At 47.9% G+C, this 121,896-nt stretch overlaps 15 protein-coding genes and 1 long non-coding RNA gene across 22 annotated transcripts in view; 6 read left to right on the forward strand and 10 right to left on the reverse strand.

The window, feature by feature from the left end:
- Positions 1 to 814, forward strand: part of LOC100821694 (proline-rich receptor-like protein kinase PERK1) — a 5,395-nt gene extending 4,581 nt beyond the window's left edge. Inside the window, exon 8 of the mRNA XM_003565839.4 lies at positions 181 to 814. Coding sequence (XP_003565887.3) covers positions 181 to 510 — 330 coding nt within the window. The 3' untranslated portion in view covers positions 511 to 814. The remainder of the gene's footprint in view (positions 1 to 180) is intronic.
- Positions 815 to 1,666: 852 nt separating this feature from the next.
- Positions 1,667 to 6,458, forward strand: LOC100827564 (ras-related protein Rab7). Its single transcript, XM_003565852.4, has 7 exons — positions 1,667 to 1,920; positions 2,021 to 2,047; positions 2,163 to 2,262; positions 5,301 to 5,447; positions 5,525 to 5,605; positions 5,691 to 5,836; positions 5,995 to 6,458. The coding sequence occupies exons 1-7, from the start codon at positions 1,868 to 1,870 to the stop codon at positions 6,062 to 6,064; spliced, it is 624 nt and encodes a 207-aa protein (XP_003565900.1). The 5' UTR covers positions 1,667 to 1,867; the 3' UTR covers positions 6,065 to 6,458.
- Positions 6,459 to 9,346: 2,888 nt separating this feature from the next.
- LOC100845172 (cytochrome P450 71A1) lies at positions 9,347 to 12,131 on the forward strand. The gene is made up of 2 exons (XM_003565831.4): positions 9,347 to 10,431; positions 11,218 to 12,131. Exons 1-2 carry the CDS (start codon positions 9,463 to 9,465, stop codon positions 11,875 to 11,877), a joined length of 1,629 nt encoding a protein of 542 aa, XP_003565879.1. The 5' UTR covers positions 9,347 to 9,462; the 3' UTR covers positions 11,878 to 12,131.
- Positions 12,132 to 16,749: 4,618 nt separating this feature from the next.
- LOC100834183 (cytochrome P450 71A1) lies at positions 16,750 to 19,190 on the reverse strand. Of its 2 annotated transcripts, XM_024459683.1 has the most exons (3): positions 18,246 to 19,190; positions 17,544 to 18,166; positions 16,750 to 16,806 (listed from the first exon to the last, which is right to left on the reverse strand). In XM_024459683.1, the coding sequence occupies exons 1-2, from the start codon at positions 19,176 to 19,178 to the stop codon at positions 17,555 to 17,557; spliced, it is 1,545 nt and encodes a 514-aa protein (XP_024315451.1). In that variant the 5' UTR covers positions 19,179 to 19,190; the 3' UTR covers positions 16,750 to 16,806; positions 17,544 to 17,554. The 2 variants fall into 2 exon arrangements, with proteins under 2 accessions (XP_024315451.1, XP_014755069.1); XM_014899583.2 differs by lacking the exon at positions 16,750 to 16,806 and having other exon boundaries at positions 17,422 to 18,166.
- Positions 19,191 to 30,824: 11,634 nt separating this feature from the next.
- On the reverse strand, positions 30,825 to 32,865 carry LOC100824789 (cytochrome P450 71A1-like). Its single transcript, XM_003565846.4, is given in 3 exon segments — positions 30,825 to 31,633; positions 31,746 to 32,017; positions 32,020 to 32,865. Coding segments are annotated over 3 exon segments (1,557 nt in total). The 5' UTR covers positions 32,696 to 32,865; the 3' UTR covers positions 30,825 to 31,024.
- A 16,681-nt stretch (positions 32,866 to 49,546) lies between these two features.
- LOC100836543 (pollen allergen Phl p 11) lies at positions 49,547 to 50,572 on the reverse strand. The gene is made up of 2 exons (XM_003565877.4): positions 50,249 to 50,572; positions 49,547 to 50,173 (listed from the first exon to the last, which is right to left on the reverse strand). Exons 1-2 carry the CDS (start codon positions 50,418 to 50,420, stop codon positions 49,833 to 49,835), a joined length of 513 nt encoding a protein of 170 aa, XP_003565925.1. The 5' UTR covers positions 50,421 to 50,572; the 3' UTR covers positions 49,547 to 49,832.
- A 584-nt stretch (positions 50,573 to 51,156) lies between these two features.
- LOC100838374 (protein Mpv17) lies at positions 51,157 to 54,733 on the reverse strand. The gene is made up of 3 exons (XM_003565881.4): positions 54,377 to 54,733; positions 52,735 to 52,826; positions 51,157 to 51,847 (listed from the first exon to the last, which is right to left on the reverse strand). The coding sequence occupies exons 1-3, from the start codon at positions 54,536 to 54,538 to the stop codon at positions 51,445 to 51,447; spliced, it is 657 nt and encodes a 218-aa protein (XP_003565929.1). The 5' UTR covers positions 54,539 to 54,733; the 3' UTR covers positions 51,157 to 51,444.
- Positions 54,734 to 66,967: 12,234 nt separating this feature from the next.
- On the forward strand, positions 66,968 to 69,169 carry LOC100834484 (pentatricopeptide repeat-containing protein At5g25630). Its single transcript, XM_003565469.4, has 2 exons — positions 66,968 to 68,013; positions 68,100 to 69,169. The coding sequence occupies exons 1-2, from the start codon at positions 67,132 to 67,134 to the stop codon at positions 68,955 to 68,957; spliced, it is 1,740 nt and encodes a 579-aa protein (XP_003565517.1). The 5' UTR covers positions 66,968 to 67,131; the 3' UTR covers positions 68,958 to 69,169.
- A 184-nt stretch (positions 69,170 to 69,353) lies between these two features.
- LOC100834094 lies at positions 69,354 to 72,558 on the reverse strand. Of its 2 annotated transcripts, XM_003565869.4 has the most exons (5): positions 72,392 to 72,558; positions 71,832 to 72,107; positions 70,287 to 70,948; positions 69,999 to 70,184; positions 69,354 to 69,892 (listed from the first exon to the last, which is right to left on the reverse strand). In XM_003565869.4, the coding sequence occupies exons 2-5, from the start codon at positions 72,088 to 72,090 to the stop codon at positions 69,617 to 69,619; spliced, it is 1,383 nt and encodes a 460-aa protein (XP_003565917.2). In that variant the 5' UTR covers positions 72,091 to 72,107; positions 72,392 to 72,558; the 3' UTR covers positions 69,354 to 69,616. The 2 variants fall into 2 exon arrangements, with proteins under 2 accessions (XP_003565917.2, XP_024315452.1); XM_024459684.1 differs by lacking the exons at positions 71,832 to 72,107; positions 72,392 to 72,558 and adding an exon at positions 71,044 to 71,817.
- Positions 72,559 to 72,713: 155 nt separating this feature from the next.
- LOC112268562 (hydroxyphenylpyruvate reductase-like) lies at positions 72,714 to 73,614 on the reverse strand. The gene is made up of 2 exons (XM_024459685.1): positions 73,473 to 73,614; positions 72,714 to 73,374 (listed from the first exon to the last, which is right to left on the reverse strand). Exons 1-2 carry the CDS (start codon positions 73,563 to 73,565, stop codon positions 72,856 to 72,858), a joined length of 612 nt encoding a protein of 203 aa, XP_024315453.1. The 5' UTR covers positions 73,566 to 73,614; the 3' UTR covers positions 72,714 to 72,855.
- LOC100831724 (hydroxyphenylpyruvate reductase) lies at positions 73,544 to 76,284 on the reverse strand. Its single transcript, XM_010232350.3, has 2 exons — positions 75,733 to 76,284; positions 73,544 to 74,252 (listed from the first exon to the last, which is right to left on the reverse strand). The coding sequence occupies exons 1-2, from the start codon at positions 76,162 to 76,164 to the stop codon at positions 73,734 to 73,736; spliced, it is 951 nt and encodes a 316-aa protein (XP_010230652.1). The 5' UTR covers positions 76,165 to 76,284; the 3' UTR covers positions 73,544 to 73,733.
- Positions 76,285 to 77,669: 1,385 nt separating this feature from the next.
- Positions 77,670 to 82,339, reverse strand: LOC100839594. 2 transcript variants are annotated; one of them, XM_024459686.1, is made up of 5 exons: positions 82,006 to 82,339; positions 81,150 to 81,279; positions 79,618 to 81,031; positions 79,234 to 79,339; positions 77,670 to 78,600 (listed from the first exon to the last, which is right to left on the reverse strand). In XM_024459686.1, the coding sequence occupies exons 3-5, from the start codon at positions 81,019 to 81,021 to the stop codon at positions 77,984 to 77,986; spliced, it is 2,127 nt and encodes a 708-aa protein (XP_024315454.1). In that variant the 5' UTR covers positions 81,022 to 81,031; positions 81,150 to 81,279; positions 82,006 to 82,339; the 3' UTR covers positions 77,670 to 77,983. The 2 variants fall into 2 exon arrangements, with proteins under 2 accessions (XP_024315454.1, XP_003565932.1); XM_003565884.4 differs by lacking the exon at positions 81,150 to 81,279 and having other exon boundaries at positions 82,006 to 82,338.
- Positions 82,340 to 90,818: 8,479 nt separating this feature from the next.
- Positions 90,819 to 92,156, reverse strand: LOC100834784. Its single transcript, XM_003565470.1, has one exon. The coding sequence runs from the start codon at positions 92,154 to 92,156 to the stop codon at positions 90,819 to 90,821; it is 1,338 nt and encodes a 445-aa protein (XP_003565518.1).
- Positions 92,157 to 94,600: 2,444 nt separating this feature from the next.
- Positions 94,601 to 98,943, forward strand: LOC112270942. 3 transcript variants are annotated; one of them, XR_002963626.1, is made up of 3 exons: positions 94,601 to 94,985; positions 95,087 to 96,990; positions 98,323 to 98,943. It is a non-coding gene; the product is annotated as an uncharacterized LOC112270942 (long non-coding RNA). The 3 variants fall into 3 exon arrangements; XR_002963625.1 differs by having other exon boundaries at positions 95,123 to 96,990; XR_002963627.1 differs by having other exon boundaries at positions 95,146 to 96,990.
- A 4,774-nt stretch (positions 98,944 to 103,717) lies between these two features.
- LOC100835395 (transcription factor MYB3R-1) lies at positions 103,718 to 113,457 on the forward strand. 2 transcript variants are annotated; one of them, XM_010232351.3, is made up of 12 exons: positions 103,718 to 103,999; positions 104,634 to 104,813; positions 104,888 to 104,942; positions 105,590 to 105,647; positions 106,444 to 106,538; positions 106,651 to 106,754; positions 108,342 to 108,470; positions 109,065 to 110,841; positions 111,139 to 111,335; positions 112,153 to 112,237; positions 112,498 to 112,701; positions 112,928 to 113,457. In XM_010232351.3, the coding sequence occupies exons 2-12, from the start codon at positions 104,698 to 104,700 to the stop codon at positions 113,060 to 113,062; spliced, it is 2,955 nt and encodes a 984-aa protein (XP_010230653.1). In that variant the 5' UTR covers positions 103,718 to 103,999; positions 104,634 to 104,697; the 3' UTR covers positions 113,063 to 113,457. The 2 variants fall into 2 exon arrangements, with proteins under 2 accessions (XP_010230653.1, XP_014753766.1); XM_014898280.2 differs by having other exon boundaries at positions 111,142 to 111,335.
- A 2,917-nt stretch (positions 113,458 to 116,374) lies between these two features.
- LOC100821595 (eukaryotic translation initiation factor 3 subunit L) lies at positions 116,375 to 120,383 on the reverse strand. Its single transcript, XM_003565904.4, has 7 exons — positions 119,783 to 120,383; positions 119,352 to 119,683; positions 118,725 to 119,064; positions 117,098 to 117,246; positions 116,921 to 117,014; positions 116,724 to 116,795; positions 116,375 to 116,638 (listed from the first exon to the last, which is right to left on the reverse strand). The coding sequence occupies exons 1-7, from the start codon at positions 120,314 to 120,316 to the stop codon at positions 116,594 to 116,596; spliced, it is 1,566 nt and encodes a 521-aa protein (XP_003565952.1). The 5' UTR covers positions 120,317 to 120,383; the 3' UTR covers positions 116,375 to 116,593.
- Between the last annotated feature and the right edge of the window lie 1,513 nt (positions 120,384 to 121,896).

The following is a 121,896-nucleotide window of genomic DNA, read 5'->3' on the forward strand; positions in this document are numbered from 1 at the left end:
TACATCATAAGTATAGCAAATAAAAAAAGTCAACGGTGAAAATTACTGTTAAGACTCGAGAAATGGGAATACACCATTATGGCAAGACAATGTTCCATTTATGTGCTCTCCAAATTATGTCTGCTATTTGATCTACCGGTGTTATAACCAGAATGAAGTTAACCTCGATGTAACAAACAGGTTGTTCGGGCCTTGGAAGGCGACGTATCTCTGGATGATCTGCACGAAGGTGTTCGACCTGGCCACAGTCGGTTTATGGGATCACACACCAGCTCCGAGTACGACACCGGACAGTACAATGAAGACCTGAAGAAGTTCAGGAAGATGGCACTTGGGAACAGTGGCCTCCAGAGCAGCCAGCTGACGCCATCCAGCGAGCACGGCCAGAACCATTCTGGCGGGAGCAGTGATAGCCATCATCAAACGCAGGAGATAGAGATGGGGGCCGAGAAAAGAGACAACGGAGGTGGTGTCCACGGTGGTGGGGAGAGCCAAGCTTCCATGAGATGACCTATCTCTCTTGTCTTTCTTGTTGCTGGAAAGTTTCAATGACAGCAGATTTGTAAATCCGCAGCCTAGCTTCACATAAGTTGCCTAACTTGCTCGCAACGAACAAAAATTGTTTGGTTGAGATGTAGATTTTTTTGGTAGCCGCAAATCTCTGCTTCTTTCTCTTCACCAATGCTGCAGTTCTACTCTCATTTGCACACTGCATTCTCTCTTGATATATGACCTTCCATTGGCTAGCGTCTGGATTCAATATGCTTGAAATTGAAAGAAGGCTAATGGAGTAATAGAGGTGGTGTTGGATTCAGTGAAAGAGCCAGTCGTGCCGTCGTGGATTCGTTGGACAAGGCTGTATGCTTCCATGCCACTTCCTGGTGCAGTATCCCCCATCCCCATGTTCTGTCGTTTGTTTGTTCATGAGTCACGATAGAACAGGTCTGTGCACTACAGGTCGCAGCAATGATATGGCTGCAATTATGTATGATATCTGGTATATGTGCAGCCGGAAGTCCAAGATAAAACCAAAGATGCTGGCTGATCTGTACAGGGTCGGCGTTTTGGACAGTGTTTCCATTATCTATCGCCAGATCTTGCAACCAACGAGGTCCGGGCTAGTAGTGTATGGTAGTCTAATGATTGCACTGGTCTTTAAATTATTAACTCTCAGTACATTTCATTCTATACACAATATCTTAATGAAATGGAATGTAATCTTATGAATCCAGTTAATTTTATTTCTTTTTGAAAAATCAAATGCACCTTCTTGTTATCTCTCTCTTCACTCGGTCTGTATTGTTCAAATCTTATAGGTTTGCATTTTAATCTATTGTCTTTCTCGTTATATTTTCTTTTTTTCCTGCAATCCAAAGAACCTATTATTGATTTTTCTCCATCTTATCATCTTATGCTATGGTCCGTCCACAAGCGGAATGTTTCTTTGGTCGATTTTGACCAAATTTCTGGGTTTTTTCGGTTTTGCCCCTATGATCTTCTGTAAATTAGCATCCTAGCTATCGTAAGTATACAGGTAGCACAAAGCTATCATTTGGACTTATATCTCCCTGTCTCTATCAATATATTAATGAAAAATAATGAAATAATACCGACTGATTGCTAATTGGATGGTTATTTGACCACAAAACATTGACGGAATAATTGCCTGCAATCATCCTAACAAACAAACAAACGAACGAACAGGTGGAACAGCAAACCTTCCAGCAAAACGCATTCTTCTTTTCCGTGACAACGCCACACCAATCCCAAAGCAAAATTTTCCGATCCCCAGTTCAGCCCTCCTCCCTCCCCTCCTCCCCGCTCCTCGTGCTCCGATCCGACCCTAGCCCGGCCCAGATCCGCGTCCATGGCGTCGCGCAGGCGAATGCTCCTCAAGGTCATCATCCTCGGCGACAGCGGGTGCGCGGCAACTACACCTTTCCCCCATTTTTTTTGGATTTTTTAGATGGTTGTCTTTTCGCTGTTTTCTGATCCCTTTTGCGCTATCGTCTGTTGCCAGTGTCGGGAAGACGTCACTGATGAACCAGTAAGCCAAACCGCAATCTCGCCTTTGTCTGATTCGTCAAATTTGATTGCTGTAACTGTTTTTTTTTTCGGAGGCGGTTTCTCAGCTTTGAACGATTTGGGTGGTTCCTGTGCAGGTACGTGAACAACAAGTTCAGCAACCAGTATAAGGCGACGATCGGCGCGGATTTCCTGACCAAGGAGGTGCAGATCGACGATCGGCTCTTCACATTGCAGGTTTGGCATTTTTTGGGTTCCTCGGAATCACTTCGTAGCTCAATCTTTATTGGATTGAGGCGCTTATTGCTAGTTTGTGCTGTTGGTTAATCCATGGTATCTTAGATTTTCAAGACATAATGCATTTTCTGCTGTTGGAGATGTGACGAACTTGTCCGGTTGTGAATGAATCGCACTGCTAAATTGATAAGTACTGATTTAGTCTAGTGCTCTGAAGTCTACATAGGATTGACGATGATCCAGAGTCGTACTGACAGATGATCCTTGTAATTTGTTTATAACAGGTTGGGAAGGTTGCTACATTAGTCACTTAGGTCATACTAGTGACATTGAGTTAAGGGGTAACTTCTGCAAACATCCTGTTGGGTTGCTTATTGGAGAGGTTAACGAAATTACAGATTATTAGAAGAAAAAATATCAAAAGATGCGTTAGCACGAGCCTATAGCTAATTTATCACTCTGCTTAGCCAAATTGAAAGGCACACTACATGATAACCAATAAGTCCTCTCAATAAGCTACATGGACCATTATGGGATGATTGCAAAAGAAACCAGATCAAGTCAGCTCTAGTTTAGTATACTCCACTTGGTTTGCATACCTAGTGCAGTTCAATTCTTAAGGATGAGGAGTGAAACCTAATTGTCCAGTGGGATAGTCGGTTAGGAATCACTCAGGAACTGCGTGCCAATGCATTGAGACTAGAGGTGCAACATGGCGACCCTCAGGGTACCCTTTGACCCTCCTTAGTTCAAACAAATGAACTAGTTTTTCAAAAGTTGTGTCATTTTAAAACTTTAGTTCATTTGGTTGAACTAAGGAGGGTCAAAGGGTACCCTGAGGGTCACAAAGTTGCAGCTCTAATTGAGACAGAGAGAAAGCTGTCAAACGCTGAAAAAGAAACAATGCCCGCGTGCAGGACTAAAGAAAAGTAAAAACTGTACAGTTACAGAGGAAAAAATGACTCATCTGACTCTTTGCAAAGTTATGGCTTCAGTGCTTCACTAATGTGAGTGACTATGAATATCAGCAAAAAATAGAAGTGACGCCAAAACTTGACTGTGTTTGCTAAGGTCTTTTATTTTGTAGCAATCTGTAATTTTATCTTTATTTCTGGAGTTTCCTTTCTCTTACGCTGTTACTTGCACAAGATAATTTCTGTAGCTAATCCTCCAATACTATCAATCTATCATATACTGATGAACACGTAGGTACTATTACCCAAACTTCATGGAGCACGTACTAACTTTTGTTAATACCAAGAAATTTGAGATTGGTATAACTGGGACTGAATGATTGTGCAGAGCTGTTATCTGCTGGCAGTCTACTTTTAAATTCGGTATAGATACTGCATTGAACATTTGGACCATGGCTGTTTTGTTAAACAAAACAAGGAATGAAACAGCCTGTTCATGTGCATTGTCCATGGTGTTTATCATTCATTCATCATATCCAAATCAAGGGTCTGTCCATATGGGATAATTAACATATTCATGTCTTGCCTATATCTGCGGTTCCATACATCTGCTTTTTACTCTGCCTGATAGTTTATTTGAATAAAAAAATAAGTGTTATTTGTTTGGAGTCCAGCTGTATGTTTAGTTATGTAGCAACAAACTATATACTCCCTCCGTCCTGAATTAACTGACGTGCATTTGTATGAGGATCTATACAAATCCATTGCAGATGCTTGGTTACAATGTGGACGGAGGGAGTACTTGGTATGCTGCTTGGTCTGATTGCAGCTGGCTGATTTGACGTACCACTTACCCGATGACTTTTTTCGAGAAAACGCGAAAGCTTTGCATCTGATGCATTGATTAAGAGAGAAATTTATGTACATGTCCAAAGCGGGCCACACCGAGATTACAACGGTACACGACTAAGTGTTTCTGTCCGCCTGGAGCAGTGCTCCAAGCCCAACTGCACCAGCATGCGCCCACAGCATAGCATCAGCCTTGACCAGGGCGGCGAGATTGGCGATACCGCAATATTGGGGGTCGCATTGTAGAAGACGGCATCATTGAGATGCTTCCAGATCCACCAGGCTGTTAGCATGATGAGCCTAGAGGTGCCCTTCCTAGCCATGGAAGGGGTGGAAGTGGAACAGACGGTCTCCTGCCACCAATCTGTGAATGGGGCTCCAGCGGATGGCTCGGTACCGGTGGATGGGATCTACGAGAGGACCTTGTACCAGAGCGGGAGAAAGAGCAATTGAGCAGGAGGTGGTTCATGGTCTCCAAGGACTGGTCGCAGAACAGACACCTCGGGCCATGGCTTGCCCTCCTTTCCGCTGTCCAGCAGCGGTACCACTTGCCTGATGACTGACTGATGAGTACTAGTTCTGTAGTTCAGCCATGGTAATATTAGAATATGCTTTTCTACGAGAGAGATGATTTACCACTTACCTGATGACTGACCGATGAGTACTAGTTCTGTAGTTTAGCCATGGTAATATTAGATTATGCTTTTTTAGGGAAATATTAGAATATGCTTTTCTACGAGAGAGATGATTTACCACTTACCTGATGACCGATGAGTACTACTACCTCCGATCCTAAATTGTTGTTGAAATATTACATGTATGTAGACACTTTTTATGAATAGATACATCCATATTTGGGCTAATGTGAGACAAGAATTTAGGATCGGAGGGAGTAGTTCTGTAGTTCAGCCAATGGTAATACTAGAATATGCTTTTCTACGAGAGAGATGATTTACCACTTACCTGATGACTGACCGATGAGTACGAGTTATGTAGTTCAGCCATGGTAATATTAGAATATGCTTTTCTACAAGAGAACAAAACCCACACCGTGCTGTTTGGATTTTGTTAATAACTTAATATTGCTTCAGCAAATGTAGAGAAATTACTTTTTTTTCATTCTTCACATGGTTCAGTGAAGTAACTCCAAATATTCATTGCTCTAGCTAATTAATCATTCCTTATATCATATATGCTTATAAACTTGGTTCCTTGTTAAGCAATAGTTCCCCTCACAGTTGATCTTACCACACTTGCATTTCCCCTGAAACGTAGATATGGGATACGGCTGGACAGGAGCGTTTTCAGAGTCTTGGTGTGGCATTTTATCGGGGAGCTGACTGTTGTGTTCTTGTATATGATGTGAATGTTACCAAGTCATTTGAAAAACTCAACAGTTGGCGTGAGGAATTCCTAATTCAAGTAAGTAACTTGCTTAGTTACTGGTCATTCAAACTGCAATAGATATACTGAAAGTTTGACCCATTATTCTATTGCAGGCTAGCCCATCAGATCCAGAGAATTTCCCTTTTGTTTTACTTGGAAATAAGATTGATGTCGATGGTGGTAACAGCCGGACTGTGAGTGTTTGTCACGACTAAGTGCTACTTACTCTTGGTTTAATTTTATACTTTATACCATTGTTTAGATTATTTTTGTTGTCAGGTTTCTGAGAAGAAGGCTAAAGCCTGGTGTGCTTCCAAGGGAAACATTCCGTATTTCGAGACATCTGCTAAAGAAGGCTTCAATGTGGAAGCAGCTTTTGAGTGTATAGCAAGGAATGCTGTCAAGAATGAACCTGAAGAAGATATGTAAGTTTACTTCTCTTGCCGTAGATGCATTGTTTAGACCAAAAGATAATAATTACTCAATTATTTCCTTGAGAAGGGTCCATTCGAAATAGTAACACCGAGATGCACTATTAATATTTATTAGGCGGCTAGATTGATGCTTTGCTAAATATTTGTAGATATCTTCCTGATACAATTGACGTGGGGGGTGCTGGAAGGCAACAACGCTCGTCAGGCTGTGAATGCTAGAAGATTTGGATGAAAAGATTTCATCCGTTGGTTCTATTGTGTTGGTGCTTGCCCTTCTCTTTCTGTGTTGGATATATTTAGCTTGAAAGCTGCTGCTTGCTGCTTGCGATTGCTACATATGGTTGAGTAGTGTTTAAGCTCCGACAAAATTGGAGAATATTCATTTGTAACTTATGATTCTTTGTATGAGCACTAGATGGTATATAGTTTTGGATTTTTGTTAGTCTTTGCGAGCTTCCCATTGTTTTGGTGCATATATATCTTGGAACATCCTTTTTCTTTTCTTGTGAACGTTTGTAAATGGACAGAAAAACAGCCCAAATTCCTCTGTTTTCCTACTCTACCCATTTGGATGGTACATCCAGATATTTGTATCTATATGGTTTGCATCTTACCGTAGCTCGCTGCTCTATTTTTTTTTTCCCATTTCCATTACTGTATTGGGTGGTATATAGTTTGGCCAGTATCATACATGTGTGTATACATCCAATTATTTGTTGTGTTGATTCTACAATTATCTTGAAGGATACGTTGTCCCAGCTTGTGTGCAACTCCAGCGAGGAATTTTATTTGAATCTTAGTGCCGGAGCATTTGCCATTTCCGTTCGCCCGTGCACGTGCTCAAAACGACCACCTCAATCATCTGCTCCATACGAGTATACGACAGAGGGAGCGGCAACACGATGTCTACATTTAGCCGCACTTTGCGTGCGGTACTCGACAACTTCTAAAAGCGCTATTCGGTGCGGTGCAGTCTGGCGACATGTGTCATGTGTGCTTAATCGGTTTTGGAGTCGATCAGATGAAGGGGCGACAATTAATTAGCACCGGCAGAGATGCTCGATTCCTCGGATCCTGACTCTCTCAATTCTAAAGAATGGAAGCCTTTTCAGTTAATATTTGCGACAAACTCTATGTTGCATGTACAAGAAGTGGAAGTCAAACTCTTGCAAGAACATCAAAAGGTCCAAAACGATGTTCTAAAGCCTTTTTGCGAGATGAGTGAAGGTCATAATATATATGTCGATGCAGTTCGGAAAAAAAATGTTGGAAATTCCAATCTTTATGCAGGGAACAAGATGATGGCTGGACCGAGGATCTTTATCCACATACCGCAACCTTCTAGTCAACATTTGTTCTTTGCGGCTAGGTCGATGGTCTCATCTCCGCTACAAGCACAAGCACTTGGACTGAAACTAGCGGAAAAAATTGCACATATTTTTTCTTTGCAGGACCCAAATTTCTTCACAGATAACCAAACGGTGGCGTTACAGGTTCAACAAAGAGAACAAGCCTCAAATCAATCAGTTTCTGCAGTCCACCGCGCAGCTGAATCCAAAGACATACAAAATCAATAGATATCTTAATAACTTTGCCCATAGAGAAGCTCAGTTAGCTTATAGTCAAAATAATGACCAGCATTGCATCTTTACCCGTATGGGTATAAGTCATGATAGGGACAACTGTCCAGTTACAAGGACACTTCAATCTTTAAGTGAGAATCAGTTCTCACCTCTCTCTGTGACTTTTCAGTTACTTTGAATAAAATCGTTCAGTTTTTTTAAAAAGATCCTGGCTCTTCCTGTTAGGACATCTCCAACAATACAGGTCAGCAGGCAGTACAGTATGACACATCAGCAAATGGGTTACGTCGCAAGGGAAAACACGAAAACAGGTGAACAGGTTACTTCTGTCAGAAACGGTACATGCACACATACCAAGGCTCTAGTACCGATCTAAACAATTGTTGGAGGCCTTGTTACTTCAGATGGGACCCACCAAAACAGCCGGATCTTTTTGCGCATCGTCCTCTCCACGGTCTCATCCTCTCCCAGTTCTCTCCACAGACCCAAAAAATCCTTGACGAACTGCCGCCGGAGTCGATTCCCAGCCGGCCGCCACCACCATGACGAGGAAGCAGCACGGGCGATGCTCCGCGCAGCCCACCGGCTCCGTCGCGCCGCCTCCTCCACAACCATCCACCGGATGACCGGATGCGCCATCCCACCTCCTCTTTAGTTCACCGGCTGCGCCCCACCGCGTCCTCCGCTGCAGCATCTCGGGGCTATCGCGCCGCCTCCGCCACAGCACCCTTTCCGCGGTAGGGGTAAGGTTTGGGGAATTTTATGGCTCCACCTCTGCTGATCTATATGTGAGCGTGGGCTGATTTATGGGTCCGTTTTGTGGCCGGCTTCTCTCCATCCATGCTGCGTCTCCGGCCGGCGTCCATTCATCCCATGCCGGGGCCTATTCTCTCCCATCGATTAAGGCCTGGGTCATCTAACTCCCTCCATTTCTATCACCATCGGCCATGGATATTGGGAAAATTTGGTGTGTTCAATTTGTTGCTGATATATATGTATCCTGATTTTTTCTTCTCTTCATCTTTGCGGAAGATTTGTTTTCTTCAATCTGCTTGCCGGAGGTGTTGTCACATGTACCTCCCAAATGCATGTTTGCCCAAATTTATAAAGTTGTTTAAACAAAGTGAAAAGAATATTTTCAATTTTGTGCTATAACTGTAGGGTTTGAATCAGATATGCGTGGGTAGGCCGGGCCACAAAGTTAAAGTCCACGGTGGATCATCACTATAACAACCACAAGTGCAGCAATTACATAGTCAGAGGAGATTTTAGTACCAAGCTTAAAAACAATTCATTGGAGGGGTCGTTACTGTGTACGAGTTGGCACATTCTCTCACTTCTTCGTAACGATGTAAGCAGCGGCTTATTGAAGATGCCCTTAGCTGCTCTGTGCATGCACTTCCATTTTACTATATTTTAAACGTACATGTATGATTTTTTCCGTTTGGCAACGCCATCACAGGTTTAAGCACTGAAGCAAACCTCATGCATCTTTATGTTTTGTCACAAAATAGCCAGAAGAGTGATCTAATATCTCGTACGTTTTATGCTTACACACACGCACTACAGCATGCGTTTTCGCAAAACGCACATGGTTACCCTGAACTTGGCTTGCGGGCAAGCATCAGGTCCAACTGATGTAATGAAGTATGGGATTAGCTAGGCTTTGAGTTTTTGTTTCTTTTCTGAAAGAAGTCGTTCTACTCCTTTCCCCCTAAGCTAAAGGACAAGCACTCCCTCTGTGATTCCTGTTGATACAAGAGATAACTGGACTGCATCCCTGAAATTTGAAAGCTTTTTTTGGCTAAACTATGAGCTATCGAGTTGTTATCCCTTGGAGCGAAATCCAGCTTCGACTTGAGCTTGGACAAAATAGTCGCTTTCACAAATCAAGGAGCGCACGTTCGTTTGTAATGATTTATTTTATCACGCGCACGCGTCTATGTTACCACTAATAGGTGCCTTTGCTAATATTGGGATCCCGCTCTGCTGGGCTCCCATAAACGGAAGCAGAGCACTACGTACAGACGAACAATGGACGTCTCATCACTCGTTGCTGCTGTACTCTCACCCATCCTCCTCGTCGCGTTGTTCATATCTATCCTCTTCTTCACCAAGCGGCGGAGCCCTCCTCCATCCGGCAGCGATGTCCGGCGGCTGCCTCCTTCACCATGGGGCCTTCCCTTGCTGGGCCACCTCCCTCTCCTCGGCCCCTTGCCGCACCGGAAGCTCAAGTCCCTGGCCGAGGCGCACGGCCCGGTGATGCTCCTGCGGCTGGGCCGCGTGCCGACCGTGGTGGCCTCCTCCGCCGCCGCGGCGCACGAGGCCATGAAGACCCGCGACCTGGCCTTCGCGAGCCGCGCCAGGGTGCGCATGGCGGACCGGCTCCTCTACGGCCGGGACCTCGTGTTCGCGCCCTACGGCGAGTACTGGCGCCAGGCGCGCCGCGTCAGCGTGCTCCACCTCCTCAGCCCGCGCCGCGTCCTGGCTTTCCGCGCCGTCCGGGAGCAGGAGGCCGCCGCGCTGCTCGACCGCGTCCGCCACTCGCCGCCGGCGCCGGGGGGCGCCATGAACCTGAGCGACGCGCTCATCTCCTACGCCAACGCAGTCATCAAGCGCGCCGCGTTCGGCGACGACAAGGGGTACGGGATCGAGGGGGATGAAGGTGGGGAGAAGCTGAGGGAGGTGTTCGCGGAGTTTGAAGGGCTGCTGGGGACGGCCACGGTCGGGGAGTTCGTGCCGTGGCTGGCGTGGGCGGACAGTTACTTGATGCCGGGGCTGGACGCCAGGGTCGCGCGCACGTTCGAGGTGCTCGACGGGTTGCTCGAGAAGGTCATCGCCGGGCACCGCGAGAGGCGCCGGCGTCTCGGCGGAGCTGGGCGGATTGACGCCGGGGACGGGGATGACGACGATCGGCGGGACTTCGTGGACGTGCTGTTGGACGTGAGCGACACCGGAGAGGAGGCCGGTTTCGACACGATCGGCATCAAGGCCATTATCCTGGTACGTGTACGTCTCTGCTTCGTGCTTATCCACTAGCATCCACCGACCCGCGGCTAGCTTCAGTGTTGTCACTTCACTTTGGCCAGCATCGTTTTCTCGCTTCTACTGTTCTGCTATATGTACTGTAGCTTGCAGTCAACACACGATAGTTACGTACTACTGTTCAAGTTGGCCTTTGGAGAACATTTTGGATGAAATGCCAGGAGATCCTTGATCGTCGGTGGGATGAATCAGCATCGCTAACTTTACTTACTTACCTAGTTATCTCCATGCATATCTAGAAGCTCGGTGGACTGGACGAATTAGTTCAGATCGAGCATGCAGTTAGAGTAGCAGTTTGAAATTCTTTTCAAAGAAATGAGTAAACGTCATCCAACCAAGAGGCTCGATCACGCTTCTTGGTGTCGAAGGCCCACTAGTGTGTTGCATCAACGGTTTCTCGGGAATTTAACCCGAATCATCGTACACATGACACATGAGCGCAGACTGTCAAGACATCCGGACGATGAAGCTGCAGGAGAGCGCAGATTGAAACATGACAGACAACATCCCTTTTAGCTAGCGTTTCTTGGCTTATCGTGCTGTTGAACTTAACTCTCCCCTAGTTTTGGTCCTGTAATAGGATAGATGATCTCTGAGACTTCGTGGCCTATAGGCCTGCATTTCTTCACTCCTGCGCTTTCTGCTGAGGCAGATGAACAACTATGTTTCGTTTGTCGCAATGATGAATGGAACGGGGGGCTAGGCCCTTTTGATTTAATGACACATGAGTACATACACATGCAGGATATGTTCGGCGCCGCCACGGACACGACCTACACGACTCTAGAATGGGCCATGGCGGAGCTCATCAACCACCCACCCAAAATGCGCAAGCTCCAGGACGAGATCCGCCAGGCGGCGGCGACGGCGACGGCCAACGGCGCGGGCCGGATCACCGAGGCTCACCTGGGCAAGCTGCGGTACCTGAGGGCCGTGCTCAAGGAGACGCTCCGGCTGCACGCGCCGGTGCCGCTGCTGGTGCCCCGGGAGACGCTCCAGGACACGGAGCTGCTGGGCTACCGCGTGCCGGCCGGGACCCGCGTGATGATCAACGCGTGGGCCATCGGCCGCGACCCGACGGCGTGGGAGCGCGCCGAGGAGTTCTTGCCGGAGCGGTTCTTGGAGGATGGCCCCGCGGAGTATGCCGTGGTGGGGCAGAATGACGACTTCAGGTTCGTGCCGTTCGGTGCCGGGAGGAGAGGGTGCCCTGGCGTCGGGTTCGCCGTGCCGTCCATGGAGTTAGCGCTGGCGAGTTTGCTGTATAACTTTGACTGGGAGCTGCCGCGGCAGGAATATCAGGGCGGTGGGGGGTTGTCGAAGGTGGACATGAGCGAGCTGAATGGCCTGTCCGTCCGGCTCAAGACGACGCTGCGCCTGGTCGCTACGCCTTGGTCTCCTCCGTGAGGCTTGAGCTGAGCTGCGCGCACGAATCGGTAGCTTGGGATTGGTGGAATACGACACGCCGTACTTCCGAGCATTAGCATTCCTGTGCATGTATTATACGACATCAGATTTGTTGTACTACAAAACCTAGCTTGTACGTGCAACTTTGTAAAAATAAATAAATAAGCTCTCGCGTGGAGCAAGAGCATCCACACTCTTTAAATATATTGTCTCTATAGATGACTAAGGATTAGAGACAATCTCTAAGCATTGCAGCTCTCCGCCTCTAAACTATAGAGGTAGAAAATGTCTCTTTCCATGAAGATAACTTCTAAGCAATGTAATGCATGTAAAATAAAAGAGAGACTATAGATCATGAAAAAACTTCAAATACTTTATCCTCAGACGTGGGGTCCATCTTAGAGGTAAAATTGCCTCTAAGAACTGCAGCGTTTGGTGACAAGGTAAGAGATAGGGGGTGGGTCCCAATTTAGAGGTAAAACTACCTCTAAAGACTGTGGATGCCCTTAACAATTTACTGCTAGTCTGAGGAAACAGGCTACTCGCATCCCACATAATTGAGATCTGGAGTTCCCGATGGAAGCTATTCCTTTTTTTCGTTCTAATTTTATTTTTCTTGGTCTGTGATGTACAAAATACAGTGTTAGAATACGTGATTGGATGCACAGTCGCGCATGTGCATTTTGATCGAGGGTGTTCAGAATTAGCAATTTATACTTGAAAACATTCTATAATATTTTTTATAATTGAAGGAGTAGAATATTTACGAAGAGCCTTCTATAGTGAATAAAATAAGATTAGAATATTTTAATCTTATCATACTTTCAAAAAAAGAATATTCTAAATGCTTGAGAGTTTACATGAAGAGGGATAAGATTTACCATGAAAGGTCATAAAATAGGCTTCATGAGTAAATGAAAATTCTCTAGAACTGCGGTACTTGTATAATATTTTAGTGTATTGATATTTGTAGTAGGGTGTGTGGGCTCCGTTTGGAACGCATGATAGAAAAAACCAAAAGAATATGGCAAGTATAAGAATTGGCATGACATGTATCTAGAATTCTACAGGGATTGGAAAACATATGATTGGAATAGAAAACCATTTCGAACACAAAAACAAAAATTGTTTGAATTCACTGTTAAACCAGTAGAGAGTTGCTTCCAGTTTGCAAAAGAATGAGGTCCATGCAGATGTTTTGTTTTCCTGTGAAATCACATTGTAGATACACTGTTTCATAGGAATTGCAACTTTCCTATCCTTTGTTCCAAATGGCCCAAAGTAATTTAGTCCTATGATTGCTCCTTACAATGACGACACTTGTCATGCATCCAATGATTCTGCTAGTATAATACAAGCGCTTCCTGATCACCTTATGAATAGTACTGCATCATATTAAGAAAAATTACCAACATGAAATAAATGAGCTACCATAGTTAAGTAGTATGATTTTATAGTAATATACGTAACCACTGCAAAAGTGTTGTGTCTCCAGGAAAAAAATTGAGCTAAATACGTGTCTATCTATACATCGACTTAGAAAATGTAAGACATTTTATCTAACAGAACTGAGCATATGCACTCTCAAATGCTTAGAACCAATTTCTAACTCGAGTTAGCAATAACAATTCCATCACGAACAATCATTCTGCTTGTCGGCGGAGAAACTAAAATTCTCAACGATATAACGGCCATAGACGATCCCAAATCACTATGAACCAAAAATCCGCTTGGTTCTAAAAAGTTGTCACTATTCAAATAAGAAATCATTATAAACCAGAATCCAAGAAATTAATACAAACCATAATTACGCGGCACAAGAGATGCCGACCTGGAAGACGACACAACGCTTGAGGAAGAGGAGGAGGGAAGCCTTGAGTTAGGCCACGGCGGTCTTCACCTTCTTAAGGGCGATGACGGAGGTGAGAAGCTCCGGGAGGCACTTCCAATTTCTTGATAGAATCTGCCGCTAGAAAGAAAACTACTAACAAATATTGATTCCATTCGGGGACAGTCGAAAGGGTTTCGTTGGCGTTGATGGACTTCGTCTGCAGATTCGATAATGCAACTTACTCCGCTGTAATGAGGGCGGTCCGGATGAAGGCGCGACGCTTGAGGTGGAGGAGCAGGTTGGCTTTGAGTTTCGTCACGGCTTTCTTCAATTTGGCCGAGGCTCGCTTGCCCATGTATTGCAGCTTGGTGGTGGATTGACTTGATCTCCTCGATCAAGACATCGATGACTGTGCTTGACGGGCATCCAAACTTGAAGGGGATCTCGGAAGAAAATGCGATGTTCTACATCTTTCAGTTCGATGGTTTGATGGTTGCGGTAGGCCTTATAGAGATGCTTGAGAGCGATCATGCAAACGGCCTGCTTATTCACCACGAGGATGTTGCTGAGGGAGCGTATTGAGTTGAAGAAGCATGTGGTTGTGGACGAGGAGGTAGACGGCGAGGTGCACCAGTTCCATCTTCCATCTGACGTCGGTGAGGCGGCGCGGCATCTCCGTGTGGAGCACGGGAGTGACGCGACGGATGTTACGATGGCGGCATCCGCGACGTCGCTGCCTTCGAGGATGCGATAGTCAATGTTGGTGAGCGATCAGATTTTAACCGCGTCCATGACGGTAGCGGTGGTAACTGTCGATAAGTGGAGAATGGGGTGTGCGTATTTGTATTTATAACGACGACGAGAATGAAGGGCAGGCCACTGGCTGAAATTTTTCGTGTGGGGAATAAACACATGGAGACGTGGGTGATGCGATCCGCGTGACAATCTGCATGACTCCGATCTGGCCGTGCAAAGCTATACAAAAGACTTCGATCCACGACACCATGTCCTTCCGTCCTTCCATGTTGTTCGATGAAAACTCATATGTTTTGTCCAATCCTTTTTTTCCCACACAAAGATAGCCTTGATTTCGATCGTGTCAAGTCAAATGCCAGCTTCGTTGTCGGTCTTGTTCAGGTCCAAATTCCAACAACACGTCCATGAAAATCCTTGCGATTGTCGCCGCCGCCGTCATGTCCCTTGCGCCTGCCGTTGACGGCGGTGGCGGTTGTCATCGACCACCTTCTCGAGCACACCATCGAGGCGCCTCGAATGCCACCGTCACTGCATTCGAACACAAGCATGTAGATGTCGCCGAGCCAGCAGATCTTCTTCATGGTGTCTATGATGGTGGTGGAGAGCGGTGGCATCCCCATGTTATTTTCTTCAAGTTTTTAGAGACAACGGACGTGGTTTTTTTTCAGATGCTCTCAAAGTACTCGTACACGATCCATATAACTAAAAGTGCTTCGGGCTTTAGTCAGACAACGGGTCCAAATTCATTGTTTTGTTGGGCTTCAATTTTTTCTATAGAAAGCTATCGTAGAAACCCAAACAAACGGAGCCTATATCTCCGTCGACGGAGAAAACTTATTTCTCAGTCCATGATTATGCGGTGTTAATTAATCTTCTCTGCATTTTTTTAGGGAAATTGGTCGCCGCTTTATTGATCAGCTAGCCGAATGCCCGTAAGTTGTCACGGAACAATAAAATAAAATGATACATTCGAAGACATACGCATCAAACTCCTTCTTCCTCTTTTGGTCTTCTTTGACATCACCAAACAAAAGTTTCTTTCGAAGATTATATCTCTATACTCTACTATCTTAGAAGACAACAAATGCATTCCTTCTGAAATTTATACAACACCACCCAGTCAAAAAAGTATTGTAACTCTACATGTATCATACTATGAAAATAGTGCATACATGCCATGTCAATTGTGACACTATGTGAAGTATGGTACTCTTAACCTGAGCTATAGCAAAGTTGGATTTGAAACCCCCCCGAATAATAGGCTCTCTTCCACTTACAACTCCTAACAACACTGGTTTGAGACTTTGATGCATTGTTATGGCTTTGCACAACATATAGAGAAAGCATTTTGGATTATAACAAACCTGTGACACCTTGCCGATCTAACAAAAGAGAGTTATTTCTGTATTGCATAACAAAAGGGACATAAATTACAACTTTTATTTCACATTTGTGAAAGAAAAAAATCATTTACTTAACAAATACTCTCTCTGATTCATAAAAAATGTCGTCCATTTTATATTAAGTTAGTACAAATTTTATACCAAGTGATGGTCATTTTTTATGCATCGGAGGGAGTAAGACTTTAAATTGGTGAAGGTAAAGATAAGACAGCTGCTCATGTTTATGACCTTAAAGATCTCAAACACCGGGGACCTGTGTAAATCGCAAAGTTCTGTATCCTTCGCACATTTTTTGATAGGAAAAAAATGTTCATATATTTTTAAGATGGATGCAGTATCGTTTTTTTTCCATTTGGCACATGCAAGAGCCAAGAACTGCCTTGCAAACATTACCATTGACCGTGTCTGCTGCCAACAACGGTCGATCTGAGGTCCATTGTTCCTACCATTTCACCGCCATCCATCATTATGTTTCATCCAAATGTCCAAGAACTTCTGTCTGATTGTCTCTGTTGTTATCCTATAGTCGTCATATGTGATCTTTTTCTACACTCCATTGGATAAACCACCCTCCTTTTGGGGAGATAATTCTCACTAGTGACACTCTTTGAGAGCATGTTAGCATCATATTGCTACTTCTCCTTCTCCCGGAAAAATCACCCTTCCGTGGAGATTTTGTGCAATCTTTATGTGTGCTCAACGAGCCAACGTCGTCTTTTGTTTCCCTAAAGCCCCTGGACTCTTCGTCCGTCTGTGAAGGTGGCACAAAGATGGCGTCGATGCGGCCTCCTGACGATAATGCTTGCAGGTTTACTAGCCAGCAGTTTCCATGTTTTGCTTGAGCTCTCTAGTTCTGATCCTCCTCGCACTCCGATGCTGTCCTATCGCGGATGTTGCCTGCTCATGTTATCATGTTCGTTGATTATACCATGACCTATGCTGCAAAGAGTAGTTTTGGTTTAGAAGGTTCATGTGTGTTGTGTTGTAACCATGTATTGATTTCTTTTTCCTATCTGAGGCCTACAATGACTTGAAAGTTAATTAACAGGACAACAATGAGGATGCCACTGAAAAATGGAATTGGTTGATCGGGCCAAAGCTGGGCAGCTGGCGGCATCGAACAAATGTGTGTCGCATCAGGAAGAAGACAAATCTAGCAATACGCGCGGCGGTGCCAAGCGAATATGCAAGGGAAAGTGCAATGACACTGAGGATCATGAGAGGTTTAGGGGTTAGTGTGGGGGGTGCTAACCAGAACCGGAGGAGTTCTGAGCAAGTTTGATCTCCTGAAATAAATTTGAGCTAAACACAAGTGTCCAGCCATGTATATCAACTCACAAAGTCTATTTTTTGAAGGGAAATATTTTTTTTTTTGAAGGGAACTCACAAAGTCTATTCTCAAGCGTTTGATCTAACAGAACTGACTAGAGACACATTTTTAATCAACATACTCAGGATTATCGACGTAGATGTAGACATAACAATTTCTTATGCATTATGCCTGTCGATGCAGAAACTAAAATTTCTCAATCGATTGATGGCTAGGCAATCCCAATCAATAGTCATTATAATCCAAAGATCCGCTTAGCGCTAAATTTTTTACACGAGTACCAATTTTCCGATGAGAAACGAGTACAAACCAAAGCAGAATGATAAGCTAGCATGACAAACCCAACCTTTGCAAAAGTCAAGGAAGCCGCGGTGTTGCAACGAGCGGCAGGCCGGACTTGAGCCGCACTGCGATTCCGTTCGTCTCACGCATGTCCAGCGACCTCCCGCCGGCCGGCGCCCAGTCGAAATGGCACAGCAAGCTCGCGAGTGCCATCTTCACGGTTGGCACGGCGAACTCAACCCCGGGGCATCCTCTCCTCCCGGCGCCGAACGGCACCAGCCCGAAGTCCTGGCCCCTGAAGTCCACGGCGGCCTTGTCCAGGAGGAACCTCTCCGGCACGAACTCCTCGGCGCGCTCCCAAGTCGCCGGGTCGTGGCCGATGGCCCACGCGTTGATGATGACCCGCGTGCGCGCCGGGACGTGGTAGCCCAGGATCTCGGCGTCGTTGGGTGTCTCTCGGGGCACGAGGAGCGGCGCCGGAGGGTGCAGGCGCAGCGTCTCCTTGAGCACGGCATCCAGGTAACGCAGCTTGTCCAGATGGTCCTCGGTGACGCCCCCGGCGCCGGCTCCCACGGCCGCCCGGATCTCGTCCTGGAGCTTGCGCATGCTGGTCGGGTGATTGATGAGCTCTGCTATTGCCCACTCTATCGCCGTGCTCGTCGTGTCCGTGCCCGCCGCGAACATGTCCTGCCGAGGAGTACTTACTATACAGTGCCATGACGGAAACTGATCGAGTAAGTGATGGATCACGTTGTACAATACTTACCAGGATAATGGCCTTGATTTCGTTCGTGTCGAGCCGAACGCCAGCTTCGCCATCGGTCTCGTTCACGTCCAACAACACGTCCACGAAGTCCTTGTGACCGTCCACGCCGTCATCTCCCTTGCGCCTGCTGCCAGGTTGACGCCGGCGGCGGCGGTCATCGATCACCTTCTCGAGTACGCCGTCGAGCGCCTCGAACGTGCGTCTGATCCTCGCGTCCACCCCTCTCACGGTGTCCACCCACCCGAGACATGGCACGAGCTCTTCCATGGGCGCCGTGCCGAGCAGCTGCACGAAGTCGTCGAACACCTTCCTCAGCTCGCGCCCCCTGTCGCCGTCGCGGTACAGGCCGCGCGCGGTGTCGTCTCCGAACGCGGCGCGCGAGACGACCGTGTTTGCGTAGGCGACGAGGGGCTCGCACGCGTCCATGGCGGCGGCGGACGCGTCGCGGACGCGCTGCACGAGCGCGGCGGCCTCTTCCTCCCGGACGCGGCGGAAGGAGAGCGTGCGGCGCGTGTTGAGGAGGTGGACGACGCAGATCCGGCGCGCCTGGCGCCAGTACTCGCCGTAGGGCGCGAACGCCACGTCGCGCCCGTAGAGGAGCCGCTCCGCCATGACGCTCGGCGGCCGGCTCGCGAAGGCCAGGTCGCGGGCCTTCATCACTTCCTCGGCGCCGGCCGCCGAGGACACGACCACGGCCCGCACGCGCCCGAGCCGGAGGAGCATCACCGGGCCGTGGGCCTCTGCCAGGGCCCGAAGAGACCTGTGCGGCAGGGAGCCCAGCAGGTGGAGGTGGCCGATGAGCGGGAGGCCGCGGCCGGGTGACGGCGGCAGCTGCCGTCCATCCTGCGGAGGAGCGGGCCTCCGAAAGAGGTACACGAGGGAGACGACGAGAGCGGGGACGAGAAGCACGAGGGCAAGAGGCGAGACGGCCATGTCGGGGCGAGCTTTCTGGCGCCTGCTATCGGAAATTCCGGAGACACACGTACATCTGCCCGTATTTATTTCCTGGAGAAAAAAGACAAGCGGCGCCGTCGTTTTTAATTCATAGATGGTCGGCGTGAAGTCAGCGCGCAGCTGTATCTCTATCTCGTCGAGACGCCCATGAAATATTTTGGGTGGTACTGAACAGTTCCCTTATTTTAGGTGTTCCACGTCATTTATATAAGAAAACAAAATATGTTATATTTCTTCTGTTTCTAATTAATTGGTGTCGGAAATTTTGTAAAAAAAATCCTTGCTATTTCTTGAAATCGACTTGCAGTGCATGTTCTACTAAAACTTTTGCAAAAATAAACTGCAGTTTTTCGAAATCAACACGCAGTCCATGTTCAATTGAAGATGTGTATTACAGGTTGATTTCGTAAATTAATAGGGTTTTTTTTTTGTAAAATGGCTGGCGCCAATTAATTGGAACGGAGGGAGTACAATAGATCATCTTGTAGTGCAATATCTTATATTAATGCCTAGATGAATAAAATTAATCAAATAAATGTTAAGAAAATGTTGAATCTATTACAATGAGAAATTTGGCTTTTCTTTGTCTTATCCTTCTTGTGAAAAGATCATGCCTTTTTTCACCCCTTTCTCTTCCACATCAGCAATTATTCTACGTGGCAGCGTTAAGAAAAGGCTGACGTCACTCCGTTGCACACGCCCTTAACTGGATGGAAATGAATACGAGTGGTGCCACGGCCCATGAGTGCTTAGGTAGTAGTACGTATCATTTGAGAAATTGATGAAAATAGGCCAAAGTTTCTAAAGAAATGGATCCCCGGACGTGGCCCGTAGCCAAGAAATGCCAAGAGCCACGGAAGACCGGTCAAACCGGGTTTCCGAGCATGGTAGTCCTCAAAGATTCAAAAAGAAAGGTTGATGCGTATTTAGGTTGACAATTTTGACGGCCCAGCCAGCCTTCTTCGGTGCTTGTGTGCATATTAGTATCTAGATTCTAGGTTGCAAATCACCCACAAGCCCAAACACACAAATTGCATCTTGTTTCAAAATTAGGGTGGACTATTATAAATTGTATGAAGTTTACTTTTTTTGCGCAAAAGAGAGATTTTATTTGATCATATAAGGGTTACATCAGGGGCATCCATGAATGGATTACACCCTTACCAACAAGCCGTACGACTGACCTTGTTTTGTGAACGGTGGATCTTGATCTCTCTAGGGGAAGCAATGAGACCCTTCACTTCTTCAATGAGGCCGCTATACCTCAATCTATCTCGATGCTTCGACTGGATGTGGGAAATAACTTGAGCACTATCAATCTCAAGGATGATCGGCCTAGGAGAACGTTTAGGGCAAGGGCAAGTCCTTCCGTGCATGCCAAGAGCTCTGCTTCCAGGGCGTCGTGATAACTGAACAGACACCAAATGGCGGCAAAGACTGTCCCTACCAGGTGGTCACGCATGATCATACCTGCACCAACATGCCTTGTCGCTTCGACGAAATTTTTGTCAGTAGTTGGCTTCATCCAGCCCTCGTCAGGCAGACAACGGATAGATATCAAGGAGATGGGGATGCAAATGGGATCCCGCAAAAGTCCCGCTTCTAGTTCATTTCTCAAAACTAACAGCGGGACTTTGGCCGGATCCGTTTGCATCCCTACAAGGAGAGTTTCTGCATAGCTTTGCAACAACATCTGAGATGCCATGCAAGGTGCAGGTTGCTTCCCGTGGGTGATGTCATTGTGCACATGCCAAGCTCTCCATAGCAGTAATAGGATCATGGGCTCATGGCCCATTGTGGAGCGAGTTCCTCTTGTGGAGCTGATGCTCTTTCTAGCAGCTGAAAAATCAATTCCCGTTCAGGCACTTGCACGTCCTCAACGTCCGAAATATCCCAACATTCATGCATATACTACCACAGAGCTCGCGCATGGGGACAGACACACAGTGCGTGGAATGTGTCCTCTTCCCATGCCCACGTACAGGTCAAGCATGTGCTCTCACTCGGGGACGGATTAATGAGCTGATTAGTAAGTATTAACTAAAATGAAATTTCTTAGGGGGAGGGGGGGGGGGGGGAGGGGCGGAGCCCCCCCGGCGCCCCCCGGATCCGTCCCTGCTCTCACTTTCCATCTGTGCCAAGGTATCTGTCGTCACCTTCCAAGCGAATATGCGAAGAGTAAAATGCTCCAATAGTCATCTAACTTGTGTTGACGGTCCAATTCAGTCCTCAATCTCAGAAACTGCACATATAAGAATCAAATTTTAGAATACGGTGAAATGCGTTAATACAATCCTATACAATGTAGATATACGTATTTTCATGATCTGACATACATGACCCACTTCTTGACATATACTGATGATGTTTTTTCCCCAATGAACTCCCTGTTCAAAACTGAGAGTAGTACAATACACCATATTTTCAATTTTTTGACACAATATATCTTACAGTGTTTTCAATTTCAATATGTCGATACCTTCCATTTTCAATTTGTGTCACAAAATAATTGTGACAGAAATTACCACCTGCAGATTTGCACCAAGTTATGACAGATTGGGTCCGCAAGTCATGCGTTGCTCGTACGTGCAAGAGCGCCCGCAATGGACTAGGCCTCCTTGAGCGAGTGAACACTTGTATTACACTGTTTTCCGTCAATTACCGGCCATCAACGATATGCTGGGGAGCTACTCTTCGTCACATGCATGCATGGAAACATTGGGCGTTGCTATGCATGGATGGAGCATCGGCGCGTTGCCGTCAGCTGCATGCATTGATTGCCTACCAAGAAATATTCAGTTGCTTGGGTGCTTTCGTTCAGCCTGGCAGGAGCTCGCGGTACGTGTCCTTCAAAGCTCACCGACGGTAGGACGATGACACCTTAGAACCTATTCATCTGCACAGTTATTCTTCACTGTTGTTGCCTCTTGCTGACAGATGAAAATGAAACTTAAGGACACCTTAGAACCTATCTATCTCATCTATTTCTTGTCTGTACACAAAGTCTGTTCATCGTAATTCAAATATCATCGAAATCTTTGTCGGTGATGCAAGAATTTTCATTTTTCAAAAACGAGTTTTGTTTTCAGTAAAACCGTCAGTCTTCAAAGTTCTGAAGAATACAACTTTAACGGAATCTCCGTTTTAGCCGTAGTCTTCACGAATCTTTCCGAACGGTAAAATCTTATCCCTAAGGAAATTTAAACCGTACGGGAAAATCCTAACGGAAATTTTGGGATAAAAAGATACCGGTAAGATCCTCGTTTTTCACCTCCCTATATAAGGATTTCCACCCCTCCTCGGAAAAATCACCTCAGCCCCCAAAATCCACCGCTCTCGCGCTCGAAGCTCTCGTGACCTCCTCCTCGCCGCGAACGCCCGGACACATTCTTCAAGCTCGGATTCAAGTCAGGAATTCCAGGCAAGCGTCGTTTTTCCCTCTTAGATCGATTCCGCGTAGCAAACGGATCTAAAATTCTCGTTTGCTGCAGTAGATTGATCGCTCTCGCCGAGTTAGGGCTTTGCGGTTAGGGTTTCGGTGATTCCTCTGTTCTTCACCAAGCTCATCCTATGTACACTTCAAATCTACATTAGATGAATTCTCACTCCTGTAGATCGCTATGTTTGCATAGATTGATGTGCTCCGTATTTCCGAAGTTCTAGCTAAACAGATCTAGGTTGAAGCTCAAGTAGTTTTACAGTTTAGATCTGTGTAGCTGTCTTCGTTGAAGAACAGAGCTGTCATTCTTCACAAACGTAGTAAATCTGTTTCAACTAAAAATTCTTTGTCAAAATCGTTTTGTTGCTGAGAAATTGTGTACTTCTTGCCTATTCTTCGTATCCTCTACTTCACAGGTGTCACCATGTTTGACTCAACCCGCTCCAGCAATGACTCTGACCGAGAAGAACGGTACCAGTTTGACTCAACGCCTGAGCCCTCACCGTCGGTTTCTCCCAGAGTAAACATTGAAGCCTCAGATGAAGAAATTGAAGACCCTGTGCCTTTGAGAGTGACACCCTCTCCTGGTGTACGCCTGAAGTATGCCATCAACTCCCCACGGCCTGGTGAAGTTTTGCCCAATCGTGGAAAGAAAGTGGCGTCTAAGCCCAAGGCAGAGAAGAAGGAGAAGGTGAAGAAGTTCAAGGATGTGCCTGCTCCCACTGCTGAAGAAATCTTTGTCTTCTATTCTTCAGAAGAAGATGTTGAAGAGGAGACTCGAATGAAGAGAAAGCACCGTCTCCAGCACATAATCCGCAAGCACTCTCATGTGTTAGCCGCTGAGATTCGGAGAAGAGCGAAGGAAGCGGAGAGTGCCAACCTGTATTTTCTGGCTCCCAAGCTGGGAAACTTCAAGATTGCCCGCAAGGAAGGCGGACCTCACCGTGAGAAATTCAACAGAAGAGCTCTGCAGATCATTAGAGATGTCAACTATGTTGACCTCTCAAAGAAGCCCAAGTCCAAGAAGACTTCAGACACTGAAGACAACGATGTATTCCTGTCTGAACCAGCCGTTGAACTGCGCGGTCCTGCCAGAGCATCCAGGATCAGAGGTTCTTCACTGCCTCCTCTTGCGCCTCGCAACAAGCCCAGTGAAGACTCCAAGGGCAAGGCCAAGATGCCTGAGAAGAGAAAAGCCACTGAAGACGCAGAGAAACAGTTCAAGAAGGATCTGAAGAAAGCTAGGAAAGTCTCTGCTGTTGGACCCGGTTCCTCATCCAAGGATGCTGCTGCTACTGCTGTTGCCATGGCCTCTGGAGAAATTCCATATCCTCCTCAAGTTATTCACATTGATCCAGTTCTGCTTGCTGCTTTCAATGAAGGAACGCTCCCGGATTCCCTCATGAGCCATGTTGAAGGCCTGATTGTTGCCAAGACTCGGGCTGAAGAATGGGAGCAGAACCGCAGTTTGCGTGTTGCCAGGCGATTAGAAGAAGAAGACCGTGCTGAGAAGAAACGTGTTGAGAAGGGCAGAAGCTGCCTTGAAAGAGAAGAAAGCTGTTGAATTGCAGAAGAAGAAGGCTGAGAAGGAAGCCGAAGAAAAGAAAAGGGCTGACCTCATCGCCCTGAAGAAAAAAAAGGAACTTGCGTTGAAAACTCAAGCTGAGAAGAAGAAGAAGAAGAAGAAGAAGAAGAAGAAGAAGAAGAAGAAAGCTCTGCTCGCTGAGCAGATGAAACAAGCAGCCGAAAGCCTGAAGGCTGATAAGGCTAAGAGTGAAGCAAGGAAGAAAGCCGTCGAGAAAACGCCTGAAGTACAGGGCGGAAATGAAGAAGTTGATTGGGAGAAGACTGAATATGAGAAGACGAGGGATGCAGCTCGTGAGACCCGTCGTGAGGTTGGTCTCAAGGCCAGACATGATATAGCTGCCCCCTCTGACTCTGAAGAAAGTCAGGATTTACTTCAGACCGTCCCATCAAAGAAGATCACTATGACTCGTCAGGCGTCTCAGATCGCTGAAGTGAAGAAGACTGCCAAGGAATTTGGTCTGAAGATGAAAGTTCCTGCCGGAAGAAGTTCCTCTACTTCATCATCTGCGGCAGTTCCTTTGAAGAAAGCTATTGACACACTTGTGCCAGATAAATCAACAGTCAAGCTTAGTTCACTTGCTGAGGAACAGGAACAAGCTGCTTCATCCCCCACAGTACTGTCTGAGCACACCGCTCAACAGGAAGAAGGTGATGAGGTGCTGGGGAAGAACCAAGAAGACATCACCCGTCCTGAGGAACCCCCCACCAACAGCTCGTTGCCTCGCACTGAATCAGTGGATGCCTCTGCTGAAGAAGGAAGAACCTGTGACTTCGAAGCTGAAGCCACTCGTGATCTGAATGTCAATGACGCAGAAACTGATGCATATGCCCCAGTGCCCACGCCGGAAGTTCGTGTGAAGAAAGTTGTTAAGAAGAAGAAGATTGTTGCCCCGTCCGACCCAAATTCCTCAAGTGATGAGGAGAAAGAAGAAGAGAAGGAAGAAGAGAGAGACCCCGCGCAAGCCTCTGATGATCTAATGGAGATTGACCGTCTGCCAGAAGATCTGCTCAAGCCTGTGCCGAAGAAGAAACGATCCGGACTCACTAAGGATCGTGAAGACAGGAGACTCTCACGGATGCTTGTGAGATCTCAAACTATGTCTGAAGACAACCGCGAGCTGTCGTCTCCCAAGCCAAAGATGCCTATATCCTCTGATCGAGAGAAGGTTTACTTCAAGGCCCTGAAGAACGCTGAGCTTCGCCTCGTGAGGCTAGAGAATGGGCTGAAGTACAAGGAGGAGAGATCAACTGAAAACCGGAGGTTTTGGTCTTTTGAGCAGCAGGACTACTATGCGCAGATTTTTCTGCCACGGACCCACTTTGCCAAGATGAAGTACATCAATGATGAATGGTTCGCCACCAATCGTCAGAGTGGAGTCATGACTGCTGCCAATGCTCTTAATAATATGCATCTGCTTAAGTTTGTTCAGACCTGCCAGAATTGGAATGATGAGCTGATTCTTCAGTTCTATGCTACTTTCGGCAGAAAGGTCTGCAGATTTGAAGACAACTCAAAGGGCTACAATATCTACTGGATGACAGATGGTGACAGGCACAGCTGCACCTCCAGGCACTTCAAGGATTTCCTTGGTCACGCTGAGTTCGATGGCCAACCAATATCCATGAAGAACAGGCTGCCTCAGATGAAGACATTGCCATTCTCTATGAAGAAGGATTTTCTGGCGCCTATGGAGGACCTGGCTGGGTTGAAGCCTGAAGTGAAGATTCTCAATGACATTCTCCGTTTCACTCTCTCTCCCAAGCAAGGCAGCTCCAGTGAGATAGCCGGTCTTCACCGCAATCTACTGCTTGCCATCTTCAAGGGTGAGAAGAAAGATTTTGGAGACTATATTCTTCAGACCATCACCCATGCCTCAGCAGACCGTGTGCGTGCTCTGCCCTATGCACCTCACATTATGAAGATCATCCTGCAGTTGTCTGAGAAACGCTTTGAGTTGGAGCATCAGCACAAGTACTTTTTGCTGAAGCCTCAAGATCCAGATCTGTCTGTGCTTCCTCCTACCTCAGTTTTTGATCGTCCTGAGTCTTCACAGCCCATCCCGTCGCAACCGCAACTGAAGCAAGCACTTCGTCCATCTGACTCTCAGTATGAGACCAGCTCCGGCACAGATGGTCCTTGAAGAATCTTATTGTGAAGCTCTCCCGCAAGATTGAAGATCAGCAGGATCTCCTTGAGAAGCAGGCCGCTCTGTTGAAGAATCAGCAAGTACTCCTCAAGAAGCTGGTGTCACGCGAAGAGAAGACCAGTGGCTTACTTCAAGACTTCCTCTCCAAGCACTACCCCGACGTTCTGAAGCCTGAAGACAGCGACACTACACCAAGCCAGTAGTCTTCAGCCTTTTTGGCGTCTTGATGCCAAAGGGGGAGAAGGAGTTAAGTGGAGGTTTCGCTTTTTGATGCAGGGGGAGTTTTGCCTTTTGTCTGGTTCTTCGTCGTCCTAAAAGAACTTAAAGTATAAGTTCTTTTCTGTATGGTTTAAAACTCTTGGTTGTGTTGAAGTACACTAAATATTGCCTGCAAGAGGATTCTGAAATGCCTGTAATAAATTTATTCTTTATACATCTTCATTCCTCATGCATGCATGTATACTTCAATACTTGTTGGTGCTGCATCTGTTTACTTCAATTTATGAGCATGTATGAATTCTTATTTCTGCTCTAACCCTGTACACGATGCACACCCTTGCTTCTGAAGAATATGAAGATTTCCTCACACTCCTAAAGCTCTTTGCACTTGCATTCAAACACAATCTAAATAGTGCATATCTTCAGGGGGAGTCTTCATATAACTCAGAAGCTAAAACCTTCACACTTAATTTTTCCCATCTTTGAAGTTTTAACCAGTGTTGTCATCAAACACCAAAAAGGGGGAGATTGAAAGGGAAACCTTGCCCCTGTATGGGTTTTGATGAATGATGACAACATGGTTGAGGAACTAATGAGTTACACTGAGTGTTTCAGATTTTAGTTCCTCAGAAGAGTTGGTTTAACCAGCATCGATGACCCCTAATAATTGAAGTACAGGTACTGGCGTGAAGTATGAAGAACTCAGTGAAGAACGGTGAAGAACGTGAAGCATAGCATTCTTCATAGGTCTTTCCATAGCCTTTTCTTTCACTTGAGTATAGGAACGCCGTACTATTAAGGGGGGTTTGAAGTGTGAAGCTGGTTTAGGTGAAACCTTATTCTTCATGTTCAGCTTAGGCGAAAACCATTTTCTGTGTGTGTTTTTCGTCGGAGTGAAGAATGAAGCATTTAAGGCTTCACAGAAACTTCCGCGTGAAGTCTTCACTCTGAGTTCAAATGTGTTTGAAAATTTGTCGCTTTCATGCTGGACCACCTAATCTAACCGTTGTGAGACAAAGTGAAGTGTGAGCTGGAGGCTCAAAGTTCACTTTATCCAACGGGTCACAACGGCTAGATCAGCCGTGGCCAAGGCTATATAAGACGACCCACCCCGAAGGAATTCGGTGGTGATCCCGAGTGAGTTGTTTTGAAAAACACCTGATAAAACCCTTAGAGCTGAACTGAGCGTGAAGAATGGGATCCCCTTTCTAGCCGAGCACTTGAAGCTTGTTACTCTTGGTGATTGGCATCACCTAGACGGCTAGGAGTCAGTGTTGAAGAGCGATCGAAAATTGTGATTTGCCATCAACCAGTCTGTGAAGGTCCGGAGATCACCTCAAGATCTACCACGAGTAACTGGGCGAGACTTCGGTCTTAACTTAGGAGGATTTGGTGGACTTGTGTGTCCGCGAGTCTTGTGTGACTCAGCCCCCTCAACAGAGACGTAGGATTGTGCCAACAATCTGAACTTCGGAAACAAATCCTTGTGTCTTCAGTCTTGGTGATTTCGTTCCTCAACTTTTACTCTGTGAAGTATAACTGATTCATTGTGTTCTGTCTTCATTGCTGCTGCTATAAATCTGTTCATCTTTCTTTTTTCCACTGCAACTCTAAAATTGTTGAAGTACGGTGACTGTCTTCAGTCTTCAGTCTTCATTTTGAAGAAAGAATTAAAACTGATCACATTCACCCCCTTCTGTGACATACTCGATCTTTCACACGAACTTCCAAGAAATTCCCTTTATTATAGGAGTCCTTCAACTCATCATGGCCTCGAAAAGACAATCCTAGCTTCAGCAGCAATCTACATATGTCAATTGAGGCATTAAGTCGAGTAAAATAAGCAACCTTGGAAGCTTCAGTTTGGATCAATGTTGCTATTCTCTTTTCAACAAGTCTATACAATTTCTCATTGCTTGATTATGGATACTATTGACATCACCAACATGATTATTTAGTCTGGCTTTCACATTCCAACTATTCCATCCATTCAGAACAAAAGCCTCATACCCAGCTTCTTTCTTGTGGCCGCGGTCCCTAAACAAGAAACAACAAAAGCAATATGCTCTTTTCTTTTCTTCGCTGTATTCTAACCAACTCCCAAATTCATCAAACCAATCAGGATTGAACCTTCTCCTTTTATTCCCAAATTCTAAATATGGAAAATCAATATTTCTTGGCTGACATGGTCCATTAACCAAGTACTTCCTTCTTACTGTATCTTTTAAATTGGGATGGTAATGTTCTATCAATTTTCTCTTGCCTGGATCATACTGAATCTCCTCTTTCCAATTGATGTTCTCTGAAGCATCTTGAGATGGTGCTTTTCTTTTTATAAGAAACTTGTCCATCGTATATCCAAACCAAGACCTGCATTTGATAAATACAGAATTGAGACTTGAAAATTTGCCTAAGCTTTGGAAAAACAAACCATACTATACCTGCATGCCTCGGCCGTCGGGGGATCGGGGCTCGGGATCGCTCGTCGTCTGCGCCTGAGCGCCTCTGCGGTCTGCGGCTGCTGCTTGTTGTGTAGATCGGGTCAGGGGCTCAGCCGCTCAGGGCCAGTAAGGGCGGAGGGGTCTGCGCGGGGAGAGGATGGGCGTGCGCGTGGGGAAGATGAAGCAGGCAGCGGCAAGCAGGGGTCTGCGTCTCCTCGTTCGTTCCTCAGATCGATCGATCGATGGATGGATTGAGGGAACTTGCCAGGCCTGCCTGCAGCGTGCGAGCAGCCAGCCCAACCTGATGCACCGTCCCCGGCCCAACCTGATGCACAGGCCTTTTCTATATGGTACCTATAACTAATTTTTTTTTTACCCTGATGCCTGTGCATCAGGGTCAGCCCATTGGGCTCCGCCCCTGCGAGCGTGGCGGCCCGTAGGAGCGTGCTCGGCGCCAGCAGGCTTGCGGATATTAATTGCGGTTCGGGGAGGGGCTTGAAGAAAAAGCCAATGTGGGAAAGAAACTGTCATGACGCTCTGACAGGCCAACAGGCCCCTGTAACTCTGGCTCTCCTTCTTGGCCTTGCTCTTCTGTGGGTTTGGCCGGTAGATGTGGCCTGCTCTAGGTCTCTAACGATGTGGCCGGTAATCTTCTTTAATTTCTAGAGAAATACTGCGGGACGTATTGCACACGGACGAGCACTCCAGCCTCCATGGTCTTCTTTAATTTTTAGCTTCACACTACGTATACGGATTGACCTAGCACCCCATTATGTCATTCAAGCTTTTTTTTTCTTCGACAAAAGGAGCCTCGCCTCCGTTTACTTTCCTGTAATTGTGCAACAAATAAGAACATACATGCACATAGCCACCTAAACACATTGAGATTTGCGCAGGCACACCGCACGCTACCCGGCTGGCTGCCCGGTCTCTTAACTGGGATCAGCAAGCAAGCTGGCTGGCTACAGTTCGTCCCGTTGCTTTCAGTTTCAGAGGTAGCACAGGACTCAAGAGCAATATCCATCGAGCAAACTGGGAAGCGATGATAGTACAGTGGTTGTCGCATGATGAACAGTTGGATCCTTTGTCTGAACTACGTCAAGTCGATGTCCCAACGTACGCACAATTGATTCGATCCTTTGTCTGAACTGCGTCAACTCGTTGTCCCAACGTACGTAGAACTGATCGAGCTGTTTTCTTCTGCCTTTTCTGACAATTGGTACTCCCTCCCTCCCTCCCAGTATACGACGCACGCACGGTCTCGGGATTGCCAATTTCAGTACCAAAATACTCGCTCCGTTTCATAATTTTTGTCGAAATCTTACATGTATCTAGACATCTTTTAATAATAGATACATCCATTTTTTGACAAATTTGAGACAAGAATTATAAAACGGAGGGAGTATAAATTATATGACGTAAAAAACATATCATTAGAAAGTTCATTTAATTACGAATCTAATGATATATTTTTTATGAAATATATTTATATTTTGGTGGTTAAATTTGTAATCTTGGATATGTGCGTGCCTATATATTGGGACAGAGAGAGCACTGCACAATGATACAAGGAATAAATCTGAGCATCGATCCCAGATTCCCAGCCTTGGCTGCACAAGCTCACCGGTTGCATTCAAAAGTTTTAGAATACTACTGAAACATATAGCAACGACCGAGGAAGCGCAATTGCACGAAGAACTTTTTATACTCCCTCCGTCGCTCGGACGGAGGGAGTACAAGTTTTAGATGGTGACATATTTAGTGCGTACAAGCAAACTATTCACGTTGGCGATTGAATATAAAACACATGGTGCAGATCAAAGATTTGAATCAAAACTCTCACTGAAACAATTGACGGCTAAGTGATCCAGATCATTACAACCCAAAGATCCGTTTGGTGCTACAAATTTACAGAAGTACCAATATTCCGACGAGAAATGAATACAAACCAGAATTCAAGCATGACAAACCCAATCTATGCAAAAATTTTTTTTAAGGAAACCGCGGTTTAGCAACAAGCGGCAGGCCGGACTTGAGATGCACCGAGAGACCGTTCCTCTCGCGCATGTCCAGCGACGTCCCGCCGGCGGTCTCCCAGTCGAAATGATACAGCAAGCTCGCGAGTGCCATCTTCACGGTCGGCGCGGCGAACTCAATCCCGGGGCAACCTCTCCGCCCGGCGCCGAACGGCACCAGCCCGAAGTCCTGGCCCCTGTAGTCCACGTGGGCTTTGTCCAGGAGGAATCTCTCCGGCAAGAACTCCTCGGCACGCTCCCAGGTCGCCGGGTCGTGGCCGATGGCCCAGGCGTTGATGATGACCCGCGTGCGCGCCAGGACGTGGTAGCCGAGGATCTCGGCGTCATTGGGCGGCTCCCGGGGCACGAGGAGCGGGATCGGAGGGTGCAGGCGCAGCGTCTCCTTGACCACGGCGTTGAGGTAACGCAGCTTGTCCAGATGGTCCTCGGTGACTCGCCCCGCGGCGCCCACGGTCGCCCGGATCTCGTCCTGGAGCTTTTGCATGTCGTCCGGGTGCGTGATGAGCTCCGCTATTGCCCACTCTATCGCCGTGCTCGTCGTGTCGGTGCCCGCCGCGAACATGTCCTGCCGATACAAGATACTCCGTACATGTTATTCTCTACTTACAGTACTATATACAGTGTACAGTGCCGGAACGGAAAATGACCGATCAAGGTGTTGGAGCACGTATTGGTACCAGGATAATGGCCTTGATTTCGGTCGTGTCGAGCCGAACGCCAGCTTCCCCGTCGGTCTCGTTCACGTCCAACAGCACGTCCACGAAGTCCTTGTGGTCGTCCACGCCGTCATCTCCCAGCTTGTGCCTGGCGCCGGCAGGTTGACGCCGGCGGCGGTGGTCATCGATGACCTTCTCGAGCACGCCGTCGAGCGCCTCGAACGTGCGTCTGATCCTCCCCTCCACGCCCCTCACGGCGTCCACCCAGCCCAGACACGGCACGAGCTCCCCCACGGCGCCGTGCCAAGCAGCTGCACGAAATCGCCGAACACCAACCTCAGCTCGCGGCCACGGCCCCCGTCGCGGTACAGCCCGCGCGCGCTCTCGTCCCCGAAGGCGGCGCGCGAGACCACCGTGTTGGCGTAGGCCACGATGAGCTCGCACATGTCCACGCCGGAAGCGGCATAGCGGACGCGGTGCACGAGCGCGGCGGCCTCCTCCTCCCGGACGCGGCGGAAGGAGAGCGTGCGGCGCGTGTTGAGGAGGTGGACGACGCAGATCCGGCGCGCCTGGCGCCAGTACTCGCCGTAGGGCGCGAACGCCACGTCTCGCCCGTAGAGGAGCCGCTCAGCCACGGCGCTCCGCGGCCGGCTCGCGAAGGCCAGGTCGCGGGCCCTCATCACCTCCTCTGCCGCGGCAGCCGAGGACACGACCACGGCCGGCACGCGCCCGAGCCGCAGGAGCATCACCGGGCCGTGGGCCGCCGCCAGGGCCCGCAGCGACCTGTGCGGCAGGGAGCCCAGGAGGTGGAGGTGGCCCATGAGCGGGAGCCCTCGACCCGGCGACGGCGGCAGCAGCTGCCGTCCATCCTGCGGTGGAGCGGGGCTCCTCTTGGCCGAACGAAAGAGGTAAAAGAGAGATACCACGAGAGCGGGGACGAGAATCACGAGGGCAAGAGTCGAGACGGCCATGTCGGGACGAGCTTTCTCGCGCCCTGCTATCGGAAATTCCAGGGAGACGCACGTCTACCTGTATTTATTTCCTGAAGAAAAAGGACAAGCGGCGCCGTCGATGTTCATCAGTTCATGGATGGTCCACGTGAAGTAGTCGTCGATCAGCCGCTGTATCTCGTCACGACGCCCATGGAAATATTGGGGTGGCATTGACGTGCGTAACTGTTAACTGGATGGGAATGAATATGAGTGGTGCCACGAGTGCCCAGGTAACTATCATTCGAGAAAATGGGTGAAATCGTGCAAACGTTTGCAAAAAGAAATCGGTCCCCAGACGCGGCCCGTAGCGGAAAGATGCCGAGAGAGCCATGGAAAGATCCAACCGGGGTCTGCAACGATCGTATCTGTCCAGATAAGGCACGTGGAAAGTAATCCACACAAATTCAAAAGAAAGGTTGATAGGTATATAGGTTGACAAATTCCGTGGAATCTAAATACATATAATTTGGACGACTTATTGCTCCGTGCATATAAATATCTACGCCCTCTGATCCGTAAAAACTGGGCAAAATAGTAACTACGTACGAAATCCCTGACTGTCGCACCAATGACACACGGGGTACAACCGTTGCACGACGCGTGGGTCGCATCGCTGAGTTTTCGGGAGGATCTCACCCTGGGCAGCAACGTGCAGGCTGCCCGACAAGGACTAGCGGGGCTTCAGGGAATAATCCCGCCTGGGCACCTCCCGGGAAGGCACTTGCCGGAAGGAGGTGTTCCCAGGCGCAGGTTCCTGCCGTGAGGGCGGGGCCGAGCGAGCAGAGCAACGGGGCCACGTGGGCGCGTGCCAGGCGCCCAGTGTGCAGTTTCATCATGGTAAGGAGTGAAGCGCACGGCGCATTTAATGAACCGACAGGAGGGGCGTTATCCATCTCACGAGCGCAGCAATCGCAGCTACCACCCCCACCTCCTCGGCCGTCGGCAGATAACCGGCCGAGGGGGCCGACGACCCCCAGTGCCGAGGCCAGTCGTGCGAGCGGCATGGTGCCGCCCGCACCGGTCAGCGATTTGATTCGCGGGCCGAAGGCGCGCAGCATCAGCTGTGCCACGAGCACACCGCGTCGCGGGCGACGCCGACGGGGTCGCACCTCGTGCACCCAGGTGCGTCCGGGGATAGAGCGGAGGGCAGCCGCTCGGGAAACTGGCTGCCTCCCGCGCGAACCCCGGCGGAGGCCATCATCGCTGCGCGGGTCATGGTGCGGTACGAGCCGCAGCAGGGCATGCCGGCGCACGAGGCATGGAGCGAGGAGCTGGATGCGCTCCTCGCGCTCGCCGCCCAATAGCCGCAGGGTGAGGGCGCCTCGGCAGGCTCCGGTCACGGGCAGAACCCAGAGCGCGGAGACGCGCCCCGTGCCTCGCGGCAAGGGGAAAACCCTCCCCCGCAGGGAGGCCAGGGAGGCAAGGACCCGGAGGGGTCCTCGGACTCGTCACCCACCGTCACGCGAGGTGACGTGCGCGGCATCTTGAATGCCCGCCAGCAGGAGGACCTGCGTCAGCGCCTGGAGCGCAGGTGCCGACACGATGTAGAGCGCCAACGCCCACAGGAGCAGGAGGATGCTCCTCTGGGCCCCGAGGACGTCTGCACCGCGTTTACGCGCGAGCTGTGGCGGGTGACAGGGCCCCGCAAGTTCCGAGCGTCCGCGCTCGGTACGTACGACGGGACCGTGAATTCCAAGGATTTCCTCCTGACCTACACGTTGGGGATGCATGCCATCAGCGCCGACGACAAGGTTAGAGCCAACTGGTTCTCGATGGTCCTGAAAAGATCAGCGAGAACCTGGCTGCTCAACCTGCCTGCTGGGTCCATCGCCACTTGGGCGGACCTGCGCAAGCATTTTGTGAGCGCGTTCCCGGGCGGTTACAAGCGCCCGGGAACCATGGCGGAGCTGCACACCGTGGTGCAAAAGCCGGGAGAGACGCTGTGGAGCTTCGTCAACCGCTTATCCAACCTCTCCTACTCTATCCTAGAGGACGACGCAGGATCTGTACGCCTTGGCACACAAGTGTGCCATGGCCGAGGAAGGACGCCTAGCGCCCGAACTTGCAGCTAAAGCTGCCGCGAGCCCAGGAGAGGGTTCGCAGAAGAAGAGTTCTCGCAAGCGTAGCAGGAAGCAAGTCCTCGTCGCGAAGTTGGGGGCTGCTGCTAGGCCTGCAAAGAAGGCCTCGCCCGGTGGCGGGTCTGGCGGCAAGCAGAGTGACACGCCCCGCTGCCCCATCCACGCCAACTCCACCCACGACGCGCAGGACTGCCGCATCCTGTAGGGAATCAAGCAGCGACACGAGCAGCGCCACGAGGAGCGCCGAGCAGCCGGTGCCTGCTTCAACTGCGGCGACATCGGGCATCTCTTCTAAGATTGCCCGAATGACCACAGAGCAGGGCCGAAGCCTGCCGGCGGCAACGTAGGCAGGGAGGAAGCCCGGCGGGATGCGGCCAAGCCCGCACTGGCAGGGAGCGCCCTCCCCCCCCCCCAGGGACGAGACCGGGCCCGTGCCGAGGAGTAGCGCGAGTCCGACCGCACTGGCGGCGATGAGCCGGGCTTCCAGGAGCCCCGCGGCGTCGCCTGCATCCATGGGGGAGCTGACGCTCTCCCATCCCATGCCGCGGTGAAGCGCCTCACTCGCGACGTGTGCACGCTGTTGCCGGACGCGGAGCCGTAGCAGCCGCTAAGGTGGTCGCACGTGCCGATCACCTTCAACGCCAACGATCACCCAACGCGACAGCTGGGTTCAGGGGTCATACCCTTCGTGGTCTCACCGATCATAAGCAACATGACAATGACCAAGGTGCTGGTGGACAACGGAGCGGGGCTAAACCTCCTGTCCGTCCGTTGCCGATGGAGCAGCTGAAACCCACTGACCCGTTCCGGGGAGTGAACCCCGGAATCGTGCGCCCCCTGGGGCGCATTACGCTGCCGGTGACCTTCGGGTCCCGGGAAGCGTTCAGGACCGAGCACATAGTGTTCGACGTGGCGCACACCCCGTTGCCCTACAACTGGATCCTTGGTCGGCCGACGCTGATCAAGTTCATGGCGGCAACGCATTGCGCCTACGGCGTGATAAAGATGCCGTCCGTGTACGGAATCCTCTCCATCAGGTGCGACCTCAAGGATGCGGCCTAGTGCATTGGCGAGGTCGTCAGGGCCGCCGCCGCAGCCGACGCCGTTGACGAGGACGTTGCCGGAGACGAAGGCTCGCCTGGTGACGGCCCGGCAACGAAGAAGGCCCGCGCTGCCCCGCAAGAGCTTGCCAGGGGAAGTGCAGGCTCGAGCTCGTGCCCTGGCAAGGGCCAGAAGCTCCGGGAGGAGGCCACCAAGGTGAAGATGCTGTCCCTCCAAGCCGGCAACAAGGAGCGCACCGTCACCGTCGGTGCGAACCTTACTGCCGAATAGGAAAGCGTCCTCATCATTTTTCTCCGGGAGAACGCCGACGTGTTTGTTTGGGAGCCGTCGGACCTTCCCGGAGTCCATAGGGAGGTGATTGAGCATCGACTCGCGGTGCGTCCGGACGCCCGCCCCGTCAAGCAGAAGATTCGACGGCAAGCGCAGGAGCGCAAAGATTTCATCAAGCAAGAGGTGGGCAAGCTCAAGGCTGCCGGGGCTATCAGGGAAGTTCTGTACCCAACTTGGTTAGCTAACCAGGTAGTAGTACCCAAGGCGGGAAATAAGCTTCGCGTGTGTGTAGATTTTACTGATCTAAACCGTGCATGTTCCAAGGTTCCTTTCCCTGTACCCCGCATCGATCAAATAGTTGACTCCACCGCTGGTTGCAACTTGCTGAGCTTTTTGGATGCTTTTCCCGGCTACCATCAAATCAAGATGGCAGTCGAAGACGAGGAGAAAACATCGTTCATCACCCCGGTTGGCTACTACTGTTACACGTGCATGCCTTTCGGGTTGAAGAACGCGGGCTCAACGTTCCAGTGCGCGTTGCACGAGTGCTTGGGGCCCCAGCTAGGCCGGAACATGGAGGCCTACATGGACGACATTGTCATCAAGTCGAAGACCGGGCACTCGCTGATTGATGACCTGCGGGAGACGTTTGATAACCTCCGCAGGATCAAACTCAAGCTGAACCCTGAGAAGTGCACCTTTGGTGTGGACTCGGGCCAGCTTCTGGGTTTCTTGGTTTCACACAGGGGGATACAAGCCAACCCACAGAAAATAAAAGCTATCGAGAAGATGGAGGCTCCTCGCAAGGTGAAGGATGTCCAGCACCTCAACGGTTGCGTTGCCGCGCTGGGCCGCTTCATATCAAGGTTGGGCGAACGCGCCCTGCCTTTCTTCAAAGTGATGAAGAAGATGGGCCCAATAGAGTGGACCTCCGAGGCCAAGGCGGCATTCCGGGAACTCAAACAATACCTGAAGTCGCCGCCCATCCTCGTCGCCCCCAAGCCGGACGAGCCGCTGCTACTCTACCTAGCAGCGACGGACCAGGTGGTTAGCTCGGTGCTGGTTGCCGAGAGGAGGAAGACGTTCCGGGGACTGAGGCTGCGGGGCAGGGGGCTGAACGGCCCCCGGCAACCGCCTCGGACCCAGGGACCACCCCCGAGCCGGCAACTTTAGCACCGTGCAAGCGGCTGTGCAGCACCCAGTGTACTTCGTCAGCACGGTGCTGCGTGACGCCCGTACGAGGTACCCAAAGGTGCAGAAGCTCCTTCTGGGGATACTGCTCGTGTCCCGGAAGCTGCGCCAACCGTGAAGCCACCGGAAGGGTGGCCGAGTGGAGGATGGAGCTGTCAGAGTTCGATCTGCACTTCACCAACTCCAAGAGCATCAAGAGTACGGCCCTGGCGGACTTCGTCGCAGAGTGGACGTCGACGAGTGTAGAGGAGGAGGAGCCGGAGACCAGCCTGCCAGGCAAGCTGGACGAAGGCCACTGGGTCCTCTACTTCGACGGCGCGTTCAGTCTCCAGGGAGCCGGAGCCGGGGTCGTCATCGAGTCACCGACGGGGGATCAGTTGAGGTTCACTGTCCAACTCGATTTCCCGAACTCCACCAACAACACGACAGAGTATGAGGGTTTGCTCGCCGGGTTGCGGGCAGCGATCACCCTGGACATCAAGCGCCTGGTCGTTCGCGGGGACTCCCAGCTCGTGATCAACCAGGTTAACAAGGACTACGACTGCCCGCAGATGCCACCATACGTGGAGGAAGTCCGCAAGCTAGAACGCCAGTTCAAGGGCTTGCGATTCGAGCACGTCAAGTGCAAGGACAACTTCATAGCTGACGAGCTGTCCAAGATGGCAGCGGACCGCTGGAAGCGTCCGGTAGGGGTGTTCTGGCACAGGCAAGCTGCGCCCTTAGTCGCCCCTGAGCCGGCTGCCGGGGAAGCCCCTCCGGCAACCGAAGGAAACCCCGCAACAGCAGGGTCCATGCCGCTGATGTAGCGGCATGCATTGGCAGGGAGACCTCTCCCTGGACGGTGGAAATCGCCCGCTACTTGAAGGGAGAGGCCCTCCCGGAATACGACGTCGCCGCGGAGCGAGTGGCCCGGCAAGCCAAAATGTACGCCGTGGTGGACAGGAACCTCTACCGCAGGCGTGCAAATGGAGTCAAGCTCATCTGCGTGCCACAAAACAAAGAGCGCGCACTGTTGGAGGAGATACATCAAGGCACATGCTCTCACCATGTGGCCTGCAGGGCGCTGGCCGGCAAGGCGTTTCGGCACGATTTCTACTGGCCCACGGCCCTAGCCGACGCGGAGCAACTGGTGAAGACGTGTGAGGCGTGCCAGTTCCACTCGAAGAAGAGCAACCAGCCGACGCAGGCCCTGCATGTCATCCTGTCCTCGTGGCCATTCGCGGTCTGGGGGCTGGACATCGTCGGCAAGTTGCCGAGAGCGGTCGGCGGCTACGAGTATTTGCTCGTGGCGATCGACAACTTCTCCAAGTGGGTGGAAGTGGAACCAGTGCGGAAGGTGACCGCCCAGGCGGCCATCAAGTTCTTCAAGAATATCGTGTGCCAGTTGGTGTGCCCAACGGCATCATCACTGACAACAGCGCGGTGTTCCAGGCCTACTGCGAGGGCATGGGCACCAAGATACACTTCGCGTCCGTTGCTTACCCAAGGAGTAACGGGCATGCAGAGCGAGCCAACGCGGAAGTGCTGCGGGGGCTCAAGACGAGAACTTTTGACAAGCTCAAAGGCCACGGGAAACACTTGGTCGAGGAACTCCAGCCCGTGCTGTGGTCAATCAGGACCACACCTAGCCGGGCAACGGGTGAAACTCCTTTCGCCCTTGTCTACGGGGCAGAAGCGGTGCTGTCCCTCGAGCTCAAGCACGGATCTCCCCGAGTACGCGCGTACGACAACTCCAGCCAACACGAGCAAAGGGTTGATGATCTGAACTTCATCGAAGAGCTTCGATGCCGGGCTGCTGTGCGAGCCGCACGCTGCCAGCAGGGACTCCGTCGTTATCACGACAGGCGAGTCCGTCCCCGGGGGCTCGAGAACGGAGACCTTGTCTTGCGCCGGATACAAGGAACGAAGGCCGGGAACAAGTTGACTCCGAAATTGGAGGGCCCCTTCCGGGTAGTGTAGGTGACCAAACCGGGAGCTGTCCGGCTGGAAATCGAAGAAGGCTTGCCGGTGCAAAATAGCTAGAATATTGAGCACTTGCGCAAGTTCTACCCGTGAAGCGGCGGAGCCCGACCCTCAGGTGATGCTGCCGATGCATACCTCTCGAACTAGTGTAGCCGGGCAGCCCCCGCGTGTAAACCACTATGAATAAAGATAAGTGATGTTTCCTGAATGTTTAATTGCCTCATTTTATCTGCATGTTCCTTTCACTCCTGTCTCCTGCTCTAAGTGCACAGAAGTCTCTTTCCATACTTGGTTGTGAGCAGGGAGCTGTCGGAGCCTCGAAAACGTAAAACCCGTTGTCGGATCACTCTGGCACGGGGCATGCAATTGCTGGGCTTCCCGCCACGTGCATCACGCAGTCGCTATGTCTGGGAAATAAGAATGCTCACAGCCAAGTTTGGTATCGACCCTTCTGTGCCCGGGGGCTGGGAGGCAGGAGAGCTTTGTGTGTTTTTCGTGAATTTCGAAAAAAAAATTGCAGCATCTCGGGCTTGGTAAGAATCTAATGTGCAGGGTAGAGGTGGAATATTGCGCACTGTAGTGCTCGTGGACTGCCCACGAGTCGCAGCGTGTAGCAACGCCTTGTGGTGCGGAGCGACCGCACAATGAGGGACTCGCCACACTTCGAGGCTCCTGATTCAGGAGGAAGCCGCCACGTGTGTCACAACAACTTGGCATGCGGAGTGGCGAAGGCCGTACCGCACTCCAAGGGGCGGGGCGCAACGTATGCTGCGTTGACCCGGCATGTGTGGTGGTAAGTCCCCCCTTCTGCGCCTATAAAAGGAGCGTCCTGGCCATGGAACAGCTCAGAGCACAGCCAAGAGGCTAAGAGGGCGGGCGTTGCCGCAGAGGCGCGATGGTGGTGCATCCCATCAGCGCCCAGCGCCGACGGGTGCACCGCCGTCGCGCCCTTGCCGCATCCCCCACCGAGCCCACTCCGAGGGGCGTCGCAGAGACATGGTGGCGGTGCATCAAACCAGCGCTCGGTGCCGGCGGGTGCACTGCCGCCGTGTCCTTGCCACACCACCTCTAGCGAGCGGCTCCGGGGCGAGGGCTGCCGCGGAAGCACGGGGGTGGTGCATTCCATCAGCGTTTGGCACTGATGGGTGCACTGCCGCGGTGCTCCTGCCGCATCCCTCCAGAGGGTATCTCCGTACGAAGCGAGGGCTGCCGCGGAGACACTATGGTAGTGCATGCCATCAGCGCTCAGCGTCGACGGGTGGACTGCCGTAGTGTCCCTGCCGCACCCCTCCAGACGGCGCCTCCAGAGGCGAGGGCCGTCGCGAGGACGCTGTGATGGCGCCGGTGCCGGCGTCCGCCATTTGCTCCGGCCCACCACAGCATCCCTGCTGCATCCCTCAGGCAGATTTTCCCCAAGCAACGAGAGCTGTTGCGGGGACGCCGTGATGTCTTCGCCACCCGCGTTTGCCGGTGGTGGCGAGGAAGTCACGATGTCCCTACTGCACCCCTCGGAACGTGTTCTTCCGAAAGCAAGGGCTTTTCCAAAGGCGAGGGTTGTTGTGGAGGCGCGGTGGTAGCATCGTCGTCGGCGCTGGTCGCCGACGGCGATCCTGCCACGGCGTCCCTACCGCATCCCTCCAGCAGGCTCTCTCAAGGGAGACGTGTCAGGCGCACACCTTCGCCAAGCGTGCCGAGCACGAGACCGAACGAAAAGCTAAGTGCTTGAACCTGAACGGTAAACTCCTTAAGAACTGAACGTAACTGAACGCTGCCTCGCTAAGTGTGGCCCCGGAACCTGCGTGTAGCCGGAGTGTTAGAAGGACGCTTGCGGGGGGAGTGCGCTCCCTGTGCGGCTTCCGGGTCCGTCCCGGGAGGGCATGGCTTGGAGTAGTCACCCCGCAAGTGGAGTGGCTCGCCGCTACTACTTGGCCCCAGGTCGGCACTGTGGGTCCGTCCCGGGTCCCTGGCCTGGTCAAGGGTGAGGTGCGCGAGTCTTCGGCAACACAAAGCACAACACACAAGGGCGAAGGGATCCAGCCCGCGAGGCAGCCCCGGAAACAAGGGACAAGGATTAAGCAGAACTAAAGAGCTTGATTAACTAAGTAGCGAACGATTACACGAACTAATGAAACTGTAATTGTTCAAACGGCGCCAAGCGCCATGGTTGCAGGAATGAAAACAAAGTAAGGAAACAACAAAGAAACGCCAAGAGGCGGCGGCGACTAGTTGCCGGCGTCTTCCGCCGGGGGCTCCGGGGACGGCTCGGGGTCCGACTTCCGCTGCATCCGCTCGACCACCTCGTCGACGAACCCACTCACTGCCTGGGTGTGGGTGGGCTCGTCCTCGTTGTCCGACCAGGCGTCTAGCAGCGTCTCGAAGGGAAACTCCGGGTCCCGAAGGTGTACCCTCGGAAGGATCGTCCCGACGACCTCCTGGGCACAGTTGGCAACCTTGTTGGCGCCACACTTGGCGATCCCGACGTCGAGCGCCCCGAACTTCCCCACCAGGTCGGAGAAGAATGGGATCAGCGTTGAGACGTCCGTGCCGTCCACCTCCGCGGCCTGCAGCTCGAACCTGGGCAGCAGATCGTGTAGAGCCTGGGCGATATGGAGCAGCTTCTCGGTCTCCAGTTGCCGTTGCCCGATCAACGTGCCGTGGTGGAGCCGGGCGTTGAGCGTGGCCTTCTTGTCCTTCCGGAGGCGGCTTGCCAGCGACGCGAGCTCCGTGGCTTGGGCCGTGTTGTCCTCACCGGTCTTGGCAAGCTTCTCCCGGACAGTGGCCAGCTCGGTCTTGAACCAGGCCGCTCTGTCCTTGGTGGCGCCGAGCTGGATCTCATGCCGGGTCGCCGCATCGACCGCGCTTTCGGTGGCCTTGACCTGCACCTCCAGCTTGACGCGCAGGCCCTGGATCTCACCGAGATAGTTGGCGATCAGATCGCTCTTCTCGTTGATCCGAGCATGGGTTGTAGCGAGCACCTCGGCGTGCTCCTTCTTGGCTTCCGCTTGAGCCACCACCAGTGAGTCCAGAGCCCCCTAGAGCTCGGCCCGCTAAGCCTCCAGTCGCCGGTAGAGCTCTTCTTCCGGGACGACCGGTGTGTCGGCATTCTCCAAAGCTTCCTGGGCAAGGCGCGTCTCCTCTCGTAGCCGGGAGAGTTCCTGCCGCTCCTTCTCGACGGCTTGCCGCAGCTCGCCAAGCTGGCTCTTGGCGATCGCGTGGTGCTCCCTAACCTCGTTTAAGGAGGTGACGAAGGCCAGTTGCTGGTCCTTGACGGCGTCAAGGAGCCGGTGCCTTCGGTCGAAGACGCTCGGATCCCAGGTGATGGGATTCCAAGCCACCCCGGCAAGGGTGCCGAGGTCGGTGTTGAAAGAAGCGGCCGACAGCGACGAAGCCCTCGCCGCTACCGTATAGCTGGGCGGGGGGTCATCCGCTTGTGGCGGAGCATCCTGTCGCTCCTCCCCGGCAACCTCCCCCTCACCCGCGCCCGGGGACTGCGGGGCTGGTGAGGTTGCCGCGCCCCCGGCAGGGGCCATCCCCTGTTGGGCAGCAGAAGAACCCGCGCCTGCGGCCGCGGGCGCGTCGCCGGACACCGTCCCGGTGGCGGCTGCGGTCGCCGCAGCAGGGCTAGGCATGGGGGCTGCTTCTGGCCCCTTCGCCGTCCCTATAACCTCGACGTCGGAGTCGAGGTCAACCACAGTAGCACCCGCTTCCGGTGCGGGTGCGCTTGGGCCTGCAGCAGCGAGAAATGTGAGAAGTGAGAAGCTAGAGAAGTTGCCTGGAGGCGGAAGAGGGGGCTCAGGATCGTTACCTTGCAGGGCCGTTGGGCTTGCGGGGGGAGCCTCCCCCTCCTCCTCCGTCTCGGCACGGTTCTCCTGGAGGCATGCTGCGGGCGGAGCGTCGCCTACGGAAAGAGAAGCTACGGTTATATGAGTAGCTGACAAATGAAAATGCAGGAAAGGAGGCAGGAAGGAGCTGTAGCTGTTGCCGGCGCCACCTCCGTTGGGGCTGGGTCGCCGGCAGGTGCGATGGCGGCGCCGCTGGCCCCTGTGCCAGCCGGGTCGGCTGCGGTGCCGTCCTCCGCGCGCGCCTTCTTGCTCGGCGCGGCAGGCAGGGAGTCGACCCTTCCCCTCTTGCTAGCGCTTGCCGATGAATCGGCCTTCGGGGGGTTGCGCCGGAGCGCGAAGCCCCGGAAGACCCCCCGAGCGGGCAGAGCCGTGGGTGCCCGTGGGGGTGCCGCGGCCCGGGGCACCGCGGGAACCGACGACGGGGCCGCCGCGACGTCGGGGCCGTCGCCGATGGAGCTGTCGCCGCGGCCTCGGCGGCTGCTGCTGAGGTAGCCGTCGCCGGGTCGATGGCGGGCGCTGCCGGGGTGGTCACCGCCATGACCCCGGCATCCCCTGCAGGGGTGGTCGCCGCTGAGCTGGTAGCCGCCGCAGGGGCAGATGCCGCCGTAGCCACCGTGGAGGGAGCCGCGGTCACTGCGTGCGCCCCTGATCTTCGCACGATCAGGGGCGCATCATCGCTGTCCTCCTCATCGCATCCTCGATCGGGGACGACTGCTTGGGACGCGGCAGGCTGGCCCGCCTCGTCGTCCGAGGAATGCAGAGACAGCCAGCTCACTTCCGATTCGCCCCCGCTCTCTTCAAGCACCTGCTTCCCGCGGGGTGCGGGCGGGGGAGAGCGCAGGGACCGAGTGGGGGTATCGTCCATCAATTTCCACTCGCTGCAGGGCGGGAAGGAGGTGGCGATGTCGTTCAGCCCCTGAACGCCGGCGTGGAGGGAGATAACCCCCGGCGGGAACCCCGTAGCAGGAAGGTCCTCGCAGTAGATCCCCTTCACCCACACCTGGAGGGATTCAAGGTCCACGCCTTCGCGGTGGAGGCGTGTCCTGTCTTCGGGCCCCGTGTACATCCATGCGGGGCGGGAGCACAGTTGGAGCGGCGCGACTCACCGGTTGATGAAGGTTCGCGCCACGTCGACGTCGGTGAGCCCCGCCAGCCGCAAGGCCTTGATCTTCTCCACGATGGGGAGGAGATCGGTGTCGCGGTGGTACCGGTCCCGCCAGCCACTGTTGGGTTGCGGCAGCTCGGTGGGCAAGAGGATGAACTCCTCCGGGTCTTGCACCCGGACCCAGCAATAGTCGCCCCGCCATTCCTTCTCGATCTTCTTTTCCGACCGGATGATGAACTCGGACTTCATCCGGTCGCGGGTGCGGAACACCACCCCCGACGACATCGCATTCGCGTTATCGATCCGGGGGTAGAAGTAATGCCGGAACAGTGCCACCGACGGCATTACCCCGATGAATGCTTCGCAGAGGAACTGGAAGGTGGCGAGGAGGTAGAGAGACGTGGGGTGGAGCTGCGCCGCCCGCAACTGGTACGACTCCATGAGCGCATGGAGGAACAGGGAGAAGGGCAGCACCAACCCGGTGAGGATGAAGCGCCCAAACACCCGGAAGTCGTTTTCCTGGTGGTCGGCGCCCGCGGGGAAGATTAGGGTCTCCCCGTGCTCGTTGAACCCGGAGGCGACGGCGTGCCGGATCTTGGCCAGCGCCTCGCCGTTGTAGCCGGGCCGGTAGAAGGCAAGCGTGGCCCTCATCACCCGCTTCTTCTAGTCTTTGGCGGCGGCGGCCTTGGCGGCCGCCTCGCTTTTGCTGGCCGTCGCTTTCTTTGGGGCCTTCACCTCCTTTCCCTTCCTGGTGGTGGGGGGCTCCATGGGGAGCGGAGGCAGAAGCTAGCGAAGCTCTTGGGCGCAAGATGCGAAGAAGTTGGAAGACGAAGGCTGGGGGGCTAAGTGTTTTCCCCTCAACGCAGTAGTAAAAGCTTTATAACACCCCGCCGTTTGGTAACGGCCGGTTCCGTACCCTACGCGCGCGCTGGGATAATTGCTAATCAAAGGAATAATGGAAAGAGTGGCCTTAACTTCCTTGTTTAAGGGGGAGGTTACAGCGGAAATCTCGCACTGACCACTCCGTCCGTAACGGCAGGTTATGTGGGACGACGAAGAGATGCGGGCCTGAGGCGAGTCGGGACCCACGCGTCGGTTGGGGCGTAGCCCGACAACCGACCGAGGAAAAGTTTGTCCAGGAACAGGTGTTGCCGGCCCACGCCCGGGGGCTACTGTCGCACCAGTGGCACCCGGGGTACCACCGTTGCACGACGCGTGGGTCGCATCGCTGAGTTCCCGGGAGGATCTCACCCTGGGCAGCAATGTGCAGGCTGCCCGGCAAGCTACCAGCCCGGCAGGGCTAGCGGGGCTTCGGGGAATAATCCCGCCTGGGCACCTCCCGGGAAGGCACTTGCCGGAAGGAGGTGTTCCCGAGCGCAGGTTCCTGACGTGAGGGCGGGGCCGAGCGAGCAGAGCAGTGGGGCCACGTGGGCGCGTGCCAGGCGCCCAGTGTGCAGTTTCATCATGGCAAGGAGTGAAGCGCACGGCGCATTTAATGAGCCGACAGGAGGGGCGTTATCCGTCTAGTCGGGCGAACAGTGGCTGTCCAGTCCTATTTTTTAGGCCCTAAACCCCTAGCCACGGGGTTGGCGCTCATGCATGCATGCCAGCGCACCAAGGAGGAGCTGCCCGAGCTCCTTGCTCGCCACTTGTAAACCATGCGCCGTGGCACCTGTGGTATCCCCTTAGCTATAAAAGAAGGACCCCCGCCAACGGTCAAAGGGTTCGTTTCTGGTTGGATTTTTCCTGATTGGTTCGTTGGTTCGATTGTTGAGCCAACTCGTAGTGCAACACTGGCAGTATCCCGAAGTAGCAAAGAACACTTAGCCAAAAAGAGACCACCCGGGGGCTCCCCCGGCAACCTGTAAAACAGCCGATCTCACAGTAATACAAGCTCGGACAAGCAGGACGTAGGGTTTTACACCGCAAGGTGGCCCGAACCTGGGTAAAAAGCGTGTGCATGCGTTCTTGGTAGGTTCTTACGCGTCGCATTGGTCCCGCCGGCGATCGCCGGAGCGATCCCCGTAGCCCACTGCCGAACCTAAAAAGGGGGTGCCCGCGCATCCCCGGTGTCGGAACCCCGTGCGACGACACTGACACTTACTCCGCCTGCCTGTTCAGGGACGAGGCATCATCGGTGCGGAGACGGGGGGCCTTGCTATGGCCTCCGCCTGGTGGTTGCCCGTTTCAGGGGTTTTGGTGCTCTCGTCAAGGATGTTGATGCAGACACACATCCAAGAAATTTGGCATCAACAACGTCTTCTTCCTCCGGTGTGTACACGGAGGCGTTTTGCTCCGGCAGTCTGCTCGTTTGCTGGTGGCAGCCAGCAGTTCGCTCGTCAGTGGCGGCACGCAACTTGGTCAGCAGCAAGGTAGATGCATGCTAGGGCACGTGTCAGCTCGAGATGTTTCACTGGACGCATGGTCCTTGTTCAGCCAAATGAAGGGCACGTGTCCTTGAGCCTGGTTGCAGATTTTATATATTTTTGTGTCCTTCAGTCGTATCGGGTTGTAATTTGTGGGTTCTGTGGACCCACTTGCTTTTAAAACTAAGCAGGGACTCTTAAAAAAACTACTCCATCTTTCAACGTCTACTATCTAATATGTCTTTTTTTTATCATATTAGAATATCATCTCGAGAATCACAATAATCAAAGAAGATATAGCTAAGTGATAGATCATGTGTCAGGCATGCATGACCACCGTCTCCTTTAATTCATACTCTCTCCCTTTGAATTTATAAGGAATCCAACAATATATCTTTTGTGCCGCAATAAGCTCATATTAATAATGCATTTTTGTTCAAAATTTGGCATAAAATTTCGTGTGGGCCTTGTAAACCCAAACGGAGAGAGTACCTAGTGTGGATTTCTTTTTTACCTTTTATTGTCATTTTTGTGACACATTTAACAGAATTTCTACAAACTTGTGAGACAAATTAGCTCATCTAGCGTTGTTTGTTTTCTCATTTTCCTCCGCTTATGATAGGCCGGCCCCGACGTCAGTCCTATGTCTTTCCTGCGCCCTTCTCCCTACATTGCTTGTGCAAGCTAGAGTACCCCAGCGGACTTGGCCTTTCTTGAGCTGAGTGAACATTTGCATTGCATTGCATTGGTTCTCATCAATTACCGGCAATCAACGATGCTGGGGAGCTGCTCTTCGTCAGCTGCATGCATTGATTGACTGCCAAGAAATCTTCAGTTGCTTGGGCGGTTTCGTTCGGCCTGGCAGAGCTCGTGGTACGTATCCATTCGTAGCTTGCCGGCGGTACGACGAGTGTGGCGGCCTGCCGGAGTGTGCCACTGAGCCAAGCTAAGCGAATTGTGGTGTCTCGATCAGGGCAAGTTAAAGATAGTTGCCGGATTGTCAAGTTCATGCTACATATATTTTCTTCAGGGTGCGGACCAAAAAACTTTCGAAATTTATAACGAGTGAACGTTCGCTTTTTAGTTTCTCGGAACGAACGTTCTGCTGGCCATCGGGACTGTGGCTATGCGTGCAACGTGCCTTCTTCGGTCACAACTTTAGTTCTGTGATGTGGCAACTTTAATATTGTGGGGTGAAAACTTTAGTCTGCAAGGGTGAAAACTTTAGTTCCGTGTGATGTCAACTTTACCATGTCGCGTCACAAAGTTAGGAAACGAACATTTAGTTCCGCGGGATGTCAACTTTAATACTGTATGGACGACAACTTTAATTTGTGAGATGAAAATTTTAGTTTTGCATGGATGACAACTTTTTCCGCTGAACTCATGGAGCCAACCACTGCAACTTTCTAGCATAACCCAACGATATTAAATATGAATAATATGCTAAAATTAAAGGGCTCAAAAAATTGGTTGTCAGCAACTCAGCACTGCAGACACGTGATGACTTGAATGCCAGCACATATTTTTATGGACGTCTCGACCTGATGGTTGCTGACACCACGCAGTAACCGGTAACGCCCGTTTGTTTTTTCTTTCAGGAAAACCGGTGACGCAGACTATGAAGGCACATCGGCGCCGCTTCTGTTTTTGTGTTTTGTTCCTCAAAATCTCAAATAGACAAAAGGATAGACACATACTGTATACTCCACACCGTACAGCTAGCCGACGGGTAGTATACGTCTCTGGAAACTTTACAGTCGCTCGCCCGACAATGGCCGTCTCGCCTCTCGCAGTGCTCCTCCCGCCCCTCCTCGCCTTCGTGGTATCTCTCTTGTACCTCCTTCGTTCGGCGAAGAACAAGAAGAAGCCCGGCTCGCCGCACGACGGACGTCAAAGCAGGCGCCTGCCCCCGTCGCCCGGCCGCGGGCTGCCGCTCATCGGCCACCTCCATCTCCTGGGCTGAGCTCCCTCCCGCACCAGCCGCTCCGGACCCTGGCCGCGGCGCACGGCCCGGTGATGCTCCTCCGGCTCGGCCGTGCGCAGGCCGTGGTCGTGTCCTCGGCTGCCGCGGCAGAGGAGGTGATGAGGACCCGCGACCTGGCCTTCGCGAGCCGCCCGCTGAGCCCCATGGCGGAGCGGGTGCGGGTCGGTCTTCTACGGGCGCGACGTGGCCTTCGCGCCCTACGGTGAGTACTGGCGCCAGGCGCGCCAAGGACACCGAGATCCTGGGCTACCACGTGCCGGCGCGCACGCGGATCATCATCAACGCGTGGGCCATCGGGCGCGACCCGGTGGCGTGGGAGCGCGCGGAGGAGTTCGTGCCGGAGAGGTTCCTGGATAGCGGTCGTAACGTGAACTACGAGGAGCCGGGCTTCGAGATGATACCGTTTGGAGCCGGGAGGAGGGGGTGCCCCGGCGTCGGCTTCGCCGGGGTGACAATGGAGATGGCGCTTGCGAGCTTGCTGTACCATTTCGACTGGGCGCCGCCGGGCGGGACGCCGCTGGACATGCGCGAGCTGCCCGGGCTCTCCGTGCGGCTCAAGTCCGGCCTGTCCCTCGTCGCCAAACCGCGGTTAATTCTTGTCCAACAAAAACAAATGTATCTATTGTTAAAAATCTTCTAGATGCACGTAATATCTCGACGAGAATTATGAAACCGAGAAAGTACGTAAGTCTGAGTCTAGTTTTTGTGGGCGTTGCATCATGCATTTCTACCCTGCGTGGAGGAGGTGATTATGCGCGATTGTAAGAACTTGGTCTCGTAATCAATAAAGCTCACCAGTTCTTGAAATAGAATTCTGGGATTTTCTACTCCCACCGTTTTAAAATAAGTGAATCTACGTCATTTATTTTGAAACGGAGAGAGTATTTTATTAGAAGAAAAAAATGTCATGGAGTGTTCATTATAGTCATTACATCTGGATTCAAATGGATAAATGATGATAAATCAGTTAGGAATCTAAAAAAAACTGTGTTCTCTTATTGTATACGGAGTAGCGAGAAACCCATGGAGTCAGCACATATCTAGATCAACACGTAATCAGAGGACGGTTTTAGAAACAGAAGAAAAGAAAAGAAAACGAACAGTACAGAAAAGCAGCTGCGTTTGAAGTTTCAGGCCCAAAAGAGGCCCATCAAACGGGTGGCCATCTTCTCGGGCCGTCTGCTTCGCGTCGCGCCGGCCTTGCGGCCCAGACGTGACCAAGTAAAATTAACGGTGGCCTATACGCATGTATTTCATGGCGTCTCGGGTGCGTCCTTGAGGTCGTATGCCTGGAGGATCCCGCCGCAGTCCTTGAGCGGCTCCTTGCGGAAGAAGGCGATGGGGTTGGCGTAGCGTGTGCCCTGCTGCTTGAGGCCGTTGTTGCGGGTGAGCGGCACCCGGGCGCGGTCGCGGAACTCCTCGATCTCGGAGCAAGCCGGGTCGGGGCTCCTGGCCAGCAGCACCTCGCAGATCTCCTCCTGGTGGTCCTGGTCGATGTCGATCTTGTACCACCCGTACTGGTCCGTCGTCGCCTCCGCCTTCAGCTTGCTGTCGCCGCCGTTGAACGGCCTGCAGTCCACCGCCACCGTCGCCCCTGCATAATCCGGCTTCGCTTGCTCATCCGGTGTCGATCGGGAGGAATTCATTAATCCAAGGTTGATTTGGTTACCTCCGATGTTCTTAGAGACGTTGGTCTCGAAGCCGGCGCGGCAGGGGTCGCAGTAGACGCGGCCCGTGACGACGAAGCCGCCGGGGCCCTTCTCGTAGGCGGAGGCCACGCCGGCGAGGGCCAGCAGCAGCAGGGAGGCCAGGAGCGGCCTGGCGAGCATGCAACGCGTCATGGTGTCGACCGATCGGGTATAATTGATGGCGAGGGGAAATTAAGGAGGTGTTCGGGAGCAGTGATCGAGCCGGCGATGGGGATTTATTGGCCCGTGCTGGGGTGAGCCCAGGGAGTCGGGAGGCCGAGCTCGTTTCTAGGCGCGGGAAGAGCGCCAAGCGCTTCGTCTCTTCTTTCTTTCTCAGTCTCAGAATAGCCACATCAACCGATTGTCTGATTTACCTTACGTGTATTAATGCATGTACCTGGGGTCAAAATTTCTATAGTTTAGTCTGGTTTAGGTATCGTACGGGAATTTTTTTGTCTCAACCACACAAAATTTGTTACTCCGTACATGTACTCCGTAGTAATACTGTACAGTAGTTCATATTATGCTAGGATCAGACGAAGGCTGCCAGCACTTGATCGCAGCTCGTTGGATGTGAGTTTTCTGCATATGCCTTTGTTAGCTGCTGGAGTGCTGTAGTGCAAAATTGGTGCACCCAAACCAACAGAATTTCAAATGGAGCGGGATCTGGAAGATGGTGCAGGATGCTGCACGAGCACGATGGCACCCATGGCAAATCACAGAATTTCAGAGGATGTTCATGCCTTGTGCAATGTGCTGCTTCAGTAATTCACACACTTGTACCAGCAGACCTAACAGCAGCAAGTTCTGACCATCACACGTACTGCATCCCTGCTAAGAGCATGTTTCCACCAATACGAGGAACACAAGGAATACTCGTTAGGAACAGTTGCACCGTAATAATGGCGTTCCGTAAACAAACGCTCGATTCATCAAAGTGAAGTTAAACAAGAGATTGAGCAATCTTTGCCTTCCAGTCAAAGGTGAAAAACCAAAAAAGCAAATCTCTACATGATAGTAATGTCCAGTTTTGCTGGGCATTGCAAATTCCACATAAACAGCCGCCGACAGCAAAGTCATTACTTTTTTTTTTCTGAGTTCTCTACTGTGGGACCAACCACATCATGCAGGTTCGGTCCAAATCACTGGGCAGAACGACCTAAAATCATTGCACAGATTAAACCTTACTCTTCTGGTCTTCGATTTTCTTCTGGAACGATGTGAACCATTGCTTCCAAGCTGCATCTCCTTGTTGCTCAATCCACGACAAGAAACAACTGTCTAACAGGCAGAACAAGTTCACGTAAAGCAGTTGGTACCGCACGGGGATGAAGCGGAAGTTTGCGATCTGCACGGCTGGCCAGATGGCTCCGCCTAAAACTAGAGCAGGAATAATATCCCTCTTCACATCATCCTTCACCTGCTCTACACTCCTTCCTGAAGCAAGACCCACATAAGAGAAGAACAGCGCGAGATCAAGCGGTCCAAACAGTAGACCATCTGCTGCAACTTTCGTTGCAACAAATTTGAATGAACTACGCTGATATCTCCGCCGCACAAAACGATCCAAGTATTCATACCTAGGTGACAAAAATGAGTACAAGTCATATGACAGCTTGTTTCAGGAAATGAGAAACTGTTGCTCCAAAAATCATGGAGATTTCGCTTAACCTACAGAGTGCACAAAGCAAAACGAAATTGTGGAATCACCACTCATAACAGAACACAATAAGGTGGGAGCGACAGTAGAAGTTTGTCACAAGGTCCCTATTGTGTATTAGATTACATGCTCTTGTTAAGAGATGTCACACGCCACTACTATTCCCAGTTCAAAACCTTCTAGCCAAATGAAAATTTAGAACACTAACCACAAGTCCAATTAGGTCAACAGCTACTTTGGCTCCAAAAGGTGATGTGAGGACCATGTCGATTGCTTGATAGCACAGCTTAACAATGTTCAGTAAGAGAAGCCACTATTGATACGCCCAAAGCATATGTAATGGAAGTGTCTTAAATTTTCCGTGATGCCATTCATATTTATATGTCATCAACTAGATCTAATAACCTAACAGGAGAACATAAGTGCAGGATGATGATTACTAAATATGTCTTCCATTTAGCCCTTTATTATTATACTCATCTTTCTTGACATTTAGTCCCTCCGTCCCAAATTAACTGACGTGGATATGTATAGATTCTTATAGAAATCCACGTCAGTTAATTCGGGACGGAGGGAGTACATGGCAATGTGTTTGTGGCCCTCTTGAGGTCATTAATCTGCAGTCTGCACCATGTGGTGGCTGTCTGTGAGGCTGGAGGATGGTGTGCGCTGTCAAATTTTGCGTTGTTCATGCTGCGAAAGCTCTAGTAAACTCTTACCAACATATGATAATAAAGGAGACCAGAACAAAGTTAAGCATGGCATCATCTGCTCATGCCCGATAACAAATTCTGAGGAACTACTAACCAGTAATGTCCAACTGGTCCAACAAAAGCAAATCCAAAGGAGCTTGTGATGCCAACACGCTTCCAGTCCACTTTGAACTCTTTATCTTTATCCTGAAAAGGTAACAGAGCTTTGTTAAGTGGATAACAATGAAATTGCAGAATGAGGAAACTTTTCAGCAGACATGCTAAAAAAATAAACTACCCCGAAAGTTCGAATGAAGTTTTGGTCTAAAAATACCTTGTATGTTTTCAGATTGAAAGATTGCTTTACTCTAAAGCTAAAATATCATATGATGGCTACACTTTGATATTTAAAACAATGAAGACTGATGGCTTAGACATCAGAATTGCTGAGAATGTTTTACGTCCTTTCTATTTTATGAGATCCAAAAAACTGCAGAGAAAAATAAGAGAAACAATCCATGATAAGGTCAACAACAACCAAAAGGTCAACAGGTAATAATTCACGTGCTCAGCAAATTCTTTTTCAGTGTCCATATAAAGTTACTTGACTCAAAGTAAACATCCATCCGTGTTGGAGACATCAAGCACATCGTGCATTGCATGCAGCTGTAGTGTTCTCTATCCTGAACGAGTGTGAAGTGACGATTGCATAAGAGATAAGGCAAGGTTTAGCTGAGGCAAGTGTGTGCTTGTTTGTATAATATTCAATAAGAGGATCAATACAAGTCACGCTGCATCCAATTCTATTTTCCTGCATGGTATCAGATATCATATCCACTTCCTAAATTCTCCTCGGTCACGCTTCTCCCCCGTGGCAAGCACTTCCTCCTCTTCTAACCCCTTTGCCAATCCTCTGCGGCTCTGCCTCAACCTGCCACCCATTCTTCCTCCATGGTCCAGCTCATGAATATTCACACTCACGTCCCGATGACCTTAGAGATGACCAAGTCGAACCTCAGCGCCTGTAGCACCCTCTTCATGATTGTCTTTCGCCGATTTGGTCCGTGCAACCATGTCGACATAAAAACAGTGAAATCTCTAATTCCATTACGCATTTAATCTAAGTAAGGCTTTCAGCAGGAACCAAAAAAGAAATATCTAAATTACCAAAGAAAGCATGATTGCCCGAAATGGAGTGAAATATGGTTGGAACTTAAGCAATCAAGTGACATCACAAACCGATCAAATGTCCTAGCCCGATTTTAGCAACAAATATCCTAAGTATTGCCGAAAAAGGATTGTCAAATCTCATCGCACCACCAAGAGCATAGACACAACCACAGGAATAGATTTGGCAAAGTAGGCTTTAAGGTTTCCAAACAAGAAACAATCGACCTCAACATCGAACCTTACCACAAAAATCGAATTTGGCGCGATTAAACTGCCATTGACTCGCAGAAGTTCCACATCAAACACTAATAATATTATTTGCAGAAAAGAACAAACAACCACGACTGTGGACATTAGTCTAGTCACTATCTCCGATTACCAATCGAATGTCCACCTTGAAACGGATTAAGCATCCCCTAAGCCTTAAGAGTAATGACACTTTTGCTAGGCAGCCTAGGTTATTTATACCCCGGGAAAGTCCCAACTCGAGTAGCTGAAAAATCTTGACGCGATGGAATCCAAGAACGACCGTGGAATCCAGGAATGGGTCGAAACGAGACAAGTTGTACGGGCGATTGAGTGGCTACCTGGGGGTTATCCACCTGGTGGTGGGAGCGCGCTCCGGAGTTGTGGGTGACGGCCTGGGCGCCGATGTCGCCAAGGGCCCAGAGGATGCCGGAGCTGACCACCTGCGTTCGCACGGGGTGGGAGGACAGGCACTGCTGGTACCATCGCCATAGCCGCCGCATCCCCGCGAGGGAGTCGAAAGAATTGACCGGGGAGAAGAGGGGAGGACAGGAAGTGTGAGGCTTCCTCTCTCTCCTTATTTCTTCCGATTTGTTCTTTGGGGAAAAATTCTCAAACTTTTGAGCTAGGGTTAGGTGAGGAGAGCAGTGGGTTGCGTTGCCTGACTGTCCTCAAACGAACCAGACCAGGGGACAACTAGGAGATGACAGCCCAATTTTGAAAATTTCTGGAAATGTTAGGGAAACATCTTGGGCCACTATATTGATAATAAACTGACACAAGGAAAATCTAATTGGAAGTTGTGCTGAATTCTGTCATGAATTCGGAAACGCGAAATCAGGTAACTTGGGTTAACTCTTTAGGTCAATCATGTCACGACAGTGAATTCCATTCCATCTTAGTTTTCACTGAAGAGAGAGAGAGAGGTGAAGCATGCCGCTCGCTCCCACGCCTGTTTCGCTCCAACGTCGTTGGGAGGTCAAGTACTCCATTGCGATTCGTGATTCTCGATTCATCTATGATGGTACTCTGATTCATTCCTCTGCTTCTGAGGTTGACGAGGTTGGACTGTCTTTAGATGGGTTGTTAGTTCGGACCTGCTCTACTGTTCATATTGGGGGGAAGCGCCAGGTCTTTGCCCCTGGGCGCTTAGGTTTGGGCTTAACCCTGGATCTCCGCCAGCCTGCTTCGCAGCCCCATGCTGGGCCGCTTTGCTCATTGGTTAGTCCAGGTAAGCGTGCTCATCCATTTCGGTTCTCTCGTGGTGTGGTCTCGGTCTCAAACCCTAGATCCTACGGTGTGGTCTTTGTTCCATCTTCGGTTCACACTCGGGTCTCCTTTCCACCAGTTCATACGCCCCCGCTGTCGTCTGGAATCCCAGGCAATTCTAGATCGTTCGCACAGGTCGCGGTGCTTTCTACCATGGATCGCAATCGCTTCCGTGATACTGGTGACCGTCGTTCCCCTCCGCGGAACAATCCACCATCTCGCGGCGAGGGGATGGGGGGGCGTGATCGCGGTCCGACCCCTCCTCGTCGCTCTGATGATTGGCGCAACAACTCTGATCTGACGCTCGGGAGGAGCGTTTGCGGGAGGAGGAGCGTCTTCACCAGGCGTGGCGGGCAGAGGAGAGGAGACTGTCTGATCTGCGTCGTGCGGAGGAGAAACGTCTGCGGCTCGAGCGGGCCAAGGCGAAGGATCTGCGGTGTGCTGAGGAGATTCGTCGTCTGGAAGAGCGTCAGAAGGAGGATCTGCGTCTGGAGGGGGAACTTCGTGCGCGTGGCTTGGCTGCGGCCACTCATCCTTCTGCGGCCGAGGAGCCTGACCGCTGGGGACATCGGCTTGAGATGCAGCAGGAGAGGGGGGCGTCCTCGTCTCTCCCGTCATCATCTTCGGCTCTTCCGTCGGCGACTGCGGCAACCTCTACTGACACTGTCTCTGCCAATGTTCCGGTTACTCAATCCTGGTATGTTTCTGAATCCATCCCCTTAGTTGTTGCGGCTTCTTCTCAAGAGGATTCTGGGGTTCATGTCGTTCCTGCTGAGGAGACCTTGGGGGAAACACCCGCTCCTCTGAGGTGTGGTGGGTGTGAGGGCTCTGGTCATTCTGTCGTTGCTTGTCCTGGCAAAAAACCTTGGGAATTTGTGGCTCCTTTTCTGGGTTGTGAGGCGTTTGGTCAGGGGTTCTTCTCTATTCCGGTTGGGGATTCCATTGCTGAGGATCGGGAGGACTTGTTCTTTGGGTTGGTCACTGTGCTAAAGGGAGAGGTCTCTGGTAAACAGATCGAAGCTGAATTCAAGGGCTGGGTTGGGCCTGATTCTACTTGGCGCTTTTTTGCTAAAATGCTCTCTCCTATGGAATTTTTGGTTCACTTCCCTACTGAGAAATTATTGTCTAATTTGAGCTACTTTCCTGCACTTTTCATGAGGAATGAGGTGGGTGCCTCCTTCAAAGTAGAGAGGTGGAAGGGGGACATCCAGCCAAAAGCTGTGTTGGAGGAAGCATGGTTTCGAGTTAAAGGTATTCCCATGAGATTTCGCACTAAGGAAATTGTTTTCCATGTTTGCAACTTAGTGGGAAAGGCCAAGGGGTTAGGTATGAGCAGTCTCACAAATTATGCATATGTTAGGGCATGTATTGCTTGCCAGGATGTGTCTCTAGTTCCTGCTACACGCGATGGTGAACTGGCTGATGGTATCTATGAGTTTGAGTATGTTAGAGAAATCTCTGATCCTTCTCAGGTGCGCCCTAATGTTGTTGCTGTCTTAACTGATCCCTTGGGGCAGGATTTTGATCAATCTAGTAAGAGACAGAAGGTGGGGTCTCATGTGTCTCCTTCTGGGGAAGCTGGAGAAGGTGTTTCTGCTAACGGCCCTCCTGCTAGTTCTTATGTGGAGACTCCATGGTGGTGTATGACTTTAAAAGGAAAAGCAAATGTCCTCTTCCATATGTATCTTCACATTTGGAGCCTGTTTCTGAAGAGGAAGAGGAGGATGAACATTATTTGGCCAGGCAAGTCTCGATGTTTGGATATGGTGGTGATCCTGGACAATCTTCTTCAGGACAGAGGCCTCTTAGTCAATGTGATATCCAACAACACTTACTCATTGCTGACCACACTATCCAGGACTCAGAGTTATTTGAAGTGGACCAAAAAGTCCTACAGTCATTTGGCATGCATAATCCTTTTATGTTGAGTTTGCTTGATAAATCTGATTCATCTCTTGAATCTGCTGAGGGACAATCCTTCTCACAGTTCCTGGAACAACTTGTGACTTCTTCTAGTGATAAAGTACAGCTGTGGACTAAACAGTACAAGAAATTCCTCCAGCAACCCACTGTGCAGCTCCCTACTGATTCTACTAACCTGTGCTCTTCTCAACACAGTCTTATATCTTCTGACGCTGGAGAGGAGGTTTCTATGGAGGGGATACAAATTCAACTGTCTGCTTCTACTTATCATGCTTGTTTGGGCATTCCTGATCATGTAGGGGGATGCACAACTATCTCTGGTACACTTCAGGAGGAGAGTTTGGGTCTTGTGTCAACAGTAGCTACTCTTGCTGAGGATGTGTCATCACTTGAAGCTGCCCTATCTCAACCTGATATTGCCTTGTCTCAAGTGGTGCAAGAAGGTGATTTTGTTGATCAGTCTGTGCAACCTGTGGTTAGACAAAGCTCCAGAATTCAAGCTATTCCCTCTCATGTTGATTATGCTCCTGCTATGAGATCCTTATCAGGTACTAATCTAAATTACTGTAATTCTTTTGCTATTCTTGATGATGCTGATATTTTGGCTAGGGCTCTTGAGTTTGGTATTAATCCTGATTCCTTGTCCTTAGAAAAAGTTAATTTGCTTAAGGACTTAGAACTTGCTAGACATACTATCACTGATAAAGGGAATGAAACAATCCAAGAGGGGGATCTGGTTGGGGATGGTAATTTTATGCTTTTAGACTGGGAGAAGGATCATATTGATGAGGATGCTGAGGGTTTTACTCCTGTGCTCTCCAAGAAAACTAAGAAAAAACTTGGCTCTGGAAGGAAGAGGAAGGTGCTGGCCAATAGGAGATCTAGAACAGTATCCTCTGATACTACTTTGGGTCCTCTCCACCCTCTGAGTGGAGATATTCTTGTGGCTAGACTTAGGAAGAAAAATCCAAAGTATATATGATTGGTTTATCCTGAAATTGTAGGGGGGTGGGGAAGAAAGATTTGAGTGCTTATCTTAGGGAACTCATCAAGGATCATGATTTGGATTTTATAGGGATACAAGAAACTATGAAAGAGTCTTTTTCTGACTCATTTTTCAGGGGAATTGATCCTCTGAATCAATTTACCAGGAATTGGGTCCCCTCTAGAGGGAAGTCTGGGGGTATTCTTGGTGGTGTCAAATCTCTTCTCTTTGATATACTTGACATGGATATTGGGACTTTTCACATCAGGATTAAAGTGAGGAATAAGAAAATTCTGATTGTTTTCTATCTGGTTTGTATCTATGGACCTGCCCAGGAGTGTGAAAAAGAGGAGTATTTACAGGAACTGGCTCATGTGTGTTCTGATCAATCTCTGCCTGTTTTGATTAGGGGTGACTTCAATATTATGAGATTTAATTCAGAGAAAAATAAAGCCCTCAAGAAATCTAAATGGACTGATATTTTCAATTCCGTTATCAATACTTATGAGTTGAGAGATTTAAATATTACTGGGGGGGCTTTTACTTGGTCAAATGGGCAGGAAGTTCCAACTTTGGAGAAACTCGATAGGATTCTTATTTCTACTAAATGGGAATTAATATTTCCGTTGACTGTGGTTCAAAAACTGGTTAGGAAGGCCTCTGATCATAATCCACTATTGTGGGATACTATGGAAAAGAGGGAGGCCAGAGTGAAAGAGTTCTATTTTGATACTAATCGGTATCAACATCCTGACTTTTTGCCTAGGATTGCTCAAATCTGGCAGGAAAAGGTGGTGGCTAATGATAACCTAGGTATGTTTTAGGAAAAATTAAAAAAAGTTGCAAAATCTTTCGAAGGTTGGGGGATCAATCTGAGGGGTGACTATATTAACCTTAAACATGAGCTATCCGATGAACTAGAAGATCTTGAGGGTTTAGAAGAAGTACAGCCACTGTCCTCTGCACAGTTGGCTAGGAGAAGTTTTATTCATTCTAAACTGATGGACCTGTACTTAGGTTGTATTTGTTTGGGCTGGAACTCCACAGCTGCAGATTCTACAGCTGCAGATTCCAGAATCAGTTGTGGCTGCCAGCTGCAGCTGGAAGATTGGAGCTGTCTGATGCCTGTTTGTTTGGGTGGCTGGTCCGGCTGCAGCTGCAACTGAAATGTGCTGAAATGACCTGAATGACCCTGTAATTCTGTAAATTTGGTATTAGTGCTAACTGTAGTATTTTACATGTAAATTAATCGTTTTTTGCCGCGGAGTCTGCTTCTTCTACTCCATCAGACAATATGTACGCATTATAATAATTTTTTAGAACACATTATACCATAGTATAGTAATAATATGTTGTCCACACATCGTTTGGAAAATATAAGATAATCGTGATAGTAAATTAGTCTAACCTATTACAATCCTACTCTCTTGCAGCCATTAGAGCATCAGCAATTCTATCACGAGTTGCGTCCATTGTGGCGTTGCTACTTCCCACATAGCTCCCACCACTTGTGTTGACGACATGGCCGGGAGGCATGTAGTCCTCGTCAGCATCGCATCTAGCAAAGTGGTAATCATACAAATTACTATCTCGTATGAAGTTGTGCAACGCCATACAAGCAATGATAATCCTTGCTTGCTTTCTTGGTGGGTAGCTAGGCACAGCTTTCAACATGCGCCATCTTTGCTTCAAGACGGCAAAGCATCGTTCTATGACATTTCTGAGTGATGAATGTAGATAGTTGAAGACTTCCTTCCTACCACTTGCAGCGGCGCCATGTTGATACTCAGGTAGATGGTACCTCGTGCCTCTAAACGGTGCTAGATAACCAGTCTGATTGGGGTATCCAGAATCAACAAGATAAAATTTACCTGTACAAATGCAAGTGTGAGTCAAAAGAACATACTATAAAATGTGTACTCGAGAGAGGCAAAATTTTAAAAAAATTATACCTCTTGGAGGATGAGGAAATTTTTCTTTATATTTGTCCAAGGTATCCTTGAATATCCTTGTGTCATGTGCCGAACCTGGCCATCCAGCCACGACCGAGATGAATCTCATGTCAAAGTCACGTACGCCCATAACATTCTGTGTTGCATAACCAGCTCGACCAACATGGTTAACCGTGTCTTTGGCAGGCACGATAACAGGTACGTGCGTACCATCAATAGTACCAATGCAATTGTTGAAGTGAGGATAAAACCGTGAGCTCTGCAATCTCTCATGCACATTTCTGAATTGGGGATCAACCGGTGTAATGATGTCTGTAGCTAATAAATTCAAACACTTCAACACATGGTTGAATTTCCGATTGATAGTTTCAGTGGACCTTTGGAAACGATTCTGAACTTGACTCACAGACTGTGGGCTACCAACGGTCCATAAGAACATCCCAAGGGCCTCTTCAAAACACATGTTTCTTGTTTCTTGCAACCCATAGTCACGTACCAAAGTCTCATGCAATGCATCAAAACAAGGCCTATGCATTCTGAACATCTTATAGCAATCATTGGAAGACCCCAAACTATCATAAACCCACTGCTGTCCAGTATACCTTGCCTCTCTCCTTTTCTTTTTCATTAGATATTTCTGGAAGTGAGTGGCAGCAACAAAAGCAACATACATGTATTGTTGATATATCTTCTCTTTCAACTTTTTCCTCCTCGTGGCAGATTCATCCTCACTTCCACTTTCAATTGAATTGTTAGTGCCGCTGCTGTTAGTCGCGCTGTTAGTTGTTGTGCTCATCTATAAACACATCAATTACAAGAGGTTAGTACCACATAAGACCAATTAATCCATACACAGCTCAAATAAATAGTAGCACAAATAAATAGTAGCACACATGAAGAGTAGCACACAGGAATCCATACATAGCTCAAATAAATAGTAGCACACATCAAACAAGCATATGGTTCAAATAAATTGTAGCACACAGGAACTAATCATCGAAATACATGGAAAGCAAACACACAAGGATACACTAGTTTCTCTTCCTGTCCTCATATTGTCTCTTGAGCCAATTGAGCTTCCCTTCTTTTGTCTTCATAGATAGAAAGAAACTACGATTTGTAGATTTAGCAAACAACTTTGTAGCAACGTAGTGCTCATCACTAAGCTCGGATGCTCCACATTTGGCAACCTCTTCCATGATGGCTGCAATCTCATTAGCTTCAGTAGTAGTACTGTTACTACTACTTTCAGTAACAACATGGTCAACAAACCTCTGGAACTCATTAGACATATTCGCCTTCTTCGGGTTAGATGGACTACACGGTATTGCACTTGATGGACGTTTGGGCCTTTTCTTGAGCCATGGGCTAACAGTAGGAGTCTCGGTCACTTCTTCATCCACATCAACCACATCTTCTTGAACCTGAATGGCAGCAACCTCTTCCACTCCCGGCATAACGGATGTGGTACCATCAACATTAGCCTTATCAAACATAATATGCATCAAGTCCAAGTTGTCCGGTGGTCCCTTGCGGAATGCTTTAATTGGCTTGTGAAGCTGCAAATAATATCATGGCATTACTACTTGTCTATGCGAGACATATCATGGCATTGAATAAATTATCATTGCATATGAAAATTTTATACCTTGATCAATTCAGTCCACTGCTCCTCATCAGCTATTATGGTTTGCGTTTCTTCGTTCCATCCAAGTCCAGTTGCCTTAATTTTGTAGAACACCCAAGCCGAATAAATAGCCTTCAAATCGTCCCAACGATTTTTGAGCTGCCTTCTCTCATAGTTTCTTCCGGTCTAAGCATTGAAATCTGCCACTAAGTTCTTGTATCCAGTAGCACTCAAGAATTTGGTTGGCCTATTTCCAAGCTGAACTTGTTTGGTGGCGCACTCACAAAAAATTCTAGCCGCGGTAGCATCCCACACAGCTTTCACAGGTTTCACTTTGGCAGGTTCCATCTAAACAAATATATATTTACCCATATATACATCACAGAACAGTGAGCATTTAGGCCAAAAAATTTGCACATATACAAATCAACATGAGTGCCAATCACTGGAAATCATCATCATTTCGTACTAATTTCAGACAAAGCTAACAACAAAAGCTGTGCTAGATCTCCATTTTCACCAAACATCAGTACATGTACAGAGGGAACAGGGGGAGCGAGGAAGGGAAGCTAGCTGCGTTCTGTACCTTGGCAGTGGTGGAGCTTGGGGTCGGGGACCGGCGGAAGGGACCTGGGGGATGGCGGAGCGGGGTGCAGAGGCGAGCGGAATAGGTCGTCGGGGCCGGCCGAGGAGCTAGTTGTGGCCGGCGGAGGAGGGGCGTCGGGCGTGGGGGCCGGCGGAAGGGGACCCGGGGAACGGCGGAGCGGGGTGCAGAGGCGAGCGGAGCGGGTTGTCGGGGCCGGCCGAGGAGCTAGTTGTGGCCGGCAGAGGAGGGGCGTCGGGCGTGGGGGCCGGCGGAAGGGGACCTGGGGGACGGCGGAGCAGGGCGTCGGGGTAGACGGAACAAGGGGTGTCGAGGCCGGCGGAGCTCGAACGGTTGGCCATCGGAGCTCGAACGGTTGGCCGACGGCGCTTGCGAGGGGAGGTGGTGAACCCTAGTTCACTGTCGCGAGAGGAGACAGGAGCTCGGGTGGGATATTTGGCTGGGTTGCTTCGATGCGGCTGGGGAAAGAAGAAATAGAAGCGAACCGTTCCGTGGCATTTTGGACGTTATATGTGGTTTGGTGGGGGGGTATTCCAGTAAATGGGCCGTTTTGAAGCTGCAGCCGGCTGGAAGAAGCACCCAGATAGCAGCTTCTGATCGTTAGTGCATTTCTGAGGAGCGCTTGTAGGATCCACTGCTAGAATCTGGGCCGAAATTTGCTATTTGTTTGGGCTCCAGCTTCTATGGCCTGGAAGCTGTAGAATCTGCTGCTAGGAGCCCAAACAAATAGACCCTTACTCTAGTGAAGAAGATTTTTGGCACCAAAGAGCTGGTGATAATTGGTTGATGAAGGGGGTTGAAAATACCACCTATTTCCACCGTATTGCAAATGGCAGAAGAGGGAAGAAAATGATTTTTTCGCTTAAATCTGGGGAGGACATTATACAAGGAACTGAGGATGTGCTACAACATGCTACTGATTTTTACAAAACCCTGTTTGGCCCTGCTGAAGGTTTTGGGTGTTCTTTGAGAGATGATTTGTGGTCGGAGGGGGAAAAGCTCACTGAGCAGGAAGCTGCTGCTCTTGATCAACCTTTTTCTGAGGTTGAAGTAAAGATGATTGTGGACAGTATGAAGAAGAATAAGACTGCTGGATCTGATGGTTTTCCCATTGAATTCTACCAGCAGTGTTGGAACATTGTGAAAACTGACCTTTTGTTAGTTTTTTCTGATTTCCACAAAGGTGCGCTCAACTTGAGTAAAATTAACTATTGAGTTATTACTCTACTCCCTAAGGGTGTTGATGCTGACATGATTCAGAAGTTCAGACCTATTTGTCTGCTGAAAGTTTTGTTTAAGATCTTCACTAAGGGCATGATTATCAGATTGGGCCCTTTGATGCCTAAACTGATTGGCCCTTGTTAGAATGCCTTCATTAAAGGTAGGAATATCATGGATGTATGTCTCTGCAGGAAATTTTGAGAGAAACTAAACATAGAAAGCAGCAGGGCATCATTTTGAAACTTGATTTCGAGAAGGCTTACGACAAAGTCAATTGGCAGTTCCTGTTCCATTGTATACAGATGAAAAAATTTAGCCCTCTCCGGCTGAAATGGTTTTCATCTGTAATTAATGGGGGGACCTTGAGTGTCAAAGTGAATGATGTAACTGGCAAATATTTTGGAAGCTTTAAAAGTGTGAGACAAGGTGACCATTTATCTCCTTTTTTGTTCAACCTTGCTGTTGATTGTCTCTATAAAATGATCACTGCTGGACAAAGAAATGGACTAGTCACTGGCCTAATACCTCACTTGGTGGAACATGGTGTTGCTATCCTGCAATATGTAGTTGACACAATCCTCTTGTTTCAAGATGATATGGAGATGGCGAGGAATACCAAACTGGCCCTATATCTCTTTGAATCCATGTCTGGGTTAAAGATTAATTTTTTGAAAAGTGAGATTGTTTTGGTTAACAGTGACCCTCACAAAGCCAGTTTATGCTGATTTGTTCAACTACCAAGTGGGACGTTGGCCCTTGAAATACCTTGGTATGCCTGTGGGTCCTGATAGACTGCTGGTATCTGACTGGAGAATCTTGGAGGAAAAACTTTTGAAAAGACTTGATGGATGGAAGGGGGGTACTATGTCTCTTGGAGGGAGAGTAACCTTGTTGAATGCTTGTCTGACAAGTGTTCCTACTTATCATATGTCCATGTATGTCCTTCCCAAAACTGTTATTGCCAAACTTGACAAGATCAGAAGAAGATTCTTATGGCAAGGAGGTTTGAAAACAAAGAAATATCATTTGGTTAAATGGAAACTTGTGTGCTTACCTAAGAAAAAAGGGGGTCTGGGGGTTAGAGAGCTACTTAGATTCAATATTGCTTTGATGGGGAAATGGTGGTGGAAACTTGATCCGAAGATGGGATGTGGCAAACCATAATTGGGAACAAATATCTCAGAGGGAAGGGTATTTTTCATACTTCCAGGAAACCTGGAGATTCTGCCTGTTGGAGGGATCTTCAGCACCTTAAACAGCTCTATTTGCGGGGAAGATGTGTTGTTGTAGGGGATGGTCGAGCTACTGATTTCTGGGGCGATGCATGGTGTGGGCATACACCTCTTTTTCAGTTATTTCCTGATCTTTTTTCCATTTCCACTAATATTGATTGCACGGTTCGTGAGCTCTATGATAGTCGTTCGCATCTAACTTTCAGACGCTGGCTTGGTCCTGATTTACAACTTCAACTTACTAAATTGCATGATTTGATTTGGGGGGTAGCTCTGAATGAGGAGAGGGATCGACCCAAATGGAAGTGGTCAAAATCTGGAATCTATACTGTGAAATCCATGTATGAACAGCTTTGTAATGGGGGGAGGGATAGATTGTTTAGGCATCTCTGGAAGGCAAAACTTCCTTTAAAAATCAAGATTTGGCTTTGGCTGATCTGGCATAATGCAATAGCAACAAAAGATAACATGATTCGTAGAAATTGGGTGGGAGATGCACTTTGTCGTTTCTGTGATAAACCTGAGACAATACATCACCTGTTCTTTGGTTGTGTCGCTGCAAAATATGTGTGGGGTGTTCTGAGTAAGACAATTGGCGCTCCTACTAGGCCTGGCATGTTCTGTCAATATTTCTGGTGGAATACGCAATATTTACCTGCTTCTAGGAATCTTCAAATCATTGGGGTGGCTGCCATTTGCTGGGCCATCTGGAAACTTAGAAACCGAGCTTGCTTTGAGAAAAAAACTCATACGATCTCCTGCTGAGATGGTGTGTTATGCCTGTGCTTTCATGAGATCCTGGGCAGGGAAGCAAACTGACCAGGACAAAGTTCATCTTTTAACAGGTGCTGCGGCATTCCAGGCTAAGGCGCTGCGCCACCATGAAGATCAAGCGAGGATGGATATGGGGAGAATCCAGGATACTTCTAATGGGGGCTCAACATCAACTGAGGACTCGGAGAAGAAGCAGGCAGGGGGAGTATGATCAGCTCTGTGCACTTTATGATCAGATCAAGACTCCTCTCTGCTGGAACAAACTTGAGATTTTGTTTACTGGCCCTGAGTGCCAGTGTCTTTCCTCCTTTAGTTATGTCAGTTATATTACTGCTACCTGTTTTGTATCCTTTTCTTTTGAGCATTGTTTCTTGCCTGCTTTGTCAGCAAGATTGCAAACTCGTTTGGGGTGAACTGTGTATTCCGTTATTATCTGATAATGGAATCCGGTCGATAACCGTTTTTTTTTAAAAAAAAGGTCAATCATGTCACCTTGTAGTTTCTAACCACCAATATTGTCTGAAGTCTCTGATGATGGATTTTGATTGTAATTTAGCACTGGAAAGGCGATCCTAGAGTATGATGATGACATTATGTTGTTTTTTTAGCATGGTTTGGGTAAGAACAAAATTTTAGTATAATTACGGGCTAGGTTAGTTGGAAAGTGAAATTTATTGGTTTTGCATAGGACTTGAATCCTTGGCAATTTTTTCCGCGTGACTCGTAGGATTTGGTTCACAGTATCTTTTTCCAAAGATTTATTTTCACTATGTTTCATGTCAAACAATCCTTGACTTCAACAATTTGAGAAGATTTATTTGTTTTTCTCGTGATGCAATTTGGTGCATATTCAAGCACTTATTTATTCGCATGACTCAAAGAACGAAGAAATATGACAATCGTACGATTTGGATGTTATGTCGCTTCAACTTCAAACATACATGATACAAAAACGCATGAACATTGAATCTAAAGTAGTGTCCGTGCATACCTTATGATGGGCCATGCTTCCTTGTTTACCTTTAGCAATATATCATTAAGTTTTCACTTGGATTTTGTATTCCAACATATGTTTGTTCCACCTACATTTGAACTCGTCAATTCATCATTATCGGCGCACGTGCAACTATACTTCCTGAAACTATTTTTCTTGAAGGCTTTGTCTACGAGTTAAGCTTATTTTCATTTGTTTTGGACTTTTTGGCCTTTTACGAGACATACGATCTTTTTTAGTCGGCTTTGATCAGCTTCCATGCATAGTCACAAAACTAAAGTTAACATTGTGGACTAAAGTTACAACCCTGACCGAACATGAGTAATCCTGTGATTTTCATTTACTCCCTCGTAGCTGTCCCAGCTGTACCCCTCTCCCCATCCCCTTATCTCCCTGCCGAGCGACGCCACCCATCCCGCTGCCGAGCGCCCGAGCCCCCTAGCTCGTCTTCCTCCTCGCTCGAGCGCTGTGCCGTGCTCTGATTTCTTCGTGCTGTGCTCTGTCCCATCCAGGAGATGCACGACGGCGATGGCGGCGCCGTGCAAGCGCAAGCCTGCGCGACGTGCGCCAAGGGGCACGCGTGCCAGGCCGTGGTGTCCCGGACGCGGGAGATGCGCGCCCTGATCGACGAGAAGAAGCCCCACCAGGCGCACGCCGTGTTCGCGCAGCTCGCCGGCGAGGGCCACCGGCCGTCGCTGGTGACGTACACCACCCTGCTCTCCTTGCTGACGAGCCAGCGCGCCTTCGAGCGGATCCCGGCGCTTCTCGCGGACATCGAGGCCGCCGGCCTGCGCCCGGACCCCATCTTCTTCAACGCGCTCATCAACGCCTTCGTGGAGGCCGGGCGGATGGGGGAAGCCACCAGCGTGTTCTGGAAGATGAGCCGGCACCACCCGGGCTGCCGGCCCACGGTCTCCACCTTCAACACGCTCATCAAGGGCTTCGGCATCGCGGGCCGGCCCGAGGAATCCCAGCGCATCTTCGACCTGATGACGGCGTGGGTCAGGCCGAACCTGACGACGTACAACATCCTGGTGAAGGCGTGGTGCGACCAGCGGCGGATGGAGCAGGCGTGGGCCGTGGTGGGCCGGATGCGGCCCGCGGCGGTGGAGCCCGACGTGGTGACGTACAACACGCTGGCCAGCGCCTACGCCAAGAACGACGAGACGTGGCGCGCCGAGGAGCTCGTGGTGGTGGAGATGGCGCGGGCCAGGCTGCGCACCAGCGAGCGCACATGGGGCATCATCGTCGGGGGCTACTGCAGGGAAGGCCGGCTGGAGGAGGCGCTCCGGTGCGTCCGCCAGATGAAGGACGCCGGCGTGGGGCCCAACGTCATCGTCTTCAACACCCTCCTCAAGGGCTTCCTCGACGCCAACGACGCCGCCGCCGCCGCCGATGTGTGTACATGACAATGACATGACCGCCCTCCATCACAAAACTGCATTGATTGATTTTCTGAATTGTGTATGTGGCTCCGCTGCAGGTTCTCGGGCTGATGGAGCAGTTCGGGATCAAGCCGGACATCGTGACCTACAGCCACCAGCTGAACGCGCTCAGCTCGCTGGGGCACATGGCGAGGTGCGCCAAGGTGTTCGACAGAATGCTGGAGGCCGGGATCGAGCCGGACCCGCAGGTGTACAGCATCCTCGCCAAGGGCTACGTGCGCGCGCAGCAGCCGGGGAAGGCGGAGGAGCTCCTGCAGCAGATGGGCCGCCTCGGCGTCCGCCCCAACGTCGTGACATTCACCACCGTCATCAGCGGCTGGTGCAGCGTCGCCGACATGGACAACGCCACGAGGGTCTACGACAAGATGCGCGGCGCCGGCGTCCGCCCCAACCTCAGGACGTTCGAGACGCTCATCTGGGGGTACAGCGAGCAGAAGCAGCCATGGAAGGCCGAGAAGGTCCTCCAGATGATGAAGGATGCCGGCGTCAGGCCCAAGCAGAGCACCTACAGCCTCGTTGCCGACGCATGGAAGGCTGTCGGCATCGTCGAGAACGCCAACCGGGCACTTGGTTCCCCCGATGATTGTCGCCGCCGCAATGTCAGTGATCACGACGAGCCGGGCCGTCATTCGGATGATGAAATTGACAGGCTGCAAAGATTCGGGAGAACCGATGAGCAGGCAAAGAGTGATCCGTCGAATTCAAGTTTCCTGCAGGTGACAAGCGCGCTAGGGACAGGCAAGACTGGAAAGTCTGCATCGCCGCCGGCATCATTCTGGCGATTGTGTCAGCTTCGAATGCGATCCCCGGGGTTTTGCAGGAATCAATGGCAGAAGCAGTGTGTATTCTACGGTCAGAACATCCCCTCACTCAAGGCAGTAGTATTCCTCAATTAGAGGCCATGTTGTTCTGTTCAAGTAACATGTAGACTGTCCAGAACCCTGTAAAACACAATTCTTCCCGATTTTTCCCACATCTCCTGACCTTAGATGCTGGTCATTTCTGTATGATCGTGCACATACATTGGTCTTGTGCTTCGCCATTTGGAAAGCTGACTCAAACATCTGATGCAAAGCAACTATATCTGTATGCACAGCTTGCCCCATAATTTCTCAACGTTCCTGCATTCGCCACACAGTGGAAGTATTTGGAATGACCCAAGAATCTGTACAGCTTCGCCCATAACCAATGCAAACCAGAATTACAGGAAACAATGAGGCAGGCAATAGAAAGAGGTAGGGGGTCTGATCAATCAAACATTGAGGCAGAATCGCAGGAAAAACTGAGGTGGATAATGATTTGAAGTTGGAAATTAGGATGATCAACTGCATTTCCAACTGAGTTTTTGATCCATGACCATCAGGTGATGCTGTAAGGGGTTGTCTGATCAATCAATCAGCTACCGGAGACTGGTCCAAAACTCTAAATAAAACTTGTAGCCAACACTGAAGTAACACTACACTGAAGCCACATTAGTGTATGCCCCAACATATTTTCACAACTGAAAAGACACAGTGCCAAACGAACACCTCAAAGCCACCACACCACCTCTCCATCAGGTGTAACTGCAAGCACTCTGGGCAAACTTGATCGGCTGGTCGCCTCCGCGGACGACGACTGGGCATCTCGCACGCCTCGTGTGTGTCACCCTGACGAGGTTACCGATGACGTACCCTCTGGTTCTCACCGCCAGGTCCAGCGTCAGCGGCACGGCGCCCGCGTCGCCGGTCAGGCCGAACGTGGCGCCGGCGCCGTACAGCGGGGTCTTCTCGCCGTGCAGGGTCACGGCGGCGGCGTGCCGGCTTGCCTTCGGCTGGTAGAACTTCTCCAACTGCGCGCAGCAGATCAAAACAGGGATTGTGGGTGAAGAGAATGTGTAAGGGGAATCCTGAATATGGTTGTTCCTGATCGAGGTGAAAACAAATGCAATGCTATACCTGGCCGTTGGCGATGGGTATCTGGGAGAAGATGAGCTGGATGGAGGTGGAGGAAACGTGGATGCCGAACATGGTGGAAGGGTTTTCGACGTCGATCTTGAGCGAGCAGTTCACCGTGACCAGCTTCGTCGGCACCCCGGTCCGGTCCACGCCTTCGCCGGCGTAAAAATTCTCCACCATCAAGCTCTTCAAAAACAAAAAACAGAGGACCAAAATGTAGCTAGCCAAACAATAGTACTACAGAGAGGTAATCGAAGGCTCGAAGCAAATGATATGATGTTACTTTACCTTGACGAGAACGATGGGCTTGTGACGCCGTGCGACGCCCCAGACGACGAGGCAGGCAAGGGTGAACGCGACGACGAGAACCGAGAACCAGATGGCGGCGAGGCACCTCCGGGAGAGCTCCTGGTCGTCGTCGAGCTCGCCGTACTCGCCGTCGCCCTCGTCGATCACGTCCACCTCGTGCCACCCTTTGCCGTGCGCGCGCCTGGGCCGCTTGCGGCCCGTGGGCGGCTTGCTGCCGGGGCCGGAGCCGGAGCCGGAGCCGGCGGAGGGCGAGCGGAGGACCCCGGAGAAGCGGCTGGCGGAGGAGGCCCTGGAGTGCGGGCCGAGGGATGACTGGTGCGAGGGGGACTCGAGCGGGCTGTTGTACACGGGCGTGGCCTGCGTGGACGACGACTCCCGCGAGTCCCGAGACGGGCTCACCACGTAGTAGGCCGCGCCGCCGCTGCCGCGCTTCGGCGACCGCGACGGCGACGTCGTCGCAAGGCTCGTCACGTCCGAGTCCGACGTCGTGTGCTTCATCCTCCTCCTCCTCCTCCTCCTCCTCCTCCTGCGATGCAATGGCTCCGGGCTTGATGCCGATGTTGAAACTGGGGACGAGGATTTCAGTTGTTTGCCGGAATGCTTGCAGCTTTGCCGGGCGATGGCTGGGAGTACGTTATAACCTGAAGATTAAAAGGAAAACACTTAATAGCAAGAATGGCAGTAATTGAAGACAAATTAAGCGCGCATTGATTGAGGACTGGAGAAATATCTTGACCGCAATTCTTCTGGGAATTGGTAAGGATGTTGAGATCATGTACCGGCCGGCAGCACAATTGCATCGGCATATATATCATCAAAGAACAGAGAACTAGAGTTTTAGAGGAGTAGGAGTATACCACTCAAGTGCTACACTGACGGTTTCTATAAAAGCAAGAGAAGTCCCTTAAAAAAATTGACTGCCATCTGCTATGAGTTACGGAGTAAAAAGAAAACAAAAAGACTTTCTTCTGCTATATGGGCTGTTTCACAAACTGAAGATCAAGAAAAAAGTGAGTTAAAACGTTTCAGCAGAAAAAATCGTGCCACGTGTAGGACCAACAAATGAATCCTGCCAAATATCATATCAGCATGTATATATTACATCAAAGACAAAGAATGGGAGTTTTAGAGAAGTGGAGTACTACTCAACTGCTACTCAATAAGAGCAAATTCAGAATTTCAGAGAAGTAATACTCCGTAGTTGTACTACAGTGGAAACTAATCGAGCAGGGTAGAGAATTTTCAGGGCAAAACCAGGAAACGATTGGCGAGTATAAATCGCAGAGCACGTATCAAAAGGATCTCCACCTGGAATATCAATGGACGCGGACACCGGACAGGGTGACCGACTTTCGTGATCTGAGACCGCCCCAAAGAAAAACCCAAACGACCTCCGGTCTCTTGGGCGACGACGCACGGAGCAACGGACACCAAATGAAGCCTCTACCGAATCGTTCGATCTTCTCCCGAAACGAACGAGAAACCAAGGCATGCAAGGAAAGTCGAGACACTCGGTGGTGGTACCTGTTCTTTTCTTCGCCCCGTAGAACGGTGGCACGTAGAAGCCCGGCGGCGCGCCGGAAGCTGTAGCGAGTGGCGGTGGGGATGGAGACCTGAGGGAGGAGTGCTCGGGCTCTGCCTCGCGCGAGCTCTCCCGGCCCCCTTGATGCATGCATGGAAGCGGCTCTCCCGCTTGACCACGAACCAGGCCGGGCTTCTGATCAGCGTCTGCCACGTGGCTGCATCTTTTCCTTCGTTCCGGAGGGGGTTTGTGGTGGTGCATGACACTGCCGCTGGGTCCTGGGAAGTTCCACGTAGTAAAACTTTAGAGTTCAGTTGGGCATTGATTTCAGGGGCGATAAGAAATCAATGGAATCTCTTTTGTTATGAAATTCTTGCACATTCATCTACGCACACGCGAAGGCAGCACGCAGAGTGCCTTCACTAGCGCTCCAGCACTAGCAGCATGACTGATTGGAGACAACAACATAGCGAAGGTTACGTAGATCAACACAATTTATTGGAAGCCATGTGCATCGGTCGCTTTGGCCCTAGTAATGTTTTTCTAGCTCTGTAGACTGTACCTCGTAGGCTTGTACTACATGCTCGCGGGATGGATCGTTTCGTGGAGCGCGCCACGCGATGTCGGTCGGTACTACGCAGGGATCGCGACCTGTCAAGGGATCCCACGGCATGTCGGACAGCTTCCGCGAGGATAGCACAGTGCTGCGGGATCTAAAATGTGAAAAATGGGAATTTCTTCTGCCGAGCAACAACTGCTATGTATGCTGTCCGTGTTCGCTCGTGGTTGCTCGATCATATGCTTGCTGCAGTTACTGATGTCGCGGCCCGTGAAATGAAGTACACTAGCACGAGATCCACAGTCGAAGCCCGAACGTTAAGACATTCCCAAGAAGAAAACAAACTTTATTAGCAGGTCCCATACACTGCTGTTTTTTTCCCACAAGAACAGGGTCTAAATATCCCAAAACGTAAAGCATCTTGCGGTGACACAACACATTGTTCCTCCACCACCCCAGGGCTGCGATCAGACAACCGGAGTCAGCAGCGGCTTCTTCAGAACATGCGCCTCCAGGTTCCCCAGGACCAGGTCCGCCATTGCCTTGCGAGTCTCGTGCGTCCCACTCCCCACATGCGGCACCAGGACGACGTTGTCGAGCGCGAACAGCGCCTCGGGCACATTCGGCTCGTCCTCGAACACGTCGAGCCCCGCCCCGCCGAGGCGGCCCTCGACGAGCGCAGAGACGAGCTCGGGCTCGTCGACGTGAGGGCCGCGTCCGATGTTTATGAGCACGCCCTTGGGTCCCAGTGCCTCGATCACCTCACGGTTGACAATGTGGCGGGTCTGCTCGTTCAGTGGGCATGCCACCACTAGCACGTCGCTGTTTGATGCCAATTCAAGCACGGTAGGGTAATAGGTGTAGTTGGGGTACTCTTTCTTTGTTCTCTGGTAGTAGTTGACTGGGCAATCAAAAGCCTCCACTCTTGTGGCAACAGCAAGCCCTATCCTGCCCAGCCCAATGATGCCCACTCTTTTGCCACTGAACTGCAAAAGGATAACAAAATACATGAGAAATCAAATCAGGAAAGTGTTCTGTTTGCGTAAACAGCAAAAACGTGTTACACAAAAATAAGGAAGCGTACAGAGCAAAATGGTGAAGGCTGCATACTCCGACGAAGAAAAGTAGCAACAACTGAAAACGGACAGATGCAAATATCTCTGAAAATATGTAGCATAGCATGATGTCTTATTTATCATGGGTATTGCATAGCAGCCATAACATGATGTCTTACAGAAAGAATAACATGCCGGGATGATGCTGCGGTGATAAACTAGACATAGCAAACTAAGAGTTTGGGTTACAGAGTGTGCACGTTTAACACATCCCAGAATCCCAGTAACAATCAGATGACTGGGGTGAGTAAGGGCTTATTCAAAGCATGTGCCTCCAAATTCTTTAGAACCAGATCAGCCATTGCCATGCATGTCTCTTCTGTATCACTTCCTATATGAGGGACCAAAACAACATTATCTAAACCAAAAAGTTGCTCTGGAGCAAAGGGCTCGTGCTCAAAAACATCAAGGCCTGCTGCTCCCAACTGTTTCGCAAGAAGAGCAGACACAAGCTCTGGTTCATCCACGTGTGCTCCACGGCCAATGTTTATGAGCACACCCTCCGGTCCTAGTGCAACCATGACCTTACGACTGACAATATGATGGGTCTCTGCATTAAGCGAGCATGCTACAACAAGCACGTCACAATTGGCTGCCAGGTCAACAACATTTGTAAAGAACCTGTAGTTTGGAAATGGCTTCTCTGATCTTGAATGGTAGCTGATTGAGCAACCAAATGCCTCAGCTCTTTTTGCTATAGCTAAGCCTATCCTGCCAAGCCCAAGAATACCAACTCTTTTACCACTGAACTGCAGAACAATAATGAGAGTCAATTACACTTTGTTACGAAACATACTCTAAGGATCATATGCACCCCGACCATTATATCTACCCATGGAATACTAAACAAGCATCCTTAACTACTTCATGTTTTTATAGGCCAGTAATTATGCTGATAGCTCATTAGCATAATCTCACAGGCACATTTAGTCCTTCGAGACAGGTGCACCCGAAAATATCTTATGGAATGAGGTCTTACCCCCGGCCTCACCCCTCCTAATCGATTGATGAACACAGCCAAAGGTGCACCTGAACATGTTGCATGCTGTAACGGGATTCCACTCACATGGAAAATGTCCTTCGGTGTTTTAAGGTGGCAGGAAAAAAGCATACCCAGAATGTAGAACATGACAAAGGGTGTTGATATCAGAATCCCATCTATACTACGAAGCAATGGTCAGGAGAAATAAATCATGATTTTAATCCTTTTCTGATCATCCATCATCCTTAGATTAGCACAATTCCAAGTGACAATACAATAAAGAAGAGCTAAGCAACAACAAACAACATCCAGAGCCCTGTGAATATATCCAAAAAAGAACCAAAAAATCTTGACCTGGACACCTGGTAAGAGATCAATGTTACAGAAGAGAATAACAACCACATCAGTAGGGATGCAAGCAGGATCCCGCATAAGGCCCACACATCACCATATATGACCAATCCTAAATCAAAATCCTCCCTAGGCCCCTAGAAAAATCCATGCAGCTGCAGCACTATAATCATGTGGTCCTCCACACCTTATATTTCACTTTTCACACACAAGCATACAGCTCGAATCAGCATCGAAGAAGTTCAACATTTTTTTCAGGGAGGTAATCTAAATGTTGGCCAGATAGAATGCACTGCACTATAGAAAAAAATCTACCAGGCTGGGCAATTTCTTAAGAAACTGTGGGAGGTCAATATAGCGATTAGCCATCAATGTAATAACTACCAACAAAATTTCAGGAACATAACCAATGATATGTATCACATGGTATAACAGAAAGGGACCAGAAAGTGTCAAATGTACCAACTACCAACAAAATTTCAGGAAGATGACCAATGATGGACAAAAAAGCACACACGACTATTTTCTCCTTTTCAACTCTCTAAATTTGTCTCCAAGTTTATCCTCTCATTGCTTATTTTCTTTCCATTCGGTCATTTACCATCAAATGTTCGCTGCTTGTTGTCTAATAATTTTCAAATCAAGTTACGTCATATTTTCATTTTGAGTTTTTGACTGAACCGAAGTAGATGCCAGTGTAGAAAAATACTGCAATTAGCCTAGGCCAAGGATACCAAAGTGTTACAGATATTATTAGGCGAAGCTTGTAATCAATTAGTCAACCAACGCTGAGAAGGTTTCAATTTTTTAAAGGCATCACTAAGCAAGCTATATCTAGCACTAGCTTATTGAACAGAAGAATATAAACTGAAGCCAGGCATTGGAAACAAACCAACCCGAGTGGTGAGTGTGTAGTCGCCCTTGGCCTTCCACAAGCCAGCGCGAACATAGCGGTCGGCCTGCGGGATCCTGCGGAGCGCGGCGATGGCGAGGCCGACGGCGAGGTCGGCGACGTCGTCGGTGAGGACGTCCGGGGTGTTGGTGACGCGGATCCCGCGCTCGCGGCACTTGGCGAGGTCAACGCGGTCGATTCCGACGGAGAAGGACGCGACGATCTCGAGGGACGGGAGGGCGTCGATGAGGGCCGCGTCGGCGTTGTAGCCGGCGTTCCCGACGACGGCGCGGATGGCGGATGCATTGGCGCGGAGGAAGTCGGCGCGGCTGTCGGGCGGGGACTCCCAAAGGCGGAGGAGGCGGAAGCGGCGATCGAGCTCCTGCTCCAGGTAGGCGTTCATGGGGTGCAGCAGCAGGACGCCCAGGGATTCCATTATCGCCGTCGCCGCCGCGAGCACCGAGGGCGGCAGGAGTGTGGCCGGGAGCGGCTGATTGTTGTGTGGTGGGTGGGCTCCTTGGTGGGTGAGCGAGTATTGGGGAAATGCTGACGTCTACGGCCGGCCGTGTGCCCGTGTTTGTCATTAGCTGTGGGCCGCGTGTCGCCGTCGAGCCGCCCAAGCAGTCAAGCACGGGCCGACGGCCTATCTAGATTTGAGGCCTTGAGGCCTGGGAGTCACAAATTTGAAATCCAGGCTGTGTTTATAGATCCACTAAAAAAAGGGCTTTGTCTCAACAAAAAAAACTAAAAAAAGGGCTGTGTTTAGAACTTTAGATGCTACCCAAAGCATATTTTACCAAAAAAATTGTCATGGTCAAAATTTTGGTCTTTGTTTGAGTGGTATTAAACCAATAACTTCTTGCCAACTCTTGTTCATTTTTCTTACCAATTTTGGCCAACCAATGGGCAATTAAAATGTTTGTTTGGCTCTTACTCCCCCCGTTACATAAAGATTGGTACGGATTTAAATTAGCTCTAGTTCAAATCCGTGCCAATCTTTATGGAACGGAGGAAGTACCTATTTGTGTCCAGCCAAGTTTTATCAACTATTGGCTAGCCAAAAAATTGGCGAATGATTTATTGGTTCATTATTGGTCAAAAGGTGGGCAAGATTTGTGAAGAAAGATGCGAAGTAATTGGCAAGATTCATGGCTACCAACCAACCAAATACCAAAATAGTATAGGTTGCCAATTTTTGGCACAACAAATTTGAGCAACAACCAATCAGACCCAAAACCTTCATCAATATTTCAGCTAGCCAAATATTTAACACGGAATAGCTGTGCGTACGACAATCACCTGTGCGATTTTACTACGACAATGTGTTTTCTACTGAACCTGCTGATCTGGTTTACATGGCCCACCAACTGACTCTGCCTAATCGTACCGGCGTCGTAAGAAGTTAGGACTAAAACCAAACATACCCCCAGTCTTTGAAAAGAAAAGATTCATTGATATCATTAAAAAGAACTGTAACATCGTTTCGCTACAAATCTGAAAAAGGGCTACATGATTGCTCAAGCATTACATAATTTATTGTTGGCACGCCGCCCATATATGTCGAACAATCCGTAAGGCCCAGCAAGGCAGCAAACTGCACAAGCCACAACCAGGATGAGCGATTTGGCAGAGCTATTCATCCATGTTAGCCATTTTCCAAACATATTATAAACAGTGCACAGTGGTGGAATGTTGAAAACAGAGTGCTGACTGCTAGCGCCGCCACGAGGTACATCATTTTACCAAAAAAGAATGATCCACTTTGGAAGACAGCATTGACATCTGATAGACTAGTTGTGTAACCATCTCCATTTAGTCCACTATCCACCCAAGCATCTGTTGATTCTAAAAAACAACTTTCTATGGTTAAGCGTGTTCTATCACAGTTGTATGCCAATAATTAGCAGGGCAATTGTCGGTCACAAGTGTTGCAAGATACAATGATAAAACTGTGCATCCTTGCTCTTTTAGCCTATCACGCCTTATGCAACTATACACAACAGCAGTACAGAACAAACCTGGTTGTGTACTTGTGTGGATCTTCTGGCGCAAAGACCCGGAGAATTCTCTTACATTATCTAAAAATATATATGCACAAACTAAAGGAAAACACCCGTTAGAAAACACACATGAGGCAAAGTCTAACAGAGAACTCAATCGAAAGCACGAGCCGTGCCAATGATGTACAGACTGAAACTAATTCTCCAAGACAGTACAAGAACCACCCCTACTTCATCTTTTCTATGGTCAATTAGTCAGTTCACCAGCATGTCCAGAGCAATCTCCTCAATGAGCAAAGACAGAACGCTCTCCCCGGCATCTCCCACCCAGCACTCTGTTTCTTCCATGCAGACCCAATCCTGCCACCCCAAGTCCCACACGCTGTTGGTCGACGGGTCAGTGCATCCGAGATCCTTCTCCAGCTTCATGGACAGACTATCTTTCCTGGCTCTGTCATCGCAGTAGCCTTCGGTGTAGCTCTTCAGCATCCGGGTCCCATTGCTGATATCACCTAGCAATGCCTCCAGAGAGAAGTGTGTTGCTCTGCATTTCTTCCCCCTGAATACGGTGTAAGGCGGGCTATTCTGCTGATGAAGTTTTCGTTCCAGTTGCTCCGCTGCTATGTCAATACAGAGCTCGCGGTTTTTCATTTCAGCCTTGGAGGTACCTTTGTATTGCTCAATCAGATGATAAGGTGCACTAATACCTAGGAGTTGGGCTGCTCGGGTAAGGAATGATTGGTCACTGAGGAGAAGCAAACTCATCTCATCCTTTATTTCAACTTCCTTTGCTGGTGTTCTGTTTATCGGTGGGCTGCTCAGGCTGGAAGCTAGTGAAGCTTCATTGGATCCGCTAAAATCTTCCCAGGCATCTGCCATGAAAAAGAATTGCGAGTGTGAGAACCTGTTCAGCATCTAGGATTTGAAGTATGAAATGCAATTACGCCTTCACTTGGCAAGAAATTTTAAGGTTTAATCATGTACTCCCTCCGTCCCATAATAAGTGACTTTCTATTACATGTATCTAGACGCTTTTTATACATAGATACATCTATATTTGGGGAAATTTGAGTCACTTAATATGGGACGGAGGGAGTGACACATAACACAACCATGTCACTACTTTAGTCACTGAATATGCCATCCTAGAAATGGTGCAGTAAAATATCATTAAACTTGAGCATATAATTGTACATGGATCGTATACATGAATTTGTTGACATAACATTTGGAATATGAAATTTATTTTCAAAATAGTATAATAACAGTCAGCAGTCCATGTAGTACTTTGTGAAACAATGTCAGTGTAAAACGACCCTATATTTTGTGATAGAGTAGAATCTGAAATAAACTGTAACTTTCTCGCTGCCCTGTTCATTAACATATCAGCAGTAGATTGGAATTGAATATTGGAAGTGACTCTTTAAGGACTTCTTATAACAGTCACACAAAAATAGAACTGATGAAAATGTGTTGAAAGGAATAAAATACTTGGTGTTTATTACCGTTGATGGAAGGTTCTGTGTCCCAATCAGCGCTCTGGCAGCTTTCGTCACTAGGTGTTGCACTATGTTCTGTGGATGGCCCATCAGTTTCGATGACCTCATATGCCTGCATTAGAAGCAAACAAGGTCCGTTGACATAAATCAAATAAAGGATTTGCACCAAACATTTCATTCAAGGTATGCTTGATTCGATTGAAACATGAAACATCTAAAGTTACATTTAAAAAAATATATACTTATTTGATGAATCTTAGGATATAAGCAGCGGTTTCAATTCCAAAATATTCTTGCTTCATGGTCCTTTTTTCTACCAGCTTCAAAGTAGTTTAATGTACCAGATTTCACGAAACATTTTCAGGCTATGCTATATTGAAGGATGCTTACCACAATGTCATCAATAGTCAAGTTCTGGGTTTTTCTACTTGACACCGTCTTCTCCCTGGAATTACCAGGTGTTCTCCGTAAGATCGGCTTCATTGTACGGCATGTTGAAGGGTTGCTGCTTGATGCAATCAATTTCTTATCAGGCTTTTTCACTACTTTAGCATTGGTAGGAGATGCCAATACTGTTTTAGCCTTCCTATCTTTCCTCCCTTCTCCCTTCCTATTAGTAAAATGATCTTTCTGCGTATCGATGCTTCTCCTGTTGATCTCGGTGTTCTGTTTTATACGATGCTTTCGAGTTATATGAGACACAACCTTCAGGTCCTCTGGGACTTTGGTTCGACCTTGTTTAATTCTTTGTTCTCTCTGCGTGAGCTCGGTAATTATTGAGGTATCCTGCAAAGGAAGGATGTTCTTTCGCAAATAAGAAAAATCCATCCGAACATTGTGCTGCTGGACTTTGTGCTCATCAGAATTCAACATGGTCTTTAAAAGCCTTTTGACTTGACTTATCTCCATGATCTCCTGCCCTGCCTTCCCCTTCCGACCAGAGTGGTTTCCAAATAGCTGTTTTGGTAGTCTTTCTGAGGGTGGTGTTTTTGATCTAGGCATCTCAATATCAAACTGTGCCCTTGGTGAACTCACTGTCTTCAGTGTCTCGTCTTTCTTGGCAGTATTGCTGTTGTGTGAGGGCAGTCCATCAAGGCCCATAAGCCTCGCTACCAAGCTTGGGGATTTGGACTTTTCAGCTTGCACAGGTGCACATGATAATGATCTTGGCACCACCTTCTGCTTAGTAGACTTGGATACAGCAGAACTGTTTTGTGCGTACCGTGAGGACCGACTTAAGGAGGCCTGCTCATCACTGGAGGACACTGAGGAGAGGTTCTTCCTGTAAAGGCTATCCTTGATCACTCTCTTCAGATCATCAGTACAGTTCCTTAGTTGCCCATCAAATCTATTGCTGATGTTTCCAGGGACTACCTTCTTGGTGTTTGATGCTTCAAAGAGGGACTCATGGATTCCTGGTGATTTCTCACCGGTCTCTGGTCGTATCTTCTTATTCGGTTTCCTCATGCTCCGTGACACGGATTGGAACTTCTCGAGCATCACAAGGGACTCCTGGAGGTCCATGGCGCCTCTTAGGAGGTCCTCGGCGAAATGCCTGGAGAGTGAGGATGCCATCATATAATCTCTTTGTGACAAGATGGACCTCTCCTCACGGTTACTTTGTGACAGGCTCCAATCCCGGCTTTGGCAGGCTCGGCAAACTGTAGGTTCCAGTGTGACGACACAAGGGACAGTACACTGAGCTCTTTCAGGATAGCTGCCATCTTTGCTCGTGGAGGGAAGACTCTTCGAAAGGGATCTGCAAACCACTGATCTGAAACTGTCTTGATGCATATTCTGTTTTCTGAAATAAACAGAACAGAGACGAATGAGCACACAGGAATAGTCAGACAATATATACTAAAAAAATTCAAGTGAGCAAGCATGATCTTCTGGTAAAAATTAGAAAGAAGACAACTTGCATTATCTTGGTTCCTTATCATTTATGCGTGAAAGAGATGCCAGTTTAAAAACTTATTTCCTTCAAGAAAATGGGTACATGTCTTGTCTGGATTCAAGAGCCTGGATAGGAACAGAGAGCCAGAGAGGAACCTGTGAATTAGTACAGCTTAGAAGAATGAAAAAACACATTAAAAAATTGGGACGTTACATGATATACTACTTATGATATTTTCCAAGTTTATGTCTTTTTGCGAGAAATAGCGACTGCTGACTAATAAATAGCCAACGACAAGCAGTTGAAAAATTAGTTACGGAAGAAAGCTACGGAGCGACTTTTCTCTATTTGGCCACGGAGTATATGTGCACTGACCAACGACCTGGCCTTTCCTTGATTCATCGGTGCTCGAATTTCACAGGGGTTATGTCAAAAACAGAGAATTCACAAGCAGTGCCCTACTTTGTACCCACAGAAAGGCAAAAAGGAAAAGGAAAAGCAAATGGAGATGGTGAGAGGATGGCAGTTAGAGAATATTGATCTCCTTAATCTCCTTAACTATAAAAATCGGACAAATCGTAAACCCTAGATGGTCTCAAAATAATCTAACATCCTAACTCCAAACACAGAGAATTCCCCTGCACACTTTTCTCAACTGTACAGAAATACCCCAACTAGCTACGAACGAAAAGGGGTCCAAGCAAAACATTTCTTCAACTCCTCCCCTCACATTCTTCTCGGCCTGACCCTCCCCAACCAAACAACCCCAATGCCCATGAAGGATTACCGAACAAAACAAAAAAGGGCCAGAAACCCTCGAGTTCTTCGGCTGCCATCCCCGGCGGCACCCTCGAGTAAACCAGAACGAAGGGGAGTAGTACCTTGAACTCTTGGGCGGCCTGCGGCTCCTCTTTCTCCCCCGGCTGCGTTCCCTCCTGCGAGGTTGCCGCAACTACAAGTGGTGTGCGCAGCGTGAAGGAGGTTCGAGATCTGTACTTTACGAAGCAACACACTACTTGTACTACTGCACTGCTACTACTTCTGCACCAGCATGTGGGTTCCTGAGACACATCGTGGCCATGAAAGCTCGTTTGTTTATCTTTTGATGTGGAGACGGGCGGGGAATGGGGAAGGGGGCAGGTAGCCGCAGTGGTGGGCTTCATTTACTTTGACCAGTCACCAGGAAACTGATGATGATGGCATCGCTGCGAAAGGCCCGTGTCAGAATCAGACGAATAAAAAGGGATGCTCAAGATACCTTGATTCAGAGTTTTGATAGGAGTATTCTTTAGGAATTTTTTTCTTCAGGTTGGTCGTTCATCGGTAGAATTGTACACTATACTGTATTTCATAAACTAGTCCGGATTTTTAAAAGCTAGATCGTCTGACTGGAGTAGTTTTATGTTTCGAAAAGAAATTCCTATAAGTAATACATGGATAGAAACTAGCCATGTAAACTTCCGTAAAAGATATGCTAATCTTAGAGCTATGCGAAAATAACAAAATATAATTATTTGAAACTTAAAAGTACTTTTCTTTTGACTAAGTTCTTAGAAGTTGGGCTCATATGGTATTTTGTATTCTAGAGTACATTACAAGGCCAAATTGGTCTTCTTATGGCAATGTAAACAAAAGCTAACGAACAGGAGGTGGCATATTTCAACTTAAAGGAATTCTCTGGAACAAACTGAAGAACATCTGGCTACAAATAATAGAAATTAAATGTCATGTACTTCTTATATCCTAGACGAACTAAAAACACAAAAACTAAGGAATAGAAGTGCACAAGCAGAGTTTTATGTTGGAACTAGGTGTAAATTATATCATAGTTGGCATAGGCACGAAAAAAAATCCAAGAGGTTAGTTTCAACAGAATTTTCCGTAAAAACCAAACAACAACCTATATATGGAAACTTTGGGGCAATTTTTATATGATATTTTTTCTTTGAATGAAATCTCTGGGAAAGATTTGAAAATACTCAAGTTTAGTGAGCGGTGGCGACCACCTATCATCTCTTCTTCTTCCTATTTCTCTTATCTCGTACTAAATTCAAAACACTTATTATGAATTTAAGGGAGTAGTATTTAAATCGACGACCGTGTGTTCTTAGATCATCAATTTGAATACTAAATTTGAAAAGTTCTGAGACCATTTTGAGCATTTAGGACAAATTACACCTATGAAAGACGGGAGGATCTGAGTACTAAATGATATACGGAATACCCTTGTATATAGAAGACAGAGAACACCGAGATTCCATGGGCAGCTCGCCGTGACAGCACAAGAGACGCGACAAAATCACAATCATTACTCGTTAGCTAGCCGCCGGTGCCGGGGCCCGGGGACGCATCATCGTGAATCACACATATGCGCTCGCCCACCGTGTGCTCTCTTCTTTCCGATCTTGAGTTTATTTTGAGTTTTTGAACAGCACACTTGCACAGTACTATATATACTCCCTTCCGTCACCCGATCGGGTCGAGATCCGGTCAAAAGCCCGCACCAGGAATGCACATGCATGTGCATCTCCTGCTCGAACGACGCGGATCGAGCGGAATGTAGCTACGCTTGTTTGACTTGGCTCTCCCTGGATGATCGAAAACCGGAGAAAAGAAATCCCCGTCCATGCGCGCCGGCGGTGTACCGCACGGGCACGGAGGCACCCTCCTTGTCCACCCTCGTACGTGGGGTTAATGGTGACAGGCAACTACGGCTCGTACTGATCAACTGCTTAATTTGGGTCCTGAGGGAGGCAGCCGTACTGGGAGCGGCGAGATCTTAATAATTCTAGCATGGACATGGATGCGTCGTCGTGTTATTATCAGGTGACAGCCTGACAGATCTCGATGTGCGTGTATTTGAGATATGGGGTACTGTTTGTACGTGCCGGTGCATGCCAAGCGCAAACCTTTAATTTGTACGGCATGCAGCGGATATGTACGATCGGGCGGCTCCGTCCCGCACGGAGACGGACAGGATGCGATCCATTTATTAGCTACCGGGGTCAGACTTCAGAGCATTAATTGTCGCCATGTTTTGGACCATTCTTTTTTCGAGCATCCGTGGTATATATATATGGGAATTTCCTGTATACCGAGCGGCATATTAGAATTCGGTTGACCAAACTTTTGACCACAAATTACTTCACGAATATGTGACAAATGTGACAAAAATCATGACCATAGCAAATATCCTTGAATACGGATATAATGTATATAAATTTATGTCATATAATTACATATTAATAAAATAATTTATGATCAAAACATTGGTCGGAAGAAAGCCTAATACTGTCTTCATCGTCGGACGGAGGCAGTAACAGACATCCACTGATCCACCTGCGTGCACGATGACTACATCTCTGATTATTATACTTTCGTACCTCTCTGGCCAGCTCTTTTGCTTTTGCCTCCTTCCACAAAAAGCAATATACTGTCGCTAGCTGTACAGAAGATATCCAATTCTGACCATCGTCCCAGTCATCCAGATTCACATGCATGCATGCTTTCTGTAAGTAGTACTGTAGCTACTAGTAGTGTGTTTTGTGGTGGATGGACCGCTTCGTTTCTAGATGGTAACTCAGGAACGTGAGATTGATCTCCTGATCTCATGCTGGCGCAATGGAATCACCGTGCATTAACGCATCGAACAGGCAGGCAGGCAGGCACGAAGGATGCATGCGTGGTGGTCCACGATCCAAATCCAGAACCACGGCTCTCTCTCCAGTTTACTTATCTCAACTGCTGCTGCACTGCTGCTTTTTAAAAAAAAGCGAATGCTGCTGCTGCCGCTCCTACGAAAACTGATGTTGATTTTATCCCTTTTATGTTGTGTTTGGTTTCAGAACGCCGAGAAATGAAATGGAATGGAATGGAATTGAGTGATTCCATCACAGCGTTTGGTTGTCGTGAATTTTGTTTGGTTCCTGGAACTAGAGAGAACGGAACGGTTCTTCATGCTCAGCTCGCCGCGCTGATCCTTCCCTCGCGCGACTGCTCCCCTGTTCCCTCGCCGTCCGTTGCTGCTTCGGCCTGCGCGACGCGTCGTCGCCGTCCCCTGCTGATTCGGTAGCCGCCCGTCGCCGTCTGCTGCTGCTCCGGCCGCCACGCGGTCGCCGTCTGCTGCGTCATCGCGGTCCGCTGCTGGTTTGGCCGCCGCCCGTCATGATCCGCTGCAGATTCCCGAGAGAAACGGCGTTCGCACGCCACCATTCCCGCCGCTGAGCGGGTCGGATGTTTGACGATATTTGTAGTACCAAAATTCGTTACAAAATTAAATCAACACAAGAAAAGAGGTGCAGCACGTATACATGCAATGGGTCGGATGTACACCATGCACATGCACGATACATGCATCAGCTTGCGGTTAGTAAGTTCCTTGCATAGGTGGCTTGATTAGCATGAAGCATCTCTGCAGGTTCATACTTTGGCCATGCATGTCACGGTGGCTAAAAAGATAAATGTCCAATGTCTATACGTGAGAGACAAATCAGATCCTAACTAATTTGTTTTCACGTGAAGCAATCGATCCATGCAGGATATGCTGCGTGCGGCAAGCTACATACGGTGTCTACAGGTAGAGTTCGTTTGGTTTGGACTTCAAACGCACAAGCGCGTTTTTCCGGAAGAGATAAGCAACAGCGTGCGCGTTTTGCGGTTTGGCCGAAGAGATAAGCACATCGGGTGGCTATAAGAGCATCAACAATGCAACAATGCAGAGTGCTTGTACACGGTTGCTTAAGGAGAGAGATTTGTCATATCATTCGACACCTGTCTCAAACAAACTTAGTTCAATGCTGAGAAGCTTAGACAGGTGCTTAATTTGCGTTTGCATTTCTTTAGACAGGTGCTTAATTTGCGTTTGCATTTCTCTAGCACTCGCTCATCTCTAATCTCCAATGCACAAGTGCTTCACTAAAATACTCCGGCTAGATGCGTCTCCGCCCTCATCTCGTCCCAGGTTTCGTTCTCGCCGGCTTGCTGCGCCTCCGCCCCCAGCTCGTCCAAGGTATGGAGCTCGCCGGATTGCTGCGCGCCTGCGTCTCCGCCCCCAGCTCGTCCAAGGTATGGAGCTCGCCGGCGGCTAGCTGCTCGTGGAGCTCGCCGCTCGCCTATGCCTCCGCCTCCAGCTCTTTCGAGGCGTGCAGCTCGCCGGCTTGCTGCGCGCCTGCGCCTCCGCCCCCAGGTCGTCCGAGGTATGGATCTGGCCGGATTGCTCCGCGCCTGCGTCTCCGCCCCCAGCTCATCCGAGGTATGGAGCTCGCCGGCGGCTAGCTGCTCGTGGAGCTCGCCGGTCGTCTACGCTCCATCAACAGAGTCACAAGACTGCCTCTTTCCTCTGCTCCCATATCCCTTTCTTCAATTGAAGCTGCGCACAGCCAAGTCGCATCGCTCTGCCGCTCGTGCCGCGCCTGCTACTGCTGCGGCTCGCGCCTGCGCCTCCGCCTCTAGCTTGTCCGAGGCGTCTAGCTGCGCCTCTGGCTCCCAGCCGTTTCCTCTGCCCGCCGGGTATGCGCATTTCTGACGGTACGAATTCTACATGATTTGGTACTGCAATCTTCCAATTAGATAGTGCAGGGGACTCAGGAATTATGATGTTGCCCCCGTGCCTCTAGTGCTGGATGTGAATGCTTTAGGCTGGGGCTTGGTTGATGGATCTACAGGAACGCATAATCTCTTTGTCCAATTTTGATTAATTTTTACAATTGTTTGTTTGGCTAATGGTGATGTATTGTACATGCTAGTAATTATGTATCACCTCTTGGTTTATCAATACTTAGTGTTTGTACTGGGCTTCACAAGGATTATGTCTGTGTTTGGAGACGCATAGTCTGTCAATGCTAGTGCCAACAATTGAAGAGAAGTAAATCGATTCTATAACCTGTGTAAAGACCGAATGAGTCATACTTTGGAAGCCATTCCGACAAGTATTTTTTTCAGTCTTAGCAGCACTTCTTGTTCTGAACGTATGGGATACCCTTATTTGCAGGTGAACTGCAGATTACAAGCCCCATGTTCAGGAGTATTAAACAGAGCATATGGAAACGACCGTCCATGAAGCGACCTCTCCCTTACTAGTTTTCGATCTCTGTGCTTACTGTGCTAGTCCTTGGATCGACTCACTAGCACACACAGTTTCATGATGAAATATCCATAAACAAAGGTCAAAAGTACCTTATTACATCGCATCCAGAATTTAAATAGTACTTACAACCTCGCATGACCTCTTGGGCCAGCATAAAACAAATACTGTTTCATCATCATAAGACAATGTTTCAAAACTGCAGCGGAAAAGAGTAGAACAAAAAGGGCCTCAACTACTCCAAGGTGAGAGCATGTTGGAATGTAAGCATATGACCCACGACAAAACGACGAACCTCACTCATCGTCGAATCCACCTGCATTGTTAATTGCAGCCAGTACGTGGTCAATACATTTGAATGTATTGGCAAGTTCACCAGAGTTATAAAGGACCTACCAAGTACATGCATAATTTGGCTAGGTGGAGTTTGGCTGTTTGCATAAAATTATCATAGTTCAATCCTATCATTTTTAAACAAATAGTTTTGAATTCTATTGGACACGGGGTGGAAACACCCATGCTCCTATTAACCTAGGCACATTGAGTAGAAATATCAATGCTTCTACCCAGTTCAATCCATTCATTTTATTTAGAAATTGGAATGAGTGAGACCTTCCTTACAGCTCCAATATCTAGTTGCTCATAATTGTCCGTAACCGGAGACACGGCTAAGTACTTAGTTTGACACTCTCGAGAGGTGGTACACTTTACCCACAAGAAATCGACGTGTTAATCCCTTGCTGTCCTCAGGGTAGAGTAGCAACGGCATCGACTACAGGAATTTTCAGAACATAATCCCCCAGACCACCTGAGGACGCGCCCGCACCTACACTGCTACATACCGATGTCACCTCGGATCCGGGTTCATATTTCTTACATCCATCCTGGCAGAGCCCATAATACCATGTAGTTGTACTGAAAGCTACTAAACAGGAAACTAGTCCAGTCTCTGGTTACCCCGGGTGGCATTTCTCAGTTGCAACGCAGACGCTCCCATAGAAATGGCGAGACGACTCATAGAAATGGACCTATAGAAATGAACCTGATGTCGCATACATCTCCACTTCCTTAAAGCAGCCCACCCAGGACGGTTCATTGAATTACTTGTTTTGCCATACACTAGGACAGCCATATTGTAATTCAATAGTATCACATTGTAATAATACCACCCTCGTATATTATCATAGCATAGCATTTTATTACTACGATGGCAATTGGTGGTGAGGTCACGGCAAAGGTATCCCATACTACTAGGAGAATCATAGCATAGCATAGATACAATAATAATCCTAACAATGCAACTAATAAAAAATCTAGTGCATAATAAAATAATAGGATGATGGTCAAAGTGAACTTGCCTTGATAGTAGTTGGTATTCAAATACTCTTCGCAATCACACAGTTCGCTCTCCGAGAAAACTAATCAAACACAAACATTGCATACATAAACACACAGTACAATCAATAGTAAAAATGTATGCCATGATGCAATGTAAAACATGTGACATGAGCTTGGTTTATTTTATTTCGGTGATCTACTGATCCTAAGCATAAGTAATTAAAACAAATGCATTAGGGTTTTAAATAAAAAGGCAAAGGCTAGGGTTTAAACCCTAAATAAGGTTTTATTTGCATCTGCAAAGAAATTTAATTCAAAAATATTTATTTCTCTGTCCTAATGGACAGAGGATAATAAAATAAAATTTTGGGCACTGGTTTCATTCAAAAAAGACTTCTAAATAATTAGTTATGATTTAAATGGTATTATTTGAATGTGATTCAAAAATTCAAATTTGAAAATGGACAGTGCCAAAAGATTCTAAATTTCCTAAGGATTCCAAAAAAGGTGTGGATCATTAAATTTGGCCAAATCGATTAAAAGATATGACCATTTCAAGTTACAGGGGCTTTTCTGCAAAAGTGCCATTTAATTATTCCGGGGATTAAAAGTACATTTTTCATTTTTATTATACCTTGCCACATGTCATGTTCTAATAGGCGCGTACAGGTTCGATTAAATTAAAAACTAGGGTCTAATCTGGACCGTGGGATCACGATCGGACGGTCGGGGCGGGCTAGGGTTTCACCTGCGGCGGCGGCGGTCGCCGGAGACGGCGGCGCGGGCACGGGCGGGCAGTTCCTCCGGTGAAGCTGACGGTGCGGGGAGGGGCTGGGTCGATGTGGCACGGCACGGCGAGCTCGGTGACGGAGTCAGCGCTCCTCGGGGTCGTCGGGGTGCTCGCCTAGGACGACGAGGAGACGACGGCGAGCGGCGGACGGCTCCGGAGCTTCGGCTTGACGACGGCGAGACGCTGCGGCACGCAAAAAGGAGAAACGGCCGCGTCAAAAGATGCGCAAGGACGAAGGAAAGCGAACAGCTAGAAATGGGCGGAGTTTTGACCTTAGGGTTCAACGGCGGCGAGCAAAACGTGCGGCGGCGGGCGACGAACTCTGGCGAGGAATTGGGCAGCGTGGGCGCGAGGATTCGGGCGAGCAAGAGAGGGGAAAGAGAGAGGGGCGCGCTGGCTTTATAGGGACGCGGGCGGTGAGGCGCGGGAGGCACGGGAGGCGGAGTTCTCGGCGGAGACGGCACGCGGCGGCGAAGAAGGAAGGCGGCGGCGTTCACGGGCGCTTTCCAAACGAAGACAAAGCCTGACAGGTGGGCCCCACCTGTCAGTGACCGCGGGCGCGCGCGCGGACGACAGGGCCGGTCTGGCTCGATCAGGCACAGTCGAACTGGGCCGGTTTGGCCCATTTTGGCCGGGCCGGTCCGGTCCTCTCTTCTTCTTTTTCTTTTAGCCCTTTTTTTTTCTGTTTTTCTTATTTCTTTGATATCTTTTGATTTTGAACTCCAAATTGGTCCAAATAAATTCCAGAAAATTTGTAAAATCATGTTTTATCAAGATACAACTTTTGGGAGTAATTTCCCCTCAAAATAAAATATCTAAAAATACATTTGCCCTATAAATGCCTTTAGGGCTATATAACTATTTAAATAAGATAGTTTTTCAACTCCAAATAATTACAAAAATTATGGGATAGCTGATATATGCAATAAACCCCCTTTTTATAAATTAACCTTATTGGTTTGAAGATCCAAAGCTCAAATGGGTGTAACCCTAGGGTTTAAATTGAAATAAAAATCTTTTAAAGCCTTTTGAGATTCAAAAATGAATTCAAACGTGCAATTGTGGCATGATGCTTATGGATGCAATGCATATGAAAAGATTTGAAATTTTGGGATGTTATAGTCCAAGAATTGATTACATTGGCTCAAATCCAGGTCTGATGTATGCCATGCCATAAACAAACCATTTTTTCTACTTTCTCTCTTTTCTACTTGACAATAATTCATGAGTACTATATATGGTCCTTCTTGAAATTACTGAATGCATGTCTACTGTATGTAGTTGAATAAGAATCATGTCCAGAATTTAGGGGAATCTTGAATGTAACTAGTGTGCTGAACAAATACAGACATGAAAAAAAGATCTTGAGTATATTCTCCAAATAATAACAAATTTACTGAAAAGTTTGACATATATAGTTGCATTATTGGACCAGAAAGTAAATGTAAAGTAAAACTAAAAGAATGAACTATTGCATGGCCTATCTAATTGTTGTGTTGTCCATCTCCAAAACGATTCCAAATATGTTGAACCAAGTCACCTTTTAGACGAACATGCTTCCTTTTGTCACGAATAGAAGCATTTCTGGCCAGTACATTGGTGAAACCATCAATAGGACCAGGGTAGATTGCTACCGGTGGTATTGGCTTTCTCCCTTGGTCATAATTGTAGTCATGTTTGCCAGCATATGTATCCCTTTCATCCTCTACTATCATGTTATGCAATATAATGCACGCAAACATGATGTCGGCAAGGGTTGAGCGTTCCCAAAAACGAGCTGAATGTCGTAGAATGGCAAACCGAGCTTGTAGAATTCCAAACGCTCTTTCAACATCTTTTCTAGCCGATTCTTGACACTTTGAAAATATTTTATCCCTATGATTCTGAGGTAAAGGGATTGATTTCACAAATGCAGCCCATTCAGGATATATCCCGTCTACTAAATAGTACCCCATATCGTATTGTTGTCCATTAACCGTGAATTCAACTGGCGGAGCTCTTCCTTGCAACACGGTGGTGAACAATGGTGATTGGTTCAACACATTGATGTTGTTGTTTGATCCAGCAAAACCAAAAAATGAATGCCAAATCCAAGTATCTTGTGATGCAACCGCCTCAAGCATGACAGTAGATACTCCATGATCCCCACGAGTGAACTGCCCCTTCCACGCAACCGGGCAATTCTTCCAGTCCCAGTGCATGCAATCAAGACTTCCCAGCATGCCTGGAAAGCCATGAGCCTCTCCCATTTGAAGCAATCGCTGAATGTCCGCAGGTGTAGGTTTCCGAAGATACTCTTGACCAAATATTGCTCTCACACCTTCAACAAACTTCCTTAGGCAATCTATCGATGTAGTTTCTCCTATGCGGTAACATTCATCAAGGGAATCAGCTGAGCATGCATTCGCCAACATCCGCATGGCTACTGTACATTTCTGCAAAGGTGAGAACCCTCTTCTATTTAAGGCATCTCTTCTCTGCGTGAAAAATGGTGACCACTCACCGAGAGCTTGCACAATGCGGAGAAATAAATGCCTTCTCATTCGGTATCTTCGACGGAACATGACATCTATGTATACCGGTGTATCTGAGAAATAATCTCCAACAAGGCGTTCATGACCAGCCTCCCTATCTCTATCAATGAATCTCCTCTTACCACTGTTACGACGGCGACGATTGGTTCCAACAAGTGCAGCTTCAATTTGAGCCTCCACTCCGCCGGCAATGGCATTGTCAATCTTGTTTTCCATCTCCTGTGCAACAGGATCCTCGAACAAGTTTTCGATGGCGATCTCATCACTTGATCTATCAGAGGTGGACATAGGTTGGGATATTGGTAAGCAGTCGATCTGTGGGCTTTTTGCTTTGAAAATGAACTTTGTAGATGCGCATGGGTTGGTTGTTTGAGAGTACACGTGATTTTAGGATCGGTGGGCTTCAGCTGTTGAGCAACAACTTTATCTGATTGTTCCCAAAAACAACTTTATCTTCATGCGTTGAAACTCTCTCTCTCTCTCTCTCTCTCGTTCTCTCTCTATCTCTCTCTTTCTCTCACACACACAGTAGGCCCAATGACGTGACATTAATCCGATGGATAGCGCATCATTGACAAATCATTACGTCCAATGCTCATCTGTATTGTGCGTTTATTTGATAATACAAATAATATATGACACATAATTTGAATAGTTTATTTCAAGTCAGCAAGAAAAATACTACAAAATAATCAATGAAAAAAATGTAGATGGTACTTTATTTGCAGTAAGAAAAAATACTACAAAATAATCTATGAAACAAAATAAAAAATAATAGAAATAGATATTGACGGGTGCACTCATATGTCGTCGTGGTTATTCTCCGCCCCATTATTTTACTGCGGAAAAATCGCAGCGCTTTCTCGTGCTCCATTCGCTGGAAATCTGACATCTCATTGGTGTTGGCCATTACAAGATCCATGTATTTTTCCATAATTGCGTTCTCACCGGTGACAAGTGTTGTTCTCTCTCGTGCTTGGGCTGTCGCCAGCTTTTCACTTGATAGTTGAAGCTGTACCTCAGACGTTCTTTCTGATGTGGATGCTCGTAGAGTCTGTGTTTCATAATATAGTTGAATATCATCATGTGATATACTACTTGAAGAAGTGTCATGTGTGCCTTTACCTTTTCCATACTTTCTTGCTTTTGCGGCCTTTGATCCTTCCGGACGAGTTTCTCCTTCTTCGGGGTCCACATTGATGGGATCAACATTTAGAGAGGCAGTATTATCGACATACATCATATTCCACTTTGGTTGGTTATGAACCTCCCTCCATAAGTTCACTAGAGTAAATGTTTTTTTTATTTCTGCCTTGTACATATCATATGCTTTGTACATAAGCTGGTCGTCTGATTGGCCGCTCGCATAAGTATCTTTCAATCTGCACCAGATGCCATTGAAAGCCACAATTTGCCGGTTCTCTTACCCTAGTGATCTTTGCAATGGATGGGCTTCCTCCTGCGATCAACTGGACTGTTTTCGTTATACTCTTTCGTGACTTCTTTTCAGTAAAATTCTCCTTTTTTTTCCGTTCCCATCAATAGGATCGACGGAGTTATGTAACCATGCGCTGATCTGCATGTTTAATACATGATGTTAAGATTATTAATACTACTTCTTATGTTACTAAATATAACAAGTCCTAACTTTGTTATAAATCAAACTTTTCAAGTTTGACGACGTTCATTACAAAATTCTACTAAGATTTACAATATTGAAAACATATATAATGAGGAATTTATAAAACTAATTTGGAGTTGTACAAGTTGGTAGATTTTTCCATTAACGTGATCGGATGATGAAAATGTTTGACTTTACATAGATAACAATGATGCAAGGAGCAAGTTCTTACCAGTCGTAGATTGTCTGCTTCTGTCCATGGTAAGCGGCGTTGCCCTCTTTCCGCGTCGTCATTGTCTTGGTCATCTCCGCCGCCGCCGCCTCCGCCTCCTGCTCCTCTTCCTCGTCCGCTTGGAACTGTGTTTGAAGCATTGTCAAAGCTTTCACACCCAGCTCCATACTCAGCCGAACCAGAGCTCAACAGATCCACAAAGCCAAAATCTGAGTTCATTTTCTTGTTGGAGTTGTGCTATGCTAGGGATGCTCAAAGACAGAAGTGTATATATAGAGGTATAGGACTTTGAGTCAGAAGTCATCTGTATGGGCTCTCCGTGATCTAAGGCTGCCCGTGATCTATTGGAGTAATAGAAATGGTCTCTGGCCTTGCAATCAGTCAACGCTGAACATCCTAAACAGTCCACATGCCAACAGCCAGGGCCAACCATTAATTTAGAGTCAAAGGGATGGCACTGTGGACATGCATGTTACAGGCTTTCTTTTTATTTATCACTTTTCCTATGGACATGTATGTTGCAGGCTTTCTCTTTCTTTATCCCTTTCTCTGTTGTTTTCCATCCGAGACTTTCCCATCCCTTGCTCTATCGACAGAGACACACGTGACATAGCAGTGGGCAAGCTCCATCGACAGAGTCAGGCGGTGAGCATGACGCCGCGGTTCGCCTCCCCATAGTGGACGCGCGTGGCGGGAGCGCGCAGCGGCGGCGCTAGCGAGAGGGCGGCCGGGCGGTGCCACAGCGGCGGGCTAGGCTGCGAGCGCGAGCGGGCGGCAGGTAGCGAGGAGCGAGCAGCGGCGGCAATGAGTCGAACTCATCCTTGCGGCGCTCCTACAGGAGCCAGGCGGCGAGCTCGACGCGGTGGTCCGCCTCACCGCCGCTCTGCTGCTCGCGCCACGCCTGCTACTGCTGCAGGTCGCGCCGCCACCACCGCCAGGCTCCTACGCGCCTGCTGCTGCCGCTCGCGCCGCCGCCGCCGGTCTCCTCCGCGACTGCTGCTGCCGCTCTAGCCACCACGGCTCCCCTCCGCGCCTGCCGCTGTGCCGCCGCCGCCGTTCCCCTCCGCGCCTGCTGCTCTCACGCCGCCGCCACTGCCGCAGCTCCACTCAAGGCTGTTGCTGCTTGTGGAGTCGTGGTCTCGGTCCCCATGGATAAGGAGAGGAAAGAAGAAAGTAGGTCGTCGGGCCGCAGGGAGCGAGCAGCGAAGCCAGAGACAGAGCACCGTGTGGAGCGCTCGATGGCAGTTTTTTTCGGAGGCACCGGGTAAGAGTCGAAGCAAAAGTTAGCACCTCAAGCCTCCTGCAAGCACTCTGTCCAGCTGACGTGGCAAAATAAACCGAAATAAACCTGGTTTTTTTCTTAAGCACTGCCTTACACCTGCGTCGGTGATGCTCTAAAAGGCCACGGGAGCTATCGTTCACAGGGGGAAGCTGGAGGCAGACCGGCCTGATGCAAGGGCAGCGCGACCCACGCGCCCAAGACGACGGCGCACACCACAACGAGAACACGTCCAACAGGGAGCTATGATCGAGGAGTCCAGACGCAGGGCAGCCCTCACGCGCCCAAGGCGACGGCGCACAATCAAAGGCGAACAGGTCCATGAGGCGCCCAAGGCAAACAGGTCCGTAGACATCAAGGCTATGCGGCCGTCTTGACCGCGGCCGGCCACGACGACATGCGCTCGTCCAAGGAGGGCTCCGTACAGGGAGATACGTTTTTCTTTCATCATGGTACGTAAAGATTCTTCTACCTTTCTCTCTTTTTCAGGTGCCATGGAGATAACGCAGGCGGGAGGCATGCCGTTGTCTCTGGAGCTTAGCGGCATGATTTTGCGACCATCGTGACTGCTGTCACGGGCCGTGCGTCTTGTTTCTAGCGCCCGCTCGGTGCGGGATGTCGTGTTCATCATAACTAGCACACGTCCGTTCACGGCGGTGGTACAGTCGTGGACGATGTGTACATACTACACGCCTAGGTAGGGTGTTCTTCATCAACAAGTGCCATCATCAAGGCATGGTAGCCATGCCCATATGGTGTCCACTGAGACACCGCCATATATGGCGCCAGGTGCCATGGAGGTGCATGCAGGAGGCATGCCATTGTCTCCAGAGCTTAGCAATCACACTTTGGCGCCCGCCCGATGCGGGGCGCCGTCTTCATCAATAGCTCATCAACGTCCGCCTAAGCGCCATCGTGTGCGACGGTGCGGAGTGGGCGACGTCTACACAGTGCTCGCCCCGGGCGAAGCGCTACCATGCTGAACGGGGCGTCGTCTTCATCTACAAGCTAGCTGACATCAACCTGAACGACGCCGCCGGTGGCGGCACAGTGGTTTGGTGATGTCTACATTCCGACCGTCAAGCGTTGCCGCTCGTGGCGGCCTTCTACGTGGTGCCCGTCGAGACACCACAACACATGGCACGTCCTTCATGGCGGCTAGACACCACCGCTCATGGCGGCCTTCTACGTGATGTCTGCTGAGACACCACCATACATGGTGCCCATCTTGGCGCACTTTTCATAGGTTGTCTCCATGCTAAGACACCGCCGCTCGTGGCGGCCTTCTACGTGGTGTCGCCGAACACCGCCGCCGACGGCGCCCGCATTGGTGCATCCCTCACAGGTTAGCATCGTGTCATGTCCATCTTGGCGCACTATTCGCAGGTTGTCTCCATGCTAAGACACCGCCGCTCGTGGCGGCCTTCTACGCGGTGTCTGCCGAGACACCACCATACAAGGCGCCAGCCTTGGCGCATCCTTCACAGCTTATTATCATTGATACGCCACAGCTCGTGGTGGCCTTCTACGTGGTGTCCGCTGATACACCGTCATACAAGACGCCCGCCTTGGCACACTGTTCACCAACTTGGCATCGGTATGCCGCCACTCGTGGCGGCCTTCTACGGTGTCCGCGGAGACACCGCCATACACGGCGCCCGCCTTGGCGCACTCTTCACCAACTTGGCATCAGCACGCCGCCGCTCGTGGCGGCCTTCTACGTGGTCTCCGCAGAGACACCAACGTACAAGGCGCCCGCCTTGGCGCACTCTTCACCAACTCCTGGCGAGGTCTCTTGCACCTCCAACAGCACCTATATCATCATCTTCAACATCAAGTATGCTCCCTCATCCACATTGTCGATGGCATTCCGGCATCTAACCATCTTCCCCAACACCGGCGAGGCGAAGCCACTCCACCAACATGACCGTGTACCGATGAAGTACATCACCAACATCACATGCTCTTGCTGGGCACCGACGAGGCAAAGGTGAAGGGGCGCGTAGAGATAAACAAAAACTTTTCCTACGCGAACTCCCAAGATCTAGCCGAGGTAGAAGGCCACGAGGATTACCACTAGACGCGCAGTTGCGGATTATCGATGCGGCGCCTTGATGCAGTGCAGTCCCTCGATCCGATCCAGCCGATCCAATCCCGCAATCGTCGAAGTGCTGAACGTAAAGCATCTCTGCCGGTATCCACACGTGCGAGGAGGAGCTCCGGCGGCGGACTGCTAGGTCCGGTGCGATGGTTGAACTAAATCGGGCTAGGGTTCTCAACGCATGAGAGTGGAAAAACCGTTGCCCTTAGGCATCCCATGCCCCTGCTTATATACCAAGTGGAAGTGGGCTCCAGCACTTGTGGCCCATCCACTCTGCGAGTCCAACTCGCATTGTCAGCCCAATTCCAGTTCGGGTCCAATCCGACCAAATACTTGCTCCCGCTCTTAAGTGTGTGACCCCGCAGGCTCATGGCGACTTGGACACGATTGGAGTCCGACTCTCAATCGATCAATCGGTAGCGGCTCCTAGCAGAACGTGCCGACTCCCAAGTACCATCGAGTCATGACGACGTACCTTCCAATGTGACATACGTCTTAGTCCCTTTTGCCTCACGATATACCTTGTCAAACTATAGGCGATTAATCGTCATCCTTTTAATAGTTCAACTCTCTTCTCGATCTGTGATATACGATTCATCCGACTAACTCTTAGTCGATCGACCCGATTAACAGTTAACCAAGTCGCGCATGGCCATGCTTCCCGAATCATATCACTCGAGAGGGCCCAGAGAATATCTCTCCAGTCGGAGGGGCAAAATCCCATCTTGGTTATCCACATCACACAGCTTGATTCTTAGTCAACCCGAACTCTGCCTTTATAACTGCCCTGTTACGGAACAACGTTTGACAGAATCTAAGTTGGTGATCCACAACTCGGATTGTGCGATAACCTCAGGTCTAAGGATTACATTGATTGAGACATGCAAATGACGACCTACTCGTTGCATCTCAATATGGGTCAGTCCGACTCGCTAAACTCTTTAGCCGAGTCCGTGTAAACTGGAATGACATCACCATGCCCATGACAAGTGGAACCGAGTCATCAGCCAACTTTCACATTAGTCTAGGTTATGTGTCCAGCACAACCTCAATGACTAAGGACAATTTAGTATGAACAACATGAATACATAGTTCCACAATCAAATCACATATTCAATGATACATATCAGATGTTCAAACAAGGACAACTTAATAATATTTATGAATACATTGGGAATTACATCATACATGATTGCCTCTAGGGCATATTCCCAACAAAAGGCAAGGCATTCTGTCCGGTCCGACGAGGCGGACATTTTACAGGCTGGGTATCGACGAGGCGAAGGCCACTTCATCAACCTGTCTAGCTGACAAGGCGTGTGTCAGCTGGACATTTCATCATACAACGACAAGACAACGGAGCACATTGTTCGGCACCTACATGGTCGAACAGTCGTGGCTTAGCTTCGACGGAGTGGGGTCGTACCACCCCTCTCTTCCTCTTCATCACCACCATCTTCCACACCAAGCACAAGGAGAAGACAAGACTTGAAGACGACACCATTGCAGCAGCTTAATCGGAGGTGGTCTGCAGGCTTGACCTACGGACGTAATTAAGCGGGAGCTTTCTGAGGCCTCGTGAACCAGGAGACCACAATCGCCCATGTCATGTTGGCCGTGCTAGCAGGCCACACTGAGCGCATTATTTTTACAGGGAACTTGTAATTTCGTTTCTCAATATAAGATTAATAAAATACATGTTTCCCTACTTTATCTTTGTTTATTTGTGTACATTAGTACACTGGCACGCCCGCACCTTTTTATTTCCCCTGGCGCATTTGAGAAAATACACTCTCTGCCTTAGAGAGTTTCATTATTTTTCTCACCAAACAACGGACAGTCGGACGAGGACAGTCACAGAGTACATAGGCGAGCGGCGGTGAGGATTTCTGGCGCGGGATCGGTACGTGGTGAAACGCGGGATCGATCTGAATGCCGCTCAACCATCTGTGGAATATTTCTATATATCTGAATAGAAGAAACAATGTTGCTGCCGTTGTTTTTTGAAAAAAGCTACTCCCTCCGATTCATCACAAGTGTCGTTGATTTAGTAGAGTTGTACTAAATCAGCGACACTTAATTATGGAGTTCTCTACGAGGATACGAAGAGAGTAAACACCATACCGCACATAAAGTTCCACAAGAATACGAGCAAACGTGTGGTGACCCAAACCCGTAGGGGTTTGAATCTTTGTGTATTCTGTACTAGTCCCTGGATCAATAGCTAGTACACACAGTTCCAAGATGAATATCACAATTCACATCTTTATTACATCGTTTGCAACAAGTAAAATCCAGAGTATTAACTTATTACAAGCAGAAGATCCAAATAGCAAATAAAATAGAGTCCACCAATGCCACATGCTTATTGTGTGTAGACTCGTGACCCTGCGTATGATCCCTCATCAAGCGTCATTCTCTGCACATGATACGTGCAGGTCAGTACATTGAATGTACTTGTAAGTTACACCTGTGATGTTAGGAGAAATGCAAATATATGCTTAAGGGTAGTTTCTAGTTAGGCTTTTATGGTTCCTTTTGCAAAGACAGCATGTTTGGATTTTTGAATTACTCATAATACATTTTCCTTTGAAAACTCTACCTCTACAATTTTCTAAAATATAGTTTTGGAAATGTAAGTATGGTCATCTGTGGATACTGCTCCACTGACCTAGCTATGCACTCTGGGTCATGCCGCTGACACTCACATAGCATTCCTTTCTTCCTGAGACCCATTCTGTGGATGCGGCTCCATCGGGTCAAAACAGTTTTTGGGTTTTTGAAAACAAAACTAGAAGATCTTCTCTTATCCAGACTTAGTAGCTCAAAATTCGTCTGTAACCAGGGGCATGGCTAATCGATTAGTTTGACACTCTCGAGAGGTTTGCACACTTTCCCCACTTGACACAATCAGTCCAAGGTGTTGCCTGACGACAAGCGTGCGCAACAGGTAAAGATTATGACGAAGTCTTTCACTAGTGGCCCCTATACTTAGTCCTAGCACCGCCCGCCACCTATGGACACATTGACCCCTTTCCGGATGACGGTACCAAAGGAAGGGTTTCCCGCTAGCTACTCAACTAAGCCAGAGCCCATAATAGCGAGTGGTTGTACGATAAGCTTTTGGGTGTATGGAAAAGACTTGAACTTTCTGGCACTGGACGGCGGTCCCCATCGAATTCCTGAGTCCGCACCCGTTATGGGGTTATAGCTCTTGTAGACAACCACATATGGTCAGAAACATACCACTCCGTCCAATTAAAAACATTTTTTTTTGTTTTATTTCGAAAACATTTTTCAAAAACATACTCGCTCGTCCGAGCTCTTAATACTTTTGAAGATAGTTTTGTACCCTCCCGATACAATAATATAGCGACCATTTGCAAATAACATAGATTACAACCTAGGGTAATTGGTGGCATGACAATAGACCTATAAGCATTCTACTAGGACTATAACTAAACAAGTTGCAAATGCATTTTAAATATACTTCATAAGTAAATAATCCTACACATGCATCTCTACACATGGTAAATCAAAATAGCATAAACAGAAATATAGGTGTCTACATGTTCAAAAGTGTAACTTGCCTGATCCCGAGTAGTCGAAGTGGTCATATGTCGCCTGGCACTCCTCACAATCGCACTCCGGATAATCTAGCGCGAAGAACGAATATAATAAACAACAGTTCGAACAAAACTCCAACGACTCCAAATGAAGACCCAATGGCAACCAAAAGAACAATAATAAAATACTTCCTAAACAGTACATAATTACTGTTAGTTAAGTCCTAGGTAAGGATCTAGAAGCTGGAGTGATGATTTGGACAGAATGGAGTTTGAAACGGAAAGATTTGACAGGCTGTGTGCTGTAACATATAGAGTTTCTAATTGGGATTGCACTAATGACAACGTAGCATATAACATGTGGGAAGTGTACTAATGTATAGATGATAATCCAAACTTCACAGAACAGAAAGATTCGTCCACTTTGGTTCTACGAAACAAAAGCTACAGACTCGGGAAAACAGCTAATCAATAACAGCGTCCTGGGAATACTAGTTTTAATCGACAACGCACTAGCAAACTAGATTATGTGCAAGAAGCATCCTAAGCACGACAAAGATTCCCATCCATTTTCTCTAATCCCAACCAAATGAGTTCTAGTTGATTTGACATAATTCATTGCATTCACTATATCTTGATCCTTCCGCTGGAGTGCTAATGACAAGGTGTTGGTGGTTATCAAGATAGTCAGCATGAGATGCAAAAAGAAGACAAAATCAAATGACTGGAAGTACACTAAAAGACCAAGTGCTTGATCTCTATTTGTTCTGTCCCTGTCTTCCTCTTCCACAAACTCAAGCACTTTGATAACTACTTGGAACATATCAACCAGACTCTTTAATGTTCTATAGTGAGAACTCCATCGAGTATCTCCAGGTCTTTGAAGACATTGCTCTTGATTTAATCCAGTTCCAGTTTTAAGTAGACCACATCCTAAGGCCTTCTGCACTTGATCAAGATTTATATCCCTAATCATATTTCTTCGCTTCGAAGATCCACCCACCACATTTAATAAGGTTGAAATCATATTAAAGAAATTACTAATATGCTTTCTTACCACAGCCACAACAACTAGCTGAATCTGATGTGCAAAGCAATGAACATAATAAGCTGTACTACTTTCTCTCATAATCAATGATTGGAGGCCATTGAACTCACCTCGCATATTGCTAGCACCATCATATCCTTGTCCTCGTACTTGCTTGAAGCTCAGCTTATATTTTACAAATAGAGATTCGATTGAAGACTTGAGGCAGGAAGAAGTTGTCTCTTTGACATGAATAAAACCAACAAAACTCTCTTTAACAATTCCACAGCTATCGACATACCGCAAGACCACTGCCATTTGCTCTTTGCAAGAGACATCTCTTGACTCATCAACAAGCAAGCAGAACACACTACAACCAATTTCTTTCATAATAGAACTAATTATCTCTTCTGCAAAACAAGTAGCTATATCTTTTTGTACTTCTGGGGACGCCATAAGAGAATTGCCCGCAGCATCTTTTCCCAATGCCTTGCCATAAGCTAGATCATGCTCTGCTAGGACATCATGAAATTCTCTAAAATTCCCCTTATTTAACGATTCCTTTGACTCATCATGGCCTCGGAAAGCCAATCCTTGCTTCAATAGTAATCTAGTAGTGACAATTGAGGAATCTAGTCGTGTAAAATAAGCACGCTTCGTGGCTTCACTCTGTATATTGATAGCAACATCAATATGGTCATCTCTTCTTAGCAAAGCATCACAATTTTTAAACGCTTGATTATGGACACTACCAACATCACCAATATGCTCTTTCAGACTTGCCTTTCTGTTCCAGGCGTTCCAACCTGTCACAACAAATGCCCCATACCCAGCTTCTTTTTGACTGCCACGGTCCCTGAATAAGAAGCAGCAAAAACAATATGCTTTTTTTTGGATTCACTATACTCAAGCCAACTCCCAAACTCATCAAACCATTCAGGATTAAACCTTCGATTTTTACCCCCAATCATTCTATATTCAAATCCGCAGCTGCGAGGTTGGGAAGGTCCTCTAACCAGGTACTTTCTTCTCAGGAGATCTTTCAGATTAGGATGGTAATCTTTGATCATTTTTCTTTTCCCCGGATCATATTCAATCTCCTTTTTCCAATCAATATCTTCTGGACGAACAATCTGTTCTTGTGACGATGATTTTCGTTTCAGAAGATATCTATCCATGTTATTAGTTACCTACGTTTGATCATTGAGCAGCTTAATTAATGGAGCGTAATTGGGGAAGAACAGATCGAGTTCATGGCAAGAATAGATCAGGGAAGAACCTGATCCTGACGGCCCTGCTGACGGCGTGATGAATTTTGCGTGCAGTCCTCGCCGGCTCCGATCCTCTAATCGTCGATCGAGTTCAAGGAGCAGCAGCGGCGGGCGGCGGCGGCCGTGATTTTTTTTGTCGAGTTCTAACTTCTGCCTGGAACTGGAACAGGCCTGAACTGGAAGACGAGAAGACGACGGCATGACGAGACAGGGGCGAGTGCAACGGGCGGATTGAATCACGAGCAGGGCGCACGATCGACCGATTGATGGACTTTTTCTAATCGACTTCTTCCAGGCCTGCAAGTAGCGCCTGGCCTGCTGTCACGTACTCGCGTGGGCTTCAGGTTGACGACGTGGGCTTGGCCGGCTGGAGCCTGGTGCACAACGGTCACACATCTCTGCTTCACCAGCATAAATTATGTATAATTAGCACTAAAATTATTTTTTGACCCCAGTGCCTCTGCACCAGGGTGGCTCCACGTAGCTCCGCCCCTGGTTACAACTACGGTGGCAAGAAAGAGTGACATGTGCTGCCAAGAAGAAAAGAGGGTGTGACACCTAGACAATAGCGCGTATATTTGGCAACGTATGTGACGTGTATTTCGATCTATTGTATCCACGAAAAATTATACAGTGGTATTTGCCCATGGTTTGAAAGCGGCCTCATAATCTGTCCGTTGGTACACGATCCAAGGGCCAGGAAAGAAATTTCCAAATTCTCGAAGCACCTCATATGCTCCCCCTCTCGCCATTTCAAAAACTGAACTGCCCTCAACGAGCGCCTCGCCAGTGGCTAGCCGTGGCCTGCCCCGCTCCGCCCCATCCTCCGTTCCTCTCCAGGCAACTCTTCTCCGGCGACCTCTTCCTCCGTCGACTGGCGGCCAGCGCATCCCCCCGCCCCTCTTGCTGCCGATCGAGGGCTTCCTTATCCTCGTCGCTCTTCCTCTCGGGCATCGGCGGATCTGCGCGGCGGCGGCGGCGGCGGCGTCCATCTTCGTCAGCGGCTCACCCGGCCGGCGGTCTTCCCTAGACTGGTGAGCATCTTCTCTTGATTTCTCTGCAACCTCTCGCTGCCGATCCAGCGCCTACGCCAACTTCAGCCGTAGCCTCCGCCGGCGAGCCTACGCCCACCTCTCCCACGCCGCCGCCTGCCTTTGCCTTCCTCCGCGGAGAGGAGAGCGCGGCCAGACAACCCCCAGTAACCTGCCCCAACGTCCGGATCGAGCCCCATCCTCCCCCGACAGCGCCCCCCGTCCGGATCGACCAACCGGTCTTGGCGGCGGCGGGATTGTTCAGGGCGGCGACGGGAGGCAAGCTGCAGAGGAGGGAAGCGGGGAAGGGAAGAGGTTGGTTGGTGGGAAGGAATGCTCCGTGGCCAGGATTTGATTGTAAGAGGGGCAAAGAACCAACATTTGGGATTGGAGAGGGGCGAATTAAGCATAGATACTAGAAATTTCAAAATTTTCGCTCTCAAATACCGTTAAATCTCCGCTTAGAACATGATTGTTAGCTCCGTCCGCCCCACCTCCGACAAGTTCGTTGATGGATGGGGAATCCCGATCTTGCGCCCAGGGATAGGGAAGCCCGAAGCGATTTGGGGCGCGGCTGAAAATGGGGGTTGCAATGCTGGAGTCCGTTTCTTATTGTTCTCTGCTCATGTACCTTTAGGAGGACTTGTATACCCCTTCAAGGCTTCTGCTAGAGAGAATTAAACATTCAGTTTTCACTCGTGATGACAAGCGATAAAGGAAAGACCTCAAAGAAAGCTGGAGAGGCTTCAGGACTTCCATCTAGTTCTCACGAAGAGAAAGTCAGCAACGAGCCACAGCGGCAACGCTCGCTCAATGGGTAAATACTGAAGGCATTTACATCAACATATCAATTGAATTTTTTCTTATAGTTCTCTGCTCCTGTACCTTTAGGAGGACCACAGGCCCAACACGGCGGTCGACCAAAGGAAATTGGACCCCTGAAGAGGTATGCCATACGAGTCCAGCCTTGTGTTTTTAACGTTTTATTTGTTGGCAAATGGCTATTTACTGTCCAAAGGGTTGGATTGTGACTGAACATCTGAGAATAGTTAGGAATGATCAACTGTGAAATGTGCATTATATTTATGGGCATCCCTTTCCTTAGATACATAATAATGGCAAACACTCAAGTTTATGTGTTATTTTCTTATGCAACACCCTGACCCTTGTATGGAGGCCTTTTCTCATTGGGTGGTTTAGTGCATCATTCGCAGTTCAGTGTGAGAGGTTCTTGCATAGAAACCCATGGATGCCTAGCACAAAACTGCACAAGTTGGATAACCCATATCCATGAGAAATGACATGGGTGTTTGAGAAAATCAGTCCTGTAACATGGAGTTTCCTGCTTTATCCTATGATATACTTAATTGCAGTTTTGTTCTATGACATGCTTGTCAGGTATCATGTAATCAGCAGTCTTTTGGTCATGGCTTCTTGGGGGTATATCATATATGTTTCTTAGTGCCTCACTGACACAATGTCCCATTTTCTCAGCATCGCAATGCAAAATTAAAAATTAGATTGGCATATAAAAAAATCTTAGTTTATTTACTGAACTGTCTAACATTGTCCATGTGTGCTATTCAAATGTAGGATGATATATTGTCCAGAGCTGTTCAGACTTACAATGGGAAAAATTGGAAAAAGATAGGTACTTTCTATGGACTGATTCATACACGTGGAACATTATGTATCAATGTTGTTTACTCTTTATGATGGTGACTTTGTAGTGCCTACTATTTTTTACTTATGTTGAATATCCCTATCACTATTTCTATATTTTCAATTACATAAACATAACTAGGAATCTAAAATCCATGGCATATATCATCTTAAGAGGGGGAAATAGTAGGTAAGAACCCTGCATCATTGAAAACAGTAAAGCAAAAGAGTAGGCATCATGCTATGGCCCCAAAAATGTTAGACATACATGTCCACCAAAGCAAGTAAGTTCAGGGAGCCAGTTTCTTTTTCTCCTGTACCATGTTGCAAAGGTGGTCTTCATTTATTTATTTTAACATTTTGGCATTTATGTAACATCGCATTTTATACCATCACCAGCTAAATACATGTGCATTGCTACGGAATAAAAAAAAATGCATGACTTTTAAAAAAAAAATGTCATATGCAATCAAGTGATTGCCCAACAAGCTAGGAGGTAGTCTCAATAGGATGAACGGACGACCACCAACTTGAATCTTTATGTGTAAAGATAAAAGATAAAGAAAAGCTAGAGATTGGCTTCCTTTGATTTTGATTCTTCTATTCTTTTGCCCTTGCTTTATGATTAGAGACATTCACTTGTTTCATTTGCTTATACTTTCACTCATGCTTCTCTAGTCTCTACCGCGTTCATTTTCTTTTCTTTTTCTTTCCTGTTATTGGGAACACCTATCTGCGTCTCGTCACAAGTCTAAGCTTTGACAGAATACTTTCTACTTTCCCAGCGGAATGTTTTCCTGATAGAACCGACGTACAATGCCTGCACAGGTGGCAAAAGGTTCTAAATCCTGAGTTGATCAAAGGGCCATGGTCCAAAGAAGTAAGCTCACTATTTGCTCTTTTTCCATTTTCATGCTCATTTCTTAAACAACGTTGGATGGGAATCTTTTATGCCCACAGGCCCACATTAATTGGTTGTTTCACAATTTTAGGAAGACGAAGTCATTGTTGACATGGTAAGGAAATATGGTCCAAAGAAATGGTCAACTATTGCTCAAGCTTTGCCAGGACGCATAGGAAAGCAATGCCGGGAACGGTATGGCATAAAAAATTGTCCTTTCATTCTTGTGCCTAAGAACTTTTTTTGCAAATATAGTAACATATATGACTTAATGTTGAACAACTGGATGCGGAACAGTAAGCTCATGGAGAATCGCGTTGCCCAGTTGCTTTTGCACATCAATATTTTGATTTTTGAAGGCCAGGAAATATTATTTTTTAGATGAAAGGAGCCTTGCCCCTGGTTTCATTAAGGAAACCAATATTACAAAATCTTGTCAAGGAGTCTGTCGTCAGGCAGTACATGCTGCCGAAATGAAATTACAGAACATCTGATCGCAGCCAAACATATGCAAACGATCTAATCCAAACGCCCACCAACATCAGAAGTCAGAACAAGAAACTACACTAACAGATTAACCAACTCGCCTTCTTGTCAGTGGCTTCCACCCATGGCTGGCATTAAAGACTTCAACGGCAACTTTGGAAATTCTGATAGCAGCCAGCTTCAGTTTGCCTCTGTTAGCCTTCTTTTGAAGTCCATCCCAGTAGCCAAGCCAATGAGAAATAGAAAAGACAACATTAATAGGTCCTTAATCTGTAACTTCTGGAAATAAGAAGAATTTCTACTTGCCCAGATGCTCCAGCAAAGAGCAGCTGTACCACAGGCTACAAAGTCTCTATCTCTACCTTTAAACTGAAGCACAATATCATTACACAGTTCATCCATGGTCTGTGGTACCTTATTGAAGGCCAGGAAATATTGTACTCCCTCCGGCTAGAATTACTTGTCGAAATATTACATGTATCTAGACGCTTTTAAAACATAGATACATCCATATTTGGGAAATTTGAGACAAGTAATATGGGTAGGAGGGATTATTAACTCTTCCTAACATGAATACTTGATGCAACTGATACACAATTCTACATGTTCCCGGTTAAAGAACATAGTGATCTCAATATTCACTAATGCAAGGTTGATTTTTGCAAAACCACAAAGGGCTTGATCTTCCTCTTTCCATGATCCCTATGATTCCACTGTTACTCCACATGTGAATTTTAGATACAAATGTTTTACTGCATTAATTTCAGAAAGATCAACTGAATAAAATGTCAATATACCATAACCTAGTAATGCTGGCACCTTTTGGCGCTGCTAGCTGACACTACTAGAATTCAGGAGCACTGATGTTATAATTTCAGATTTACCGACCTTTAGGTAAAAGAAGAAATAGTGTTGTTGATCTGTTGACCTTTTTGAATTTTAGTTTAACACGCTTGACTATTGATCTCTTACAATTTTATTATGTAGTGACAGTATTATTTTTGGAAATCAACAGGATAGCTACTGCAAACAGACTGCAGCTTTCATATGCAATGACAAGATTTCTTTTGAGAATTATTTTCGGACTGCCTGTCTGTACATTGTGTAGATATGCATTGATACCTGACAGACTACATCTTACATTGTTAATGAAGTTTTGATATTTAACGGTGTAGGCTTTTGTTGAAGTAAAGTTCAATTATTTTAATTATGCATGTCCTTTGGCTTTAATTGATAGCGGTCACTAGTTTCACTAGTATTGATGCTTTAACGATGGACTGTCTTATCTTTAATTAGGTGGCACAATCATCTTAATCCTGGCATAAACAAGGAGGCATGGACACAAGAAGAAGAAATTATTCTCATACATGCTCATCGAATGTATGGAAATAAATGGGCTGAATTGACAAAGTTCTTACCAGGAAGGTAACTAAAAAGTGATATGAGCTGCTGGGAATATTTATGTATGCTGTCATGAAGAGTCCTGTCCTGTGAAATGGATTTCTTTTTATTCCAGGGTCTATTTCACCACCCATATTGAATTCCTGAACTGTTAAGTTCAACATCTTCCCCTTTTGTATTAGGTGTCATTTGGAAGCTATGGTGTTATATATAGGGAAAGGTAGTAACCTCAAGAGGGAACAAAATTGTTTTTCTTTTTGGGAACTAAATCGTTTTTCTTTTGGAGGATAAAATTAGGTATCAGTTCTATTAAAATGCAAGTCAGTTGCAACTGTGATAGTTCTCTTCTGTTTTATTAAACAAAATTTGGAACTTAATTTATGTTCTTTTTTAATCAAGCTGTAGAGATGAGTATTACAGTAAGAAAAGAGAATGCGCAATGGGTAAGCATCGCTGTGACTCGACAGATCTTTTGAGCTTTAAAATTCTTGCCTTCTCTCATTGTTGCATAACTAATGCTTATTGTTTAACTAGTACTGCCTGTTTTAGACTACAGAAATTATTGAACTTCAATTTGTCGGGAAGTTTTGGGAACTAAATTTCTGTTTCTTCTACCAGGACGGACAATTCAATTAAAAACCACTGGAACAGTTCTGTAAAGAAGAAAATTGATTCATATACGTCATCAGGTTTACTTGCTCAAGTCTCATGTCTCCCACTTATTGAATACCCTGTGCACTGTAACTCCTCGCCTGCTATGACGCGACAAAACAGTGGAGAGAGTGGCAGCAATGCTGTTCGGGAGTTAGATGATTCATCAGCGTGTATTCAATCGTCATTGGACATAGTTTCTAGCTCGCAGAATGCTAATGTGGCCTTGGTCTGTGATGTACAAGTAAATGAGGATCCCAGCAAGATAGAAGCACAAGATTCTCAATCTTCTATGTGTCAGGAAGCATGCTATCCTTCCATGGAGGGTGTTGCATCTGCTTCGTCTGATGTTCATTACCATGTTTCTTCTTCTAACTTTGATCCAGATACAAACTTGCAACAGGAGTTTGGTCAAAGTATGAATTTGCAGATGGATATAGATGAAACACCAAGTACTTCTTTGTTTGCAGACAACCAGACTATTTGTACTACAGTGAGTAATGAGAGATCTTTGGTACCATATGATATAGCTCCAGATATGCCTATCTCGATGTTACCGAGTGTCTCTGGACCTGAGCAAAATCTACATTTCATGTCCGAGGCTGACTTTGGCAGTCCTAATTGTTTGAAATCAGAACTTTGGCAAGATGTTTCCTTACAGAGTCTTCTTTCTGGACCTGATTTAGTTGATTCTGATTCCTTTTCAACAGTAAATCACCTGTCAGCTGCATATTCCTCTAAAGGGGACACCAATGTTTTGGCACCACCTAACCCCTTACATACATCCAGTATGATGGAGACTGCATATGTCCAGGGTCCACTGATGTCCGTACCACAATCTCTTGTTTGTTTTAATGGTTTGCCTGATGCACCTGATGATAGATCGGAGCCAAGAGATATGCCAGTTTCTCAGTCAGAGGCGGTCATACACAGACATGATTCTTTTGGTGATTTGGAGCATCCTGCTAACCCTAGCAGTAGTGATGGTAGACATGGTGCTTCTGCTATTATAGAAGGATTGCCGGAATACGGGGACCAACAGTTGCCTGATGCTGAAGAACCTGCCACCAGTATAACCAAAGAACCTTCACTGCCACAGAGTGAGGCCGAACCAGATGAAAAGCAAGTTAAGGGAGCCCTATTTTACGAACCACCTCGCTTCCCAAGCATGGATGTTCCATTTGTCAGCTGCGATCTTGTAACTTCTGGTGATCTCCAAGAGTATAGTCCCCTTGGTATTCGACAGTTGATGCGCTCAACCATGGATATAACCACTCCATTGAGACTGTGGGGCTCCCCTTCCCAGGATGAAAGTCCTGGTGTTCTGCTGAAGAGTGCCGCCAAAAGCTTCATACGCACACCATCAATATTAAAGAAACGTCCGAGAGATTTCTTATCTCCTACTCCAGACAAAAGAATTGAGAAGAAAAGTGGGACAGAAAAGGACTGTGGCCTGTTAGGCACATCCTCCATCACTGCTGAAACATGTTGCATGAATGCCTCTAAAGACGAAGCAATTGTTACCGAATCAGTATTTTGTACTGAAGCATCTGCATCTTTTAGACCTTTGGAGAAGAAACTTGAGTTCTCTGATGAAAAAGAGGAAAATTTGGGTGAAACAAGTGAGCAGAAGAAAGATGGACGAAATGCAGGGACCAACCATCCTATGGACGAGCAGGCGAGACTAGAACAATGTTCCACTACAAATATGGTCAATAATAATGATGATCCTCCAGAAAATTTAGTAAGTACTTTCAAGTCAGTTTTTCATCTATACCTAACCAGTCAGTAGTACCATACTTTCTATAGAACAGAAGCTAGCGGTTATATAGTTATTGTGGTGTGGCAATAGCAGTGAGCATAGTTACTCCAGTAAATTCTATGCATCTTCGATTTTTATTTTTTTAGAGTAGCAAATACTTTAATGATTTTGCCATGCATGGCATATGTGTGGGCTTGGACAGAGTGAGGAAAAAAGGCATATAATTTTTTTCCCTTGGTCAGTTGACCTTGTTCTTACTTAAATTGTTGTTCCTTGCAGCAGCCTGCAGGTTTTCTTGAGCACAAGGGAAATGACCTCCCTGATCATGGCTCAAATGCTATGGATCGGAAGATAAACACAAATCCTGAAGTTTCATCGGCCTGTAAAGAAAGAGCATGTGCTAAATCAAAGTCCACTGAACTCATTGCTGAGAAATCGTCACCATGCATTAATACAGATTATGGATATGTGAACATGTAAGATCTCAAACTATCCCAAATGATTTTTGCAGTTTCCAAATCAGTTTCTTTAAGTTAAGTCGTTAATAGCTCATATTATGTGAGAGTTAAGATATGCAGGTTTTATGGCAACTTATTGTTGTTGAGTGATGGTTTCATCCTCATCTAGTTAGTAGCAAGCATCGATGTGATTTTGGAACTAGTATCTGGCAAAGTTGTCATCATTCTATGTTATGCTTTGTTCACTAATGGACAAGTTCATTAGCCTGAAGATTTTCCTACATACTTATTCAACTATTAGATTTACGAATTTAGTAATAAATACTTATCTCTGAAACTAGCAGATTCGTTCAAGTGCTGCCATCCTTACCCTGAAACTGAACATCATTTGCCTGAGATCTTGATTTATCTAGAATTCTAGACTAAAATGACAATATGCCATTTATCTACTGACTCCCCTAGACCCCTACTGGAATCAGCATCTGCAATTCGATTTCAACTGTCAAATAACACATCGGTCTTACTATTTTGTTTATATTTGATAAATACTTAATGATAAATATTTACCTGTGACGAATACTTTTGTGTGAAACTAGCACATTCCTTCAAGTGCTGCCATCTTTACTCTGAAACTGAACATCATTTGCCCGAGGTTTTGATTTATCTATATACTAAAATGATAATTAGCCATTTATGTACTGACCCCCTTACTGGAATCAGCATATGCCATTTCATTTCAACTGTTGAAGAACACATCGATAGTAAATTGCCAGTCTGTTTGTTCTTTTTGTTCTTTTGTTACTCTTTTATTATTCTGAACCGCTGCTCTTTTCAGATTGGCTGATACCCCTGGTGTCAAAAGAGGGCTGGAATCTCCTTCAGCTTGGAAGTCCCCTTGGTTCACAAATATGCAATATAAGGTACACTTAGCATTGGAAATTTATTTTCTTCCCTTATGTGTTTCATCTGATCAACCTTCTACAACCAGCATATAATTTGATGCACCATGTTCTTAATCCTCAACCGAATCAAGAGGACTAGGATTCACTCTCTCATATTTGTTGTTTTCTACTCTTGACTTGGCACATGAGAAGTGCTTTTGTCATGTATTACTCATTATAAGCATACTGTTTCTTTCGCTTGGTTGATATCTTTACTCGTGCCCATATGTTCCTCCCAGGGGTCCTACTTCGTCAGCCCAGCCGACATAACTTATGATGCATTAGGATTGATGAAGAGGATAAATGTGCAGAGCGCTGCTGCTTTGGCAGATGCCCGTGAGGTCCTGTCGAGTGGCAACCAACGTGATAACAGCAAGGAAAACAAGGAAAACATTGATGTCGAGAAGGAAACAGGAACGTGCAAGTCACAAACTAAAATCATGGTGCGTTGTTCTTAACTGCTTCATTTTGTACCTGGATAGTGATTTTAAGTCTTGAGGAGATCATAATTTTATTTCTTTGCCACTTTTTATGGTTTCCCTTGGTCAACCGTGTTAGTTTCGACCAATTTTGAACGAACTAGATTGAGAATTGACTACAAACAATACTCTATATCATGCTTCGAAAGTGCAATATCATTTGCAATTCTAATTTCATTTAACACTGCAGACTGAGGCAAGAGTCCTCGACTTCAACGAGTGTGCCACACCTGTAAGAACGGCAAGCAACAGCGTCGGCAGCAGTCTGGCGAGATCTCTGAGTTCACCCATTCCTTCCTCCCACCCCGTGAAACATTTCCGATAGCTAGCCTTAAGAGGAATACACAATTGAGATTCATTACCAGCCAGCATGTACATGTCTTCTCGTAAATCCTAGCACCCAATTTTCCCCTTAATTCATTGCTCCAGTTATTACCTCGTAATCTGTGACCTGGCCGCCGTTCGGTACACCATTTCAGCCCAGAAAGGATCTCTGGACTGTTGAAAGTTGTATCATTTCATTTATACCTGTTATCTGTTCATATCGCACAATGCAGACTTTCACTGCCTTGGTGAGCCTGCTAAACCGGACAGATTTGAGCTGGCTTAGTTGCCTAGTTGTATATTTTTTATTTTTTATATCTAGACTTCCTTTTTCTGGATTCTGAATTCATCTGGGTGTCATGTTTGGGTACAATACTTCATATTTACATGTCAATTTAAGCATCATAACCCTGAACGGAGTATGCTTGGTAGAGCCGCAGAGGAGGCATTAGTAAGATCTGAATCTGCTCTCTGTCATCATACACCGGCAAAAATATGTTTGTTTCGCAAGCCCCACCACCTGGACCAATTTTTTTTGTTTGTTTGTGGATGGCATAGACCAGATTATGCATCGCTCGCTTTCAAAAAAGAAAAGGATAGACTATGTATGCGTAATTGTTTCCCTCTGTCCTGCCCCAAATCTACATAATTGGCACCATATTTAAATAACGCAAATATACTTACCGAACATTCACACTGCTAACAGATCGAGATGGTTAACCTTCTTTTTTTTGAGATGGTTAACCTTGAGAAGGTAGATCCGGCAAAAGGCCGATCCGCAAAATGTTTCCTGGTTTGGAGTGAGAAAATGTGCCGGACAGTCCCCGCATATTTCGTGTGAAGATTCATTTTTAAATTTGTGGTTTGCTTTTGCGGGATTTGTTCTTCCCAACGCTCAGAGGCACTGAACATACGTTTTTTCAATAATCCGCACAACTATTTTGCAAATCGCTTTTTGCGGGATCTGCTAGATATGCTTTACCAGGAAGGACACTAATGCCACTGAAGTCCTAAACCTTCTCCTAGAGCCTACTGCACACCCACACTTAAGGGCCTCTTTGATTCATAGAAAAAACATGGAATAGGGAAAATTCCCTTTAGACGCACTATTCACTCATTTGATTCAAAGGAATGAAGCATACGAAAACACATGAAATTTTCCTTTGATCCATTTCTACAATCCACTTATACCTTTTTTTTAGTTTCTTTGCACGAAAAACGAGAAAATGATGTTTTTATAATACAGTACAAACGCAGACGTTGACAACACGCACGTACACTCACCCTTATGAACGCACAAACGCACACCCTACTCCTACGAGAACCTCCGAAAGACTGAGCCGGCATATCTTGAGAGATTATCTCGTTGTTGACGGGTACGTCACCTACCACTGAAAGAATAGCGCCGGTTAAATCCTGGAATAATCCAGGGAAATGTGACACCTGAGACTTGAGCCTGGGTGTTGTGGTTCCAGCACATGGAACCAGACCACCTGAGTTAGACTGAGTTCACGAGACAATGATATTTAGTGGCATCTGAACATCTGAACATTAAACCTTTACTTTTGTTGGTGGTTTCACCTTAATTGACCGTTTTATTAGGATTCCTGTGTTTTCCTATTCCTACAAATCATGCACGAGAGTCATAAAGTTTTTGTGTATTTCAGTCATCTATTTTGAACATGTATCCTGTCTTTTTCCTGTTCCTACATTCTCACAAGAATAGTGGAGGAAATCCATAGGAATATGAACCTTTTTTCTTTCGTGCATTTAGTTCATAGGAATGGATCTATGCTTGATGTGGGATCTATTTCTTCATGTTTTTTTTCTCTGTGATGCTTGATGGATGAGAAAAGTCTCGGTGCTTGTTGTGAAGAGTTCCAGGCGTTCAGGATGGCCACGAGGTGTTGCGTGGCTAGTTAGTTGTTGTGTGGGGTTTTTTTTTCTAACTTCGACCCTTCGACCAAAGCTAGTTGTACTATTTCTCCTCTTAATTGGACAACAGAACTCCTGCCATATTCCTATAGAAAAATCTTGACATCTTACACCAACTGGACCCGAAACATGGAGATCTTGGTTACATGATAGTATAGTTCCCACATCTCTTTGATGGCTTGCCCGTAGTACCTTCTTCCTTTTTCACCTGACCTAGCCAAAAGCGTCTTCCTTTTACACCAGAAGCATCATCGCAGTGTTTTGTTGCGTATTTCTTTGGTCCTAGTTATAGATTTCATACGAGTCATGCCAGCTGAATGCATGTATCCTTTTTGTATGTATTTTTACAAACCTGCACCATGTATGTGTTCCTTGATGTATCTATAATCTCCACTAAAATGCTGATATTTATGGCAACTGATAGGAAGGATAGCAAAAAGAGGATATTAGCAGCGGGAAGAAAAATGTACACTTTTGGGGAATTTCATGAGTTGGGGATGGCCGTGGCCCCTTACCTTCCCGAAGTTACACAAGAAAGGTTCCCAGAGTGGATTTTCAGCAATTCATAGGGGAAATTGAGCCAAGTGGCGTCACCTCGATTGTCGAAACAAGTATTCAATGTTTGCAATCTATACATGCAACATGTCCACATCACCATCCATATCGTATGCATGCAAAGTTTCAACATCACAACCACATTATGCACATTATATGCATGATTTTCTATCTTCATGTTGTATATAAATATTTTATCAAATACCCAAATTTTCGTGATACGTATGTCGATCTTGCAAGAACCATGAATAATCAGATTCCTTAAGCTTCTCTTTTCCAATTTTCTTGAAGTTGTTAATGTCCATATACATCAAAATTACTACTCTTGTTTCGCTGCATATGTGTCATGGATGATAAAATCATTTGGTCGCATTTAATCATATTATTATTATCATTTGTTGCTAACGTCATGTTAAGATATGGAAATAGAATTTTCCACAGCAACACATAAGTAATCACCTAGTTAATACTCCTAGCTGGGGAGTAGTTAATACAAGTAATGTATGCCTAGCTAGGGCGTACGATATTCAAAAACAAAAACTTAAGTCATACTTCCTCCTATCGTAAATTCTTGTCTCAAATTTGTTGTCTCAAATTTGTCCAAATATGAATGTATCTATTCATAAAAAGTGTCTAGATACATGTAATATTTCAACAACAAGGCAGTAGTACCAGATTAGTACTGTAGCCAAATCTACAATGGCAGAAATAACTACTTCCTCCGGCTCATATTGTATCAATTGTATTTATGTTTAAAAAACGTCTAGACACGTGTAATGAAGCACTAACAAGCATGCAAAATGGAAAACAAAGGTATCACGACTAGTAAGCTGATGGAATGCTCAAATAGCAAACGGGATTTCAGAAAGCGGGTAATACAGTGAATGACCAGTTCTTCACTCGAGTCAAAAGGTGTACCGGATGGCACGAATAATGCTCTGCTAACATTAGTCGTTACATATGCCTCTCATTATAATAGGACAAAACAAAAATAGAAAACAGGATGCTGAGATGCTTCTCCCCTCCATGATCTCTACCATGCTCAGTCAAGCTGTACCTTTTCCAATTCAGCAATCGTTTCTTCAAACTGTAGGATTTTAAGGAACAAAATTAAACTACAGTTTAGCACAAATCCATAATTTATAAGAGGAAATAGTAGCGGTGTGAATTACCTTCAAAATCTGTCTCAAAAAGTAATCACCGTGGCGTTTGGTTGGTTTCGACTCCACAACATGAATAATGTCCTGCATGATTGCAAATAGATTATACAAGATTAGGCAATACCAGCCAGTTGTATTATTATTTGAAGAAGGAAAATGCATCACATGGAGACAAAATTGTGAAAAATTATGGTACATTACACCATTACCTCATTAATGTAGAAATCGAAGTCTGCACTGGATACAATTTTTCCATTACTGTCAACAGCATGCATCTTGTGCTTGTATGTCAAGAGGATAGACCTGTCCAAATATTTGCGCTAGTTTCTTATGCACACAAATACTAAAAAAAATCAGCAACACAAACAAACTTTAATCAAACAGACCTAAGTGTTGCCTCATCCATTTCCATGTATTGGGCAAGTTTGGAAATGGTTATTGCTGAATACAATTTTAGATAACTCCGGATCCCAGAAAGCAGCTGTTGTTGCTTCACCTCATAAAGGAACAACTTCAATTGAAGACGGTAGGCATCCTGTTAGATAACATTGAAAATAGTTAACAAAATCCTGCACATCTTCTTCCTGGTTATAGTTGAACAGCTTCAACTTCAATTGAAGACAATAGGTTACAGAGTGTGTAACAACGCGATCAGACTAAGAATCAAGATGCCAATTCCACTAGTTATTCTTAAAGGCATAATAACTCAAAGCCTATACAATAAGGCATCCAAATAAAATATATTCAAAAGAACAACTTTTCAATAAATCAACGAGTGCTACTACCCTACAACTAACCATTTGCAACAAAAAATAAAGGAACCTAAGAGATATGAAAAGTATTATATTTACCAGTCCGCTTAGAACCTATGAAACGCAGATTAAAACATTGGAACCTTTCACATAAACACACTAGAGATAATGGTTTTTGTGTCGCCGACGAGCGCACTAGCCGGTGCAGTGATGGCAGCTTGCTGCTGTGACTCGACTCACAGAGCAAGTCCCACGATTCGTGGGCTATTACTGCAACTTGCTCCGACTAGTCAGGTGATTAGGAACGCCGAGCCTTGTGACTGGAATCGTAGACAAGTTTTTTTTTGGGAGATTTCCTTTCTCTGGTAAGGAAACCATTGGTGTGCGGGGAAAGAGAAGGCGCCAGGAAGGAGAACAGAGAGCTGCTGGCCGCTGCATCAGAAGGGAGAACAGAGAGTACTTCACAACACTTCAAAGTTCAATCTTGACGGACGGTTTGGATACCTTCAAGAAGTGTGGACGGTCTGGATGGCTTAATGAAAGATAGGTTTTTAAATGGGCCTTCATGGGCCAGGCATTCAATACCCTTAATACTTGACCAATGACCTGGACTTCTTCCTGAGCTACAGCCGTCATCTACCACTGCCGAGCTCCAGCAACCATGACCTCTCTTTCAATCTCCAGCACCAAAACCACAATCTCCCCCTTGCCTCTCATTCTCTCTGCTAAATCCCCTGGTTACTAAGCTCGGCTAGGGTCGATTAGTCGAGTCGAGACCAATCGACTTGGCGACTCAAAAACCCTGCTAGAGATGTTTGACTGAATAGGAAGAAAGAGGCGTCACCCTATAATTGCATGACTAATAGGCTGACGCTGAGTTTGGTATTGAGGTGGATTAAGATAATCCAGCTATGTTAACCAGCTTTTGCCTATTTTGGGTTTGGCTAACCAACTTTTTCCTGCTTCCATGTCTATTTTTCCACAGCAAATTATAAAATAAGTTCAGCACATAACAGTTCAGCAACAAAAACTGAGCCTGAATATGGATTTCCAACTAAAAGGGTTGTATTGTTTTCACCAAAGTTTACTGTGGTGACTGAATCAGCAGCAACAGCCTTCCAAACTTCACTGTGATAATTGGTCCACAAAAAGTAACTAAATGTCTAATTTGACTATGGCAATGAAACAGAAAGGCCATAAGTGAAGTGCCTCAACCGAAAATAAATAGATCATCACTACGATATTAAAAAACAAACCTTACCTGGTTATAGTTGGTAAGCGGCTGGTCGAGAACTGGAGGTGAGGGGGTAATGAACTTAGGGCAGGCATAAGAAAACAGTTCATCATAAGCAGAATAGGCTTCATCATCAAACCTCTGCATCTTTGTCATTTTGTCATTGTACTTTTCTTTCAGCTGGGTGCTAACATTTTCATCTATGAGTTTGTTCTGCGGGCATAAAGAGAGACAAATTGCCAACAGTGCATACATCTGCTCATTTTTCTTCAGAATTTGGTCATACTGAGGAGATTTCTGATGGTACTGCTTATACTTCAGAATATAAAGCAGAATTTTGTTAAATTCCCGTGTGGCATCAACATACCTACAATTATAAAACAAATACAGTGTATTAGCTAAAATAACTTATTCCCAACTTTGGAAATTACAAGATAGCAGAACCAAAATGACATCCACATATTGGTTTACACAGAAAAGAATATTTAATCTTTGATAAGCTATATGGACGATTCAATTAACTTGACAAGTATACAGATGCCACCAAAACATTTCATGTTGGTTAGGTATGTATGGAGTAAGGAGCAGCACGAAGTAAAGACAACAGTCCATGAGGGTATGTTTGGTACATAAAAGGACAGTAGACTTTTGTACCTGCGCATCATAAGGTTTGCGAAACCAAAGTGATAGATGGTTGAGATGTGACTCCCAATCACAATGGTGTAGACCCCCTGCTGGTTAAGGTTGATCGGTGCCAAACACTTCAGGGCAGTGTGGTAATCCCCAAGAAGGCAGTGTATCCTGAGCAGTCCAATCATGCTGTAGTACCCCAGCACCTTGAGCACATTGCTCCCACCCTCGTAGTCATACCCGTCAGTGGCAGTGAACTGCTCCAGACCCTCCTTCTCCCTCTCCAGGATCTGCGCGATCATAGACTTCTCCACAAGCGCTTGCAGGTAATTGAGCACCCCGTAAACATTCCACGCCTGCACAAAATTCAGCAAGTGCGGCTAGATTGTCAGTCGTAATCAGGAATAAGGAAGAACGAGTCTAGCAGAGAGAAAAAAAGCTACGGAGTACATTACCTTGTCGAACTGCTTGAGCTGCTGGAGCTCGTCGTCCGTCTTGTTCTTGAGCTTGGCCCGGTACTGGCAGAAACTTTGGAACTGGTAGACGAACTCGTCGACCATGTCCCAGAGCCACTGGTTGGGCAGCTGCATGTTGACGACGCCGTGGAGGACGACGCTGAAGAGGTCGCAGTAGTTGTTCCACGACTCGGAGCGGTGGCTGGCGGTGAGCGGGGAGAGGCGCGCGTAGGCGTGGCGGTACCAGAGCTCGCGGTAGAGGAGGAGGAAGACGTGGTCGCCGTCGCAGTAGGGCGCCACGGCCTCCGCCGAGGGCCAGGGCGTGTCGCGGAAGAGGCGCTCCGAGAGGCGCTGGAAGCCGCCCTCGTACATCTGGTGGATCTCGTAGACGTTCTTGTCGCGGATGTGGCGGTAGAGGTGCACGACGAAGGTCTTCACCGAGTCCGGGACGTAGTTGGGGTCGTACGCGTCGGCCGCGCCGCCACCGTGCGACGGCGGCGCGGTGCCGTCTTCCCTGTCGTAGGCGGACGCCATGGTGTGCTCGGGGGAAGGGGAGGGTTTGGTTAGGGTTCGGGGTTGCGGCGGCGGTTCGGGGGTGTATCAGGACGCAGGCATTTTGTTGGTGCCGATTTGTTTTGTTGCGTGGGCTGGATTTTGAGATTGCGGCCCGTAAAGCCTGGTGCGGAAGATCATGGAATCCGCTTCCAAGTTCCAACTGAACACCTCTCAAAAAACAATTCTCAAAAAAAAAAAAACCTCTCAAAAAAAAAGTTCCAACTGAACAATTGTCAAAACAAAAACAAAAAAGGTTCCAACCGAACGAATCCTGCCTCCGCCGGCGAAAACAGAAGCTGTAGAAACGTTCGGCAAATCAACTATGGACTCCAGATTCTGAAGAAACGGAGTTTCGGCTGATCATAGCAAACAGACATGGATGTCCCTGCTTGATTGATATACAGATGCTACTCTCCAGTGCATCAGAAAATCAATTTTTGCACGGCATAAAATGTCCAACATCGAATTTCGCATAAACAAATTTCATCATAGTTCAAGACTTCTCATAGAAGGAAGTTATGCAGGAAAGAGGATTTTTGGCTCGCGAGATCCAGTGCACCCTATAGTTTAAACATCATAAAAATAATGTTTTGAAGTTTCAAAAAAATCTGATTTTTTTTTGTAGTATTAGTATAGATATATACTACATATCTGTACATTTTCGTGTAGAAATTCATTGATTTGTGGTGTGTGTAAAAATATCAAATCTGGGATGCATAATAGCGCTATTGAGGTATCCATTTCCTCCCTAGATTTGGTATTTTTACAAAGACCACAAATTCAGATTTTTTTTTAAACTTCAAAACATAATTTTCATGATGTTTCAACTATAGGGTGCACTAGACCCCCATTCTCTACCAAGCGACCTAAAAGAAGGATCCTTCTATAGCACCCATGTTGCCAATTGTTGCAAGACTGACTGGTCTTACTGAAAGAATGATTCTAAATTTAAAAGAAAGAAAACAAAGAGCATCAAAGTCTTAGAAATAAGGCTTCTTATGTGATCAACTAGAACCGGGTCTCATGGGTTCAGGTGTAACATCTATCTAAAACATGGTGACAAATAATATCAAGCACATATACGGGTGAGATCCATCCATACAAGCAAAACATCATATCATGTTTGTGTTTGATAAAATACGAAACAATAATCTGCATCATATGCCCATAAACCTATACACACATAATCCAGGAGAGTGCAACACGCTTGTTGGAGTCTTACGTTTCTCACACTCAAACACCATTTGAATCTGATAGGACTTTGGGTTGGAGTGTTAGCACCCACCCCTCTCCACCCACGGTTCTCTCCCGAAGCTTCTCGCTTGGCCTTTGCCGTTAAGCTCGCCTGCCCCCTTCCTCTCTCCTCCGCCGACGCCGCCGGCCGGAGTGAGAGAGGAAGGGGAGTATGTGCGTCTCTAGTACCTAGTAGAATCTTTCCCGTCGTCCTTTCGACGGTTCTTCTTGGAGAAATCCCGTCCATGGCTGTCTTGGAATCCCCTTCTCTGTCTCCAGCGGAAGAGGTGAACAAGAGCCAGCCTGGAGTGCTAGCTCCTCCTTTT

This window comes from Brachypodium distachyon, chromosome 2 (assembly GCF_000005505.3).
Source record: "Brachypodium distachyon strain Bd21 chromosome 2, Brachypodium_distachyon_v3.0, whole genome shotgun sequence".
In the NCBI taxonomy this organism is placed as follows: Eukaryota; Viridiplantae; Streptophyta; class Magnoliopsida; order Poales; family Poaceae; genus Brachypodium; species Brachypodium distachyon.

What these genes read in the sequence shown, in the direction of transcription:
- LOC100834094 (XM_003565869.4), bottom strand. Translation starts at nt 72,090, where the DNA reads ATGCACCACCACAAACCCCCTCCGGAACGAAGGAAAAGATGCAGCCAC. An exon ending in CGGGGCGAAGAAAAGAACAG is followed by an intron (nt 70,949 to 71,831) that starts GTACCACCACCG and finishes TTTAATCTTCAG; the next exon opens with GTTATAACGTACTCCCAGCC. An exon ending in TACCCATCGCCAACGGCCAG is followed by an intron (nt 69,893 to 69,998) that starts GTATAGCATTGC and finishes TGCTGCGCGCAG; the next exon opens with TTGGAGAAGTTCTACCAGCC.
- LOC100845172 (XM_003565831.4), top strand. Translation starts at nt 9,463, where the DNA reads ATGGACGTCTCATCACTCGTTGCTGCTGTACTCTCACCCATCCTCCTC. An exon ending in GCATCAAGGCCATTATCCTG is followed by an intron (nt 10,432 to 11,217) that starts GTACGTGTACGT and finishes ATACACATGCAG; the next exon opens with GATATGTTCGGCGCCGCCAC.
- LOC100835395 (XM_010232351.3), top strand. Translation starts at nt 104,698, where the DNA reads ATGACAAGCGATAAAGGAAAGACCTCAAAGAAAGCTGGAGAGGCTTCA. An exon ending in ATGATCCTCCAGAAAATTTA is followed by an intron (nt 110,842 to 111,138) that starts GTAAGTACTTTC and finishes TGTTCCTTGCAG; the next exon opens with CAGCCTGCAGGTTTTCTTGA. An exon ending in AGTCACAAACTAAAATCATG is followed by an intron (nt 112,702 to 112,927) that starts GTGCGTTGTTCT and finishes TTAACACTGCAG; the next exon opens with ACTGAGGCAAGAGTCCTCGA.
- LOC100827564 (XM_003565852.4), top strand. Translation starts at nt 1,868, where the DNA reads ATGGCGTCGCGCAGGCGAATGCTCCTCAAGGTCATCATCCTCGGCGAC. An exon ending in ATCATCCTCGGCGACAGCGG is followed by an intron (nt 1,921 to 2,020) that starts GTGCGCGGCAAC and finishes GTCTGTTGCCAG; the next exon opens with TGTCGGGAAGACGTCACTGA. An exon ending in AATGAACCTGAAGAAGATAT is followed by an intron (nt 5,837 to 5,994) that starts GTAAGTTTACTT and finishes AAATATTTGTAG; the next exon opens with ATATCTTCCTGATACAATTG.
- LOC100838374 (XM_003565881.4), bottom strand. Translation starts at nt 54,538, where the DNA reads ATGCGGCGGCTATGGCGATGGTACCAGCAGTGCCTGTCCTCCCACCCC. An exon ending in ACCAGGTGGATAACCCCCAG is followed by an intron (nt 52,827 to 54,376) that starts GTAGCCACTCAA and finishes TTACCTTTTCAG; the next exon opens with GATAAAGATAAAGAGTTCAA. An exon ending in GGACCAGTTGGACATTACTG is followed by an intron (nt 51,848 to 52,734) that starts GTTAGTAGTTCC and finishes TTTGTCACCTAG; the next exon opens with GTATGAATACTTGGATCGTT.
- LOC112268562 (XM_024459685.1), bottom strand. Translation starts at nt 73,565, where the DNA reads ATGCTACATATTTTCAGAGATATTTGCATCTGTCCGTTTTCAGTTGTT. An exon ending in AGCCTTCACCATTTTGCTCT is followed by an intron (nt 73,375 to 73,472) that starts GTACGCTTCCTT and finishes ATCCTTTTGCAG; the next exon opens with TTCAGTGGCAAAAGAGTGGG.
- LOC100831724 (XM_010232350.3), bottom strand. Translation starts at nt 76,164, where the DNA reads ATGGAATCCCTGGGCGTCCTGCTGCTGCACCCCATGAACGCCTACCTG. An exon ending in ACTACACACTCACCACTCGG is followed by an intron (nt 74,253 to 75,732) that starts GTTGGTTTGTTT and finishes ATTGTTCTGCAG; the next exon opens with TTCAGTGGTAAAAGAGTTGG.
- LOC100836543 (XM_003565877.4), bottom strand. Translation starts at nt 50,420, where the DNA reads ATGACGCGTTGCATGCTCGCCAGGCCGCTCCTGGCCTCCCTGCTGCTG. An exon ending in CGTCTCTAAGAACATCGGAG is followed by an intron (nt 50,174 to 50,248) that starts GTAACCAAATCA and finishes CGGATTATGCAG; the next exon opens with GGGCGACGGTGGCGGTGGAC.
- LOC100839594 (XM_024459686.1), bottom strand. Translation starts at nt 81,021, where the DNA reads ATGCATCAAGACAGTTTCAGATCAGTGGTTTGCAGATCCCTTTCGAAG. An exon ending in TGACTATTGATGACATTGTG is followed by an intron (nt 79,340 to 79,617) that starts GTAAGCATCCTT and finishes CTTCTAATGCAG; the next exon opens with GCATATGAGGTCATCGAAAC. An exon ending in CACAGAACCTTCCATCAACG is followed by an intron (nt 78,601 to 79,233) that starts GTAATAAACACC and finishes TTTTCATGGCAG; the next exon opens with ATGCCTGGGAAGATTTTAGC.
- LOC100834484 (XM_003565469.4), top strand. Translation starts at nt 67,132, where the DNA reads ATGCACGACGGCGATGGCGGCGCCGTGCAAGCGCAAGCCTGCGCGACG. An exon ending in ACGCCGCCGCCGCCGCCGAT is followed by an intron (nt 68,014 to 68,099) that starts GTGTGTACATGA and finishes GCTCCGCTGCAG; the next exon opens with GTTCTCGGGCTGATGGAGCA.
- LOC100834784 (XM_003565470.1), bottom strand. Translation starts at nt 92,156, where the DNA reads ATGTCCACCTCTGATAGATCAAGTGATGAGATCGCCATCGAAAACTTG.
- LOC100821595 (XM_003565904.4), bottom strand. Translation starts at nt 120,316, where the DNA reads ATGGCGTCCGCCTACGACAGGGAAGACGGCACCGCGCCGCCGTCGCAC. An exon ending in GCAAACCTTATGATGCGCAG is followed by an intron (nt 119,065 to 119,351) that starts GTACAAAAGTCT and finishes TTATAATTGTAG; the next exon opens with GTATGTTGATGCCACACGGG. An exon ending in TTTTGAGACAGATTTTGAAG is followed by an intron (nt 116,639 to 116,723) that starts GTAATTCACACC and finishes AAAATCCTACAG; the next exon opens with TTTGAAGAAACGATTGCTGA.
- LOC100834183 (XM_024459683.1), bottom strand. Translation starts at nt 19,178, where the DNA reads ATGGCCGTCTCGCCTCTTGCCCTCGTGCTTCTCGTCCCCGCTCTCGTC. An exon ending in AAATCAAGGCCATTATCCTG is followed by an intron (nt 18,167 to 18,245) that starts GTAAGTATTGTA and finishes ACTCCTCGGCAG; the next exon opens with GACATGTTCGCGGCGGGCAC.